We start from the raw sequence: 144,179 nt of genomic DNA, 5'->3' as shown, positions 1-144,179 counted from the left end.
GGAGTAAAACATGGACTGGTGATACAATTGCAGGCTTCCACTCACAGCCCCTACCAAGGAGTCCTTGCCCTCAAAAATGAAAAACAAAGCAGATCCTTTCATATATAAGGGTGGAAACTTTTGAAACGTTAACTCAAGAAAGACAAAATAAAGGGGTACTAGGTCCAAACAATAAACAATGTTTGAAAATGAAACTCAGTTTGGGGTGAGGGATGTAAACTCACAGTCCACAACTCGAAAAGCATTCATATTTGAAGGAATTAACTACACCACACCATTACATTAATACGGTTATTGCAAGTCGCCTTGAATTTCCATGTCCTTAAAGTACACCCAACCGGTTGTACAGTTATTTTCCCTGGTAATGGAACTCGTATGTTGCTTACAACAGCCCTATATTTTAGGGTAGTAAGTGCTTTATCGCATATATATTTCGGATTCTCAGTTGCGCCTCTGTATTCGAAGATGTCATCGCACTTCGAAGGGAATCTCATATTTGCATGCTTAATATCTTTGACCCTGCCACATAAGCACTAAGCAATTTAAAACTAACTTGCAACTTTCGTACTTCACATGGGTATTCCCAAACTAATGTTCCTCTGCAAATGGTTCAACAACTTCTGTACAAAAGTCCACCACATCTTTAGGCACTTTTGCCTTTCCACTATTCCATGATCTATCTCAGGTAGGTGAATTTACATTTGTTTTTTGTAGGAAATATCACCAACAATGTGCGTGCTTCATCTCTGAATATATCAGTAAATATTTGTGATCAGCAAATAATATAGATAATCTTTTATTAAAATAAAAATACATGCTAACTGGCCATTAATTATTCATGATCAACCAACCCCCCTCCCCATATTGAGTATCACTAGAAGATATAAAACAAAACAGCACAGATGAAGAACCGATTCAAAATGTGAAGGCTCCTAAGGTATTTGTGTATTCTATTTCATGAACAAATAAACGATTCACCTTGCACCTGGAAGAATATTAGGGCTGTCAGATGGACAGAGTCTACCCTTAAAACTAATTTAAGAATCGATCATACAACAAGATCTGCTCTGTAGACAGTGGAAAAAGGCCAGAAAATAACAATGGACACCCTTTTGTGAGATGTAAAATCCCCACATATAGACAAATTTAGGTATCAAAAGAAGGAGGATGAATAACAGAATGAGGGCGCTTCTTGGTGCCCCTGCAGGGAGGGGTAAAAGATCGTAAAGCCCAAAACTTAACAATAAGAGAAAAAAGTCGATGTGGATCGTATTGTTTCAAATGAGGCTTCATGTATTCATGGGGGATTTCTTAGTGCAGCCATTTTATATCAACCTATGTATCCCATTTGTGAAAGAGGACGTTTACCTGTATGGATTTGTGGCTGATGACTGGAGCAGATCCTGCTCCTGTGGCTGAATGGCATTCACATTCAATTCTCTTGACATGAGGGTTCAGCCCAGACAGCGTTTTGTACATAGTCAAAAACTATGTAAGAGTCTTCTTGGGACATGTGGGATTTTTGCAGGTCCCATTTAAAGGCCAGACCATGTGCTGGCTCAGTCATACAACATGCTTGCTGGGTCCAGGATGGAACAGGGGTGTTGTATTGTGGAACTGGAATCTGGGGAGGTTCGGGAGGTTCGGGAAGGTAGAGCGTGGAAGAGAACGCTGTGGAGAGAGACGGTTGACTTGTGAAAGGAGGCTTGAAAAAAAAATGTGATAAAAAAAACAATGATGTCCGTCATATCAATACAAAGTTCTCCAGGCGAGAAGGGGTCTTGATGTTTCTCCTCGGTCTCTGAAACTCCTTATCATCCACGGCTTTTGAATTTCTTTCCTTCCGTCCTTTTAAAATGTAGCCTTTTAAATGTGAAGTAGTCTGAATGTTCCTCTCAGATTTCCTCGTTTCCATGTTATCAGCAGGACAAGAGTTTACATCTTGCTGACCCTTTAAAGTTTCCAAACTTGCAGTGTTACCATTAAACTTAACAATTCTATTTAAATTCCATATTCGACCATCACTCAGTTTCACAGCATTAGTGAAAAGTTTCACAACCTTCATGGGAGAAGAGAGTCTCTTCCCACAACTCCTCAAAACAGGATTCTTGACTATAACCCAATCACCAACGTTTACAATGGTCTTCTTCACTACATTCCTTTTATCAAAATTACTTTTACTCATTAAAGATTTCTCTTGTTCCCTGAATTTCCAACCCTCATTAATAACCTCTTTTCCTTTCACTCCCAAAAATTAATTGACCCAATTTGGCTCAAGAATAGTATTCCCTCGTCTCCCACGAAACAAGACAAAAGGGGTTTGGCCTGTAGTTGAATGTGGAGTATGTCTATATACTGCCACCTTTTTAATTACTTCTTGTTTCCAGTTGAGATGATTATCTTTAGCCAAAGAGATAGTTTCTTTTAAAACTCGCTTGAACCTATCAATTAACCCATTACACTCAGTATGATATAACACTCAACTTATGTCTTATACCACACCCCTTAAGAAATTCCTCCATCTCTCTCGAAGTCAGTTGCACGCCATTATCAGTAAGTATAGTGGAAGGAATACCCTCCCTAGTAATGAGACTTTTAAGAAAATCTATTACCTTCCGTGTTTCTGTCCCTTTGGTGAAAAAAACTTCAGGCCATCTAGAATACATGTCCATGACCACAATAACATACTCAACTGAACCATCACCATATATAGGACCCAAAATATCAAGTGAGATATCCTCCCAAGGTCCCTTCGGTTTGTCCCTAATTACCATCGGTTGAATTCTAGGCTTCATAGCTTTTTCACTAAGAGCGCACTGTACACAGTCACAAACAACTCTCTCTATATGAGTATCCATGCCGGGCCACCAATACGATGATCTTAACCTCTCCTTAGTTTTGGATATTCCCATGTGACTGTTATGTGCCTGATCAATAAGTAGCCCTCTCACACTAGATGGTGGGACTAACCTCATCCCTCTAAGTAACAAATCCCGATCAACAGTCAATTGATCTCTCACACTCCAGAACTCCCTGCACTCCGCACTGCATTGATTTTTACTCTTCCAACCAGAACACAACAAATTCATCAATTCCTGTAACACTCTGTCAGACTTGGTATCCTCACGCCACCTTTCTTCCGAAATCATTTCAAAATCCACTTCACACACTCTATCAAATTGCTCGAAATCTTCAACATCCTCCAAATCTGACATTTTAGGAGATACTAATCTTGATAGCACATCTGCGGAGTAATTGTCAGTCCCAGGGACATACTCTACCACATAATCATATTCTTGCAAAGCTATGATCCATTTGGTAATTCTGCTCGAGATCGCATCAACACCTTTAGACTTAAAAACCTCACACAAAGGTTTGTGATCAGTTTTAACAACAAAAGGTCTTCCCCACAAAAACGTTTCACATTTCTTAACCGCCCAATAAACCGCAAGGGCTTCTCTCTCTATTACAGAGTATTTTGTCTCAGTTTCTTTCAGACTTCTGGAGATGAATGCAATAGTGTTCTCAGCACTACATAAACCTTGTTGTAGAACTGCACCTAACCCTTTCCCCTGGCATCAGTTGTCAGAATCCATTGTAAATTGGGATTAAAATTCTTTAGTTTGGGAGCATTACTTAGACAATTTTTCAACATGATGAATTCCTTTTCACACCCTTCATCCCAAAAGAACTCTGTGCCTTTCTTTAATATCAGTCTCATATTGTAGCATGAACTAGCAAAATCTTTAACAAATTTGCTTTAATATTCAGCCATGCCTAGAAATATCATCAGCTCCTCCTTGGAGGTTGGAGAAGCTAGACTCCTAATTGTGTCAACAAGATCTTTCTTGTGAACTAAACCACCTCCAGTAATAATGTGTCCGAGGTAGTCAATATTCTCAACTGCAAACTTGCACTTCTCCGCTTTAATGGTTAGACCATGCTCCGAAATCTTCGATAACACTTTTCTGAGGGTATCATCATGAGCACCACTGTTCTTCCCATAAATCAGAATGTCATCCTGATAGATGCACACACCATTAATCCCTCTTAATATGCGTTCCATTGCTCTTTGAAACACAGATGCAGCCGAGATTAGACCAAAAGGTAACCGAATTAACCTAAACGTACCAAAAGGCGTAACAAAAGCCTTTAAATCCCTGGAAGATTCATCTAAGATTATCTGATAAGCTGAGGTTAAATCTATGGTAGAGAACCTTATCACCTGACACCATAGTTAGTAATTCAGATATGTTAGGAAGAGGATATCTGTCCACCATTGCACATCTATTAAGTTTACGAAGATCAACACAAAGCCTGATATTGCCATTGGCTTTTTTAGCTATGACTATGGGAGACAACCAATCTGTCCCCTCCACTTCCTCTATTATCCCTTGATCCTCTAATTTTTTAAGTTCAGATCGTAACTCATCCCTCACTGCAAAGGGAACATTCCGCACTTTGCTAATGAACGGTATAGCATCAGGAAGCAATTTTATTTTATGAGAATATCCCTTCATGCATCCTATTTTGCCACTGAAAACATTAAGAAATTCTTTATGCAGTTTCTCTGTGAGATCAGTTGTGGATAATACACTCACTCCATCTACATCTCCCAATTGCTTCACTATAATAGGAGGTGAACTGTTGGGATCAAGCATCACACCAAGGTCTTTCTGATGCCACCAACTTATGATGCTATCCCCTCTTTTCGATACATAGACTTTTCCAGAAATGAATCGTTGATCATACTCAATCAATCCAACAAAATAACCATGTAAGTCAATGGGTTCACCACCATAACCACAAGGTTTAATATCAGGTTTTAACAGGTTGACTTTACCCTTTAACTCATTTTGATAGAACTTATCAGACACTATAGAAATCTTTGCCCCTGAGTCAAAAAGCACCTTGGTTCTTTTACCCTCTACTGTGATATAATCCAGAGGGGCAAACAATTTATCACTTGAAACTTGAAGTACAATTTGACCACAGGCAAAGTCAGACTCAACCTTGTTGGCATCAAAATCATCATCAACCGCACTCACAGACTGTTTTCCCTTCTTGAGGTTACACACAACCGAAAAATGACCCTCCTTTTTGCAATACAAACAAAAACTATTAACAGCTGGACAAAGCTTACTATTAGCAAGATGTCCCCCTCTTCCACATCTAAAACATTTCTTGCCAGTAATGTTGGAGAACAATTCATTATCAGAAGGTTTGGTTATTTTGGGCTTAGTACGACTAACTACATTTACATCTTTGGAATCACAGCGTTTCACCACATCAACACACTTGAGAGAGTGCTCAATCCTCTTGGCTAGAGAAATAACTTGGTCAATTTGAGGATCATCCAAGAGCCATAATTCATTTCGTACCTTTTCAACATTGCACCCTAGCATGAATTGGTCACGAATTCTCTCTTCCACTGTGGACACAAATTTACATGATGAGGCTAAACGCCTTAATTCTGTGACATAATCTTCAACAGATTCTCCTTCAGTTTGAAAACGCTTCCCGAAGTAATACCTCTCCAAGATTGTGCTAACCTTAGGGAGATAATGTAGATCTAGTTTCCTAATACATATCTCATACTCATTCAAATTGATCGCTTCATTGTCTGGAAGATCAGGAAGATGATCAAAAACCTCCTGACCTTCTGTTCCCAAACAGTGAAGAAGTAATGCCCCTTTCAACAAGGGGCTAGGCACAGAGGGGGCTGAAAGCCACACCCTACTCCCAAAAGTTTATTTTGCCATGTAAAAATAATGAAAAAGCCCTTCTAAATGTCAGGCGTTCTTCAGTACTTTTACTGTACATTCCAGTTCATCTGTGTTACGGCTTGAAACGCTCCCCTAAAAGTTGAATTTCTTACATACTCTGAAGGAATAAGAGATTCGGTTCTCTTCAGGACCCAAATGTTTAGATATATTATAAGCATCAACATATTGAGCGAGGTAAGTGGATGGATTACCATGAACTGCCTTGTGGGTCAAAATTAATGTTTTAAATGTGGTATGTGAACTGACCAGGAGCTTGTGGAGTCCTTCCTATCTGAAGAGAGTAATCATCCTTCTGGCCACTGAATTATGGAGGACCTGGAAGTATTAGATAAAGAGCAATAATGACTTTTCTATATCATAAGTTGTCCCTATTATGACCCTTGTTCCTGTTGATCGATCCTTCTCATAGAGGCATATTATTTTGCTTAGCATTCTGGGAGGGAAGTTGGATGAAGAAATAATATTATTAACATTCCTGACCATAGTCTTCTGGGAGTCAGGAGTGACTCCAGAGGATTGACATTGCTGCTAACTTTAATTTTCTATTTCCCAGCATTGAAAATAATAGACTTCTTTACTCTTTCTTCAGAAAGTGGTCTGTCACCTGAAGAATAAATTCATTTTTAGCTGCATTAAGTCTAAGCCAGAAAATGTTCATCCAGAGCGCTATGTTGGAGAACACCTTCACCACTTGTGCATAGTGTTTAGTTTTGTACAGAAATAGATCGGAAAACAGTTGCATATAATTAATGTAATTCTGGATCACAATTACATGCCCCATAGGAGATGGTGTTGGGGTTGGGATAGAGGTTTAACTGTAAAAGGGAAAGATACAACCCCTGCGGAACTCACACATTCCACTATCAAGGTCTCAGAACTTTCTGTTCAACCTCAACTCAGGGCGTCCTGGTGCTGAAGAAGGACACCTGTAGACCTTGTCCATCACTGCCAACATTTCAACAAGAAATGAAACATTTTGCTCCAAAGCATTGCAAGTGCCCTAAGAAATATGAGTAAAAGAGAAGTTATTGTTAGGATGTGAAAACTAAAAGCTTCTACATTGTTCGATTTTTAGCAATAGAAAAACAACTTTGGAAATGTTTCTGGTCATGACTGAGGTGCTCATTTCGACTTCAGTGGTCTTTTGCCAAGACCTCCATTGAAGCAGATGCCAAAAGACCGCCAGTGCTGTTGGTCTGAAGATCGGCGTATTACGTCTCACCAATGGATTTCCACTCATAAACTGGCAGAAATCCAACATGTGAGAGCCGGTTCCACTGCCAGCACTGCCAATGCCACCATATTTAAAGAAGCATTCTTGCATGGCGGTCCTTGTACGCCGGTGTGGCATTGGCGGTGGAACTGCCGACATCCACCCTTTCCTGGATGACCACCTCGATGTGAGCTGCTTTGCAGCCCAGACAGGTAGGTGGACTGACTGAAAGGGGCGGGGTGTGTGTGGTAGGTGCATGTGTATGATGTGTGTGTGAGCATGTGTGTGTTTTTCAGAATGGGTGTGCATGTGTGTCCGTCTGGATGCATGTGTGGAGAGGGTGTGTGCATGTATGTGGAGGGTGTGTGTGTGTGTGTGTGTGTGTGTGTGCATGTATGCGGAGGGGGATTGTGTGTGCATGTATGCAGAGGGGTGTGGGTGTGCATGCATGCAGAGGGGTGTGTGTATGTATGTGGAGGGTGTGTGTGTGCACGGATGGAGAGTGGATGTGTGTGTGCATGTATGTGGAGGGATTTGTGTGCATGTATGCGGGGGTGTTTGTATTATGCATGTGGTCGAGTGGGGGTGCTTGTATGTATGTGTGCGGTCAAGTAGGGGTGCTTGTATGTATGTGTGCGGTCAAGTAGGGGTGCTTGTATGTATGCATGCGGTCGAGTGGGGGTGTTTGTATGTAGGCGTGCAGTCGGGTGGGGGTGTTTGTATGTAACCATGCTGTCGGGTGGGGGTGTTTGTATGTATGTGTGGGGTCAAGTGGGTGTGTGTGTGTGTCAAGAAGTGCGTGGGCAAGTGGAGGTGTGTGTCAGGAGGTGTGGGCGAGTAGGGGTGTTTGTCTTTGTGTGGGGGGCGCATGTACTAGTGACAGGAATGGGGATTTCTGTTACCGGGTGCATTACCACCAGGGTTTTTGTGGCAGGCTGACACCTGTAATACAGTCGGAGGTCTTAGATATTTCATCGACCTGGAGGCGCTCACCGTCGGGTGCGGCGGTCTGACTGCACCAGTGGGACTGCCGGCATTGTGGAGGTTTGGCTTTGGCCAAACCGCCAAAAACGTAATCCAGTGGTCTTTACGGCTGGGACCATGGAGGTAAGACCGCCACTGCGAGCGTGGTGGTCTTAAGACCACCACACCCGTAATTAGGGCCTGAGTGTCTCATGTTGTTGGGACCAGAACCTACTTCAATAGTAACCAATGTGGAGTGGTAGCAGACCCCGGTCTCTGTGTGGCGCTTCAGACTTGGCCCTCTGAGGAGCCTGAGCAGTTGTCTTTTTCCATGTAATGCCCTCTCTGAATAAATAACAGTAATATTATTGTGTAGGCAATTTCAGATGTATTATTTGACATCCCTGTCATGTCATTGATTAAATAATTTGTAAAGCCATCTGGAGCACGAGAATCACTTTGGAGTGCGGGGTTGTGAATATGTAGCTAACCATTCAGGGTTAATCTGCTTTCGTTCAGTAAATCATATCCATAACATCACACAACTGAGTTTTATCACGGAATTTTCAAAGGTTTTTCTATGAAGCGGGATGCTTTTTGATCAAAGATACATAAAACCCCTCAAACTAAGAAGAATTAGTGAAAATCTGCCTGAGGAAGCCACAAGGTACATTACGTTTCAATGTTATATTATATCATTGTAACTTGCTGAATTGTAACTATTGATGAGGTGCCTTATGTGTTCTTGAGTATGCCTGTGTGTTGTCAAGTTTTATCTAGCGCTCATCTAAATGTGCTTGTAAATGCGTCTACCTGCTTAATGTGAGGATTAATTGAACATGTGCAGATTTTTAATACTTGATAAATGTGTTTCCAGTCCTATGCAAAAGGTCTATTGGCTCGCTTTTCGGAACTGAAAACGGGAAGTGTTATTCGTTGTGGGTGCATTTTAAGCTGCGTGTGTCCCAATTGCTGGGCTTGGGCCACACACATTCCAGAACAAAAATGGTTCAAATACGTGTTTTTAATATTTTTGAACATTTAGAAATATGTTATTTTTGTACTAATATCTGACGACACAGGAACGAGTAGTGCAACTCTTTGATAAAAGCGTTTTTCCTGTACATAAGATAACACACTTGATCAAAAGGTAGTCAAACGTTGTGGGTTGGTGGTATGTTTAGTGGTAATGATTCGATGTGCATTATTATAGTTAAGTGTTGAACAGTTCGTTGGCATGCGTTCGTCTGCTAGTTGTTCGCGCAGGGAGTGATGTGACTGCAGAAGTCTAAAATTGAGCATGCATGTGTTTCAGTGATATGGCTTGATGAGGTGTAGTCACTCATTCTCTGGTCAACTCTGTATCCAGTCGATGCATAGTTATTCCATGCATGCATGCCTCAACAACACCATCCTTTGAAAAATTAGAGGAGGGGCGAATGTTACTCTTAAGAATTACTGAACATTCAAAGGAATCTGGAAGCTACAGGTATAAGTATGATGAAAATGGTCTGTGGGAAGTTAATTAAAATATTTAGGGGGCATATTTATACTCCATTTGTGCCTAACCTGCATCATTTTTTTCAAACTAACTCCATATTTATATTTTGACGCTAGACACGTCTAAAGTCAAACTATTGGAGTTAGCACCATTTTTTAGATGCGTGAAGCTATCTTGCGTCAATGAGATGCAAGGTAGGCATTCTCATTTAAAAAACAGCACTAACCCCATAGCCCCATATTTATCTTGCCATGCTAAAATGACACACGGGTGGGAGGAGGGGCTAAATAATGGTGCAAAGCTTGCTTTGCACCATTATTTAATGCCTGGGTCAGGCCAGGCATTAGGGGACCTGTGGACCCATTTCCATGGTTAAACACCTTGGAATGACTCCACAGGTGCCTCTTTAAGCTCCAGGAACACCCTCACCCCCACCAGAGGGACACTGGAGGATGGGGGACCCCATCCCAGGTAAGTAGGGTAAGTAGAGGTTAGTTTTTTTATTTTTTATTAAAGTGCCATTGGGGGCCCAACCTGGGTCCCCTGCATTGCACAGGGTGCAATGGCCATGCCCAGGGGACACTGGCCCTCTGTACTGGCCATTGGGGTCGTGGGCATGACTCCTGTCTTTTCTATGATAGGAGTCATGTGGTATGGATGGTTTTGTGTCAGAAATTGACGCTAGACTGGTTAGAGGCATTTGTTTTGCCTCCAACCAGCCTAACATAATTTTTTGGTGCAAAACCCCCTTCTCCCCTACTGCCACCCCCACCCTGCTAACGTCATTTTTTTTTACGGTAGTCCACCCTTTGCACTGGCTTGCACCATTCCATAAATATGGCACCCGGCTGGCAGTCAGAAATGGTGCAAGCCGGTGCTAAACTTTTTAATGCAAAACGGTGTTAGTGTAGTTTTGCACCAAATAATATAAATATGCCCCTAAGTTTGTATGCTTGAGAATGCCACTTGTTATAATTTCTCATTATTTCCTGTGCAAACGTGCCCTACTGATGAACAAATGTGTATTTAAATGATGTGAGCTGCTCATTTGTCTACTATGTTGAGGGACTGATGCACACACTGGAATGCTGAACAGATGCATGATCAGTGTGCACTAAGGTGCGTTATTTTGGGCAATTATGCTGAGGAATGAGTCCCACGTCGTGGAAATATCTGCATTCCAATTGTGTGTGCTCGTGGTCCTTGCGGGGATATACTTTAATAGAAAAAACAAGCATCTAATTGTACAGAGATTTAGTAATTGAAATCATTTTATTTTCAATAAAATAGCAGGCTTTTATTTTATCATTATTGAAGTACATCCATCATCGAAGTTGATTCTTTTCGCATGTCAAATCTTCTAAAATTTGGTGGACACTGTTTTCACATATTTCATGTTCACAAGTTCTATTAGTCACTGGTGGTATTGCAAAAACAAGATGCAATTGGTATCTGCCCCTTTTTTTGCACTTTAAGCAATTTAAATTGCTTGTGTTTTGTGGAAATAATTAGGCCTAGACAGAACTCGCAGAGTTCTGCTACATGGAATTCTGCAAACTGACAAAAAAAAAACAGCTAGAAATCTGACTCACTCTGCAAATGGATAGAATGGTGCTTGGCCACCTGTTCACGTTGATTAGTGCGAGTAGTGAGTTCCGCATTGTGAAGCGAGCGCGCACAACGTTGCACGGTTGCATGTGTATGGACCCATTTTGTTTTTCCTGTTCTGTGCATGGTATTGGGCCTAACTTTCAATGTATTCTATACTTAAGTAACCTTTCCTTTATCTTACTTATCCACCACTCTTTTACCTTTATTATATTAGCGTGTTTATTTGTGTTTGCCTATTTTACATTTTTTCTTTTTTTGCTTTTCTGTGACTTTTAGTCCTATTTCATTGTTTTCCCTTCACTTAATTTCTTCATTTCTATTCTTTTTTTCCCTCTATTTTTCCCCCCACCCTACACCTTAGCAGAGCATGGGGTAAGTGGGGCCAATTTGGGTGGTGCTAGTCGCATACCTTATGGTCACCGGTGCTGCCCAGGGGTGCAGTTTAGCACCATTTTCTCCAAGGAAGAGGTAGTTGCACTTGTTTTTTTTGTACAGAGCTATCTTCCCTCAATGCAGACAGAAGGCGGCATGCCCAGAAGTAGGTATGGCCTGCAGGAGCATCAGCTGCTCTGGGAGAGTGTGTGCGATGTGTACAGAGACATACTGGAGTTTGCTGCACTCCTTAACTGGGAGCAGGCCCTCCTCAACCTGCTGGCCATCCAGATTGCAGGGCTTGGGAGTAATTATATATTTGCTGTGTCCTACAATGGCAATTTTTTTCAAATAGCATGCTGTTCACTCTCAGAGGTAAGTTATCTTCACGCAACATTACTAATAACATGTAATCCAATTGGAGTGAACCAGGTGGTCAGTGCTACCTAGTTGTACTCGACGCTGCAGGTGCTTCCTTGGGCTTATTATTTAAGAATCCATGCAGACTCCCTAGTCCTGTCACTAAGATAGTGGTACTGTAGTAGTAGAATCTATGAGTTAGCGTTTTCTGTGTATTTCTTTTAATGTAGCTCACCCAGCCCCAAACATGTGTGGTATCCATCTATGCACTGGAAAGTGAAACTGACTGTGCTGACTCATCAAAAGGGGGTGCAAAACAAAGAATATTTATTGTAATGCATTAGTAGTTCCAAATGTGGTTTAGGAAATTTGGAATAGGGATTAGATACAGTTTAAGGAATTAGGAATAGGTCAACTCACTACTAGTAATATAGGCGATCTGATTTAGAAAAGTACAATATCTACTGCATTTGCCTTTGCCTGCCAAAATATTTTCTAGGAGATTAACTGTACTACTAATCTGTTTCTATTATCTTCTTTAATTTTTACATCAGCACCCGAGGGCAAGAATAAGAGGGCATCGGAGGGTCAGGCTGAGGCTGCCACAGCGCATGAAAGTACCACCGCCACCACCAGCACTGCAGCTAACAGTCCTGCTGATCCCAGTATTATTTGTTTCTCTAACCTTTACTTCACCCCATTAGAATAATTTTGCAGAGTATGCATACCCAAGCAAGCTATTCTACACTTGTTTGTTGAGAAGCCTATCTATTTCTTGCTCATGCTCCAACGACAAGAGGGTGGCAATGGTTGTAGTGACCCTCTCCCCCCATAATTTTATGTTGTATGTTTTATTCAGTACCCTAGCAATTTTGATGATGGTGCAGCATGGCAGGAATGTTGTATAAAGAAAGTCCCATTGCAAATGCCAGCCAAAAACATATGTCCTTCATTGACTAATGCATTCAAACCCTTTATTGCCCTTCAAATGACTCAGTTATCATCATAACTCTGTCTCTCAATTGCAAATCGTTTTTGGTTGGCTTGACTACCTGGCTTTTCTAACATTGCCAATGAACAAAATGGCCAAAGTGATATTTTAGATAGAAGAGAAGGGAAGATACTGGGAACCAAACTGAAGTCATGTATTGCGATTGTATTTTGTTAAAAAAAAACAATAGAAAGGGGAAGCATATGTGGCATCTAAAATGTGTAATGTTTTTCTATCTGCACCAAACACATGTGTCGGGTCCTGCACCAGTGCACCAGACAATGCAGCAGTTTGAAGGGAGAGTTCCTGCTGTGGCAGAGGCAGGAGGAAAGTCACATTGCTTGGTTATTAACAATTACCACATAACCACTGTATTTGTTAAGCAAGGCAAATCCCACCCATCATCATCCATGACCTCTGTGCCCATGGCATTTCATGGCCCATGGGTCATCACATAATCGAAACATGCATGAATTTGGCATTTCAGTGTTGACTGTGCAATGTGTGTCTGTTTCAATTAATGTAGCTTTCAATGGATTGCAGACTGAAACGAAAACAAAGGGCCAGATGCAGGAAACGATTTGCGAGTCGCAAACGGCAAAAATTGACATTTGCGACTCGCAAATCGCATTTTCCTATGCAGAAATGCATATTGCGAGTCGGGACCGACACGCAATATGCATTTCAGAATCGCAAATAGGAAGGGGTGTTCCCTTCCTATTTGCGATTCGGAGTGGTATGCAATACCATTTGCGACCACATATGCGGTCGCAAATGGTGTCGCAGTTACCATCCACTTCAAGTGGATGGTAACCCACTCGCAAATTGGAAGGGGTCCCCTTTGTGAATGGACCCAAAACTATTTTTTCAGGGCAGGTAGTGGTCCAAGGGACCACTACCTGCCCTGAAATAAAACTGAAACTAAAGGTTTCGTTTTTTTTTTTTAAGTGCAGCTCGTTTTCCTTTAAGGAAAACGGGCTACACTTAAAAAAAAAAAAAAAACTGCTTTATTGAAAAGCAGTCACGAACATGGAGGTCTGCTGACTACAGCAGGCCTCCATGTTAGCGAGTGCCTATAGTCGCTATGGGGCCGCAATTTGCGACCCACCTCATTAATATTAATGAGGTGGGTCTTTGCGACCCCATAGCGAGTCTGAGACACCGTTCTGCATTGGAAATTGCGACTTGCACTTTGCGAGTCGCTCCGACTCGCAAATTGCAAGTCGCAATTTCCAACTTTGCTACATCTGGCCCCAGGTGTCTTTCTCTTACCTCCCAGTGCCCACTCAGTCACCTCCCAGTAGTTCACTCCTTTATTTGTTCTTAAGTTCCGTCCTACCAAAAAAAAAAAAAAAAAAAAAAAACATTTTTGTCATGTTTCACATGTTACGGATCAAGTGATTCATATATTTATTTAATAGATGCCATAATGGATTTCCGCCCATTCAAGTTTTTTCCTTTTGACATTCATCAACCTTAAGTTTCAACTACAGTGACTGACTAAGCTACAACTTAGGCACATGGTGAACAGTGACACCCCAGTATTCTATGGCAAAGCATCTAGCTACCTGGCCTCTTCCCTGTAACCTAACTTGAAGTAGAGTAAGTCACGTCTCCTTTCCTTACTGCCAAGTGAATGTGTTTGAGGTCGAGGCCAGGAAGTAAAGCAGGATTAAGTGCCTGTGATTTCAAGTTTTGCAGATGGGATACTCTGTGACAAATATGTTCAATAAAATCTATATATGCAGTTTTTTCCCCTGTACTGCAGTGTAGGGATTTTCCCACCATCTACTTACGGCAGAGAGTATATCTATTATCCACATGTTATACATGACATGTGCAACATATATAATTCATGTGCCTTTTTGAAGGCAGAGTAGAATTGAAAAATATTTGGAGAAGAGCAGAGCCATTGGAATCAAAGTAAGAACATTGTCCATTGTAGCTACCCTAGCTGCAGACTGCAGAGAGCAGCAAACAAGTACTCAATGGGCTAGCTAGCACACCTCCATTCATTTAGCACAAGAGTAGAATACTTGTCCTCCATAGTAGATGATGCCTTACTCATTAATGAGAGTTATTTTTATTTTTCCACACAAAGTGTGTGTGTGATTTACTTGTTTAGGAAATCCTTTACAAGAATAAAATATCACTCTTTTTTTTTTTTATCTTGGGTTATGCTGCCTTAGTTTCATTCAGCCAGCCAGTTCTTATGTGAGGCATGTGTTAGTAAAATCATGTCCCTGTTACTCTCCTAATCAGATCAAAAATTCCAATAGGCCTAGGGGACCAGCAATGTACTGCTACTGTGCCACTATATACTTTTAAACATGTGTTTGCACACAGCATTGTTTACAATTTGTCTTTTTTCTTTCTTGACATAGCTACTCCACCAACCAGGCAGGAAATAGCAGCACGGTTATGGTGGCAAAGGTTGGAGGCCACGCTGGTGGTGTATCAATGGCTGGTGGAGAAATAGGGTGAGTCATCTACCTCTACCCCAGGCTTCAGTTCTTCTATCAGCTTGCAGTTGCCTGTGCCTATATCACCATTGCTGTGTTCCCTTCAGACCGGCTACTTCATCGCTGTGTGCTGCTTGAGCTGGTGACTTGGGCCACCGGATGGCAAGCCTTGGTGCCCAGCTGCAAGAACTATGGACCCTTCTGTAGAATGCCTTCTTTAAAACCCTTTATTAATTTTTTGTTTTGGTGGGAGGGAGTTTTATTAGGGGTGGATAGGGTGGGAATTGGGCATGGCATTTTATTCTTTTGGACTTTGTTTCAGACTTTATGTACATGTACATTTTGGACATTTGTTGGAGAGAGATTGTTTTCAGAGAGGGATGGTCCTGTGTTTTACTTTTGGATGTTTTTTTAGTAAAGGGAAACATTTCTATTATACTTTACACCTGAAGAAATGATTTGTGCTTTATTTTAACTTTGCACTGATGCCTTTTCACACAGCCTGTCTTTAAGTCTGCTTCTTAAAGTGTATGCCAGTTAGCTATAGTTACTTATCCCCTTGTCCTACTATCCTCTGTGATGATGTTGACCAATAGTGGGGTATACTGCCATTCACTATATTACCTACAGAAACCTAGATAGCCAATTACTTATTTCGTCTGCAGCAAGTTAGTTACACAATAACTACTAGTTCACTTCACACCGTAGTTCTCTACTTGAATAGATGAAGCAATGGTGGTACCGCTCTCAATTTTCCAGCACCTTAATGGAGGGTTTCCCCAGATGCCTTCTTAATGGTAGTGCCCTAAAAGGGAAGAATTCACAAGTGAGGTCCCACTCTCACCTAGGTGAGCTCCGACAGCATGATTAATCAAAAAGAATAACCGTCACAGGCAACTAATTTGAAAGAAAGCTAGTGGGTCATACATTTACATTCTAGCTTAACACAGGCTGACACCAGACTACTACCACCATGACACAACAAAGAATACCAGATATTATACTGAAAACTACTAATAGTACATTATGTTGAGCAATAGGGAGCATGGAATTTAATGAAATCCAAAGTTACGAAATCCTCAAGTTAAGAAAGGGTGTTAAAAGTCTGCAGTGGACAAGTTTAAGAGTTTACATAGACCCAAGGCCAGATAAATGTTGAAGAATTATGTTCTTTTATGCATGGTTGTATTAATGGGGCTGGTGTGGGCTGTTGCGCAGGTAATAGAAGGTCCTGCAGTGAGTTGGTGTTGCATTTAACCACATCCGCCCCACCAAGTGTTTGATCCATTTGATGTAAATTAAGTTACACCTCAATGAATCACACAACCTAGGGAAGAGGGTTTAGGGGTGTGATAAATGGATGGAAAAGGGGATTTCGGGAAAGGTGTGACAAAGACAAACACTACACAACAACAATAGTCATCAGGGTGATGAGTTGTACATCATCATTCTGTTGTGGAAGGAAATAAAGGAATGAGTATGACATAGTTCAGTTAAATACATTGCAAACAGTCCTTCTGCCCCAGAGACCCAAGTTATTATTAGATATTTAAATATTCTGTCATCTAGGTTTAAAAGATTCTAAATATGGTGGAGTGAACTGAACCCACCAAGTTCTAAAAAATATGAATGATAAAAGAAAAATGATACTGTTTCGCCAAATTGGGAGGTGCATCTCCATTCTTCTTTGAATATCCAGCACTTTTGTATATCTGGCTGAACCGGTCCAGTAGGTAAGCTGAAGTGTTGAGCTCAGTTTTCACCTTTCATTCGTGCAGAAGAGGAGAAGGCCTGCTGATTGTAAAATAGAAACTGTATTGTAGAGGCAGGGGGAACAATAGAAGGATGGGAAGCATCATGAGGTTAGTACCAAGAAGACTCAAAGGCAAAACAAAAACAGGAGGAGTTTCCTGTTTGCCAGCAGTGCAGCACACACACTCAGTAGCATTTCCCAAATCAACGCACCTCTCTCCATTCCAAAGTGCTGAGAACCAGGCCTCAGAGTCTTCATCATCATGGTTTCCCTTTGAAGTCAATAACATATTTCTTCTGGCTGTTGAGGTAGTCCCACCCTGAGTTCTTCCATCCTCCCCTGAGTATGTGTATCTCGGTCCCAGTCTCTACCCAAGCGAGATAGACCGGTAGTGTACTGCTGTTGAAGAACAAGTGGAGAAACAGAATTGAAATATGTTGGGCACATTTGTGTTTGTTCACTGAAGTGACAGATCTGGTCTCTCAAGAACCACAAAAAAGGAATTGACCCTGCAGGTATAATTTGCTAAGTTTGAAAAGGGCCAATCACCTCCAGGAGAAATGATCACCCATCAGGGCCCAAATATTGCAAACCACCAAAATCAAGTTTACTAATTAGGTAAACATCTTCCACCACATAAATCACCAACCATAACTCACAATCACTCAATAATACATCATCACTCATTGATGTAATCGTACTTACCTCTTCCAATCCAAACATTGTGATAGGTACACAATTGTATCTCTTCTTTGATGAAGCAACACATTGGAATTTGACACTGACAGTCTTATAAATCAATGATCTTCTGGGGCAGCCCTGTTAGGTGATGCAAAAAAAAGGACAGGCATGCAAGGGAGGCAGGAATAGTCTCCAATTTCCATAAAGGAATAGAAAGGCTTCTTCACTGCACACTGGACCAACTCCAATCCAGCCATAGAGGTGACTAGAAATAGTGGGGAAGCATAAATCATACACAAACATAATGTTCCACTAGCTATATCTATGGTTTTGCCAAAAAGAAGTTTATTGATAGATAAATAAAATGTACTATAGTGGCATACTCAATCAGGGAAGTAGAGTTCCTCATCTAACTCAAATGGTTCACCCAGAAGTTGGTCAGGTAACACACTTGATTCTGACCACTCCTCCTCTTCCTGTGCTGTTTTAGGACCAGTGTAATCGTGTGGCACAAAATGTTGGTTCATTTTGACCTTGGTCAATCTCTCCATGTTTTGAGGGGAGAGACTGGTCCTTCACAATGTGACACACTTACCAACTGCAATGAACACAAGCTCAATAGACACACTGGCTACAGGACACACCGGGTACTTTACTGCCAGCCTGCAGAACACTGGTGCATCGTTGTATACCAATATACCAATGGGTTTTAATCAACATAGACCTCTTTTGGGTCATCTAGATTCTACAGGAAAATCCTATCAATGGTCATTGGTGCTGCCACTTGCTCAGCCTTGTTTGCCTTCGCCTCTGCACTGGACTTAAGACCTGCCATTTGAAACCAAGCCAATGCAGAGGTTGGGGCCAATTCTTCTATTTCTGTAGTTGTAGTTTTTGTCATTGCTCTTGTTGGTGGTGTTGGCTGCTGTGAGACAAGACTGCCCACTCTAGAAGTTGAATGCAGCACCCCAGAACTTCTGCCAGAAAGTGGGACTTCCAGCTGTTTTTCTTTTAGGTCTCCGGCTTGCTCAACAATCCACCTTTTATGGTTGATGTTTGTCTAAGTATGCCGGGGCTTAGTCAGGGGGGTCATCCTGACCAGCATATTCCTGTTCTTACCTAGAATATTAATGGGTTAAAGTCGCTCTATAAACCTAAGCTCTTGAAAGCAAAACTATGTCAGCTCCATCTGCATCTAGAAGGGCTACAGGAAACCCATTTCCACTCCACACAGAATTCCCTTCTAGATAACTTGCGGTATCAGGACTTGGTCTGGGCTTCCTTCCTTTACGTCCTTGCAGAGAGGGCTTGTCTTATTGGTCAGGACAAGAGTTGGACACTTAGAGACCATCAGATGGATTTGGGTGGATGATGGCTTATTGCAAATGTTAGCAGAGGGCAACTCGGTCTCATGCTTTGTGGTCTGTATGGGGCCAATGCTGATAATCCTGGCGTCTTCAATAGTTTATTGTCAAAGCTACATCTATGGCCTTAACCATTGATCATATGCAGCAAATTTAATCTCATTCGTAATCTATGAGCGGACTCCTTTCATGGGTGTATGCAGGACATATCCCAAGCAATAAATCTTTTCAGGTATGAGAAAGTCGCTAGAGCTGCCCTGCTCCAAGTAATGGAATCCTATACTTTGGTTGATGTTTGGGTTGTCATTGAACAAAGGAGCACGGTTTTACGTATTTTTTTTCCTTTTGTAAATCTTTCTCTAGGATTGATATGTTTCTCGTTAGTCACACTTTTGTATCTTTTTTAGCATCTATGTGAATCCTAGGATTGCTTCGGATCATAACTCTCTGTCTCCTTTCATCCAGGTGGAGGGGTTACAATTAATTTCTAAATTTTGATTCTGCACATTTGATCGGAAACTCCTCTTGAATGAGGAACATATCCACTCTATTACTCAGGAAACTAGGCTTTTTTTTAAACTCAACAAAGACTCAGCATCTCTCCCTATGGTATGGCACACATTCAAGGCCTACTGCAGGGACCATAGTATAAATTACCTTACCTTTCATCAGTAGTAGGAGGCATTGGTAGAGACCAACAGCTGGCATACCCTTACCTACCTGAATAGTTTTATGGCCAACAGTGCAATCACTCATGATTGGGAATCTTTTGGATCGTTGAAGCATCAGTTTTTATTAGCTTAATCCTCTCTTAGGCCACTCATGCTCGATAATCTCATGAAGAAGGCCCAGGCCAAACAATTAATCTTCCTTGAAAATAGCAAAGAAATGGGCCAGGTATTGCCATTTCAAGTTTGGGATAGAGCCAATTCACATGTAATCTCTGAGATTAAGAGTTCCTGTGGGGATGTTGTGACTCACCCAGCTCTCATCAGGGAGGAATTTCACTGCTTCTATCAGAAACTCTACGATGAGGGAGTAATCCTGTCTACAGAGTTAATAGACCAGTTCCTTCACCATCAGAAATTGGCAACTGCACAGCAGCTTAAGATAGAAGGACCAATATTGACCCTGGAAGTGGAAGGTGCCATTGGCCAGTTGGCATGTGGTAAACCATGTGGTCCTGATCAAATTCAGCTGCAATTGCATTCTAGATTGCTGCATCTCATGGTCCCGGTTCTTTGTGACTTATTCAACTGATTTGAATCACTTGGCAAGGTTTCTGGATCATGGACAGAGACCAATATAGTTATTATCCCCAAAAAGGGGAAGGATCCCATACTCTGTAGTTAGTACAGGCCCATATCCCTAATCAAGGCTGATTCTAAAACCTATACTCAGATTCTGGCCAATAGGTTTGCCACTGTTATCACTGATCTTGTCTATGAGGATCAACAAGACTTTGTTCTTCTGTGAGATGCCACAGCACATGTCAATTCCGTGTTCATGGAATTGGAGGTAGAGTCTGCTCAGAGCGTCCTGGTCAGAGTAATAATGTTGGAAGCCAAAAAGGCCTTCGACCGGTTAGTGTGGCAATTTCTATGGACTATTATTGCCAATTCAGGGTTTGGTCTGCTCTTTATTACTCAGGTCCAACAGCTCTATTTGAACCTCATGGCCCGAGTGGTATGTCTTGGTTCCCCTTCCAACTCAATCCAGCTAAATTGTGGCCCTCTATATATTGATCCTCACTTGAAGAATTGCAGTGTTCCCAGGATATCCCTCCTCTGCAGATTCATCTATTTGAACTTAAAGTTTTTGCCTTTGCAGGTGACATTGCTATTTTCACTTCCACTCCCGAGGAGTCTTTGGGAGCTATCCAGCAAGTAGCAAATTAATTCATGGCTATCTTTGGTTACAAGCTAAACCTCGATAAATCTTTAGTTTTAGCCAATGTCAAGCCTACTAGTGATGATAGGTGCTGGGTTAAAGCTGCCACATATCTGGGGGTGGAGGTCTATATAAAGATGGGTGGTATAATAAAATCCAGCTATGAGGCAACTATGAGACACTCTCCAGAAGAACTACAAGATGATTTTTCTGCGTTACTCATATCTTTACCGGTGCATACCTCTGTATTTACCCCAAACTTTCTTCACATAGGTGGAGGGGGGATTGCAAAGATTTATCTTGTGGTATAAATATCTCCTTTGGGCCCATGAGATCACACCTCACACTCGGGTCATGGTCACGATCTACTTCAAGTACACTAGATTTAAGACAATGGGGCCCTTTTCTTGCGCACCTTAGTGCCCCCCTAATGCCAGCATGTGTGTGCCATATCTAAGATTTGACAAACCATGGCAGTAATTAGCGGACATTTTTTACGCCAATCCTCCAAAGCCCATTGAAAAAAATGGCATGCCTCCTTTTAACACGTGCTGTGAGCAGGTGTTAAAAGTGCCCAAAGAAATGACGCACAGAAATGTTTTAGATTTCCTTGCGCCATTTTTTTGTCCCCCCGTAATGGGGGGATGCCTCCTTTACATACAAAAGGGTTACAAAGTGGCACAATGCATGCTTTGCGCCACTTGGTACATTTAGCATAGCGATTTGGCCTCATTGGGCCACATTAGCATAAATAAAATTACCCTAATGTGGTGCAAGGAAGCGCTAGGGGCTCTTAAATCTGCCCCTTTTCAACTCTACCTAGGCATCTCTGAAAAAGGGGATCACCAGCTACTTCTTTTAAGTAGTATTCTTATCTTTGGTACAATCCCAACATTCCATATTCAGTGCATGATAGCTTTATTGACTGCTAGCAGGCATTAGGTTTATCCACATTGGGTTCTTTCTTTGAAGGGGGTAGCTTTCTCTCTTTTGAGAGGTTTTCCCAGCAAGTCTCGCTTCCTCACTCAGGCTTCTTCAGCTACCTGCAAATTTGCCACTTTATACAGAGTTTACAGGGGATTGAGATCGATTGCTCTAACAATGCTTTTCTTGTTTTTTTGCAGGAGGGACCCCCATTAAATGCATCAGCCGGGCCTACAAACGTATATCTATAGCAGAAGCTCAACAAAGGTCAAACATTTTTCAGACTTTGGCTGACAAACTGAGCAGACATCTTGGTATCCCTGTTACTTTTGAGGAATTGAGGCATTCCAACATATTATCTCAGACCATCTTGAATGTCTCTTGGGTGAAAATTCACCAGTTTAAAGTCATCAACGATTTCTATTACACCCCCTACTGCCTACGGGCCATGAATCTGCAGGGGGATTCCAAGTCTTTTTGATGCGTTTGTGATTTGGCAGACTCTGTTCTGTCCCTGCAAAAGAGATCCAGTGTGCAGTGATACACATGCAATCAGTTGCTTGACAATTTGTCCACATGTCTATAATCAGGTGGATAGTGTGAACAGCGCTTTGCTGTAAAGCTTGTGTAACCTATTGCAGCACATCGCGCTGGAACAGAAACTCTTACAAAATACATCCAACATGGAACCTTCGATTACGGCCAGATGGTCACCAAACATTCTACAAATTCTACTCCTTCCACAAAAGAAAATGGGACAAGGTCCATCATTAACATTTTAGCTGGCTTCCCATTGTACAAACAGTCAGTTGGGTGGTTGCAGCTGTAGGGCCTTTCCTGCCTGAACAATCCCGTAATAGTGGCCTGGATTTTCTTATTTTCTGGGATCACTGAAGCAGGCAACTTCCAAGAAGTAGGAGGTGTTGCAGCAGACTCAATGTGTATTTTGAGGTCAGTCAATGTATACCATGTAATCTCCATCTGAGTCTGAGTCTTGTGCCATTTTCAGTTCACTGAGGCAAGTGATGCCGGTGCACTGCTGGGGACAGGGCTACATTGCATAAAGATGTTACCCTCTTCTTCCTTATGACCTCCCACCGTGAGCTCGCCTCACCTTCACCATCACCACCATGATTAGCAACTTTTTTTAAAGTGCTCCACACATCTGATTGCGCAATGTTTTTTCATATGGGTTGTTTGGCCTCTAGAACCATAGTGTGAACCAGGCTTACCTCAACAAACGCTTGTGTGACAAATGTAGCATATTTTAGTGTTCTCCTCCTCCTTACCAAGCATAAAAGTCCCAAACTGGGGAAGAGTACTTCCTTAGTGTGCCAGTGTCAAAGTATGAAGAAGAACCAGAGGTAATTGGGTGGGTTGTCAACAGCCTCTCTGCAGTGCATACTTCTACTGAAGTAGGGGTTGGTGCAGGTCTCAGCTGGGGCTTTTCAAATCTGGGAGTTAGTAGTGGTACCTCTGCCACATCCCTCAGAGCAGGTTGAATAGGAGCAGTAATGTCAGACTCCTCTGTTCTAGCTTCCATAACTGGCTCGTCATCATCCTCCTCCTCACCCCCTTCATAATTCTAAAGCTTTCAGGACTTTAATTTTTTCCCTTGCCTCTCTTGGTATCTCCCGGACTCTGCCAAGATCTCTTCCATGTCCATATCATCATCATTATCAGAAGGGGTGCTTGGAGAAGACGGTTGTGTACCCTTCCTTTTTCTTGGTAGAGATCTGAAAGCCAATTATTCTGAAATAGGAAGTTCTTTCTTGGCAGGAAGTTCAACCTCCTGTTCTGCTCCAACTTCAGGTAGATCTACTGTTGCTGGCTATGGCTGCTGTTCACGTTGCTCTGTTTCCTTAAGTGATTGGGTACTACTTTCCAAAGCGGACAAATCCGATTCAATGTCACTGATCATTGACATCGCCATGATTGCAGTGGATTCCTCACTGATAGACATGGGCCTAGGTTGAGGTGGTTTCGTTTATGCAGGAGTGCTGCTACTAGGTTCCTCCCTGGAGGCCAGTGCGACAGGCACATGTCTCCCAAAAAAGGTTATGGTGAGCACACCAGCAGGAGGAAGCTGCTTCTTCTCTACAGCCACTTTCTTGGCAGCACCTTTCTTTGGGGCCAACTTAAAGCTGTCAGTGACACTGAGGTGCACAAGCAGAAGAGATTGAAGGACTGAGGTTGTGTTGTGTGGTTACATGATTTGGACAGACCTTCCATTTGGCAGTACTTTGGGTGATGTCTCTTCTCTTGTGCACCTAAAAGGAAACAAGCAAGAAAAAACTTTTAGTGAAATGTAGAACTGTTGCAGTTTGAATCAGTATGGATAAAAACAATATAACTTAGTGTGGTTGATGACACCACCATAACATAAAAGTTAATTTCCAATTAGGATAACACAACATACAGATATACAGCTCTTTGCTTTAAGTGCATCTATTCTAAAGGAGACATCTGTGGCAGTCAGGGAGGAGCATTGGTAAATTAAATAATACTTAAAAAATGAAGGTTAGTGTGTGATAATGGTAGGCAAGGTGGTCCAGGGGGGAATTGAATAATCATTAAAATATAAATGATGCTGGTATGTGTGCAGTGCACCTACTATATGGCAGGCAAGGAGTCCAGGGGGAAATGGACTAATAGCTAAATAAAATGAATGCTGTTGTGCAGCGGTGTGCCTGTGGTAGTCAAGGAGTGGATGGATAAAGGTAAAAAGAAAAAAATGAAAAAAATGAAAAAAATTAAAGTTAAATAAAACATCAAAAAATTTAAATAATTGTTTAAAAATGTGTTGCCAATATAAAATATAAATACAAATTAAACAAATAAGAATAAAAAATTACAAATTAAAATAAAAATTAAAAACTAAAATGAATTAATGATGTTTATAGTACAGGAGTATGAAAATCCTATTGGGAGGCAAGGAAGTGAAGGTGAAAAATACCAAAAAATGCATGCAATATAAAGCACTGTTCATCATAAACATATTCATAATATACATAAACTACAATGATCCTCAAGCATATTATTAAACTGATAGCACATGCAAGCCTATGGCGAAAGTACATTGATTGGCTTCAGAAAATGCCTGCCGGCCACATGGTTCTAACAACAACAGCAAGCAAGGAGGCATGGACAACGAGAACACATGCAAGTGGATGGCAAAAGCACACTGGCTGAGTACACAAAATTGCGTCCGGCCACATGGTCAAGCCAACAACAGCAAGCAAGGAGGCATGAAGAACAAAAGAACACAAGCAAACCTATGACAAACACACACTGGCAGGCTGCACAAAATAGCCACAGGCCCCATGGTCAAACAACATCAGCAAGCAAGGAGGCATGGAGAACAAAGAACACATGCAAGCTTATGGCAAAAGCACACTTGCTGAGCACACAAAATGGCCACCCGTCACATGGTCAAACCAACAACAGCAAGCAAGGAGGCATTGAGAACAAAGAAAATCCATACAAGCCTCTGGCAAAAGCACAGGGTCTGGCTGCAAAAAATGTCCGCCGGCCAAGTGGCCAAACAACAACAGTGAGCATGAAGACATAGAGAACAAAAAAACATATGCAAGCCTGAGGCAAAAGTATATTGGTTGAGTACACAAAATGGCCTTAGACCACATGGTCAAAACATCAACAGCAAGCAAGGAGGCATGGAGGACTGAAAACACATGCAATCTACAGCAAAAGCACACTGGCTGGCTGCCCAAAATGGCCATCAGCCACATGGTCAAATAACAACAGCAAGCAAGGAGGCATGGAGAACAAAGAACACATGCAAGCATATGGCAATAGCACACTCGCTGACCACAAAATGGCATCCGGCCACATGGTCAAACTAACAACAGCAAGCATGGAGACATAGAAAACAAAACAGACCTATGGCAAAAGCACACTGGCTAGCTGCACAAAATGGCCATCAGATACATGGTCAAACAACAACAGTGAGCAAGGAAGCATGGAGAACAAAGTACACATGAAAGCCTATGGAAAAAGCACACTGCCTTAGGACACAAAAGGCCTCTGGCCACATGGTCATACCAGAACAGCAAGCAAGAGGGCATGGGGAAGAAAAAACACATACAAGCCTATGACAAAAGCACATTGGCTGGTTGCAGAAATTAGGCACAGGGCACATTGTCAAACAACAACAGCAAGGAGGCATGGAAAACAAAGAATACATGCATGCCTATGCAACGACACACTGTCCGAGTACACAAAATGGCCTCCGGCCACATGATTAAACAACAACAGTGATCAATGGAGAACAGAAAACCCATGCAAGCCTATGGCAAAAGCACATTGGCTGATTGCAGAAACTAGGCACAGGGCACATGGTCAAACAACAACAGCGAGGAGGCATGGAAAACAAAGAATACATGCATGCCTATGCAAAGACACACTGGCCGACTACACAAAATGGCCTCCGGACACATGATCAAACGACAACAGCGATCCATGGAGAACAGAAAACACATGCAAGCCTATGGCAAAAGCACACTTGCTGGCTGCAGAAAATGGTCTCCAGGACGCATGGTTAAATAACAACAGTGAGCAAGGAATCATGGAGAACAAACAACACATGCAAGCCTATTGCAAAAGCACACTGACTAGCGAGGCATGGAGAACAAAAAACACAATAAGACACACAGTGGCCAGAAAAAGGAGGCATGGTTAACACTGAAGAAAACATTACCATTCATTCAACAATGCCAAACATGAAAAATTAACTGATCTAAAAAAAATTACAACAACACACATCCTTCAATGGCATCAAATAATACCCCACATATGCACGTTTTGCAAAACAAAACATGAGACAGAAACGATAGCCAACGTTTTACATTTCTTCTAACACCATCCCTGCCTTAAATGATGTTTTAAAGAAATATACCTCAGAAACAATTCTTTCATGCACTGATGACTAATACTGGGCCTTCTGGCTTAACAGCCTGTTGGCAGAAAAAGTCATATAGTAAAATAAATGAATATTGCAATGTAGCAAACATGAAGAAAAGGTACTGAACTGTGCAACAGCAACACTTGTCCTTTACTTAAGGTGAAAATTGAAATGCAAAAACATTCTAGTCCCCTACTGAAACTCCAGGCGACCTACCACAAAGAAATTAAAAAAGCAAATAAAAGTACACAGAAATACTGGTGTATACCCAATCAAACAAACAGCACCTGTATACAATAGTTTTTGAACTCACTTGTGTGATATCACAAAAACAAAGTCTTTAAATCCAAAGTTGTATCTTCAGCAGACAAAGAGTTTGAGCCTTCCAACTCAAAAGCCAAGTGAAAAGTAACCAGTAGGTGGACTGGGAGGTGCCTGCTGGACAGGAACAGGAAGTTGTAGACACTGGAACACTTCCTTCCGGTTCGGGAACTAGCAAACAAAAAAAGGCTCCTCACACTAAAACACAACTTGAACAGTTCGTTGGAGCAGAAAGTCTATTCAAAACTGTCTTTTTTAGTAGATTTAGCTGTTTCTCGAGTAGAGAATCTGCACAAGGTGCACCTGCTGCCACTTGCGCTCATGAGCAGCACTATAATGGCACCATTGTGGCAAGAAGCAGCAGGTGCAAAATCTCATGCGCACTTACTAGCTGCCTGAGGTTATTGTGGAGCTCCTGAATGAGCACCAATAACATTTCCCCAGTGCCCTAACAGAAAAAAATTATCTCCATGTGCCAGATTGTGGAGTTTTGGAATTCACGTCACTCTGTGCAGCGGGTAGTCCCCGAATTTCACAAACTCCACAATCAGAGTGAATTTTTACCACCCGGGCCTAGAAATGATGAGAGCAAAATACATACAAATATGTTTCTGGGTGTTATTCCAAACTTTTGTGCTGACATAAAATGTAAGGAGCAGCAGACAGAAAACAAGAGAATACACTCAGTGGAAATATTATTAACAGTTGGTCCTTTCGTGACGTCAACAGATGCTTTTAATCTATGAAATCTATGCTTTTTAAACAGTTTCAGAAATGTTTTATAGGACTTTAATGTGTTATTTTACACACACACACACACACATATATATCTATATCTCTCTCTCTCTCTCTCTCTATATATATATATATATATATATACATATATATATATATATATATATATATATATACAAATCCCTTTAATAATATTTATTTATTATATTAATCACCAATTGGCCACAGATAAAATTGCACACTCTTGCTGCCGGTGCCGATGAAGGAGTCAGCGACCAAAGCTTGGGTGGTGGATAGCACTGGTTTGTGGAAACAATTAAAGGCTGATATAAGCCCTTCCTGGAGTGCGATGAATCATTTTGTTGGAGAAATTTATATATATATATATATATATATATATATATATATATATATATATATATATATATAATGGAGTCATTGCTTTAAGGTCAATGTAATTAGATAGATAGATAGATAGATAGATAGATAGATAGATAGATAGATAGATAGATAGAGTTGACACTTCAGCCTATTGATCTCCAAGGAGTTGAATATGCTGTTTTTCTCACTGAATTGGAATGAATACACTTCTATCGTAATTTGTTTTATGCAGTAGATTTAGATTCCCCTGCTCCCCCTGGAAGTCACTTTGCCACATGAAGTGTATAATGCTATTTTGGGAGCTGCATGTTGAGAGGGATTGCTTTCTAAACATCTAACAAACAAACGATTGCATATGCAGTTCAGAATGCTTCCCCCCACAGGCTATAATCTGTTATTTGTATAATGAGAATCATCATCCGGGTACAATTACCGCTAAGCAACTGCCTTGAGGCTCAATGTCATAAAGCAGTGCACTTGAAACCCCTCTGTGGTTAAATCTTGGGGAGAAACGGAAACAACACAAGTACAAAATTAATTTTGGCTGCTAAGAATAAGTGCATGAAAAGCAGCCGTGAACTGCCCTACCAACATAGAGATAGGCAACTGTCCGCGAGGCAGTTTCTTGCAGATTCTGTCAGTCAACCTGTTTTGCTCTTACTCCGTCTGACATGTCCGATGTGGGACGGATGGATCCGAGATGAGCCATTCAGTGTCGACTGAGTCTTTGCCTTCTACATAGCGTGCCCTTCATATTTATATCATTATCTGTAATGAACAGCTTGATATTCTGCTTATAACTGAGACTTGGTTATAACGGCAGCTATTCCCATGGGGTACTTCATTGTTCATCTTGATAGAAACAGAGAGAGGGAGGGGTTCCCAAAGTTTTTTCATAAACCTTTTGCTATGCGACATTTTATTACCTGAATTGACTGGGCAGAAGGTTTAGGCTTCAGTCTCTCGGTGCCCCCTGCATAATCTTTTGCTGGAGTTTTGATCTATCATCCTCCGGGTTATGCGTGGAAGTATATAAATTTGTTGGATAATGCCTTGGCTCACCTATCCACTTTCACTGTGCTAGGGGATTTTAACATACAAATTGACAACGTTGCTAACAACTGTTAATCGGCATTGCTAGATAAGCTGGCCTCTTTTAATTTATCCTAAGCTGTAGCTACCCCTACACGTTAGACTGGCCACTAGACTCACCTGGTACTTTCTAATAATTCTCAAAATATTATGAAAGAGTCTCGGTAATTGTTTTAGTGGGACTTTTTTTTAATTCCATTTTGTTTGCAGCTTGGGGTTAAATCTAACTAGAGCCAGCCCTTTGGCAGCTCTACTTTCTTGTCTTGGCATGTAGTCAAGGCTAATGAGCTTGCGGAGGCCTTGGAAAAAGCAGTGCACTCCTTGCCTGGATCTATTGGTTTAGATGATGAGACAATAACAACTGGGCTTCAGCTAGCCTCAGACTCACTGGTCCACAAAGGCGGACCATTGACTCAGTTGTTTTCAGATACCTTACCTGTAGCCAAAAGGGCTTGTAAGAGACTTGAAAGAGCGTGGCACAGAGACTACTCTCCAGTCAGAAATGGAATAGGCCTTGAGAAAGTATAACGGTGTGATTAAAACTACGCAGGCGTCCTACTTTGACTCCTTAATTAGAGCAGCTCCCAGTGGTTCATGGCTAGCTTGAACAATCCAAAGAACGTTTTGTCTCCAAAAGTGTATAAGAGAAGTCCTCCTGGTCCAAGACCCCTGCAATCATCTAAGCAATTTTTTTAAGGATAGACTCCCCAAATATTTGCTCATTGTGGCAAATGTTCTGATGAGCACTACAGAGAAGATATTGTTCGCTATCACCAAACTGGAACAGTATGGGCCTGATTTATACGTATTGCCGCAAAACTGCGTAAATGCAGTTTTGCGGCAAAAAGTATAGCACCGGCTTGCACCATTCCACAGCGCCAGCCGGGCACCATATTAAAGGAATGGCTCAAGCTGGCCCTAAACTTGGGGTAGTGTCTTCAAAAAAGATGCTAGCCGGGTCGGTGAGATGGTAGGGAGGGAGGGGGTTGTACGTCAATAAATGACGCTATCCTCGTTAGAGGCAAAAAAATGCCTCTAAACAGACTAGTGCCATTTCCTGGCACACAATCACCAAAAACATGACTCCTGTCTTAGGAAAGACAGGAGTCATGCCCACAACCCCAATAGCCAGCATAGGGGACAAGTGTCCCATGGGCATGGCCATTGCACCCTGTGTCATGCAGGGGGCCCCAAGTTAGTGCCCCCAATGGCAGAAATAAATAAAATGAAAAAACACTTACCCTACTTACCTGGGATGTGGTGCCCCATCCTCCGGTGTCCCTCTGATGGGGGTGGGGGTGTTCCTGGGGATTGAGGAGGGCAACTGTGGACCCATTCCATGGTGTTCAACCATGGAAATGGGTCTACAGGTCCCTTAAAGCCTGGTCCGACCCAGGCATCAAATAATGGTGCAAAGCAGGCTGCGCACCATTGTTTAGCCCCTCCTCCCACCCATGTGTCATTTTAGCATGGGGTGATAAATATGGGGCTATGGGGATAGCACCATTTTATAGATGGGAACACCTACCTTGCATCTCATTGACGCAAGGTAGGTTCAGGCATCCAAAAAATGGTACAAACTCCAATATTTTGACACAAGACGTGTCTAGCATCCAAATATATAAATATCGGGTTAAGTTTGCACTGAATCTGCGTAAAAAAATTATGCAAATTTGGCACAAACAGAGTATAAATATGCCCCTATGTGTTTTCTCAGTTTACTGCAATAGCTTTGGGGAGTCGGATTAATGCATCCTGAATTGTATATCTATCTCTCTGATTGATCTTTCTCCTCCTTCTCTTCTGGCGAGGGCAGTAAAAGATGTAAATGAGGTTTAATACCTCATTTTCTTCAGGTACTGTGCCACTCGGGCCATAGTTGTGCCTTTATTTTAAAAAACTTTTACGAAACCTAGACAGTTGCCTAATTTTAAAACAATTTTGCTTCTTCCAGCTTCAAGCAAAAAGTGCTTGATAAATTAATGAATGGACAACTTTTCAGTTTTTTGGAAAAACATAGGGTACTTCACCCTAGTCAATCAGATTCCTCTCCCCATCACAGTACAGAAACAATCTAGTTGGACTGGCTGGCTAAATTAAACCTACTTTGGATCAAAGCAAGAATGCTGTCTTGATGTTAATCTTTCAGAAGCGTTCAATACAGTTTTGCATGTCATTTTACTGTAATGCTTTGCTGAAGACTAGTGGCCAGACACTCAAATGGATCAAGTTTTTTCTGAATAACAAAGGGCAGACAGTCTGGTTAGCTCCCTTCACCTCGGTTATTAAGCCTTTCCTCTAAGCTGGTGCCTCAAGTCTTCTCTCTAAGCCCATCTCTGTTTAATGTCTATATGACCCCTCTGGCCCATTTGGTTGAGTCATATGGTTTCAAAGGAGATTCCTATGCAGATGAGTCACAGTTACTCCCCTTTTTTGAGTGCGACTTGACTGCTATGCAGGAATCCTTTAACACTGATTTTTTATTGGTTCTGGAATGTATGTGTGACAGTCATTCGAAGTGTAATTCGGAGAAGAAGAAAATCCTGCTGTTTGGCAAGGTTCATTCTGAATGAGAGAAGCTTGTTGACCCTCTTCTTTACTGGTTCCCTCCCACACTGCCACAATTGCTAAGAATTTGGATGTCAAATTTGAATCTCTCTTTTCATTCTCAGGCTTGTTTCAGTGTAGGATCTTCTTTCAAATTATTGAGGTCTTTAAAGAAGTTTGTGTACTTCCTTCCCATGTACTCATGAAAAGTTGAGGTACACACACTCATCACTTCAAGACTGGATTATGCCAATGTCTTACATTTTGGCCTTCCAGAATATGTTTTCAGACAGTTGCAGGTGGTCTATACTCAGCTGCACATCTGATCCTGGAGCTGCCCCAGTTTTTTCCCATCTCAAAGCCCTTCTTTGGCTGACAACTGGTAAGAGGATTCTTTTAAGGCCTTGCTCCTGACTCATACGGCCTTGGGTACATCTTGTTCATGTTATGTGCTGGATAGGATCCAGTTCTACCATCCACCTTGAGTCGTCCGTTATTCTCATGTTGTGCTGGCAGTGATATGTTCAGCTCAATGTTCTTGAAGTGGTGGTCAGATATTCATGTTTCTTGCTCTTAGGACATGGAATAGTCTTCCAGTTGAAATATGCACATTGAGTGTGGATCTGCTGTTTCGTAAAAAAAATCCAAAGACCTGGCTATTTGGGCAGGTCTAATCAATCATAATACTTGGAAAGTGCTACAAGTCACCCGCTAGGGTCTCAAGGCACGGGGGGCAGTAAGTGAGAGGTTGTCGATGAACGGAGGGGATCAAGTGAAGAGCCAAGTTTTAGGTCTAAGGAATAATTGGTTCAGTAGGTTTTTTCCAGAGCACAGGATTGATCTGGAACTGCAACTGGACAGTACCCATGAGCAGAACATGATGATGAGCAACTGATTAGATCGAATGTGTGGAATGATTAACAGGGTGTCCTTGTGAAAACATTGGCCATTTTTCAGTTATCCAGTAATATAGGATTGTGGATTCCTCTGCGTCTGGATGGAGATGACCCACACACAGGTGATAGTTTGTAGATCAGCTAGGTTCGACAGTAGAGTGTTCAAATAGATAGAAAAAGTGGACTTTGGTACTTCTGTTTTGGTTTATGCTATTCATAATTTTTAGTTTTTTATGAGAGAATGTATTTAAGCAAATGATTACCCCAAATTTGCACTATGAAGATAATATTTTAAATCCTGTCTTTCTGAAGGAGTGGGAGAGATGTTCCAATTGCTTAACATGGCATTGGTGGTGGTGCCTAAGAGGGGATGATCTCTTTTTTTCAAAACTGTAGAGTTATATCTGCTGGGCTTCAAAAGCGTGCCATAGTTTCCACTCTGTAGTTTTAAGAATTTGTGGTACTGCTGAACTTCAATGCCAAAGTGCTCAGTGGCATAGCAGTGGAGCCATGATTCCTGATGCAAACAAGAAAATACCCCCCCCGCCCCCGGCATGGGTGACAGAAGACAGCCATAATTGGGGTACACGGCCACCTGATAGTGCTGGGAGCAGGTGTCACTACACTGCTGTACTAATAATAGTTACAGTCTTCTGTGGTGGTCATGCTGGCCAAGAGGGAGGTACCAACCTTCTATGTATGAGGCTCCTTACCTACCACTAAAGTTTGACTGAAAGACATGGTGTACTGTCAGACGCGTATGTAACCTTGCTTCTGATGAGGGATAGTTTTGTCCCAATACAATAGAATTTAAAGGAGCTAAAAAAACAGGAATTGGTTGGAGTGTGCGTTGGAGTGTTCAAATGCATGGTCAAAATGTATGCTTCACACTCTGAAGCACACACAATATATGCTTGTCCAATGAGTAGTTAGCAAGGCTGTAATCTGCCTTCCTCATTTAAATGCACACAGGCCTTTGGTTTAATCATGGCAGAGACTGCTCTGTCTCCACCTTGACGTAACTTCACCTAATTTCGATGGATGGAATTAGAGCTCAGTTTTCACTGCCCGTCAACGCTAGGAAAATCTTGGCTGTAAGGGGCAGTAGAACTGCTAAATGCTGCTCTCACCATGGTAGAGGACTCTTATGGTGAGGAGTGCATTTTATTTTTTATTTTCAAACAGAAAATCCCACTTCAAGACTTTAGTTTTTAAAAAAGAAAATGAAACTGTTTGATTAAGGGCTCCATTATCATACATCAAACCTTAAACAGCAATTAGAAATGATCACCAGCTTGGCGGTCATTTCCAAATTTGGGGGGCAGCACCTCTGTCAGAGCTACAGAGTAATTTACTCAGTCTCCCTAATGGAGAAACAGGCCCCCACCTATACATAAATTAGGCCTACGTGCCAAGGTAGAACCTCCCATTGGATGGAACATGTTTCTGTACTGAAACCTTGCATCATCATGGTCATCTTCAGAACCCTCCTAAGGTCTTGGTTTACCACAAACAGTTTACCACAGTAAAAAATTGATATCTCCAGGTCTCCTTTTTGGATTTTTGTTGTTCTGTTGTCATGTTACTCACAACAATCTACACTATTTTTCTAAATTGCTACGGAATGTTTCCTGTGTTGTGTTTTGTCATTATCACTGTATTGACACTACATAAATACTTTACACATTACATCTATGTTAACACCTTTGCTGCCAGGGCTTTTCCCCCTCAGGTGCTACCCCTTTTTTTGCTAGTTGATGCAGTTTGCGCTTAGGCCCTCATAACTTTTTGTCCACATAAGCTACCCATGCCAAATTTACATCCTTTTTCTCCAACATTTCAGGGATTCTATAGGTACCCAGAGTTTGTGGGTTCCCCTGGAGGAGAACATGAAATTAGCCAAAATACAGCAACAATGTTGTTTTTTTTGTTGTTGTTTTTTTAATGGGAAAAAGGGATGCAGAACAAGGCTTGTGGTTTATTTCCTGAAAATGGCCAGAGCTAATAAAGGAGCTGCACCTTGCAATGGGTTTTTGGTGAAATATAAGGAGTGAAAAATTGGTATCAATAAAACCTTTGTATTTCCAAAATGAGCACAAGATAAGGTGTTGAGAAGCAGTGGTCATTTGCACATCTCTGAACTCCAGGGTGCCCATACTACCATGTGAAATACAGGGCATTTCTCAAATAGATGTCTTTTTTACACACTGTCTTACATTTGGAAGGAAAAAATGTAGAAAAAGACAAGGGGCAATAATACTTGTTGTGCTATTCTTTGTTCTCCCAAGTCTCCTGATAAAAATGGTACCTCACTTGCATGGGTAGGCCTACTGCCTGCGACAGGAAACGCAACATGGACACATCACATTTTTACATTGAAATCTGACATGTTTTTTGTAAAGTGCCTAGCTGTGGCCTCTAGCACAGCCAGCACTTAGGGAAACCTACCAAACCTGTGCATTTTTTTAAAACTAGACACCTAGGGAAATTCAGCATGGGGTGACTAGTGGGACTCTCACCAGGTTCTGTTACCAAGTCTACTTTGCAAACCTCTAAATTTGGCAAATAAAACACTTTTCCCTCACATTTCGGTGATAGAAAGTTCTGAAATCTGAGAGAAGCAACAAATTTCCTTCTACCGAACATTCCCCCAAGTCTCCCGATAAAAATGGCACCTCACTTGAGTGGGTAGGCCTAGTGCCTGCGAAAGGAAATGCTCCAAAACACTATGTGGACACATCAAAATTATCGAATACAAAACTACCTGTTTTGCGGGGGGGGCACCTGCGTTTTTGATCCTGGCCTCAGCAGCCATATAGGGAAACCTACCAAACCAAAACATTCCTGAAAACTAGACACCCGAGGGAATCCAGGGGGGTGTGACTTGCGTAAATCCCCCAGTGTTTTCTTATCCAGAATCCTCAGCAAACCTCAAATTTAGATAAAATAGGCAAAAATGTACTATCACACAATGTTTCCCTGAGTCTCCCTCTAAAAATGATACCTCACTTGTGTAGGTGGTCCAAGGGCCTATGACAGGGAAGAGCCAAAACCATGTTGAAAATTAGGGGGAACCAAAGTGGGTCCAAAAGGGGAGTTTGAAAAAAAAAGATTTTAGGCTGACACGTGGGGCAGAATTTTTATTGATATAGATGCAACAATGCTGGGTGGTAGGAATTTTGTGTATTCCTGCAGGTTTCTGAAGGTTCCATCACAAAAATGTGGACAAATGTGTGATTTCCAGCAAAGCTGGAGGTTTGCAGGGCATCGTGGATAAGAACATGGTGCGAGGTGCATGTAAAGCACAGCACCCTGGACTCACCCAGGTGCTTAGTTTTCAGATGTGTCTAGTTCACAACGATTTTTCTACATGGCAGCATTCCAAAGTTCAAAAAGTGCAGCCCTCAGCATTCCAAGTGGGACAATTTTGAGAGTTAGACAACCTCTCATGGCCCAAATGTAAAACCAAAGCCCAAAATAATCAAATGTCCTCTTGCTTGCCGTGGGATAAGATGTTTTAGTGTGGGGGGCGGAAAGGCGGTTACCTCCTTCAGTTAGGTGGGGGCATAACCATGCTCAAACTGGTTGGTAGCCAACACCCCACTATTGATTTTTTTTTATTCCTTGACATCCAGTAGGCTTTCTGCCCCTATGGAGAGTGGATTGAGTGTAATTGCCCCATCTGCTCACTGGTGGGCAGAACAACTTTGTCCCCATTTATTTGGGGTGGGGTTCTGGCCACACCCCTACCCTCTTTTTTTTTAAAAACAAAATCTTCCCTGGTGTCTTGTGGGATTTCTGCCCACCCCTGGGTGGAAGATGAGCCTTACAAAAAATAGGCCAATAGCCTAAAGTAAATTTGCCAACCAGGGGAGAGACCCTTGCCTAAGGGATCTCTCCCTTTGCGTGAAATTGCACAAAAAAATCCCTGGTGTCTAGTGGTTTCTGCCGCCCATGAGGGCAGATTGGCCTCAGAAAAATAGGCTGATCTGCCCCCAAGGTGGGCAGAAATGGCCTAAAATAAATTTGCCCCCCAATGGAGCGACCCTTGCCTAAGGGGGTCCCTCTCTATCTGTAAAAATAAAAAAGAATACCTGGTGCCTAGTGGTTTCTGCCCCCCTTGGGGGCAGATCGGCCTAATTAAAATAGGCTGATCTGCCCCAAGGGGGGCAGAAATGACCTTAAATAAATTTGACCCCCTTAGACAAGGGTCGCTCCCCTTTTTTTAAATTGTCACAAAAAAACAAAATCTCTGGTGTCTAGTGGTTTCTGCATCCCTTAGGGGCAGATCGGCCTAATTAATATAGGCCGATTTGCCCCCAGTGGGGAGAGAATAGGCCTAATAAAGAAATTGCCCCCTGGGGAGCGACCCTTGCCAAAGGGGTCACTCCCCTTATACCAATGTCATAAAAAAGAAATCTCTGGCATCTAGTGGCTTCTGCCCCCCTTGTGGGCAGATCAACCTAATTATTATAGGCTGATCTGCCCCAAGGAGGGGCAAAAGAGGACTAATAAAATAATTGCTCCCCCAGTGAGCGACCCTTGCCCAAGGGGTCACTCCCCTTAAGAGTGTAAAAAAAAAACTGGTGTCTAGTGGCTTCTGCCCCCAGGGAGGGCTGAAAAAGCCTAATTTAAAAATTGCCCCCCCGGGGTGTGACCCTTGCCTAAGGGGTCGCTCCCCTTAAGAGTGTAAACAAAAATAAAAAAACCCTGGTGTCTAGTGGCATCTTTTCCCAGGGGGGCCACAAAGGCCTAATTTAAAAATTGCCCCCTGGGGAGCAACCCTTCCAACATTTGATCCAAAAAAAACAACCTCCCTTTTGTCTAGTGGGCATACCTGCAGCACAATCGCTATACGATCGTGCTGCATGAATGCTCAGAGACATGAAAAGGGAAGGAAAAGCCTTTCCTTCCGTTTTCATGCCTCTCTGACCTCCCCTGCCCCCATACCCAGGAGAAACTAATCTGTTTCTCCTCGGTCTTGCTGGAAGCTGAGCTTTCAGCGTGATGGGAGATGACCTCAGATGAGGTCAGCTCGCAATCGCGCTCTGACATCATCAGATGTCACTGAGGAGGTTAAGGGGGGGGGCTGAGCTGGAAGGGGAAGTGATTCCCCTTCCTTCCCTACCCATGGGAGGTGGGGTGTGGGCTCTCGGGGTGAGCGCCTACACTTCCCCTGGGAGCCCATTGCTGGACGAAGTGGTTACGGCCCTGGTGCCTGAGCGCAACACCAGCGAACGTAACCACCGCGTCCACGGCACCGGTGGGGTTAAGCCTGTGTGCTCTGTGCCATAGTTTATTTTTCTTTAAAACTTTATTTGCATTACAAGCAAACAACAAATAATGGCTTGACAGTTCCTGGCGAGGCACAGAAAACACAATGGCTGACAGTAGAGTTTCACAGTGAGAAAAGCCGAGATCAAGGCGTACCAATCCGTGCTTTGAAGTGCATGCAGCAATAGAAAGGGCATACCCCATTACATGAGATTGAGCCTCCATCTAAATATCACATGTAGTTCTGCAGGCAATATCAAATCCCACCCTACCGAATATTGCTGTGGGCAATGAGAAAACCCTTGACCCAGAGCCATCCCACACACACTTACAGACATGCCTTCAGTGGGCAGAAAGGAAACCACACCACATCATGTTTACTACAGTGCAACACTCAATCCTTCTTCCATGACAACACCTTCCCCCAAGCATTCAAAATATGTCTGTATGGCACGCAGATGTACTTCAGCCACCTGAGAAGTGGCACAAGATCATGGTAAGTTTTGGATTGTGTATTGCAATACAGCATAACAGTGTGCCAAACTTGTAATGTGGGCAAGAGGCCTTTCATCAATTGCATAGCAGATTTACAGCTCACCAAGAGGAGCCCCAAAGCAACAAGCTGTCAGCAAGTCCCTGGCACCTCCTTGTTATAACCCATTAAAGCTAGTAGATGAGTACTTTGCAATTGACTCATCTGTGATCTCATGCAGTACAGAGAACAAAGTGAGCGAGAATCATTGTATGCCAGGGCAGTGCCATGTCAGATGCGCAGGCAGCAGGAGTCCTCAAACATAGCATAGTAAAATAAACAATTCAGAGTGTAATACACATGACTAAGTTATTGGAAATGTATCAGTTGATGTAGGATGTTCAGAGAGAGAGACTGAACCACTGAGCAGCAATAGGTCCATTGCTTGTCACTGATGACTATCTGTAGATCCTTCTGCCAGTTCATACAATCTTTGGAAATACAGTGTTTACGGCCCTCTTGGGAGTATGTGTACAACATAGTGATTGCACGTCAGGTTGATGTCTCTTGCAGCAAATTGGTTAAAGCATGTAACGCTGGTGGTTCCACTAGTGACCCATCCAGTAGTGCCTGTATCGCAGCATGGGAATCTTCTCAAATAGGAACAAAACGCAAGGAAACACTACCATCTTCATGATGTCAATCTGACAACAAAGAGAGAGGGGTAGATAGATCCATGGGTCAATTACCTCTGTGAGGCACTGCACCATTTTTCCATAATTCTCTCTCATCACTACCTCTGGGTCTGTGTGTACTTGCATGTTGTAGTATCTCACCAGATCTGTTGTCCACTTCAGCAGTACCTTGATCATGGCCACAGTTAGGGAAACAATAAGGAACTTATCAAAGTAAATACCTAGCCCAGAGTGCCCACAGAAAAGGGCAACCTCTATGAGGACAGGAGTGAGATTGTGCTCTGGGCTGCAGATGTATAGAAGTGTTTTGTCCACACAGTTTGACACTATCAAATTATAATGCATAAATCTTAAGACCCAATAAACATGGTATTGGTGCAGGTTACAAGCCAATTGGCTCTGCCACAAGAGCATACAACAGAGTTGCCTCAAATCCCTGGGGACAGCCATGACTCATGCCCCTTGTAATGTGTATGGGGTTAGACACTCAGGTGGTCATTACAAAGCCAGCGATAATGACCGCCATGCCGGCGGTGGAGGTCATTACCGCAAAGGGCATGGTGATTCAGACCACCATATAATGAACACAGTTTGCAGCCAGTTCACTACTACCCACCGCCAAGCCGGATTCAACCGCAGGGCCAACAGTATCCACTTTCGACCTGGGGTTAGAGGTCAGACTGGCGGTCGGATAATGATCCCATTTCCACCAAGGATTTCCTGGCGGGAGGCCCTGCCAGGTAATCCCTGGCATAAAGCATACGGGTGACAGGATTTCACATTCCTGTCACCTGTATGTGACAGGCCAGGCCTACCCCTTGCCACAACCCCCACACAACCCCCAAATACCCAAGAACCGCCCCCACCCCACCGAGCCCTGAAAAAAACCCCCATCCCTCCACCCTCCAATCTCCCTGTAGGCCTCCCCAAATCCCCCCTCACCATCCCCTACCCACCCCACCTCCATGCATGTCCCTCCAAACCCCAACCCCTGACATCCACATGCACCTATATCCCTACATGCACACACGCATTCATACATGCAGAGACACATCTCCCCTCACAAACCCACATGCACACCCCCATGCACTCACAAACTCAACACACACACACCCCTCCCCCTTCCCTTCCGGACAGCACTTACCTGTGCCGTAGCACTGTTCCAGGAGGGAACGGGCTACTTGGATGCTGCTATGCCGGCATCGCTGTGCTTCCATACACCCCCACGCCTATGATGACATCATTATATGTGTGGCGGTGTCTGGACTGACGTGGCGGTGAAGGTGGAACAGCATCCACCCCGCCACCGACTGCCATAATGGCACATGGCGGGCCTCACAGCCATCAATGGCTGTGAGCCTCCATGCGTTAGAATATGGCGGGATGCCTGCCACCGCCACTGGCAGTCTTCCGTCGACTATCAGCATGGTCAGTGGCGGGCTATCCCGCCATGTCTGTAATGAGGGCTTATGTCATTGATGAGGACAAGCAGTTGGTTCAGCATGCAAGACCTGACCCAGCTTCAAAAAGATATTGTCCACCCCTATCTGGCGCAACACCGAAAACATAAATCCCCATGTAACTAAGTTGAATTCTTTCTGTGCATCTAAGATAATACAGGCGATGATGCCAAATAGGGTATGGAAGTTGCATGTGAGTGCTCAACCGGGAATGAAGCTAGCCTGCTCAGGGCCTATGACCACAGGGAGCAGGGGCATTTTCTTTGCAAAAATGTTAGTATCGGTGGTCAATAGTGATAATGGTCTATAAGGTGGGCAGTGATCAGCTGGCTTAACAGGTAACAGCTGGGTAACTAACAATAGCTCGCACATCATAGGGGGCATGTGCCCATCTCACGCCATCTCCTCAAAGAAATTAACCAAGTAAGGTACGAGTTTGTCCTAGCAGTCCTGGTAAAAGGCTACCTTCAACCCATCAGTTCCCGGTTCCTTCCCACCTGACATATCCCTCAGCGCTGCCGTAATTTCAGGAGGTCAGAGCAGTGCCATGAGATGCTCATGATGGGCTGCTGCCAGCCACTTCATGGTGATATGGGACAACTAATCTCCAGTGGCCTGCTCATCATGAGCAATGTGGGAGGTACAGAGGTCAGAATAATAGTGGAGAAATAGATCAACCACTTGATCTTCTGGGGTCAGGTACATGTCCTGTTCATCTTAATACAAAATACTACGCTATCTTCATGGCTAGGTCGGATAAGAGCTGCAAGTGTGGCTCTGTGCCACTCTCCCTCAACATAGACCTGTGCTGTCACACATTTGCTCATGCATTTGACCTCACTCTGAGCCAGTTCAGTGTATTCAGCTCTGATATCGCGCAGTATCTCTGGTCGGCCATCTCACTATAGGTGCATTCCAAAACAGTGATTTTCATCTCCAGTCTCGTCAGACAACCTTGATTTGAGTGGAGAAAAACTGCATGATTTGAGATGGTGTCTCCACAAACATAAACCTCAAAGGTGTCCCAAACAATAGCAAACTTCTCTACTGTCCCTAGGTTAGTGCAATATCACCTGAGAGAAATTCTTGTGAAATGAGGAATCCAATAGAGAATACTGTGGGAACCTGCGGGAAAAGGTGAGGGATGTAGACCCACGAGCTCAAGAACTAGGAGGACTGGGGAATTGTCAGAGTTTGTTTGAGGCAGATGTTCACAACACTGGACATGAGTTACCAGTGAGGAAATTCGATTTTTAATACGATCGTATCGACCCGCCATTTTGTGGCCCGCCGCCATTTTATGTTGCCTTCACTCAGGCAGCACAGCGAACGAAGTCCATTCTGCCTTTTCTGCTTATTCTGCAACATGATGTTCAAAACAGCCTTCTGCCTCTATCTTTACAAGGCTGGTATTAAGGTCTGACCGAGTACACTAATCCCTGTCTGGTTTTCTAATCCTTGTTTCAACTATCTGTAGGCTCACACTATTCTCCGCCGATCTTATCTTATCGTCTGGCCTTCGCTGTCCTTTGCTAGTATTCTCTCATTTCACAACTGTCCTCCAAACGCACACAAACTTATCGCACCACATGCAACTTCGTTGTGGATCGGTTAATGAATTAGTTCAAGGGAGGGGTGACAAACACAGCTGGAGGGGAGGCAACCTTAAGTCACTTGATACTTTGTTTTCCAATTCCTTCTATTGGTGCTGTCTTGTTTTCCGACATTTCTATTGGCTCTGTTCTATCTTTACATTATTCTTACTGGCTCCTTTCTATGTGTTCTGGGAGTGTATGTAGTTAATAAATGGTTTTTATACGGTATATAAGATTGTGCGCCACAAAGTAAAGTGGCAGTCTCCTGAGAACATACCTTGTGTACTTCTTGGACAACTGTACTAGCTGTAGCTAATAAAATCTGATCTTTTACGCCTGACAGAGTGTCCCGTGTCTCTGTTAGTTGAGGCAGGTGAATCCAAGGAGATTTCAGGCGTACCCTGCGCCGCCAGGCCCATTAGGTTCTGGTTCTTCACCAGGCTGCAGGCTAAAAGCCAATAATCAATGTAAATTTATATGTAATGGGCAGTGGAATAGTGGGTGTACCCCTCTGCCCATAGGAAAAAGATACCGCCCAACATTTATCAGCCCATATTGATCTGCTATATCAGTGATAGCGCAGGCAGCAGCTCAAGGTCACTGAGGCAGGCCTTGGGAGTTATCCATATCTGGGGAATAACACACATTTCATGTTGTTGTCTCATATTGAGAAAGCCTAGGATGCAAAGTGTAATAAAACTGCAGGTCATCATTGTTTGGACCAAATAGCCCAACCAATAACGATCTTTTTTTGCAGCACACTGCTACGAAGTGGTCCTCCACATTGATGGTATTGTCCCGAATCTTAATGCCAGAATTGTTCCAGACCCATATCAACACCCCACATGCATGTGCAGTAAACCTGCTGCATAGCAAGCACCTCTCATGAGTCTCCACATGTGCAGTCTACTGCAGGGGCCAGCTGCATCTCCTATAAAATAGCTATGTGGCATTGCAGATACAGTATCATATTTTGAATTTTCCTGCTGTTGTTCAGCTCCTCAGATTCCCTGTGAGAAAGCCCTGTGACAATTCCAGAGTTCACCATTACGTTCGCAATGGCTGCACTTCTCTAAATAAAAATGCCTGATATACTGCAAGCCCCGAAACACCCTTAATACTAGCATGTGCATAATAGGTAGTTGTACAGAGCCCTATCCATTCCCACCCACACTGCACCACCCCAACAAATGTCACATCTGTACTTCTTCCACCTCATTCCCATGCAGTAACCCTAGAACAGAAGCCTAAGATAAACATTGTGGTATACACAGAGGGACAAAAAGTGCCTGCTGAGGGCTCCCGCTGCAGAAATTCACAGGTGGACACAGTTAAATGATAGTGCTTGCTCAGTTTCCTTACTCCCATCAAATACATACAGTGCCGCTAGACTGCCACCTATGCAGCCAACAACAAAGATTCCACAAGAGCCTAGTGGCTACCTGCAACCCAGGCACACACAGTCCACAAGTGAAAGCACACATGCTGGACCCCAAATGGCCTGTGCCTCTGATGTCTAGATCAGCCCCTTCCCTGCCCCCCCAGTACCAGAACATTAGAATATACTACTAATACACATTAGCAGCCTGAATATATGCAACAGTGCACAGATAAAAACATTACAGTAGGGAAGGAGGACAGGAACAGGTATGTGGGCAGGGAAATGGAGAAATAAGAAAGGCATTATGCCATCCCCTTTAGGCCCTGGGAGGCCTCTGAGTATTCTTCTCCCGATCTTGGTGAGCATTAACAGACGACTGCAGCTTTACATTTCTTAAGGAATTGTCGCAGTAGATTCCGGTTGTTGAAAGTCTTGGGCTTCCCATCAATGGTGACATTCACACCAGCTAGATACAGCATAGAGTAGTCCAGTTACAGTTCTTCAGAGTTTGCGCTTGGCAGGAAGAAACTGTCTCTGTGCTTCTCAGTGAGAATGGATAGTCCTGTGCCCTTGTGGCGATGTGAATGCCGTTCTCAGGACAGGTGCAGCACCGCGTTATGGCAATTAAGCAGTCTTGAAATGTTAGGTGGGTCCTGGCACTGGATGAGGGACAAGCAAGCAATGAGGCATCTCCACTACAAAGATACAAGAAAAAGTCTCTCAGCCCATCAAATCAAGGAGGACATGCTCTATGAAGGTCTCCATGTTTCTAACATTGATGGATTCTACTAGGAACAATATTGGTAGGTTGTTTCTAAAGGAGTGGGCCTCCAAGTCTTTAGCCTTGGTCTACTGTGCAGTAAGCACATTCTCTACGTGTTTCTGTGGTTCCAAAGCTGTGATCTGCTCTGCCTCGGATACCAATCGATCTACCATATCTCGATGCTGTGCATGTTTGTGATGCATTCCGACATCCTGTCCATATGATTTGAGAGAGCATTTGTCTTGCCATCAATCTTGGTAAGGCTAAGCTGTATGGCAGTCAGTATTTGGTGCAATTCACCACCCATCTCCAGTCCGTTAGCATCAGGACCCATCTCTGGTGCAGCTGCATCAGGGGTACCCCAGGCAGCTTCTCACAGCACTTTGCATTACTGCGCCAGCAGTGAGAAACTTGTAGTAGGAAGGCCCTAGCCTACATAGTAAGTAGTAGATTCAAAAGGCACAACAGAGAGCAAGATAATGAGTAGAAGAAGTCTATCAGCCAACTGTTGTGGCATCCAAATACGCCATGATTGGTGGCGGCTCAACACTCAGGCCAGCGCAGTGCCAATGCCAGTCCAGATCCAGTGTCAGACACATATTCAATGTGGAGGCCTCAGGAGGAGGCTCCAGGTCTGACAGCCTAAGCCCCCACATTGCTTGCCCCCACAGGGTGTAATCTCCACCTTGAGGTCCAGCTGCAGCACCAACAGGAGCAGGCCAGACTCGCATACAGAGTTTCTCAACTGTACCCTGAGCCATACCCACGCTGCATGGCCTTGAGGAATGGTGAGAAATACAGGCCTGGGTGCAGGACATCAACAAAGGGGCAGTAGCAGGGGTCCCAGTGTCCAGGCAAACACCCTCAAAACACCAAATGTGGTTGGTCTACACATCAATATACACTTTAGGATGTAGTAGGCCAATAGCGAACAGGGTATGGTGCTGGAGTCCTCCTAGTTACAGGCACAACAATGTTCTCTCTGGCATAAGATGAAAACCCAATTAGGCGCCGCTACAAGTAAGTGCTTAGTTAATGGACAGCACAGAGGGCTCCTTGTACAATTTCTCACACTCCCTGGTGCCAGCGTCCAACATGGGCTCTCCTTACCGGCTTGTCAATAAAATGGCCCCCAAGCCTAGTTTCACTGCTGTATGAACAAGTCCCACGTTGCAGCACTCCAGGAAGGCCAAGGTGCGCCAGACGTCTCCAGCTGCGAGGCAGAAAATCTCAGACAAGCCCCCTACCAGACTCTCACCTCATGACTCTCTGGGTGGCGGGTGGCAGGAGGGTGCAAAGCAGCATGAAGCCTCTGAGCTGCCCCTCATCGCAGGTCTCCAAAGTAGCGCCTTGTAGAGCCAGCAGCTGCCGGTAAATGGCCCAGTCTCTGTTTCAGGGTGCCATCTCGCGTCCCAGCAGTCATTCTGTCCAGTGTGGGCCTTGTCACAGGTACAGACGCCAGGGGCCTTGGAACCCCCACACCTGAGCATCAGAGGCAGCTAAAAGGCTAGTAGGGCCCCGTTCCAATCTGCAGCTCTAACTCCCGCAGCCCGTACTCCACTCCAGACTCATAGCAGGTGGTGATGAGGGGCCATAGGGTCCCAGATGCCACTGCTCCACCAAATTGTGGCAGGATGGGTCACTCTCAATTTTCAGCAGCCATAGAGGCATTGCAGGTAGCGCTAGCGTGTGATATGGGCACACAATTATTTAGGATTAGAGAAGAGGCTGGAGGGGCTCACCTAAAGAGGGCCATTTTAGACTAGTGGTGGGTAAAAAAACTCCTCTCCGCTGGTGGAGTTTGTGGAATTCAGCAACTCCCCATTTCACAGAGAATTCAGAGTTCCCGATAGACTCCACACTCCGCAACGTAGTAAGAGTTTTTTCTGATTTTTCCTCCGTTGGCACACTCTATCTGTTTTTTTGCGCGCGCGAGAGGAGAGACTTCCGCTCTCTCATGATCACAAACAAGATTTTTTACCCCTCCACAAGAGCGAGGGCCAAAGTTAGTGAATTCCAGTTAATTTTTTTTACGTAGGCAAGCGCAAGTGAGTGTGATCGACTGGTGCTGCAAACTGGCAAAGATAAAGCAGCTAAAATCTTCAACTTCGAGTGAAAAATCTTCTTTATTTCACCGTTCGAGTTCATATTGTTGTGCGAGGAGTACAATCTTTATTTTTCCCAAAAACAGGAAGAGCCCCAGAGACTCCAACTTCCTGTTCCTGTCCAGCAGACTCCTCCCACTGCTTTGCCCATCTCCTGGCCACTTTTCACTTGGATTTCGAGCTGGAAGGATCACTTTTTTTTGTTTCTTGGATATATATCATTGGATTTAAGGACAGTTGTGTTTGAGTTTTCACAAGTAAGTTAAAAAACACTTGCATAAGGGTATTGGACAACTTGTTTGTTTGATAGGGGATATGCAGCATGTTCAACCTGGCCCTTTCTAAAGGGTCATTCCCCAAACATTTTGCCTTCTCCTCCTAATTTTTCTTACTGTTTTCGGCTGACGTTGACTCTGGTCACTTTATCACTGGTAATCAGTGCTAAACCTTGTAAACTTGGTGTGATTGGCTTATACCTGATTGCCACATTTAATTTACCTGTAAGTCCCTTGTACAGTGGTATCCCTATACCCAGGGCCTGTAAATTAAGGCCCATATTTATACTTTTTGACGCAAAACTGCGCCAACGCAGTTTTGCGTAAAAAAAATTAGCGCCGGCTAACGCCATTCTGAAGCGCCATGCGGGCGCCGTATTTATTGAATGATGTCTGGTGTGCGTTAAAAAAAACGACGTACACCAGGCAGCGCCGGCGTAGGGGGAAAATGGCGTATGGGCGCCCAGAAATGGTGCAAGTCAGGCTGAGGCAAAAAAATCGCCACAACCCGATTTGCGCCATTTTTTTACGACGCCCATCCCCCATTGAAATGACTCCTGTCTTAGCAAAGACAGGAGTCATGCCCCCTTGCCCAATGGCCATGCCCAGGGGACTTCTGTCCCCTGGGCATGGTCATTGGGCATAGTGGCATGTAGGGGGGCACAAATCAGGCCCCCCTATGCCACAAAAAAAAATACTTACCTGGACTTACCTTAATGTCCCTGGGGTGGGTCCCTCCATCCTTGGGTGTCCTCCTGGGGTGGGCAAGGGTGGCAGGGGGTATCCCTGGGGGCAGGGGAGGGCACCTCTGGGCTCATTCTGAGCCCACAGGTCCCTTAACGCCTGCCCTGACCCAGGCGCTAAAATCCGGCACAAATGCGGGTTTTTTAGTCCCGCCCACTCCCGGGCGTCATTTTTGCCTGGGAGTATAAATACGACGCATATGCATCGCAGTCATTTTTTAAGACGGGAACGCCTACCTTGCATATCATTAACACAAGGAAGGTGTTCACGCAAAAAAATGACGCTAACTCCATGAACTTTGGTGCTAGACGCGTCTAACGCCAAAGTATAAATATGGAGTTAGTTTTGCGTCGAATTTGCGTAAAAAAAAACGACGCAAATTCGGCGCAAACGGAGTATAAATATGCCCCTAAATGCTACTATTGGGCCTGCAGCGCAGCTTGTGCCACTCACAGAAATAGCCTTTTCAAACCTGTCTCAGGCCTGCTAGCGCAGAACCTATGTGAGTGGTTTACTGCCACAGGAACCTGGCATCTAAATTTACTTGCCATACTCAGAACTCCCTTTTTACTACATGGAAGCCCACCCCCCTAAGGTAGGCCCTAGCTAGCCCTATGGGCAGGGTGCTAAGTATGTAGAAGGCAGGACAGGTGGCCTGTCCTGGTAGTGAAAAACAGCCAATTTTGGTTTCCCACTGCTGTGAGTGCTGCCTTCTCATAGGATTCCATTAGAAATGCCCTGTCTTATGTCTAGGAGGTATTGTCTGATTTATGAGGGGTAGTGTAGGCATGTTTGGTATGGTTGTAATGGTAGTGAGGAATGCTGCTTACTTCTGTAGGTGTATTTTTATTATCATTACAGAAATGCAGTTCTAGAAAGTGAGCATTTCTCTGTGCTCATGACTCTGGGGTTTTGCAGCTTGACTCCAATCCACGTCTGGGCAGAGTGAGAGTTGGGCTTTGTGCATACTTTTCAGACAGCCTGTACACAGGGAGGGTGGAGGTGTCACAGAGATGCATCTGCATTTTGGATGGTTCTCCTGGGCTGAGAGAAGTGGGGGCGGGGCACACTTGCATCTGTAAAGGCTGTGACTTGGCCTCACACAAAGGGCTCGTTTACCCCCAAATGATGTTTTGGAGCCTCTGCTGGAGGAGAGAGGGAGCACTCCCAGAACCAGTTGTAACTGGTTGGGACCTCCCCTCGCCCTCATTGAAAATGCATGCAAAACTGAGTATAAGTACAGGGGATTTTTTATTTTCCCCATAAAGACAGACACGAAACATATTTGGAACTGGACACAGCATTCTGCTGGAGGGACTCACCAGAAACCGCCTTTGACTGCTGCTGCTGTGCTAACCTCTGACCTGCATGGTCACTAGGAGGAACTGCCACTGACTGCATCTCCCTTTTGCTGGCCTGTTGCTTGGCCCTACCACCTGTATTCGATTTGTTGTCTCCAAGGGCTGGGTTCCGTGGCTCCTGTTCCACTGCATCCCAGTTTCTGTGCACTGGAGTAATGCAGGAGGAGAGCTTCATTTCCCTTGCTGCAGTGCGTGCTGAGCGCATCACTTGCTGGAGAAACGCATGGGGAGGTGCTGGGCTTTGTTGTTTAAAGAGGCTCAGAGCTCGATCCACTGTCTCCCCGAAGAACAAAGCTCACCACCGCGACCTGGGCATTCTATGTGCTGTCCCCGGTGCCCAGGGGTCACCACAGAGTGAAGACTGGAGTGAGGGCACTCCAGCAGTGCCCCCAGAGCAAAGTACGCTCCAGGGAGCACCCCCCAGACACCAACAGGCCCCAACTTGGGCCCGATCACTTCTGTGGCCCAGGCAGGCTGCCTTTGGATTTGTGTACTACATCGGTTGTGTTTGCAAGATCCACGGGCGGGGCTGAAGCCTCATAGGATGCCCCCCGCACGGCTGGGCCCTTTTCCTCTTTTTGCACAGAGGTCAGGGGCTGGGCAGAAACCTCATCGGTGGTCCCCCGCACCACTGCGCCCCCGTTTTGTTGTTCTTTGGTCCACCCCCAGGAGGGCTAGTCATGGCCCTGCAGGGGCCCTCAAGAACAGTGGGTGCCCAGTTCAGGTGTGGGCCCCAGGAGGGGTCCCTACATAAGCATGGAGGAGGTGTGTGCCACCCCCTTTCCTTTCCCCAAACACCAGGCAGCACCCTCTTTGGCACTGAAGAGCGCTGGGGGCCCCCCTTTGCCCTGAACTGGACTAAGGAGAATCCGTATGGTCTAGGATGTGCCCATTAATTGCCAGATACTCTCTGACGCTCCTCTTTATGGGCATTTATGAGGATGTGTTTTGCATGACTTGTCATATGTTTTCCAATGTTTCTGGTATGGGCATTTATGGTGTTTTATTGGCAAATTAATTTCTTTTAGTTATGTTTTCTTGACTACTGCTTATGTTGCAAAATAATGTGCAACCTGTGTGTTATATGTGACTACTGCTGATTTCTGCAGAGTAACAGTACTGTGTAATGTTCTGACAACTGCTTGGGTAGCAGGGTATTACTGACATGTTGTGTTTGGTCTAATGAGGTTGTGTACAATACAGTTTATTTTTATATAACTTGGTGTGGTGTTTCCTTTGTGGTGGGGATAGTTAGTCATGTGTGTTGTGTGTGTTGTGCAAACGCTTTAAACATTGCCTCCGGGTTAGGCCTGACTGCTCATGCCATGTGACCAAGGGGGGAGCAGGGGTTATCCTGGGTGTGTAACCCCCTGACTAGAGTGAGTGGGTTCTGCCTGTCTTCTGTGCATACTCTAGCCAACCAGAAACCCCATTTCTAACACACCAGGTTTTATCTGTACTTTTATTCATTTTTTTTTAAATTTATGTTGGTGGGTGGCCTGCTTTTGTGTGCTAGTTATTTTATTTACTTGTCATTTTTGTTCTATATTTGCTCCATGTTCTCTTTTGTAAATTTGCAATATTCATTAAATTGAATGTTAATGTAAAGTGGCTTAGCGTGCCGGTGTAATAGGCCTTCCAGCTGTAGGCCCAGTACTAGTCATGGGTGCATGATGAAAAACAACTGTTTGTGGTGTCTATGGAACTGAAACACTATGGATGGCATTGGATTAAAGATAACAAAATGTTATTTGGTGGTATTTCACATTTTGTTCTGCAAACGGTGTATGGAGGAGTAATATAGTACTTGATGCCTTTGTATGTTGTGTGTTGTTGTTGTAAAATTCTGTAGCCCCTTTAATTTAAGTTTTTGGAATTGCTAATACTGACTTAATGCTGTTTTGTTCTCCTGTACCAATGCCTTCTTTGTCTGGCCATTGCATGAGAGTGTTTGTTATAGGCCTCCATGTTTTCTATTCATCCTGATTGTTGTCTGATGTGGCTGTTAGCCATTTTGTTTAGGCAGTCAATAGTCCTGCATATGTTCTTTGTTGTGGTGGTCATGCCTTCTTGTTGTCTGATGTGGCTGTTGTCCATTTTGTTAAGGCAGCCAGTAGTCCTGCATGTGTTCTTTGTTGTGGTGGTCATGCCTTCTTGTTGTCTGATGTGGCTGTTGGTCATTTTGTTTAGGCAGCCATTAGTCTTGCATTTTTTCTTTGTTGTGGTGGCCATGCCTTCTTGTTGTTTGTTGTTTGGCCATGTGGCCGGCAACCATTTTGTGTACACAGCCAGAGTGCTTTAAGCCTGCATGTGTTTTTCTTTGTTGCGGTGGCCATGCCTCCTTGCTGGTTGTTGTTGGTTGACCAGGTGGCTGACAGCCAATTTGTGCAGGCAGCTAGTGTGCTGTAGGCCTGCATGTGTTTTTCTTTGTTGCCGTTGCCATGCCTCCTTGCTAGTTGTTGTATTGTCATGTGGCTGGTGGCCATTTTGTGTAGGCAGCCAGTGTACTTTAGGCCTGCATATGTTCTTCTTTGTTGTTGTGGTCATGCCTCCTTGCTGGTTGTTGTTTGACCATGTGGCTGGTGGCCATCTTGTGTAGGCATTCAGTCTGCTTTAAGCCTGCATGAGTTGGTGGCCTTGCCTCCTTGCTGGTTGTTTTTGACAATGTGGCTGGCAGCCATTTTATGTGTTATGTATTAAAGTCTAGTAGGTCAATGATGCTTATTACTAAACGTGGTGTATGAGCAGTTTTTTTTATATTTATATACTTTTTTTGCATGTTTCACCTCCACCACTCCTTGCCTCCCAAATCCCTGTGGTTTTCCATTCTAGTGCCCTGCCCCTAGTACATAAGCAATTGCAATCTATTAAAAAAATGATTATCTTTTTCTTCTATTTTTTTCACAAGATTTGTTTTATGTAATTTTATAATATCAGTTTAATAATAATAATGATAATATTTTGTTTTTCCTTCTATACATTGTGGGTGCTTTTTGTTTTTTTTACATAATTTATTTTTTTTCTTCATTTTTTTTCCCATGAGACCCATATCTGCCAAAGGCGTACAGTTGCACTGCATTTCATAACATTACATTTTTCAAGGACTATTACTATTCCATTTGTCACCAGCACCTCCCTGAGTGCCACATGCCAACTTGATGCAGACAGATAAAGCTAACACTTACATTCTGTATGTTGTAGTTGTTGCTCTTTCTTATCCTTCATGACTTACATGGTAATGAAATTTAATGTTGGTGTGTTTTTACGAATGGATACACTTTCATAATTATTTATATGTTTTTAAGTAACCATTCCATGATATTGTGTGTTTTTACTAATAATGCAACTGCAACAACAATGCCATGTTTCACTGATCCTTCTTGCATGTTTGGTTTAAGGTGCACAAAGAGAAAGAGACATTACCCACAGTACTGCCAGACAGAAGGCCTGTGCTCAATGTGACGCATAACCACAGTCATATGACCACACGGACATCTCTTCAGCTGCTAAAGCTAAGTGCTACTGCCACCTGACAGCTTCAAGACCGCCCAAAAGAAAGCTGCAACCAAGAAAGCAGTCAGTGATAAGAAGGAGCTTCCCACCTCTGGTATGTTGCCCCAGAAATGTTTTGGACCACGATGTGCGCCTGCCGCACTAGCCTCTGGGGAGCAAGCTGGGAACACCACATCTGCATCAGCAGTCCCATTCCAAAGTAGGCCCAATCCCATGTCTGGCCCAGAGGTAGCCTCTCTAATCACAGGAACACCGATGAGCAGTGACATTGAATTGGACTTATCTCTTTCTCAAAGTAGTACCCAATCATTGCTGGAAACTCAGGCCATTAAACAACAGCCGCAGCCAGCAATAGCATTTCCTCCTAAAGTAGGTCCACATCAGGATGTGGAGCTTCATACAGAGGAAACCGAAGAAGCCCCTCTTTCACAAGACCCACTACCTTCCACATCTCTACTATCTTCTTCCTCAAGCCCCCCTTCTGATGATCAAGACTCCACCTGGATGCCACCTCAGTCTTAGACACGCCAGGAGAGGCAAGGAGTGAAACGAAAGGTTCCTGAAAGCCTGAGAGTTATGGATGAAGAAGAGGAGGATGACAAGCCTGACAATGAGCCAGTCCTTATGGATGTTAGTCCAGCCCCACTGGAGTTAAACATTACCCCATGTTCTCAACCTGCTCCGAGAGATGTGGCATTGATACCGCCACCTCCACAAGCTTCCATATTTAAAAGGCCCCAGGTGTGACCTACATCCACACCCACCTCAGTAGAAGAAGGCACTGCAGAGAGGCAAACATCATCAAAACCAAATCAACCTACCACCACTTCTTCAGACATTGGCATCAGTGTTAGAAAGTTGACCTCCCCAGTTTGGGACTTCTTTATGGTTAGTGAAAAGGAGCCAAACATTGCCATGCGCTCTATTTGCTGAGCAAGTGTTAGTCGGGGTAAGCTTGGTACAAACTATGGAACTGGAGGCTAAACAACCCGTTTGAGAAAACACCACACAATCCACTGGGAGGCGCACCTTAGCGACCAAAAGAAAAAGCCTCCAAGTAATGTTAGTGAAGGTGTTGAAAGCAGGGAATCTGATCCGATCATAGTGGAAGGCGAAGAAGAGTGTGACCTTTTTGGTACAGAAATCAGCCCTGTCCCCAGCAGTGCAGTAGTATCGCCGCTCACATGAGCAACATAGCAATGGCACAGGAATACTCAGAGTCAGGTTGAAACACCAAGGCAAGAACCTACAGTGGCTGCCCCCCTGAGACACACATTGAGCCTACCACCACCTTCTAGGTCACCTGCATCAGTGGCACCAGCAAAAATAAAATCCAGGCTACGATGACAGCCATGTTCAGGCAGGAGGGGCAGTACGAACGCAACTACCCAACAGCGTCTTTGTACAAGGGGAAGCTGGCTAAAATGTTAGCATTGGACCTCCTCCCATTTTCTTTTGTGGAAGAAGTGGATTTTCTAGAATTTGTGCCGGCTATCTCCCTGAAATGGAAGGTTCGCAGCTGGACCTATTTCACCAGAGTTGATGTTCCAGCGCTACATCACGATGTGCTGGAGTTGGTTGGACAAGCTTTGCAGCAGAGTGCTGTCCAGGCAATTCACCTGATGACTGACATGTGGACCAGTTGCTAAGCAACTGATTACATATGCATCACTGCACACTGGATCTCTTTTGTGGGGGTTAGATACAGGATATCTGCAGGTGCTGACACAGCTGAAATTTTTATTGATGCTCAGAAGCATGCAACAGTAGCTATGTTTGCCATGGAGAAATCCCATACGGCTGCAAACATCTTGAATGACTTTAATAACAAGGTCTTTGAATGGCTGTGCCCCAGAGGGTTTAACATTGGATTTGTTGCCACAGCCAATTGCAGTAATGTAGTTAAGGCCATGTCAGAAGGTGGCTAATTCAGAGTCCTGTGTTTGGCGCAATGCATAAACATCTTTGTACAGGACTTCCTAAAAAAAAGAACCTCAAGTCAGTAACTTACTGTCCACATGCAGAAGAATTTGCACTCATTTTAGCCATTCGTTTAAAGCCTGCAAGCTGTTGGGGATTATCCAGTGTGATAATAGATTGCCAATTACAGCCCTCTTACATGAGGTGCCAACACATTGGAATTCTACTTATTGCATGTTACGTCTGTTTAAGTAGAACACATCGTCACCAGCAAAAACAACTACAGGAGCAGCAGCCCCAAAATCTGAATTTGACTGGTTTCTAAAGGCAGGGCTTAAGTTCACCATAGTGGTGAAGGCAACAGAGCTCGAGCAAGGTGGAGAACCAATGACTATTAAGCAGATGATCCAGGCCTAACTTGATGACCCAACTGAGGTCTATCTGGGTCAAAACCCACTGGTATTTTGGTATGGGAAGAGGCACCAATGAACAGTGCTCAGCAGGCTGGCAATAAAGTATCTTGCTTTACCTGCATCCGGTGTGTCTACTGAAAGTGTCTTCAGGGCAGCTTGTGCAATTGTGACGGTGAGAAGGACGAGTCTTGTGCCCCAAAATGTCGAGAGATTGACCATGATCAAAATGAATCAGCACTTTACACCACCAAATGACAGAATACCTGAAGGACAACAGGAAGTGGATGAGGGTGATGATTGGTCAGACTCAGGTCATGGTAGTGTGTTAGCTGACCAACTTCTGGGTGAAACACCTGAGTTTGAGGATGAACTCTACTTCTCTGACTAGACCTGGGGAATTATAGAGCTTTCTATTTTCTAATATGAACAGCTTTGAGAAACAAATAGCTGGCTGTTGGAACCTTATTAGTGTATATTGTTTGTTTCTGTCTAAAAATTACTTATGAATCACAACTGTTTTAGGAACATGTATGGCCAAATTATAGTTGGACCAGTGTGCATTGAAGAAGCCCCCAAGCCCACCAAAATCACTTCAAGGAGATTTGAGAGACAATGCCCTCCTCCGTTCTGTGCCTATCCTTTCTTTTGTTCCCTAGCGGGACTGCCCCACATATTTAATTTACAACTTAGTTGGTCATTATTAACATGACGGGAAAGACCACCGACCACCGTGTCGGCGGTAAACAGAATCCCGCCATTGGCGGTGAATAGAAACCCGACATATAATGAACGAAAACCCCAACCCCGCCAAAAATCCCCAGACCACCACTCCCCGCCATCACTCTGTCGACGGGAATCCTGGACCACCTCACCCCGCCACTGCCAAGCATGCCCACATTCCGCCCTCCAAATAATGATGCACAAATCACCTTGGCGGACAGTGGAGGCCGGATGACCATTTGCGGCTGCGACCGCCATGGGCGGCAAGTGGACTCAACAGCAGGAAGTGCACACATTGGATAGGCGTCTGACCCACACACCTGACACACATCCAGAACCCCATAAAACACCCCCAGACACACCCCACAATCCCTTGCAACGAAAGCAGGACTAGAAGCCGGAGAGCACCAGAGCCAGACAGCAAACGCCAGCATACAGGAGACGCACTCTGACCCACAGAAGAGCACCCTTACCTCATTCCCAGTCCCGACACCATCCACCACACTCACCATGTCCCCCCCCCAAAAATCCACACTTCACCGAAAGGGAGTTAAGGACCATGGTGGACGAGATCTTGAAGGTGGAGCCACAAGTATTTGGGGCCGAGGTGCAGCACACACCCATCGCCCGGAATTTTGAACTGTGGCAGACCATTGTGAACAGGGTGAATGCAGTGGGACACCATCCACGCACCAGGGATGACATCGGAAGAGATGGAACGACCTGCGGGGGAAGGTCCGGGGCATGGCATCCAGGCACCACATCACAGTGCAGAAGACTGGGGGAGGACCACCACCAACACCACCGACTACACCGACTGGGAGGAAAAGGTAATGGCCGTCCTGCACCCAGAGGGACACACAGGACTCACTGGAGGAATGGACTCGAATAAGTCATCTACAATTACCCCATATCTAACACAGCTGCAATGAATGCACCACCCCAACCCACCGACACCCTCCTGGACCTACACCCCACCCAGCCATTACCCACTACATCCACCCCCCCCTGCATGACCTCAAACCAACTAACAGGCCCACATCACTCCCTCTGTGCACAGCCACCCACCCCTGCACGTACCCATAATGGAACAATACACCCCACCACAATGCAACCGCACACTGGCACTAAATGTAATGTCAACCTCACAAAGGCACCCTGGAAGGCCACTGAAAGTAACACCAGCACAAAATAACCCAGTCCTGTACACCTCAAACCTTCATGCATATGTAACAGACATGTCTATGTCTCCAAACAGGCACCACCTCCCATGCAACCCTAACGGACGGGACAAGGAGTGCCACTGCCCTCCAGGGGGACAGAGGCACCTCACAAGACACTGGTGAAGGATCCCTGGACACTGATGAGCAGGCAGGCCCCTCACACAGTCCTGAACTCTCACCATGCAGCTGCCTCACCCAGGAAACCACTGTCACCCCTACCACCCAGTCAAGACGAGAAGCCCAGGGCAGGCGTACCCACACCAGTGTACCCAGGGCACAGACTGGTGGAACACAGGTACAGAGGCCACAGTCTCCCACTCCCAACATGCAGGAAGGCGAGGGCCCCAGTACAAGTGGTACTGCCAGACCTGTGCAGGGGACACAGGCACAGAGGGCTAGGGCAAGTGCAAGGGTCTCAGTGGGCCAGGGGGGAGGCCACAGGATGGATGCAGCAGCCCAGGACGTTATTTCAGAGGTATTGGGGGCCTACCAGCATACCCAAGACAGGTTGGCACAGATTGTCTCCACCCTGGAGTAAAGTCAGAGGATGCAGCAGGAACAACACCAACAGGCCATGGAGCAGTGGAAAGAGCACAATGCCACAATGGCCACCATATCAGGAGCACTGCTGTAGTTGGTCAAAAACCAGTCTGACACCCACACCGGACAAGAGGACCCCACAACAGCCCTGGACAACCAGCATCAGATGACCCAAGCAGCAGAAACATCCCAGGAACTACCCTCCCAGGAAACCCAAGGGCTAACCATGTCACCCCAAGAAGCTCCACAGCAGGCACCCAAAAGTACTCTCAGGCCAAGATATGGCACTGGAAACCAAGCTAAGAACAAGGCCCCCTCCAACAATTGACTCTGCTACAAATGCAAAGCAACCATCCCACCCATTGCCCAACAATACTTAGCTGAGGGCAATTTGAAGTACTGTTTGACAAAATGGACCCATCAATACCACCAACAAGGCTGCCACCATGTTGGTTTTGAGGACCCCCACCCTTAAGACTCCCATCACTGTAAATAGCACAATTCACTCACTTCTACCAATAAAACACATTTCACACCTGTAACACTGTCCCCTGGCTTAAATTGTGAACAAAGTGGAGCATGGATGCAACTGGCAGAGAACAACTTTATTGTCAATCCTGTGCATGATGGTAGTCCTGTGTGCCCAAATGGTGGCAAGGAGGGAATGCATATATTTTCAGTCAGTACCATGCAGAAGTGGGCCATGTATTGCCTATCATGACCACCCCCCCATATGACAGAGCACACTGACAGTATTAGTCACTAACCCCAATGACAGGCTTACGTTCCACACAGTTAATGGATGTAGAGTTGGATCAGTTGGTTCCTGGAATTGATATCTTCCCCTTCCTCATCCTCACCATCACTCCCCTCACCTCTCTGAGGTAGCTGATCAGGACCTATAGCACCCTCCACCTCCAAGAGGGGGGTAGCATGTCTCACTGGCACGTTGTAGACACCGGAATCTAGCCTTCAGGAGACCTAAAGTTCACTCTATTACCCTCCTAGTACATCCATAGGCCTCATTGTAATTCCTCTCTGCATCCGTCCTGGGATTCCTCACTGGTGTCAGGAGCCAACGCAAGTTTGGATAGCCAGAATCACCTACAAAATGGTGTAATACAGACTTGTCATTGTTATGTCCCTTAGTCAGACAGGCTGGTTTTCTGCAATGATTCAGTTAGTGACAGGCACACTTACCTATGATCCACCCTCTGTCCTCTTGTAGGTGTTCTATCTTCTGTGGCACACTACTGTTCCTCAACACAAATGAATCATGGACTGAACCTAGAAACATAGCATTCACATGGGAAAAGTACTGGTCTGCAGCACATACCAGTTGGATGTTCATGGAGTGAAAGTTCTTCCTGTTTCTGTACACCTGTTCACTCACTCTTGGGGGGATGATTGCCATGTGTGTGCCATCGATGGCACCTATGACATGGGGAATGTTGGCAAAGGCATAGAAGTCAGACTTGATGGCAGGGAGGTCAGTACTTTGGGGAAACCTCACATAGGATTGCGGATGTTGTACAAATGCATTCAGAAATCTTGTCAGTACCTGGCTGAACATTGGCTGTGAAAAACCAGCACCCATGCCCACTGTCACTTGAAATGAGCCCGTGGCCAGGAAATGGAGTGCGGAGAGCACCTGCACTTCAGTTGGAATGGCATGCTGATTACTAGTTAGTGCAGGATCCAGTAATGCACAAAGTTCCTGAATAGTTGCATGTGTGAGTCTGTAAGTGATTATGATCTGACGCTCCACCATGGTCCCCATATCCACAAGTGGTCCGTACACCGATGGTGCCCTTCCTCGCCACAAGGGTTAGTACCTACGAGGGGTTACAAAAGGGAGTGATGAAAACACATACATAGGCATACACGTCATCATTTGTGCATGGCAATGTTCATTGCGGTGTCTCTACAATAACTGCTACCTGACAGATATACATGTACATCACAATGGGGGAACAGAGTATTTAATATGTGCTACAATACTGAATGGACAGAGGTCTAGGTGCTTCATGTGGCTAGTAGGGTCTGCATTGTGAGTATTAATTACTTGTAGATGCGTAGGTGGAGCCAAATGTCTGCCCACTGTTGTTCTGCCTTTTCGTTGTGGAAGTGACCTCATATCACTAGCGGTTGACATCACAGCGTAAGGCGGTGGTTACCGCTGTTCGCACCCTCATGGGTTAACATGGATGCCAATGGGGAATCCTGGCGTATCATGATCGCCGCCGGCGGTGACGGTGCACACCGCCGCTGAACATACGCACATTCGTCATCGTTTGATCACTTGACTCCCTGGTCTCGTGCGGACAGGTACTCCACTCTGTGTACTGCTGTGGACTGCCTCTGGCTATGGATGCGCCACATGTTGCAGGGGAAAAGGCCCCGGCCTTCACCCAGGAAGAACTGGAGAAGCTAGTGGATGGGGTCCTGCCCCTGTACGCAAAACTGTATGGATGGCCAGAGGTACAGGTGAGTCTGGGTTTCGGGGTCACTGTGTGTGTGTGTAATGGATGGTGTTGATTGCACATATTTTTGCACCTCTGAGCCTGCATGGGCCATTGTGCATGGCACGCTGCGTGCGACTGTCCTGTATGTCTGAGAGTGCTGTCCGTCCCGTAGTGGACGATTAGCCAGCTGTTCCTACCGTGCAAGTGCCTGACCTCTGTGTTCCATTTCTGTGTCGCCCTTTTAGGTCAGCTCCCACCAGAAGAGGGCACATTGGCATGCCATCACCAAGGAGGTATGGACATTAGGGGTCTACAACCGGCAGAGCACCCACTGTAGAAAGAGGTGGGAGGACCTGCGGTGCTGGGCGCGAAAGATTAGTGAAGCCCAGATGGGGAAGTCCTCCCAACGTGGAAGGGGTGCCCGTCGGGCACTGACCCCCCCTCATGCGACGGATCATGGTGGTGGCATACCCAGACCTGGATGGGCGCTTGAAGGCTGCACAGCAGTCACAAGGTGGTGAGTACCTATTGATCATACTTCAGTCTGGAAGGATGTCTGGGTGTGCAATAGGGCTCATGCTACTTAGAGGCAGGGAATTTGACTGGTGTCCATCTACTGTATGTCCCCCAAAGGGTGTAGGGGTGTCTCTGTCAGGTTTCACCTACTTCTGCTCCTTAGGTATTTCAGGGGATGGGTGTAGAGCAGTATTCTGGTCAGTAGTCAGGGGCATGGCCATGGGAATAGTGAACGGTGCTGCCTGTTGGGTGTGTTTTCTGGCTGGGTGTATGTCTGGCCATTATGTACCTGCATTCAGCAATTTACAAGTGTCTCTCCTGTTTTGGCTCCCCATCCCTGTTCTCTTGTGTTGGTTTGGTACAGCATCAACATCAGGCGAGGGACCTGAGGCACCGGCACGTGGGAAGGCAGTAGCCCACGGATCCTCCGAGGCAGAGACAACCGACACCCAGGGGACCAGTGGGTGGGAGGGCGAGGGAACTTCCATGGGGGAGGCTACTACCACACAAGGTAGTGGCTCTGAGACCTCCTCCGATAGGGGCCCCCTGGCGGTGGCGGACCCTAGTGCACACACCACTACCGTTACGTCTTCCGCCACCCCCCATTCCATCACCTCCCTCCCTTCTGCTCCCCACCGAGTTGTCCATGCCCGCCCACCCAGAAAGGTGGGCGTCTCCTTCGCCCCAGGCACCTCCTCCCCTGCCCCAGTCAGCCCTGCTGCCCTCACAGAGGAGGCTATTGACCTCCTGAGAACCATCTCTGTAGAGCAGACAACCATGGTCAATTCCATCCAGGGGCTAGCATCAGAGGTGCAGCAGACAAATGCCTATTTGGATGGCATTCATGGTGCCGTGTCTGCCCTACAGAGATCTTTTCAGGCTCTGGCCTCCTCTCGGACAACAGCCAGTTTCCCTGGCCATTCCGTCCCCCCTCCAACCTCCTCTACCCCTTCCAGCACCCCACTCCCTTCACCCGTCCAAGGCACACATTCAGACACGCTGACAAGCACATAAACACACAAGAAGCACACTTCAAAACACAAGCACCACACATCCCACCACAAGCATTCACACAGCCAACAGACACCTGCACACACAACAACGTCCACTTCCCCCAGTGTGCCCACCTCTTCCGCCTCCCTCTCTGTCCCCTCTACATCCACACCCTTGAGCACTGCACCTTCACTCACTGTTACTGCTCCTCTTCCTGCACTCACCACAATAGCAGACAGCCATACATGCACCCCATACACCACACCCGCACTCACCACCTCTACTGTAGCAGACACCCACACAACATAAATCCACACTAGCTGTCTGTCTTCTCCCACTGTGTCCACCCCCCTACCTCCCAAGACACACAAACGCACCAAGACACCCACCCATCAGACATCCACCACACAGCAGCATTCTGAGCAGTCACCTGCATCCACCACACGCACCCCTACACCACATCCATCCACTCCCTCTGCCTCCACTCCCATGCCCTCATCCACACCCACCCCAATTGCTCCAAAGAAACGTTTCCTCTCCTGTGCTGACCTCTTCCAACCCACTGGCCCACCCCGTTTTGTCCCCAAACGTGCTCACCTCTTTCCGCTCCTTCCATATCACAGCCCACCCCTATCCTCCCTTCACATTCCCATGCTCCTTCCCCAGATAAGAAAAAGGCCCGGACAGAGCCTAGGCCATTCAGCTCTACACGAGCCAAACAGCCCCCGCCCCCTTCAAAGGAGAAGCCCACCCTCCTCCACCTTCCCAAAGAAAGTCAAAGACCCACCCCAGCCGAAAATACCCACCACCACCACCCCTTGCCCCTCTTCCGTGAGGTGCCTGGATGCCCATCTGGTGCCCCATTATGTGGAGTACCAAGCACTTGTTAGAGTTAGGTTGGGCCCGTTGTGGCCCATGACAATTGTCACGATACGGACTGGCCATTGGCCCTGTTTGGACTGTTTGGCTCTGTGAGCTTGCGATTAAAGTTTCTGTGTGGCCTGTGTTTGGGCTGCACACCATTGAACCCTGGTCATTTGTTTCATTTTTTATGGGTGTGGGGCTTTTGTATGTACCATGGTCAAGTGGGATTAGGCTTGTGTCGGGTAAGTACCTCTTGCTGTGGGGTGTATGACTTGTGCTGATGTGAAGGGTTCGGGGGGCGTTGCAGGGTGGGTGGAGTGGGTGGGTATGAAACTGTGCCCTTTCCTCCCTTGTTTCATAGGTTGCAGTACTTACAGTCATCGTCTTCGTTGGCAGTCTCGGTCGTGGAGGTATATGGCAAGGAGCAGGGCTGGCATGATCTGCAGCTCTCTATCCATGGCTGCCGCAGCGCGTTCTGTGGGACTCCGGTGCGTGGTTCCTCATATTTGTTTCATTTCCACCTGGCTATGTGTGGCGGTGGTTCCCACCCCAGAACTGCCGGCGGAATGGTGGTTCATAATTTGATGGGCGGGTTGGGCCTTTCCTACGGTCTGTAGGCGGATTCTGCCATCGTCGTCGGCACTCCTCTCCTGGCGGTGAGTGGTTCGCGGGATGCGTGTGTTTCGTTTGGATCATTATATGGCGGTCCGGACCGCTCCTCTGTTGGCGGTTTCTACCTTAGTGTCCAATGTGTGTTTTGTTTCCTGAATCGAAGAGGATCAGCAATGTGCCACTACGCTTGATTGGAACAGGTAAGTGATGTTCTATATACTTCAACAATTGACATGAGGGATACTTGTTTCAATGTTGAGAATTGAGATGGTTGGTGTGACTCATGTCTAGTGGTGGCAGATATTGAGAATGGATGTTTATATTGTTTAAATATATTACGCTGGCTTGTGTTTGTGTTGTGATCGATTTACAATGTTGGTAGTATAAAAGTAATAATTGGTGATATTTTTTTTCTCCTGAAAGTGATTGTTTTCCCCCTTCCCTTTTTCACACTTACCGAAATTTGTTTGGCAGCATTTTCACACAGCTTTGTTTTCTGGTGCTCTGCTTTCTTGTTCACATTTGTCAAAGAAGACCCAAAAAGTCCATTTAGCTATCAAACTAAATTCTAGTCTAGAAAACAAAAAATACTCAATGTTTCTCTTGTTACACTAGTGCACAAACAAAGACGGAAACAGCAGCTTTTGCTGCCTATGGCCCTGACTTAAATTCAGGCCAGGGCCCTAGGCAGTGAAAGATGCTGTTTCATGCCTCTGGGGCCGGCCAGGGCACAACATGCCTGGCAGCTTTCACTGCATATGGTCCTGGCCTGAATTCAGGACAGGGCCATAGGCAGCGAAAGAAAGGTGCTGTTTCAAGGCTCTTGTGCGCTGTCCTGTCCTGGGACTGGCCGGTGCACGAGAGGCCTAAAACACCAGCTTTCACTGCCTGCAGCCATCCTGAATAGACCCATCTTGGAAGCGTTAAGCAGCGGCGGGCCTGGGTTATTAGGCCTGACCCTGCTTAGTGCTTCCGAGATGGGTGCATTCAGGAGAAATCCGCAGGGCACAGAACTCTGGCTCCGTAGAATCACACAGAGTTTTTTTTTTTTTTACTCTGTGTAATTCCGCTAAACCAGCCTGCGTTAACTACACCCAGGCCTACGTTTTCACGAAACATGTGTAGAATACCTTACATGGGCATGCAATCTTCAGTACATGTCTCCTTTGAGCCTTACCACCCCACCACAAGATAAGATACATAAGGGGAGAGGGAAGCAGAACAAGACAGACTATCATAGCCAGACAGTTCGAAGTAAAGAAACTCAAAGTATCGAAAATTAGTAAATAGGACAATGCAGGAATAAGAAGATTTTATGAAACAGACAAATCAAAGTAGAGTTGGAAAAAAATGAGGAGACAGGCACAGTAATAATTCCAAGCGTGTATCGGAAAAAGTTAGGGAAATAAATATTAATATTAACAACAACAGGAGGACTTACTGGGTTTAGCAGACCCTTCTGCCCCAGCACTTGTGGAGGGGTCATCAGCCGTCTCACCCGCCTCAACAGCCTTCCTCCGGCCCCTGGATGCTGGATGATGTAAGAAAAAAGATTTGCAAAGTTTAGTGGTACTGTTAATAAATAATCTCTCCAACAAGATTTTTTTTTTTAAGGAAAAGGCAAACGCAGTAACATTTCTACATCAGAGGTTGAGGGGCCTGGATAATATAATAATATTAGTATCAAGGACCATGCTCCTATTTCAAATTTCCTAACCCTATTCCTTATTTCCAATCTACAATTTGGAATTACTAATAACTTGTAATGAATGATTTCTACAGTTCTCATCTTACTTTCAATCAATTAGTCAATCAGTGGTTTGTAAAGCGCACTACTCACCCATGAGGGTCTCAAGGTGCTGAGGACGGGAGTGGGGAGAAGGTGGCGGGGGAGGTGATGCTACTGCTTGACAGCCAGGTCCTGAGAAGTTTCCTGAAGGTAAGGAGGTCTTTGGTCTGATGCATTTGATTGGATGCATGCAAAACTACACAGCACTGGGAAATTGCTTGCCAATGGGCATTGTATGAGCTACAAAAAAGAAAGGCACAGAGAAGTGAGAGAACATGCAAAATCACCAACACTAATATATTAACAATGTCTCTCTTCAACAGGACACAGAAATCTGGAGGAGTCTTTGCATTACTTTGTAATCAGCTGAAGCAAGCACCAAAAAGAAGTACAATTAGGTAGCACTGAGCATCTGTCTAGATGACAATTACACAAGATTATATTTGTAACATAAAGTTAACTTACTTGCATGTTACTGAGCAGTATGCTTGCTATTTGTGAAGAAAAACTATTAGCATAGAGCACAACTAATAATAATAGATTTTTACTCACCGAGCCCACAATCTCGATGCCTAGCCGGTCGAGCAGGTCCATCTCCTGATCTAGGATGTCAGCCCACCTGTGTGTCAGCTGTTGCTGGGTGCGCCGGAACCCAGACCTGTGGCACACAGCCTGGCTCACCCTCTCCCACCCCTGCTGGTGCTCTCAGAGGCTGTACCCAGATCCGGGCCTGCTGCCAAGGTGGAGGGGAGGTGGCACTGGACATAAATGACCATTGCAGCCACCTCCACCTCTGAAAAATGTTGCGGGGATGGACCCCTTGCTGTCTCCGCCTTCTCAAGAACCGCAGCTGGCAGTTAGGGTACTGGTGCTGCCCTGCTGTTCCTTGGTGCTGGGGAATTGGTAGGGGGAGAGATAAGGAAGGAGGGATAAGGAAAAAGTAAAGAAAAAAAGTAAAGAAAAAAAAGAAAAATGTCAAAAAGTGGCAAAAACACAAAAAAATGAGAAGAAACATTTAAATACAAAAAGAGAAAGAAAAAAGGTAATATTATAAAGAGAAACTAGGCAAAAACGTTTTTAAAATGTTGGGATGGGACCGATAGAGAGAGGATCATAAAACTAAGCCCTAGCACCATAAACAAGCAACAAACTAGATGGCCGCGCCCATGGGAATTGCGTGGTGCCGTTCGCACGAGAATTCCAACACGAGATACAATTTTGCATTGCCAGTATGGTTCAACATCACATGAACAGGCTCAGCAAGAAACTCCGCAAACTAGCGAAACTCCACATAGTGCAACAGTGTTTTTTGTAATCCACATAGCGCTGTGACGCGAACTCCACACAGGCCTACTTTAGACCAAGCAAGTTCCACCCCCTGCTCTGTTCCATAGTTACTAGATGATTCAGCTCAGGTTAATTAGTGACATGGTGGCTCACCCTGACAAAGAGGCTACAGTTTACTACTTAAGGTTGTGTGACATCCCCCTTAACTAGTACCTCAATTTCTTACAACAAATATACATGAATCAAAATTAAAATGTATTTTAAGTTGTTTCCACACACACAGGAATTCCAAATTAAAGCCTTTTTGACTTTACTACTGGCAACCCTAGCAACCCTGCCTGTTGCACTGAGATGATCACTGTTGGTACTTTTGCATTAGGTGGCGACTAACACAATGTTGACTGATTTGGTCACAACAACAACACTAATATTATTAGTAGCTCCATATCATTTTCATTGAAGTAACTTTTATTCATGAAAAGATTGGAGACCCCTCAGAGTAAATCAATAAACTGGGGGATGATGCACTCTTGATCAGTGCATGTTCTTGCGAAATTACTGATCTGGTACATGTCAGCATAAGTCATATTTGACTTCTATAGTACTCTGTACAAGGGCTTATGCATGAAAAGGACTCCTTGATGGTTAAGGTGAATTTCACAGTGCGAATACTGGAAACAAACAGGCTACATTGATGACCCTTGTATCTCCCCTTACCCTTCAGTGTTTGAGCCATATATATTTGTACTGCTACCAATCATCTTGTTACTCAGAAACAAATGAAAATAAAGAAATAATGATAGCTCCTCCCCTGAGAATACTGGCAATAAAGAGTGACTGATAACATCTGCCATTTACATAAAAGCAAGAACATTTGCTGAATCAATTTTCAGGCAGAAAAACATATTTCTGTAGTTAACTATAGTTACATGCTCGTCACATTTATCAGTTTAGATTTCATAGAACTTGAGGCACTAGAAGTGTTCCAAAATTTAATGTGTTGGTTTTTCCAAATAAAGGTGGCCTGTGATTACATTTTGTTGTTTTGCAGAACTTTGGCCTACTATTTAAAAAAATATTCACCTGTTTTGTTAACCTCCCGAAATTAGTAAAGTTTCATAAGAAACACAGCATCATGAAGTGGGAAGTGGTGGAGTTGCCCACTTAGATATACCTTATTGCGTCAGGATGTACAGTAGGTAAATTCCTCTTGAGAGACCTAGCGTAGCTTCTTAGCCGTGAAGTGAGTATCAAACCTGGTGATAAAATGTAGGATAATACACTGGGTTAGGTCACCTACTGCATGGTGTCAAAATAGTACTACAGAGGGAAAACATTGCCTCGGTATGTGTTTGAGCATACAAATTACCTACAAGAAAACCTTCGGAAAAATTTGATTTTAGAGACAGTGCTTTGGAATATAGGCCCTCATTACAACCCTGGCGGTCGGTGTTAAAGCAGCGGTAAAACCGCCAACAGGCCGGCGAAAAAAAAAATGGAATCACGACCATGGCGGAAAATGCCAACATAGACAGCCACTTTAACACTCCGACCACCACGGCGGTACAAACAAACACCTCGGTGGTAACCGCCAACAGACAGGCAGAAGACAATGTACCGCCCACAGTATTACAACAGGCCAATCCGCCACCTTTTCCGGGTCGGTTTCACCACAAACAAAAACACGGTGGAAACAGGACTTGGAAGGGAAAATGCTCACCTCTACACACCCCACGAGGAACCAGGACGCTATGGAGCCAGAACTCTATATTCTTCCTGCCTTTGTCTTACTGCTCCTCTACCAGGAGCACGAACGCCGGCGGCGAAGACCACGGTGTGTACTGCACCTATGACACAGGGGAGGGGGGGTGGGAAAAGAGAGTGACACACACACGCAACACGAAAAACCCAAACCCCCATCTTCACCCACTACAACACACACACTAATACATGTTGATACATTACAGTCACACCCCCAACCCCACCGGAAGAATGCAAAGACAAAAGGAAATGATTGTATCGATTGCAATCAATTAAAATCCGGTACTCAAAAATATATATACACTATTAACAAATATATACACCAATAATACAAGTCCAGGTATTGCACCATTTATAGTCTGTGGCGGTGTCCTGGGCAGCAGTGCTGGTGTTGGCATTGTCCTTGGCAGCGGTGCTGGTGGCTGCAATGTGGCAGCGGTGCTGGTGGCGGCGGTGTCCTGGGCAGCGGTGATGCTGGTGGCGGTGTCCTGGGCAGCGGTGCTGGTAGCGGTCTTGTCCGCCGTGCAGGTTGGCGGCGACTTCCCTTTTTTTCTGTGCCCCTTCCCCACCTTGGATGGTGGTGCAGCTTTTTTCCCACTCCCAACTGTAGTCCTGGGAGGGCCCTTGGTGGTAGGTGTTTTACCCTTCTCCCTACGGGCAGTGGCCAACTTCTTATGCTTCTGAGGTGGGGGACTGTCCGTGGTGTGGCTCCTTGGCACACTGGCTGCCCTGCTGCTTGGTGCACTCCAGAAGCCGGTTACTGCTGGCACCACTGTTCCTGCTGATGTGGTGGCTGAGGGGCTGGGTTGAGACCTGGAAAGGCATGCCCTAGGGGACTGAAGGGGTGGGGGATGTGAGGGGAAGAGGTCAAGGTTAGACAGGAAAGGTTTTTTAGACACACTGGGATGGGTAGATGGAGGGGATTTGGGAGTGGAGGAAGAGGTAGTGGTTGTAGGAGGTGTACGTTTGCTGACTTTGGGTGAAGGTGCATGGGCTGGAGGCTGTCGTGAGGTGGATGGCTGTTGGATGGGTGTGTAAATGCGTTTGTGTACCTTGGGAGGTGGGCTCACAGACACACTGGGAGAGGACACAGGGGATGTGTGAATGTTAGTGGGGGTGGTGAGTGCACGTGAGCGGTGTGTGGTGATGGGTGTGCTGGTGATGGACATAGTGGATTAGGATGTAGTGCATGCAGGTGTGAGTGGAGACGTGACAGGGAGGGAGGAGGGAGGAGGGAGACGAGGAGGAGGGGGACACAGTGGAGGCAGTGGCTGTTGGTATGTCTGCATGGGTATGATGCTTGCATGAGTGCCTGTGGGATGTGTGGTGCTTATGTTTGCCAGAGCTTCCCTTGTGTGTTGAGGCATGTGCATGCTGGTCTGATGGTGTGCTTGGGATAGGCTGAGGTACAGGGGTTTGGGTCTGGGTGGAGGAAGTTGGAGGGGGAAGGCTGGACACAGGGACAATGGCTGCCATCAGTGCTGAGGCCAGAGTCTGAAAAGCTCACTGTTGGGCTGCCTGACCAGAATGAATGCCTTCCAGGTATGCATTGGTCTGTTGAAACTGCCTCTCTACACCCTCAATGGCATTCAGAATGGTAGACTGCCAACAGTGAGGGATCTGAGGTGGTCAATGGCCTCCTCACTGAGGGCATCCAGGCTGACGGGGCAAGGGCTGAGGTGCCTGAGGCGAAGGAGATGCCCACCCTCCTGGGTGAGCGGCCACAGGGCACACGCTGAGGAGCTGCTGGGAGGGCGGTGCTGGTAGGGGGGGTGGCAGCTGTACCTGTAGATGCGGGAGGCACAGAGGGGCCCGCCACCGCAAGGGAGCTCCCATCAGAGGAGGAGTCCGTGTCGCTGGTCTCAGCTCCTGTCCCCGCCGTGGAGCTCCCCTCGCCCTCCGTCCCACTGGTGCCTTCAAACTCCATTGTCTCGCCCTCCAGGGCCATGTGGGATGCAGATCCCTCCTGCTCCGGTGCCACTGCTCCTCCGCCTGATGATGCTATTGCACACAAGAACAGGGAGACAAAAAAAAGGGGGGGGAAGACAGAAGAAAGACATGTTGAGTGCATGCAATACCGCTACTGTTGGCGGACACTACAGACACAGAAGACCTCTGCACTACGCCGTACACTTAGAGTTCCCTAATTAATCACAGGGATATGGGGTACAAGGCCTGTGCCCAATTGCTGCACACATGGAAGTCACACGAGCCTGACTAGGTGTAGTTGGCTCTGAACACTGGTGGGGTGGGGTGCCACATGACCTGCCTTACAATGGGACCTTGCCTACTAAACTCACCCTGGCCTAGGGGAACCCACAGCCCACCTCCCCCACCCAGACACCTCGTAATGCGCGCTGAATCAGCTGAATGAGAGTGTACTCACCCCCTTGTCACTGCTGTGATGCTCTCAAGCGCCCATCCAACTCCGGATACGCCACCGCCAGGATCCGGAACATCAGGGGGGTCATGGTGCGATGGGTACCCCTCCCACATTGGGAGGCCATCCCCAGCTGGGCCTCTGCCATCTTCTTGCTCCAGCTGCGAATGTCCTCCCATCTTTTCCGGCAGTGGGTGCTCCGTCTGTGGTGGACCCCCCAGGGTCTGGACTTCCTTGGCGATGGCACACCAAATATCCTTCTTCTGGTGAGCGCTGACCTACAGGAATAGTACAGGGAAAAGTAGAAGATATAACCGTCCGGACCATCACAGTCATTGGACCGCGTTCCTACCCTTGCCATGATGCACATGAATTCACTGTTGTTTCATGCATGCCTCATTCTCCCCCCCCATCTTCCTTCCACACCACTCCACAAAGGCATTGCCCATACAGCATGCTCACAGTGTACTTACCTGTTTGTCTGGAGGACCGTAGAGTAGCGTGTACTAGGGGAGGACCCCATCCACTAGTTTCTCCAACTCCTCCGTGGTGAAGGCAGGGGCCCTTTCCCCAGACACATGAGCCATTGTCTCTTCCAGACTGAGGTCACAGCAGCTCTTGCAGTGTAGGTCCTCTCCTGTCGAAGATCAGGTATCAAGTGAGTGAACAGATAGAAAATGGCGGTCACGTCCGCGGCGGTGCGTACCGTCACCGCTGGCGTACATCGCCATTGGCTCCTGGAACCCATAGGGTACAATGTTAACCAATGCAGGATTGCACCGTGGTCTTCGACCGCCTACCGCAACGGTGTAGAACGCCAGCGCAGTTACCTCATATCCCCTTGTCCCCCATTACAGGTCAGGCAGCTGCCATTTCAGGGGGCCACATGGCATTAATTTTAAATGCGTCACACATATCTAGGCCTTGCATACACATTAAGACATGGACATAGCCGATTGAAAAATGTGTGCAATAAAGTAGTGTGGGCTGACCCTCTGCTCGCTGTTCTCCTCCATAGAGCAGTCCGCTGGGGCAGGTGAGGAGATGGTGGCATCCTCCGGCGTACAGACCACTGGTGGACCTGTTGACAATGGAAGAGCGACATGTAATTGTCACCTACAATCCAGGAACTGTGTGCCCAGTTGGAGCCGGACCTGATGTCAGCTATCCACCATCCCACAGGTATCCCCCCTCTAGTACAGGTCCTGTCAGTACTCCATTTCCTGGCAAGTGGGTCTTTTCAGACGATAGTGGCCATAGCATCAGGGATGTCCCAGCCTATGTTTTTCAACATGTTGTCCAGAGTGTTGTCTGCCCTGCTGAAACACATGCGCAGCTACATCGTTTTCCCTCAGGTGGAGGATTTGCCTACAGTGAAAGGTGACTTCTATGCCCTGGGACATATCCCCAACATCATAGGTGCCATTGATGGGACACATATGGCCTTGGTCCCCGCCGCAGAAGTGAACAGGTGTCCAGAAACCAGAAAAGTTACAATTCTATGAATGTGCACATGGTGTGTTTGGCCGACCAGTACATCTCACATGTGAACGCCACATTTCCTGGCTCAGTGTATGATGCTTACATTCTGAGGAATAGCAGCATCCCTTATGTGATGGGGCAACTCCAGAGGCACCGGGTGTGGTTATTAGGTGAGGACATGGACCCTATACAGTGTGAATAGTTGTCTGGGTCTGGGGTTGTCCCTAAGGGTTAGTGTGTGTCTAACAGTTGTCCCTCAACATTTGCAGGTGACTCTGGGTACCCCAACCCGTCATGGCTACTGACCCCAGTGAGAAATCCCAGGACAAGGGCAGAGGAACGCTACAATGAGGCCCATGGATGAACTAGGAGGGTTATAGAGAGGACCTTCGGCCTCCTGAAGGCCAGGTTCAGGTGCCTCTATATGACAAGTGGTTCCCTATTCTACTCACCAAAGAAGGTGTGCCAGATCATCGTGGCCTGCTGTATGCTTCACAACTTGGCTTTGCGACAACAGGTGCCTTTTTTGCAGGAGGATGGTCCAGATGGAGGTCTTGTGGCAGCTGTGGAGCCTGTGGACAGTGAAGACGAGGAAGCAGAAGAAGAGGATATCAACAACAGAAACACAGGTAAGAAGACATCACTGCCTGCTACATCTGATACACTTGTTCTACCTCTCACCTGTCTGTCATTTTCACCCAGTGTATGGACCCTGAGTTGTCACTTTCCCTTTTGATTTCACAGATGTAGGTCCCACTGTGTGACATCTGCTTTGTTTCCTCATGGACTAGAGCTGTGTGACATAGGTGTGTTGACAATACAATGGATATATCATTTTACCTCAGTAATTGCAAATACACATTTTCAAAAGCACAGACTGACTCAAGATGGTTTTGTGATTTAAGGGTGTTTATTTAAGTGCTAAATAGTGGAGGGGGTTGTAAAATGGGCAGGGGTGATGGTGGAGGAATGTCCATGGCAGAGTCCAGTCTATTAGTCTCACAGGTGCATTGTCCAAAGGGGCATAGGAAGTGGAGCTGGGGCAGATGATGGATGGACAGGGTGACAAAGTGGGACAAAAGGATGACAATCAGGGTGGTCTCATTTCTTGGCGGGGGTCTTGGCATTGTTCTCTGTCTTTGTCCTGGATCTCAGGGACCGTTTGCCGGGGTGGTTCTCCATTTGCAGGGGGTGGGGTGCTGGTGTCGTGGTCCTGTGGCGGTGCCTCCTGTCCACTAGCGCCGGCGGAGGTGGTGGGCGCAGTTCATCGTCCAGGCTAGTGTCAGGGGCCCCTTGTTGTGCCGCAGTGTCCCTCCTGGTGTTGACGAGTTCCTTCAGCACCCCTACAATGGTGCCCAGGGTGGTATTGATGGATTTGAGTTCCTCCCTGAACCCCAAACACTGTTCCTCCTGCAGCCGCTGGGTCTCCTGAAACTTGGCCAGTACAGTTGCCATCGCCTCCTGAGAATGGGGGTAGGCTCCCATGATGTTGGAGAGGGCCTCGTGGAGAGTGGGTTCCCTGGGCCTGTCCTTCCCCTGTCGCACATCAGCCCTCCCAGTTCCCCTGTGTTCCTGGGCCTCTGTCCCCTGAACCGTGTGCCCACTGCCACTGCCCCCAGGTCCCTGCTGTTGTTGGGTTGGTGGGTTAGCTTGGGTTCCCTGTAGTGGTGGACACACTGCTGCTTGACGTGCCCTGGGGACAGAGGTATGGGCCTGCTGGCTGGGTGCTGTGCTGGTGTTTCCAGAGGGGGGATGCTCTGTTGTGGTTTGTGCCAGTGTGAGGGGAACCGACTGTCCTGAGGTCCCAGATGGGACAGGCTGGTCATCTAGATCCAGTTGGACAGAGCTGCTGTCATCACTGTGGGCCTCTGTGGGGGGAGTGGACATGTCTGAAACCTCCTGTCCGGTGACGTTGGGTAGGGGTCCTGCAGGGGTGTAAAGGCATAATTATTGCCTCTGTGTGTGTCATTGTGTGCAATGGGTGGGTGACCCTGTACCCCAGTGCTTGCATTCTTGTGTAGGACCTTGTGTGATAATTGTTTAGGGGTGTGTGTGGGTATGTGGAGTGGCCATGTATTGGTGATGGGTGTCCATGCTTTGGTGTTGCATGCCCACTTGGTGTTGGGATGGGTGGGTTGTGGTAGTGGGACATATGTGAGGAGTTGGAGTGATGGGGGTGAGGGCGAGGGTGGGGGTATGTGATAGCATGCAGGTAGGGTGGGGGATGAAGTAGTGAAAGATTTGACTTACCAGAGTCCATTCCTCCAGCTACTCCTGCGAGGCCCTCAGGATGCAGTATAGCCAAGACCTGCTCCTCTCATGTTGTCAGTTGTGGGGGAGGAGGTGGGGGTCCGCCGCCAGTCCTCTGAACCGCGATGTGGTGTCTTGAGACCACGGAACGTACCTTCCCCATAGGTCGTTCCACCTCTTCCTGATGTCATCCCATGTTCTTGGGTGCTGTCCCACTGCATTGACCCTGTCCACGATTCTGCGCCATTGCTCCATCTTCCTAGCTATGGTGGTGTGCTGCACCTGTGATCCGAATAGCTGTCGCTCTACCTGGATGGTTTCCTCCACCATGACCCGGAGCTCCTCCTCAGAAAACCTGGGGTGTCTTTACGGTGCCATGGGGTGGTGTGGGTGATGTGTATGGCGGTGTGTGTTGTGATGTGTGGGGTGATGTTTAGGGGTGTGTGGTTTTTTGTGCGTGGATGTGTATGTGTGATGGTGTTGTGTGCCTCTGTATGGTGGGGTTGTCTTTGCTGTGCTGTCTCTCTGGCCTTCATCTAAATTTCTGGTCGTAAGGGTTTGTGGGTGATGTGGGTGTGTGTTTTATATTGTATTGAGTGTGTGGGTGTGGTGTGTGTATGTGTATCAGGTGTGTGTATTTGGAATTGTCCAATGTGGTTGTGTTTTGTAAATGTGTGTGTATTTTGAGCGCGGCGGTGTGTACCGCCAATGGAATACCGCAGTTGAAAGACCGCCGCGTGGATTCATGGTTCGTGATAGTGTGGGTGTATTCCTGTTGGCGTGACGGTGGAGGTTTTGTTATCGCCAGTTTATCCCTGACCTTTGGTGTGGCGGACTTGTGTGGGTGTCTGGATTTTGGCGGATTCCGAGCTGTGGGTCGTAATATCTGTGGCGGAATTCTGCGTCCGCGGCGTGTGTGTTGACGGTCTTCTGCACGGCGGTTAGCGGGATTTACCGCCAATGTGATGACTCCCATAATATCTACACCACCAAAATGTTATTCTTAAGTTTAAAAACTTCCACTATTTAGGTTGGTTACCCGATCAGCGTAAGCAGCCAAGAGGCTCATTGTCACCTGAAACTGCTTCAGTCTGGTCTGCATGGCTTTGAATGGCTCCAAAAATAAGGAGTAAGGTAACGTAGCACAAATCAATGTATTGCCTTACTCTGCCTGGGAAGGCGTTCCATCGGCATTGCATGGGTGTTCCCTAAGAATTTGTAAATCTGGGAATGCCCCAAAACCTTTGGGGAGGTGTGACGAGGAGAAATATCCTTATTTCTCCTCATTTCTTTTTCTTTCTATGCATGCTGGGCTGCATTCTGCAATACACATAGAATATGCTTCCCAGGATTGTTCTTGTGCAGGAAGGTGCCCCTTCCTGCACGAAAACAATCCTTCATGCAACACAGGTACCCTAACACTATGGTGCAAGGGTGCCTGCATTGGTGCTAGACAGCCCATTCTGCACCAGCAGAAATGAGCTGAATGCCTAAAATACAGGACGTACCTGCCCCTTGTCAGTGACGCGTTGAAGCACAGCAAGATGGCTAGCTACTCTGCACTGCACACTTTGCTATAAATCTGGCGCTTTTAGCAAAGAGAATGTTGCTTTCTGTGACTTGTTAGTTCGCTTGTAAATTATGTAAAGTGTTGTTGGACAAAACGGTTAAGACTAGGTAAAAGTGTTACACACAACACAAGAGGCCCCTTGGCAACAATGATGAATGTCATGTAGAATGAATCTTTCTCAAATTTATATTGTTTTTAGTTCATTTTTGGGTGGGTAAAGGAGGAAATGATTATCAAATGCGTTAGAATGTGCTAGAGAAACATGTTATACTCAATTATATATCCATCTGCATTGGTCCATCGATCTTCAATTTGACCAGGGTATCCATAAATAGGTGTTTGTGTCGATGAGAAAAACATGCAACTTAAAATATAGTTGAATTTAATATATACTTAATTTTATCGATTTTATTTACAAATTCACAGTGTCGGAGCTTTGAATATAGAAGATGCTACTGCATTTTCCCTGTAAATTATAGGAAAGTGTATTTCATGTTAAATTTGCTGTTGCCATTCTCCTGATATAATTCTCATTTTTATTTCTACTGTGAAACTGATAGTGTCCATCACAAGAATATACTCTGCTTGTAGTTCTGTCTTTGATTTTAAAATCCACTTATTTCTCCATGCAAACGTGAATTTGTCACACACGCAGGCCTGTTTGATTTCATTAAACAGAATATTTAAGCATAAAAATTGTTTAATCGCCTTGTGTCATTATGAGATGAATTTCATTTTGCATACATTTGCATATTTCATCAAAATTAAAGCTGCTTATATGCAAATAAGAGACAGGTTGCGACTGAGGTGTTTATTGTTATAGCTGCAGGCTGTTCCACTTGAAAAGCTTTCTAGGTGGTGGGGAGGAGATTAAGACAAAGATTGTGTTTCAGAGAAGCATTTAAGTAATCATAACAAACAGGTTCGTTTTTTTAATCCCCATGGATGCATTGCATTGTCTCTTCTCCAATATTATTACTTTCAGTTAGTCCAGATAATTTGCATATTTTTGAAGTTTTTTCTGTTTTAAACTTGATCATCATATTCTAATCATTGGCCCTCCTTATAAAAAATGGTTGGTATGATTTATTTTATTATGCATATAACAGTATCCGTGCTACATTGGTAGTAGACTTGGCTAAATGAATCACATGAAAACAGCGAATCAACGGGGGCTAGACAAAGAGTGATATCCCCGAGAGAAAAAACAGGAAGGAGAGTATAATCAGCCTTAAAAACCAGATTTGGAGTGTTAGATCTTTTGGGGTTTGAGGAATGGGAGCGAACTGCGTGTTTTCTGATGTCTTCCACTAACCAGTTACATAATATAAGGGCGAATTCTTGGAGAAATTGCATTATTTTTTTCTTTTTGTGAGGTTGATTTACATTGTGTGTTTTCGTTTTTTGATAAGTTGCCACCCTTCCATAATGATAATTTTTGAATGTAGGTAGACTGGCTGTTTGAAGTATAGAGCTTTGAAAATGATGCATACCATATTTAACACAACAAATGCCCAGAGGAGTTATGTAGTCAGGTACATATGTATTTACAGAAAATAAAAAATGTGGTGTTCCAGTATAACCCACAGGCCTATATTTGTGGCGTAGCTTTTTTGTATACAGTGTCCTTATTTGTATTACATATCCTAGTGAGGACATCCCCTCTTCAGGAACATGTACCCTCACCCACCTAGGTGGCCTGCTTCATCATCTGGTTCAGCTCAACGCTAGTTGGGTGGTGCAATGCCTATTTGGCCTGTCTCTTTGGGACCGGTGATTGGACTAAGGGGCCCTTTAGCACCCCTCTACCGCGACCATGTGTGTGCCGTATTTAAAATATGGTGCACTATGGTGCGGGGTAGGGGGCAATAGCATCAACATTTTTGATGATATTGGTGCACTCTTCAGGGTTAGGTCCAAAATTTACGTGCTAACCCTAACAGTACGTAGGGGCCCATTGTAACTAATGGTGTGCCCCCTTTTACCATCTCCGAGCAGGGGTTAAAAGTAGCTGCTAAAAATGGTGCAAAGAAATGTTTTAGATTTCTTTGCACTATTTTTTGCCCCCCCCTAACGAGGGAACACCCCCTTTGCATACATTATGCATGGTGCAAGCATAATGGGGTGCAAAGGGTTATAAAGTGGTGCATTGCATATCCAGCGGGTGATTTATGAAGCCTAACACAACATTTGCATTTAAAAAAATGATGCTAATGTGGCGCTAGTACTTCTTAAATATGGGCCTAAGTTTACAGATCAGCATACCAGGAATACTAGTACCCAGGGGCGGCTCCTCCGCAATGGCGGATGAGCGTCGCTCTCCTGCCCAAGAGCCCGGAGATGAAAAATGAAACAATAATTCCACTATCATTTTATTTTTCATCTCCTGGCTCAGCCATCAGTACAGGGAGGGGTGCCGCTGGGTCACGGGAGGTGGTGTCGCGTAGGCTCTCATTATCCTAATGAGACTACTGGATTTTTGGGGGGCAAGATCGTTTCACAGTGTGATGGACTAAGTCTGACCCACGGTGAAGGACCCTTGTCACCCCAAATCCGGGTTATGCTCAGGCTAACTAGCCGTGCCTTATCACTCCCGTAGGGAAGGGACAATTGGGCAGCTGAGCGCATGACATCTTATTACTTCCCAGGGAAGTCGTGGTCACTCAGGTCACAACCAGTGCTCTCATACATAGTGCTGTCTCATATAAAAATGACTAAGCCAGTTTAAGTTTTAAAGATTGGTTTAATAAAACGACTGCATTTTATATAGTAAGGTATGAGCTGCGATAACTAGAACAAAACAACACAGTATGATTAAAATAGTAACGGTGAGAGTGAAGCCCAAGAATAAGGCTATCATAGTGAAACTATATTAAGTTCTCTCTAAGTTATATTATGAGCACAGCATGGGAAGCTCTAAGCCTGCCTTTCAGGTTTCCCCGGGAGGACATCAACCCTCATAGCTGAGCAAAGGCCTGTAAGCTGCATCAGCACCTGCAACGGGACAGTCAGCATCTAGTTTTAGGTTCCTGGTCGGAATCTTCCTCTGCCTGTACTAGGACCAGAAAGTGATTTTATGACTAACACGCAAATGTTCTAAGAAGAGGTCCCTACGTAAGGATGTGTATCGTCTACAAACACCAGAGACTAAACGTCTACCACGTGTACCGGCAATGTACCAGACTGTAGCCTTGACTGAAGCACATAGTGAGAAAGAATGCAGTGTTAGCGAACACAGAGCTGAACTAGGCTAAACAGTGTGATAGAAAGAATAAAACAAGACCGAAAAACTGGTTATTATAAAATAACAGTGCAAGGCGAAATAAAAACGTGTCTAGGGTAAAATGCACAGAGGCCTAATATGAAAACCGAACGTGCATAACGCTACACTAAAATGGCACTAAAAACGGCTACACTACACCCTCCCCTTGTCGGTAGAAAGTGGTTGAAGCAAAAGCTAAAAAATGTCCTTATGCTAAAATATAAGTAAGACTCTATCCAATTTCAACAAGTTAAGAGGACACATAAGCACAGAATTTCATAATTTGAAAAAGGAGCATGCGGCCAAATGCCGAAATCAAGGGATAATGTCAATTTAAAATAAGTCCAATTTAAGCAGTGGTCACGGAAAGCAGGAGATTCTCCACTTCGGCAGATGACAAAACTGGAAAATCCACGCCGAAGACTAGCAGGGAGCAGTTGTGTTCCAAAGCCTCAGTAGCCACCAAGGCACCATCCTGTGGAGTGCCAGGAAGGGTATCTCGTATTGAGCTTCTCTAAGCAAACGCAGCCGCAGCGCGCATGTCTGGTAATGAGCCCTCATCGGGAACACCAACAGATCAGCATCAACCACTGGGGGGCATTGCCGTGAGAGACAGATGTCTAGTGCATGTTCAAAAGAGCACCAACGGCACCGAAACACGGGCTGCACACAATCCAAAACCGGTCTGAATGACAGAGACCAGTCACACCCCAAATGTTCCAGGAGTGTTGCTCCAAAATACTGTATCATGCGTTCACAACACAGCTGCGCTGATGGGAGCGCCCACAATCGTCCTCGAAGCGGCGGGACAGCCATTGCGTAAAAACAACAGCAACAGTAAAATGCCGGCCAATATAGCCAAAGTTATTGGAAATCCTCCAAAAATGCTTCGGAAAATTGAATGAATAGCCGAAGGTATCAAACCGAATATGGAAGAGAAGGTATGAATGAAACCAACACCAACGGCTTTGAAAAAATTTACTAGTCCAGCCTCGCATTAAATATACGTCCCACGAGTTCACCAAAGTGGCTTGGAAAGTTGGTATTTAACAGGGACTGTATTCCCGCCGATGACCTTGCCACTTGAAGTGCGTAGGTCTCGCGTGCAGATGTAAGGGCCACATGCTTCTGAAACAACAAAGCTTTCAGTCCGCTAACTTGTCAAAATTCACCTTGGAAGTAGCAATGTGAGGCCAAATATCTGCTACCTCCCTAATTCTAGTGGGGGGAAACAACACGTTCCCGCAGCAAGTAACGACCTTAGAGACCGAAACAACGTAAACTATTCCGGCTCGCATACCACAACAGTCTTTACTATTGAGGAGGACGTAGCTGTTGTTTGAAAGCACCTGGAACGTGCGTTTAATCAAGGGGACTGGAACTCCCTCCAGATAGCAAGCCAAATTCGCAACCGATGCAAGGACAGCTGCTTACACATAATCGAATGGCTGACTGAAGTCTCACATTCACTACCACTAAGAAAGACCTCTTTCATGCCATTGAGGCATTTGTACAAGAAGGGAAGCTCCCACACCTCATGGATGTAACTATCTCCTAGCTTCTCATATCTGCCTACCGGAACATGTTTCAAACAAGAAGTGAATTGTAATGTAGAAATAGGCAGATTAATAACCCCATGTATCAACCATTCTGCAGAGGGAATCTCGGCCACAGTAAAAGGCAATCTTTCCAACTTTCCAATGTGAAGCATGACATAAGTCGCCTCTTTCTTAGCCATTAGTTGTTGTTGTCGCATAAAATTAAAGGAAAAAAATATTTCCCTGGCACTGATGTGCTGCCACGGAACGTGACCCGCCTTCAATGTCTGAAGCGTCCAACCCAACTGCATAATGTACCTGGTCTGACTCTGTCCATGATTTAAAGAAGACATTTCAGATTGTATAATGTCTATAGCAGAGGAAACAATGTTCTTAATTGTGTAAATCTGGTCGGACAAGGTGTGCATACCATTATCCACAACAGCTAATGCTTTTTTCAGATTATCCTGATCTATCTGCCGTAACCGGGCTGCAGCTTCTTGTTGTGAAAGTTTCAAAATTTCATTGTATACTTCATACAAGAAACGCTTCCTATGTGGCACCTTCGGGCCTGCCAAAAAATCTTGTAGGTCAGTGTCATTAGATAGGAGAGTGAGATGTGTCTTAACTGCATCTAGCGAGGATGATTTCAGCCATTGCTGGCATAATTTTCCCACACTGTATGTCGTAACTATTTCAGCATGTTCTGGTGATAAATAGCGAGGGTCTGACCTACTCGTTCAGAAACCCCCTGAGGAAGTGACAAAACTTTGATGACACCCGTAGGTATCTATTGGCCACAATAACCACCCACCTGGACGTGTCAGTGAAGTGTTAAATGTACCATTTCGGACCCATTCACTAAGCTCACTAAAAGTTGCATTAGTGTACTTTTGCCAGTTACTAAATTTCGCAGGGACAGGTATACTGGGCATGTTTAATTCTCTGATTGTAGCCAAACCCAAGCAGCTGGTCTGCTGTACAGTTTCATTTAAAAAAATCATCTGAACGGGAATGAGACATGCTCTAAACAGTTTTTCTCTACCCTTAGTTTGCCAATTCTTTGTTCCCCAAACACTTTTCAAATCAACATTTTCTGACCAATATTCGTAACCTTCGATTGACAACTGGGAAACAAAGGAATCTGAATATATAAATTTTGTGTTGGTCAATAACATTTGTTTATCTTTAGTCGGAGTTAAATTAAAGTAATACGACTCAGCATTCTTTTGATGGTACCCAGAAAAATACGTAAATTTGTCAAAGTACGTTTTGGAACTCCCATACAGTGGAGTTGGGCAATGTTCCCACTGCGTATAGTCAAATATCGTCTTGGAAATACTCGCTCTATGTATGAAATGGTTCCCATAATAATTATAGCAAAACATGTCGTCATAATTGTCTCTAAAGTGGTAAACATCTTCATTTTCATTGACAGTGTAATATTACAATTCTGTCATCATTGAGTCAACTGTTTTCACATCCCAATCATCAGATACAATGCCTGGTATGACTATATTATTCATAGATAACTTTAGCACATATGGTATTTGAATTATTTCAGTGGGACCATATGTATCAAACATGACTTTATCCCACACAATCCCATCTGGAATTGGCACAGCAGAAATATTCACAAAGGACAAGTCTCTTCGAACCTTATGTGATGAGAAATGTGGTTTCAACACCTCCTCCACCTGTTCAACAGCCAGTCTCTCAGGAAGAAAATGACCATGTTTCAACAGAAAAAATGTAATGACAAACCCAATCCAAAGAAAAAACGCCACCACAGTCATTAAGAGCCATAGATAGTTCCATGGAAAAACAAAATACGTATCTTTAAGCCAACGCATCAGCTTACGTGGACCTGACAGGTCAGTAGTTGAAGAGGCAAACGAGTCTGATAGACCATCGTTGGTGTCGGCAAAATAACCAGAGGCATTTCGTGCAAAAGGCGCTGCCACAGTCAATGGAGGAGTTGGTGTTTCTCTCGTCGGTATCGTGTAGACAGCACCATCCGTCACGTCCGTATTCATGGTGACTCGATCAAATGTTTCTAAATTGGTCGTTGTTAATGGAACTAATGCGAGATCATTACCCACCCTCCCCAAGCTCGGAGAGGCAACAGTGTTGGGATAAACAACTTGAAGGGGAACGTCTTCTCCAGTAGTGAGAGGGATTCGGGAACTAGTGGAAGTTACTCTTGGTCGGCTGTGTAGAATCGGCCACATGTTGTAACTTGACATTATCAATGGAAACAAAGCGATTTTCTTTGGCACCTGGCAACGTTGGCAGAATCACAGTTCTCGTACCGTGTATTCCCAACACAGGGACTGGTGCACGATAAGAAGGGCCAAATTATTTTTTTACTGCGACTTTTTCACGCACAAGATCCCCAACCCTGGGAATCCAGCCAGTAGGTGTTACTGGCACATCCTTAATTCCCGTGGAGGCAGCACTTTTAGAAGAGTTATCTTCACAGAACTGCTGTAATTCCTGTAAAACAGTGACACGATCATTTATGTCAAAAGGTGTTTCCGCCGCCTCCACACCAGGACCATCAAGATCCGGAACAAACATTTGTGTTCCGAACAGGCACTCATATGAAGTACGGCCCCCCAGGGACCTTCTAGGCAGGTTCTTTAGTGCCCTCTGAACTCCATACAGGTGGGCTAGCCAACTACGACCCGTACCTAAGACTCTGGCTGTTAAGAATTGCTTTAAATCGCGGTTTAATCGCTCCACGACAGAATTTCCTTCGGGATGAAATGGAGACGAGTACTGGAGCTGGACCCCCAACGTAGCCATGGTGTCCCTGAATGCCCTTGAGGCGAAAGCAGAGCCCTGGTCCGAATGGAATGCCGCAACTGCATATATACCGACAAAGACTCGCAAATCTTTAATAACAGTCCGAGTGTCAGCCGAGCATTGTGGCCACACACACACAAATCTGGAGCAAGAATCAACAGCAACTAGGATATATTTGTATGCACTATCCGGTGGACCACAATGATCCAAGTACACACAGTGTAATGGTCTGTTTGAGATTAAGAGGGGTGTCTGCGGCAGGCGCTTAGTCGTTGAAACTTTAATCTGTTGACAGATGTCACAACAAAGGACATACTGCTTGGCCTCTTTATAGAGACCAGACCACCAGTAGCGGGCCTGTAATAGTGAAACTGTAGCTGCCACGCCGGCATGTGCAGATGCTACCCCCTCATGCGCTGCTTTACTCAATCGTGGTCTTACATTTGTATTGGGGATGTCACGTACGCCTACGCCAGGAATTTTAACTTCAGCGTTCAGCATACTTCCCACAAAATATTGATATTTATTCAGAAATCCTTTCGGATAAGGCTTACCATCAACCGTAGCTCTTATGGCAGCCAAGATTTCTGTGTCTGGTTTGGTACTAGAACGAGTCACTGCAGCTACAGTGGCAACTGCCACCGCCGACTTTGCGGCTTCATCAGCCAAAGTATTACCAGCAACGTGTATTCCAACGCGCTGGTGTCCAAGTGTATGCACAACATGGACTTTGGGTAGCGTCTCTTTCAGGTCTGCTACCTTCCCCCACAGTAGTCTGTGTTTAATGGTGTTGCCTTTCGAGTCTCTGAACCCATTCAAACGCCAGTAATGTAAGTATTCGTTAAAAGAGTGGACACAATAATACGAATCACAAACAATCAGTGTGTACTGAGTCGGATCCGTATGTTCCAGTGCCATCAGTAGAACTTTTAGCTCAGCCAATTGTGCAGTACAATCCCCTAAGGTCTGGGTATAAGTATGTTGGGGGCAGAATTTCTCCCCCTCCATATAGCCGCTCACTACTGCACATGCAGCAGAATGTTGATGTTTTGTTCCTATCGCTGGTTGCGCAGAGCCATCAGTGTACATGACCACCTGATATTGGGCAATAGGCAATGTGTCAGCGGGAACTGGATATTCAACTTCATATTGTCGGAACTCCTGAGTCTGTAACTTTGGGTCAAAAACATAGTCTACATCAGTGGCTGTCAAGGAAGTGGCCCATTGTATCCATCGTGGGTGGAGTGCTTTTGCATTCGGGATGCTAGCTTTTGTAACAGCCTCAAGGGCCGGAATAGGAGAAACAACAATAATGCATTTTCCCTGGGCCAGAGGTCTTTCTTTAAGAACAGCCATCTGTACAGCAGTGAGAATTTTCTCTGTGGGTGCAAATCGTTGCTCGGCAGCTGAATACAAGTGTGACTTGTATGATATGGGGACTGTCTCACCTTCATTAAATGTGACATAAGTAAACCCAATGGCCCCAGCTATCACCCTGATGACCAAATGTGTCCTATTGTCCCATGTGTGTAGATGTTTCGCTGCTAGCATATCTGCTTGTAATTCTCGAAGAGTATGTGTCTGTTCAATTGTCCAGAATTTACTCGAAAAATCGGGACGTATTGATTCATATTAAGGTTTTATGCGTGTAGCATAATCAGGAATGTATGTTCTGCCAAAATTTAGAAAGCCCAACAATGACTGGAGTTTCTTAATAGTATTTGGTGGTTGCAATTGTGCGCATTTCTCTAAAAATTGTGGCTCTTACCCTCACTCGACAGCTCATATCCCAGGAATATGACGCTGAGGAAGGCAATTTTCGATTTTTTTAAGTTGAATTTGTAGCCGATTTCGGCAAATCCTACAACAATGCGGGCTACCCATCTTAAATGTTGTAGTAACTCGTCATCTGTGAGATATATATCATCCACATATGACAATGCTTCAGAGTTGAACTCGTGCACAATTTCAGTCACACGAGCTGTAAGCAGTCCTAGGCTGTTCTTATACCCCTGAGGCAAACAACAAAATTTTTCTGGGAGCCTAGTGCGCTAAAGCTGGTTAAATCCCTACTTTCAGGGGCTATATTCTGGCAGAAGAATCCATTCGAGATATCCAAGGTTGTTTAATATTTCTTCCGCACAATGTTGCTCATTAGTGCAGTGCTATGTGAATTTTGTATAGCATATGTGCGTGTATGTCCATTCAGATGTCTGTAGTCTAAGACTATTCTATATGAATGGTCCGGTTTAGCCACAGGGAATAAGGCATTGTTCATCGGTGAGACACAGGGTTCAATTACCCCCTGGTATTCTAATTGTGTAAGTATTTCTCTCACCGGTGCCCTTGCTTCATGTTTTATGGGATACTGCGGTTGTGGTTGAGGCTCACCTTTAATAGGAATTACATGATATGGAGAATCCCTATCCCAACCAACGTGATTTCTATATAACGCAGGTGCCTGTGCAAGAGCCCATTTCACAGAATAGGACTCAGCGAGTTCCTCCGGAACAAGGGGCGAGAAGGAAGGTCTAATAACCCCCTCCCCAGCAGGGCAGGTGCGGACAAAATCTGGCTGCCAATCCTGTTCTGCCAACAAAATGTCATATATCTTAACTACACGATCCCAAAAGATTGCGTGTATAGTGCGTTCAATGTCTCCTTCCAACTGTAAAGTCACTGTATACACCCTATCGGGTTCGGAGACACGCATGTCTGCTGTTTCTACCCAGATGAAGTCATCAGTTGCTTTCGCCTCCAGATGCTCTAGAAGATTCCGTCAAACTATTGTGACTTCTGCCGCGCTGTCTAGCAGAGCTAGAGCCCACGTCTTGTTCTTCAAGAGAACCCTCTTCCTGAGTGGCATGTCTAACTGAGACAGCTGCCACCTTTTTCTTTTTAAACTGTTGTTTTTGTTGTACTGGTTTCTCTTCCTTCTTGACTGAAACCTCAGAAGAGCGTTGTGAGTCCTGTCTCGGTTTCACGTACTCTTGTCTCCGCTCTGACCGCCTACCACTCTCATTTCTCTTTTCCGATGAGTGCTGAAAGGAACAAGATTGGCGCGTATCAGTATATTGATATCTATCAGGTGTCTTAATATTATCCCTATTTCTGAGATTATGGGGGTCATTCTGACCCTGGCGGTAAAAGGCAGTTACTGCCGGTCAGAAGACCGCCATAACACCGCCACGGCCGCGGTAACCCGCCAGGGTCATTCTGACCCACAACTGCCAAACCGCCAAAAACCCGACCTCCACTGAAGGCCGCCACATCAGCGGTCAGCGATAAACTGGAGATGACCAAACCTCCACCGTCACGCCAACAGAAATACGCCCATGCCATTACGACCCACGAATCCACGCGGCGGTCTTTCAACCGCGGTATCCCATTGGCGGTACACACCGCTGCACTCAAAATACACACACTTCTACAAAACACTGCCACATTGGACAATTACAAATACACACACCTGATACACATACAAACACCACTCCCACACAATCAATACGATATAAAACACACACCCACATCACCCACAAACCCCCACAAATCGAAATTCAGAGACAAGGCGCAATACACAGAGAGAGAGCACAGGGAACGCAAACCACAACACACACAGGAACCCAACATCATCCCCCACACTACATCTACGCACAAAACACCACCCACCACTACACTCATCACCACAAACACCACCCCACACCTCATCCACACCACCCCATGGCACCCCAAAGACACCCCAGGTTCTCGGACCAAGAACTCAGGGTCATGGTGGAGGAAATAATTAGGGTAGAGCCCCAGCTCTTCCGCACACAGGTGCAGCACACCACAATAGCCAGGAAGGCGGAGCTATGGCAAAGAATCGTCAACAGGGTCAACGCTGTGGGACAGTATCCCAGAAATCGGGAAGACATCCGAAAGCTCTGGAACGACCTACGGGGGAAGGTGCGGACGATGGTGTCAAGACACAACATCGCTGTGCAGAAGACTGGCGGCGGACCCCCACCCACTCCACCCGAATTCACAGCATGGGAGCAAGAGGTCTTGAACATCCTGCATCCTGAGGGCCTCGCTGGAGTAGGCGGAGGAATGGACTCTGGTAAGTCTAATCTCAAATACTTCACCCCCCCCAACCACCAGCATGCCAACCCACACCCCCACCCTCACCCCCAACCCCCCAGCACATATCCTCCCTGCTAATGTCTCACCAGCACAACCCACCCAAACCAACACCAACCCCTGAATGCCAACACAAACCATGGACACCCATCACCTAAGCATGACCACTGCACATACCCATCCCCCCCCCAAACCACCCTCACAACTCCTCCCACAAGGGAATGCCAGCACTGGGGGACAAGGGCACCCACAAATCGCACGCCATGGCACACACAGAAGCAATAACCATCCTCTTTTACCCCTGCAGGGCCCGAACGCCAACACACCGGCCCGGAGGGTCCAGAAATGTCCATCCCACCCCCAGAACAGGCCCCCAGTGATGACAGAAGCTCTGTCGACCTAGAACCTGATGACCAGCCCAGACCATCGGGGACCTCTAGACAGTCGGTTCCCCTCAGGCAGCCACAGGCCACAGCAGACCTACCCCCCTCTGGAAACCCCAGCACAGCACCCACCCAGCGGGCCCACGCCTCTGTCTCCAGGACAGGTCAAGCAGCGGTGTGTCTACCACTACAGGGCACCCAGGGCAACCCACCACCCCAACAACAACAGGGACCTGGGGGCAGTGGTAGTGGGCACACCATCCAGGGGACAGAGGCCCAGGAACAAAGGGGAACTGGGAAGGCTGCTGTGCGACAGAGGGAGGACAGGCCTATGGAACCCACTGTCCAAGAGGCCCTCACCACCATCATGGGAGCGTACCACCACTCCCAAGAGACGATGGCGACGGTCCTGGCCAGGTTCCAGGAGAATCAGGCCATGCAGGAGGGCCAGTACATGGGGTTCCGGGAAGAACTGTGCAGCATCAGTTCCGCAATGGGTACAATCGTGGTGGCACTCAACCAGATTGTCACCACATTGCGGGACCATGTGGCCCCCCAAAGGGCCCCTGCCACTAGCATGGAGGAAGAACAGCCCACCACCTCCGCCGGCGCTAGTGGTCAGGAGGCCCTGACACAACAGCAACGGGCCACCCGGACCCCACCCCCTGCAGAACATGAACCACCTCGCAAGAAAGGCCTGAGATCTAGGAAGAAGACAGAGTAGGATGTCAAAACCCCCGCCATGCACGGATCCCCCCGGATGTCATCCCACTGTCCCACTTGTTCACCCTGTCCAACCTTGAACTGCCCCTGCTCCACCTTCCACAGGCATATGGACAATGCACCTGTGCGAACGAGAGTCTGGACTCTGCCATGGACATGCCTCCACCATCACCCTTTTTGAACTATACACCAATTTTTGCACTTCAATAAACACAATTATTGCACAAAAACCATCTGGAGTCTGCTATTTATTTTTTTAAACCAAATGAATTCGATATAACCAACCAAAAATGTCCAATTACATTGTGATGACAACATACCAGTGTCACACAGCGGTAGTCCATGGGGAAATAAACCAGAGTGCACTCCGTGGGGACCAGATCACTGAAATAGGAAGGCAAATTCACAACTAAGTTACCATACATTGGGGTGAAAGGTCAGACAGTAGAGAGCCAGTACTGTTACAGATATAATAAAATGCAGGAGTAGATTCTTACCTGTGTGTTACTGTAAATACTGCAGTATCACTCTGTCCCTGTTGTCTGTGTCGTCCTCTTCGTCTTCCTCCTCTTCACTCTCCGCAGGCTCCACAGCGGCCACAACACCACCATCTGGACCATCCTCCTGCAGGAAAGGCACCTGGCGTCGCAAAGCCAGGTTGTGAAGCATGCAGCAGGCCACGATGATATGACACACCTTCTTTGGTGAGTACATTAGGGATCCACCTGTCATATGCAGGCACCTAAACCTGACCTTCAGGAGGCCGAAGGTCCGCTCGATCACCCTCCTAGTACGCCCATGGGCCTCATTGTACCGTTCCTCTGCCCTTGTCCTGGGATTCCTCACTGGGGTCAATAGCCAAGGCAGGTTGGGGTAACCAGAGTCACCAATTAGCCACACACGCTGTCTCTGTAGCTGTTCCATCACATAAGGGATGCTGCTATTTCGCATGACGTACGCGTCATGCACTGACCCTGGGAACTTGGCATTTAAATGGGAGATGTACTGGTCAGCCAAACAGACCACCTGGACATTCATCGAATGATAACTTTTTCGGTTCCTGTACACCTGTTCATTGTCTTTTGGGGGGACCAAAGCCACATGGGTACCATCAATGGCACCAATGATATTGGGAATGTGCCCAAGGGCATAGAAATCAACCTTCACTGTAGGCAAGTCACCCACCTCAGGGAAAATGATGTAGCTCCGCATGTATTTCATCAGGGCAGACAACACTCTGGACAATACCCTTGAAAACATAGGCTGAGACATCCCAGATGAAATGGCCACTGTAGTTTGAAATGATCCACTAGCCAAAAAATGGAGTACTGACAGCACCTGCACTAGAGGCGGAATCCCTGTGGGTTGGCGGATGGGTGACATCAGGTCTGGCTCCAGCTGGGCACACAGTTCCTGTATAGTGGCACTGTTGAGTCTGTAGGTGAGTATGACATGTCGTTCTTCCATTGTCGACAGGTCCACCAGCGGTCTGTACACGGGAACATTCCTCCGTCTCCTCGCAAGTCCCAGCGGACGGTGCCTAGGAAGGACAACATGGAGCACAGAGTCAATCAACCCACAGGTAAGTTCCCACAGCCTGCACAGTACACGAATCTCTCTGGATTGAGTGGCTTGTATGAGTGTCGATGCAAGGCCTAGCCATGTGTGACGCAGTAGGAATTAAGCCATGTGGGCCCTTGAAATGGCGGCTGCCTGACCTGTGAAGTGTGACAATGTGAAGTGAGGTCATTGCGCTGGCGTGGCACGCCGTGGCGGTAGGCGGTCGAAGACCGCTGCGCAAAGCAGCATTGATTAACATTGAACCCTATGGGTTTCAGGAGCCAATGACGATGTGCGCCGGCGGGCGCGACTGCCATTTTCTCTCTGCTTAATCACACGAGACCTGAGCATCCACAGGAGAGGACCTATACTGCAAGTGCTGCTGTGACCTCGGTCTGGAAGTGACAATGGCTGCTGCGACTGGGGAAAGGGCCCCCGCCTTCAGTTCCGAAGAGTTGGAGAAGCTCGTGGATGGGGTCCTCCCCCAGTATGCGCTACTCTACGGTCCTCCAGACCAACAGGTGAGTACACGGGGCCAATGCATAGTGGGCAATGCCTGTGATGAGTGGGGTGGATGTACGATGGAGGGGAGGGGAGCGAATTACGAATGCATGGCACAACAGATGAGAGCATGTGCCACATGGCAAGTTTGGGGAGGGGGGGTCACTCACATCGAGCATGCAGAAAAGTGATGATGTTTCTTTTCCCCCCCTGTACATGTCACATAGGTCAGCGCCCATCAGAAGATCGATATTTGGCGTGCCATCGCCAAGGACGTCCGGGCCCTGGGGGTCCACAACAGACGGGGCACCCACTGCCGCAAGAGGTGGGAGGACATCCGCCGCGGGAGCAGGAAGACCGCCGAGGCTCTGCTGGTGATGGCCTCCCCACCTAGGAGGGGTGCCAGTCTTACCTTGACCCCCCTGATGTCCCGGATCCTGGCTGTGGCCTACCCCGATCTAGATGGGCGCTTGAGGACATCACAGCAGACACATGGGGGTGAGTACCAGCACATTCAGCTATATTTGCGCGCAGTGGAGGTGCCTGGGTGGGGGAGGAGGGCTGTGGGTATCCCTAGGCCAGGGCGATTTCTGTAGGCTAGGCCCCTCCGTGAGGTATGGTCCTGTGCCCCCGCCCCCCACCTCTGTAGGGTGCCTAGTAACGCTATTCATGGACCTGTGTATTCTGTGTGGGCAGTTGTCGCCCATAGGCTTGTAGGGCATGTCCCAGTGAATGAGTAGTGTACCCCAAGTGCGCAGCGTAGTGCAGGGGGCTTCTGTGTCTGTCCTCTCTGCCAACGGTGTCCCCAATGCATGCACTCAACTTGTCTTTATTTCTCCACCCCCCCCATTTTCTTTGTTTTTCTGTGAATGTGTGCATTAGCATCATCAGGCGGAGGAGAAGTGGCATCGGCGCAAGAGGGAGCTGCATCTCACATGGCCCCGGAGGGCCATGCAACGGACTCCGACATGACCAGTGAGACGGAGGGCGAGGGGGGCTCCACCACGGGGACCCGTGCAGACGTCAGTGACACCGACACGTCCTCGGATGGGAGCTCCCTTGCGGTGGCGGCAACATCCGTGCCCACCGATACTACAGGTACAGCCGCCACCCAGCGCACCAGCTCCGCCCTCCCAGCAGCCCCTCGGCCTTCGGCCCGTGCCCGCACGGCCAGGAAGGCAGCCATCTCCTTCGCCCCAGGCACCTCAGGCCCTGCCCCAGTCACCCCTGCTGCCCCCAAGGAGGGTAGCCTTGCACCGTCACCTGCCACATCGGGTAAGGGAGCCAAGGGCCACGGAGAGTCTGCCAAGGAGGGCAAGGGCAGCAAAGCGCAAAAGGCAGGGAGCAGCCGACCTGGCCATGAGGGCCCCACCAGCCCCATTCCGGGGGTATCGGAGGAGACCCAGGGCCCCAGGACTCCATCACAGGAGGGCCCCGCAACGGAAAGGTCCGATGCTGACTGAGCGGGAAGAATTGGCCAGGTGTGGTTCACTCGAAACACAAGACAGGCACCGCTGAACAGGGCCCCGCCGTGAGGAGCACCGCTGAACAGAGCCCCGCCGTGAGAAGCACCGCTGAACAGGGCCCCGCCGTGAGGAGCACCGCTGAACAGGGCCCCGCCGTGAGAAGCACCGCTGAACAGGGCCCCGCCAAGACAGGCACCGCTGAACAGGGCCCCGCCGTGAGGAGCACCGCTGAACAGGGCCCCGCTGTGCGAAGCACCGCTGAACAGGGCCCCGCCAAGACAGGCACCGCTGAACAGGGCCCTCCTGTCAAGCACCGCTCCGCTGGGCCCTCATCTCAAGCACCGCTCCGCTGGGCCCTCCTGTCAAGCACCGCTCCGCTGGGCCCTCATCTCAAGCACCGCTCCGCTGGGCCCTACTGTCAAGCACCACTCCTCTGGGCCCTCATCTCAAGCACCGCTCCGCTGGGCCCTCCTGTCAAGCACCGCTCCGCTGGGCCCTCATCTCAAGCACCGCTCTGCTGGGCCCTCCTGTCAAGCACCGCTGGCCCATTGGCAGGCCCGGTTCTGTGTCGGGCAGGGCTTCACGACGCACTCTGCCCACCATGCCTCCTCCATGACCAGTGGACTCTGTAATCCACTTGATGGACTGTGGCTTTGCACCCCCCAGGATGGCACAGTGGGCAATCCATCCACTGTAGAGACTTGAGAGACTGTGGCTTTGCACTCCCCAGGATGGTACAGTGGGCAATCCACCCACTGTAGAGACTTAAGAGACTGTGGCTTTGCACTCCCCAGGATGGCACAGTGGGCAATCCACCCACTGTAGAGACTTGAGAGACTGTGGCTTTGCACTCCCCAGGATGGCACAGTGGGCAATCCACCCACTGTAGAGACTTGAGAGACTGTGGCTTTGCACTCCCCAGGATGGCACAGTGGGCATGGAGGCCCTTCGTGGATCTGGCATCGTGGACTCATGTGGCTGAGGGGCCCCCCCTTCCCTTCCCCCTGAGGTGCCAGTATTTTATTTTTGTGATGCCCCAGCAGTGTTCTCTCCAATGGACTCGATCTCGTGTGTGGGCTTTGCCCATGTGTTGCTGCACATTGGCCCACGGACATTTGAACTTTGCAAAACTGTGCCGGACTTTTGCTACTTGTATATATATAGTTCTAGATGTGTAATAATTCTTTATATATTGCTAAGTTCGCTATACTTAATTATTGCTATAATATAGGTCTATTTTTACAATCATTGCCTTTTGTCTTTGCATTTTTGTTTTGGGGGTTTGGGGTTGTCACTCTGACTTTTTAATCTGCATTGGTGTGTAGGTATTTAGGTGGGGGTGAGGGTGGGGGTCGGTGTGTGGCGTATGTGTGTGCCCGTAACCTTTCCTCCTCCCCCCTCCCCTGTGTCGTAGGTGCAGTACTCACCGTTGTCGTCTGCGGCGACGTTCGTGATCCTGGAAGAAGAGCAGGAAGGCAATGGCTGGGAGGATGTGGAGTTCCGGTTCCATGCTGTCCCGATTCCGCGTGGAGTGTGTCGAGGTGAGCGTTTTCCATTGGAAATGTCTGTTTCCGCCGTGTTTTTATCGGCGGGGCTCCGGCCCCGGAAAAGGTGGCGGATTGGTGAGTCGTGATAGGGTGGGCGGTACATTGTCTGCCGCCTGGGTGTTGGCGGTGACCGCCGCGCTGTTTGTTTGTGCCGCCGTGGCGGTCGGAGTGTTAAAGCGGTGGCCTGTGTTGGCGGTTCCCGCCAGGGTCAGAATTCCATTTTTTGGACCGCCAGCCTGTTGGCGGGTTGGCCGCCGCTTTAACACTGACCGCCAGGGTCATAATGACCCCCTATATCTATTCTGCGGGGTCTCCGTATGCGGAGATTCTCCCCTTTCCTTTTTAGGTGTTTGTTGTTTTTTCTCCCAGCGCTTCTTAGTGCCCTCAGGTTGTTGTTTTGTACCATCTTTAGTAATTTTCCCCTGAATCTGAGATTTTTGTGGTCTAGCCCACAGGCTATCTCGACCAATACTTGAATATGTTTCCGCTATATTTTTAGGCAGTTCCCGCTCCTGATCTTGTTGCGGAACATCACGAAGACGCATGCGCACTGCAAGCGCAACTGCTTCCCCTTTAAGATTGCTTAGGATCATTGAAGAAACCGTGGCAAAATTGCCTATCAGTTGCATACCTAAATCTAAGGCTGGGGCAGCCCCGTATTCATCTTGAATCTGTTTAAGCACTTCCGGCAGGCTAGCCAGGGTAGGTGTACTGTGTGCCGTAGTATAGAGCACGGCAAACACCGTGCCCCATGTATTGCAAAGTTCCACTGTGGGAACCATCCCAGAGGGTAAACACATAGGGCCAGATGTAGCAAATCGGCAATTTGCAACTTGCAAATTGCGAGTCCCTGCGACTCGCAATTTGCAAGTCGCAAATTGCTATGCAGTACGGTGTCTCAGACACTGACTGCAACTCGCTATGGGGTCGCAATGACCAACCTCATGAATATTCATGAGGTGGGTCGCAAATTGCGGCCCCATAGCGAGTATAGGCACTCGCTAACATGGAGGCCTGCTGACGTCAGCAGACCTCCATGTTCGTGACCTGCTTTTCAATAAAGCAGTTTTTTTTTTTTTAAGTGTAGCCCGTTTTCCTTGCAGGAAAACGAGATGCACTTAAAAAAAAACGAAACCTTTAGTTTCGGTATTTTTTCAGGGCAGGGAGTGGTCCCTTGGACCACTCCCTGCCCTGAAAAAATATTTTTGGGTCCAGTCACAAACTGGAAGGGGTCCCATGGGGACCCCTTCCAATTTGCGAGTGGGTCACCATCCACTTGAAGTGGATGGTAACTGCGATGCCATTTGCGACCGCGTACGCGGTCGCAAATGGTATTGCATCCCACTGCGACTCGCAAATAGGAAGGGAACACCCCTTCCTATTTGCGAGTCGGAAATGCATATTGCGAGTCGGTAACGACTCGCAATATGCATTTCTGCATTGGCAAACGCGTTTAGCGAGTCGCAAACGGCAAATTTTGCCGTTTGCGACTCGCTAAACGTTTGCTACATCTGGCCCATAGTTATTATCATATGTTTGTCCTGAGGTCCCGTATGGGGAAATACCGCCTCCAGCGTATTAATTTTCTGTGCCAGCCAAAACGGAGTCTCCTCTCGTTTGGCTGGGACCTTACCCATAATGGAATGTACAGTCACCGTATTAATACCTGGCGTCACTGCATGTGATTGCGCTGGTGCAGCACGCGCTGGGATTGTCTTAAGTGTCTGCATCACAAATTGTACTAAGCGTCTATATATTGCCGTTAAGTCAGTATATAAGTGTCGAACCTCAACCACCGCCATATTCGCAGCCGCAGGATGCGGTGTATAGGTGGCAAATAAAGGCCATGGCGGACCGTCATTGCTCAGGGGACCTAACCTTACTGGTAACATTGTATGGGGTAGGGCGCCATCAAGCCAATTATTATGGTCTTGATAAGATAGAGGTATCTCTAAATACGCGTACGCCCTGTATTGTCCAGGCGCGTTCGCTACTGTATATGTATGGAATGCATGTGTGTTCCCATCAACTGCTGGAAATGTGACCCAAGAGTAGAAAAGTTCTGTTCTATAGGCTGCGTGGGCGTCAACCACAAACGTGACTGGACCACCCTGGGCCGTAAGGCCGTGTGCTATCAAATGTGCCATGAGCGGCTGTCTCATGTTAAGAGCAATCTGTATTACCTGGGGATTCGCCATCAGCAAAGCACCAAGAACTCAGAGAAGGCACACCAAAAGAGGAATTGTTTATTTCTTTCTAAGGTCCAAGCTTGAACCACCATCTGCTGAAAATAGGGTTACCTATGCAACGGTGGCGGAAGTCCTCAGTACCACAGACGTCTCCGTATACGGAACTGAGGGATCATTATATCATATGAGACCGAGATATACCGGTGGACCCGAAAATCAAAGCCTGACCAATCGTTGGCGGCGCCATGTCACGTAGGCTCTCATTATCCTAATGAGACTATTGGATTTTTGGGCAGCAAGATCGTTTCACAGTGTGAGAGACTAAGGGGGTCATTCTGACCGCCAGGCCAACGACCACGGGAGCACCGCCAACAGGCTGGCGGTGCTCCCATGGGCATTCTGACCGCGGCGGTACAGCCGCGGTCAGAAACTGGAAACCGGCGGTGTCCCGCCGGTTTCCCGCTGCCCATGGGAATCCTCCATGGCGGCGATGCAGGCAGCGCTGCCATGGGGATTCCGACCCCCTTACCGCCAGCCTGGTTCTGGCGGTTTTGACCGCCAGAACCTGGCTGGCGGTAACGGGTGTCGCGGGGCCCCTGGGGGCCCCTGCAGTGCCCATGCCAGTGGCATGGGCACTGCAGGGGCCCCCTAACAGGGCCCCACCAAGATTTTCAGTGTCTGCCAAGCAGACACTGAAAATCGCGACGGGTGCAACAGCACCCGTCGCACCCCTTCCACTCCGCCGTCTCCATTCGGAGCCGGCATCCTCATGGAAGGGGGTTTCCCGCTGGGCTGGCGGGTGGCCATCTGGCGGTCGCCCGCCAGCCCAGCGGGAAACTCAGAATAACCGCGGCGGTCTTCTAACCGCGCAGCGGTATTCTGACGGCGGGACTTTGGCGGGCGGCCTCTGCCGCCCGCCAAAGTCAGAATGACCGCCTAAGTCTGACCCACGGTGAAGGACCCTTGTCACCCCAAATCCGGGTTATGCTCCGGCTAACTAGCAGTGCCTTATCTCTCCCGTAGGGAAGGGACAATTGGGCAGCCGAGCGCATGACATCTTATTACTTCCCAGGGAAGTCGTCGTCACTCAGGTCACAACCGGTGCTCTCATACATAGTGCGGTCTCATATAAAAATGACAAAGGCAGTTTAAGTTTTAAAGATTGGTTTTTAAAACGACTGCATTTTATATAGTAAGGCATGAGCTGTGATAACCAGAACAAAACAACACAGTAGGATTAAAATAGTAACGGTGAGAGTGAAGCAACTATATTAAGTTCTCTCTAAGTTATATTATGAGCACAGCATGGGAAGCTCTAAGCCTGCCTTTCAGGTTTCCCTGGAGGACATCAACACTCATACCTGAGCAAAGGCCTGTAAGCTGCATCAGCATCTGCAACGGGGCAGTCAGCATCTAGTTGTAGGTTCCTGGTCGGAATCTCCCTCTGCCTGTACTAGGACCAGAAAGTGATATAATAACTAACACGCAGATGTTCTAAGAAGAGGTCCCTACGTAAGGATGTGTATCGTCTACAAACACCAGAGACTAAGGGGCATATTTATACTCCGTTTGCGCCGAATTTGCGTCGTTTTTTTCGACGCAAATTAGACGCAAAACTAACTCCATATTTATACTTTGGCGTTAGACGCGTCTAGCGACAAAGTTCATGGAGTTAGCGTCATTTTTTTGCGTGAACACCTTCCTTGCGTTAATGATATGCAAGGTAGGCGATCCCGTCTTAAAAAATGACTGCGATGCATATGCGTCGTATTTATACTCCCGGGCAAAAATGACGCCCGGGAGTGGGCGGAACTAAAAAACCCGCATTTGCGCCGGATTTTAGCGCCTGGGTCAGGGCAGGCGTTAAGGGACCTGTGGGCTCAGAATGAGCCCAGAGGAGCCCTCCCCTGCCCCCAGGGACACCCTCTGCCACCCTTGCCCACCCCAGGAGGACACCCAAGGATGGAGGGACCCACCCCAGGGACATTAAGGTAAGTCCAGGTAAGTATTTTTTTAATTCTTTTTTTTGTGGCATAGGGGGGCCTGATTTGTGCCCCCCTACATGCCACTATGCCCAATGACCATGCCCAGGGGACAGAAGTCCCCTGGGCATGGCCATTGGGCAAGGGGGCATGACTCCTGTCTTTGCTAAGACAGGAGTCATTTCTATGGGGGATGGGCGTCGTAAAAAAATGGCGCAAATCGGGTTGTGGCGATTTTTTTGCCTCAGCCTGACTTGCACCATTTCTGGACGCACATACGCCATTTTCCCCCTACGCCGGCGCTGCCTGGTGTACGTCGTTTTTTTTAACGCACACCAGACAGCGCCGGCGGCTAACGCCGGCTAATGTCATTCAATAAATACGGCGCCCGCATGGCGCTTCAGAATGGCGTTAGCCGGCGCTAATTTTTTTGACGCAGAACTGCATTGGCGCAGTTTTGCGTCATAAAGTATAAATATGGGCCTAAACGTCTACCACGTGTACCGGCCATGTACCAGACTGTAGCCTTGACTGAAGCACAGAGTGAGAAAGAATGCAGTGTTAGTGAACACAGAGCTAAACAGTGTGATAGAAAGAATAAAACAAGACCGTAAAACTGGTTATTATAAAATAACAGTGCGAGGCGAAATAAAAACGTGTCTAGGGTAAAGTGCACCAAGGCCTAATATGAAAACCTAACGTGCATAACGCTACACTAAAATGGCACTAAAAACGGCTACACTACAGTGGGAGGAGTGCAGAGTGCACCTAAGTGTGCATGTGTGTTCGGCCGGCCGTCTTAGGCTGGTCAAAAACACATGCACACTAAAGTTTCTTCAGCCCGGTGGTGTTTAACAGCTGGGCTGGAGAAATTGCACAGACCCCAGGGCTATATCTGAGAGGCAGTCCGAGGCACTCAGACCAATCCTGGCACTGCTTTCATTCTAGCTTTAGCATGAAAGCAGCACTAGGATTGCTGGGGAGCCTGTGCTGGTTTCCCAGAGAATGTTGTAACACCAGAAGAGTAGCGACGAGCGAGGCGGCAGGAGGCGGCGGCGGTAACGGAAAGGTAAGTGTTTTAAAAAAATATATATTTCATTCTTTCCCTGTCATCCCCCCACCCACTCAGATTTGCGGCTGCCACCGCTGCTTGTACCATAACTGGAGTGGATGCCAAATGTCTCTGGATTCCTATAGGGGCCCCAGTTTACATATATTAGAGTCTGGTGAAAACTTGTGAGTCTACCATTTGTTTTGCCACTTTTAGGAGCTGCACCGTTCGCTAGCACACATACAATAGGAATATTAACATTGAGTTTTTTTTCTTCTGGGGTAGAGTGATTAAAAATAAGCTGTCAAAAAAACACAATTGACTACTTAGGCATTTTGTGGCGTGAGACTCATGGACCAGAATGAAGGGACCACTGATCGGCTAATGTTCAGTTGGTCCTTTTAGTTGTTTTTTTTTTTTTTATCTTGGCATCAATCCCCATGGAATAAAACAGTTGCATGTGGGAATTCATAGTCAGTTCTAATACTCAATATACTTTCACACTCAAACAACCATCAACATCACTGACTCAGGAACACAAAATAGAGGCACTTAAAAGATCTCCCCGTAAAAGTGCCCCAAGACACCTGTAATACAAATAAAGACACTATCCAAAAAAAACCCTGATGCAAATATTGGACAGTGGGTTATATTGCAACACCCCCTTCCATTTTTGTAGCATATTTGCAATCACCACAAATCTTCCTTCTGCGTGGAGGATACATTTTATTGACAAATGAAGAATTTTGGAGACCATTCACAACAGCATTCCCACCACTGATTGCAAAGGTGAGCATAATTTCTACTGTTGCTCTGAAGTAACCAGTTGGAAACAGAAGTTTCATGAGTGTAGTATAGTCGGCGTAATTGGTATTACGCGCCTTGAAAGATTGTAATAACATGTGGTTTCATTATTTGTTTTTCAGCAGGAATCCAGAGACTCTGGCATTTAGGATAAATTTGGTGTTGATATTTAGAAACTTAATGGAATCAAGCCAGTCTTTTACAGGAGGGGTAGTGTAGTATAGTGTAGTAGGAGTGAAATAAAATGGATACTTATTCAATGGAAGTGGACTATCCAGAATTCAATGTTGAACAGGAATGTTTTCAGTTTCAGAAATCAATCATATGAGATGACCCTTGGGTATATTTTGGTGCCCTCTGCACACTGGTGCAAAACTACCTGCCAGTTGTCAACTAGTACCCCTAGAAACTTTATGCGTGAGGTGAGGAAGGAAGGAAGGAAGCAATGCTGATCAATCAATCAATCAATCAAGGCATTTATAGAGCGTGCTACTCACCCGTGAGGGTCTCAAGGCGCTGGGGAGGGGTTACTGCAGCTCAAAGAGCCAAGTCTTGAGGCGTCTCCTGAAGGCGAGGTGGTCCTGGGTAGTTCTTAGGTGAACGGGAAGGGAGTTCCATGTCTTGGCTGCCAGGTAGGAGAAGGATTTACCTCCAGCGGTGGTTCTGTGGATGCGAGGGACAGTGGAGAGGGCGAGGCTGGCTGAGCGGAGCTGGCGGGTGAGCGTGTAGAACGAGAGGCGTCTGTTGAGGTATTCGGGGCCCTTTTTGTGGAGGGCTTTGTGTGCGTGGGTGAGGAGCCTGAAGGTGATCCTTTTGTTGACGGGGAGCCAGTGCAGGTGCTTCAGGTGGGCGGATACGTGGCTGTGGCGCGGTATGTCTCGGATGAGGCGTGCGGAGGCGTTCTGTATTCGCTGGAGACGATTTTGTAGCTTTGTGGTGGTTCCTGCGTACAGGGGGTTTCCGTAGTCCAAGCGGCTTGTGACGAGGGCGTGGGTAACGGTTTTTCTAGTCGGTGGGGATCCAGCGGAAGATTTTTCGGAGCATGCGAAGGGTGTGGAAGCAGGCGGACGAGACGGCGTTGACTTGCTTGGTCATGGTGAGGAGGGGGTCCTGGATGAATCCGAGGTTGCGTGCGTGGTCTGAGGGGGTTGGTGCGGTGCCCAAGGCCGTGGGCCACCAAGAGTCGTTACAGGCGGACAGGGAGTGCCCGAGGATGAGGACCTCCGTCTTGTCAGAGTTCATCTTCAGGCAGCTGAGCTTCATCCATTCTGCGACGTCTTTCATTCCATCATGCAGGTTGGCTTTGGCAGTGGCTGGGTCTTTGATGAGGGAGAGAATCAGCTGGGTGTTGTCGGCGTAGGAGATGATGTTGATGTTGTGTTTGCGAGTGATGTTGGGGAGGGGGCTCATGTAGATATTGAAGAGGGTAGGGCTGAGCGAAGAGCCTTGTGGAACGCCGCAGGTGATCTCGGTGGGTTCTGAGCGGAAGGGTGGGAGGTAGGCTCTTTGGGTTCGGTCAGAGAGGAACGAGATGATCCAGTCCAGGGCCTGTCCTTGGATTCCAGTGGAGCGGAGGTGGGTTATTAGGGTGCGGTGGCACACGGTGTCGAAGGCAGCCGAAAGGTCCAGGAGGATGAGGGCGGTAGTTTCTCCGTTGTCCATCAGGGTTCTGATGTCGTCGGTGACTGTGATGAGGGCGGTTTCCGTGCTGTGGTTGGTACGAAAACCTGATTGGGAGGGGTCGAGCAGGTTGTTGTCTTCAAGGAAGTTGGTCAGTTGCTTGTTGACGGCCTTCTCGATGACCTTGGCCGGGAAGGGGAGAAGAGAGATGGGGCGGAAGTTCTTCAGGTCGTTGGGGTCAGCCGTGGGGTTTTTCAGGAGAGCGTTGACTTCCGCGTGTTTCCAGCTCTCGGGGAAGGTGGCAGATGCGAACGAGCTGTTGATGATGCTTTGGAGATAGGGGGCGATGATGGTGTCGGCTTTGTTGAAGATGTGATGGGGGCATGGGTCCAATGGGGAGCCGGAGTGGATAGTGTTCATGGTGGTTCTGGTCTCTTCGGTGCTGACGGGGGTCCAGGCGTTGAGGGTAGTGGCTGTTGGTTCAGTGGTGGGTGGCGGGGTTTGGGGTCCGAAGCTGTCGTGTAGGTCAGTGATCTTTCAATGGAAAAAAGTTATGAGGGATTTGCAGAGTTCTTGTGAGGGCGTGATGGTGTTGGAGCTGGCGTTGGGGTTGGAGAGCTCTTTGACAATGTTGAATAGTTCCTTGCTGTTGTGGGTGTTGTTGTCAAGTCTCTCTTTGAAAGATGCCCTTTTGGTGGAGCGGATCAGCTGGTGGTGTTCACGGGTGGCGATCTTGAGGGCTGACATGTTTTCTGCGGTATGTTCTTTACGCCAGGTTTTTTCGAGGGTACAGCAGGATTTCTTGGATTCTTTGAGGGCTTCTGTGATCCACTGGGGTTTCCTGATGTTGGTCTCTCTAGGGTGGCTTCTGAGCGGGGCGAGGTCGTCGGCACAGTTGGTGATCCACTGTGTGAGGCTGAGGGCTGTGGTGATGGCAGGTTGGTTATGGTTTAGAGTTGCGAGTAGCTGTTCTGTGGAGATTTTGTTCCAGGGTCTGCGGGGGATTTGTTGTGTGCGAAGGTGGTGGGTCTCACGTTTGAAGGTGAAGTGGACGCATCTGTGGTCGGTCCAGTTTAGTTCAGAGGAGTGGCTGAAGGATATGTGGTTGCTGGCGGAAAAGATGGGGTCGAGCGTGTGGCCAGCGGTGTGGGTGGGGGTGTTCACCAGTTGCTTGAGGTTGTCAAGCAGGGTGGCGGTGTTGGTGTTGTTGTTCTTCTCCAGGTGGAAGTTCAGGTCCCCGAGGAGGATGTTGTTTGGCGAGGCTAGGGCGTGCGGGGTGATGAAGTCAGTGATGGATTCGCTGAATAGGGCACGTGGGCCAGGGGGCCTGTAGACGAGAGTACCTCTGAGGGTGGTCCTGGGGTCGGTGTGGATCTGGAAGTGCATGTGTTCGGTGGCGAGGGGGGTGTCTTCGGTGGTGGTCGTGATGTTGATGGAGTTCTTGTAGATGATGGTGATTCCTCCCCCAATTTGGTTGGCGCGGTCTTTACGGGCGATCTTGTAGCCGTCGGGGATGGCTACAGCGATGTCAGGAGCTGAGGAGGCGTTCATCCAGGTTTCTGTGACGAAGGCGACGTCAGGAGCTGTTGTGTCCAGGAGGTCCCATAGTTCGATGGCGTGCTTGTGGATGGAGCGAGTGTTGAGGAGGATGCACTTGAGGTGGTTGTTGGTGCGCGGGCTGGTGGAAGGACTGCAGGCTCAGTGGAAAGTAAACTTGCAGGCTTGACAGGCGAAGGGTCCATGAGTGCGTTTGGGGCTGGCTTGGTAGCAGTTGGCGGTTTGCCCGGGGTTGAGTACGTTGAGGGAGGCGGCGTCGTATCTGAGATGGGGGATTTGGGTGCGGTGGGTGCCAGGGGGTCTGGCGCTGGGCACGGTCCATGCGCGGACGGGCGCAGACGGGCTTGCCTTTGGCGAGACTTCGGCGCGGCAGCGGCGCGGCCGCACAGCGGCCGCCATAAGAGGGAAGGGGGGGAGGAGGGGTCAGCTGGGAGGCGGGAGGGAGGGCAGTGAATGGGCGCAGGGGGGGAGGGGCCTCACGGGGGCAGCGGCGGGAAAGCGGGAGAGCGGGAGGCGGGAGAGTGGGAAGGCAACTAGACGGAAAAACTGCAACAAAAAAAGGAATCAAGATGGAAAGGCAACAGGAGCGAAAACAAGATGGAAAGGAGTCAAGAGAGAGAGGCAACAAGGCAGCAAGAGAGAAGACAAGATGGAAACGGAATCACAAGAGAAAAGGCAACAGGATGGAGAAGGAGTCAGGAGAGAGAGGCACCAGATAGAAAGGCAACAAGATCGTAAGGCAGCAAGAGAGAAAACAATATGGAAAAGGAATCACGAGAGAAAAGGCAACAAGATGAAGAAGGAGTCAGGAGAGAAAGGCAACAGGATGAAAAAGGCAGCCAGATGGAGAACAGCAACAGGAGAGAGAGCGGCAGATCGGAAGCAACCGCAGAGAGGAGTCAGGACCTACACACAGGTGGCAGGGGTCAGGGTAGGTGGAGCTACAGCGGCGGGGGAGCGACCTACCCGAGGGTCAAGGGTCGCTGTCTCCGCCGCGCAGCGGCCGCCATAAGAGGGAAGGGGAGAGGAGGGGTCAGCTGGGAGGCGGGAGGGAGGGCAGCGAATGGGCGCGGGGGTGGGGCCACACGGGGGCAGCGGCGGGAAAGCGGGAGAGCGGGAGGCGGGAGAGCGGGAAGGCAACTAGAGGGAAAAACGGCTACAAAAAAAGGAATCAAGATGGAAAGGCAGCAGGAGCGAAAACAAGATGGAAAGGAGTCAAGAGAGAGAGGCAACAAGGCAGCAAGATGGAAAAGGCAACCAGATAGAAAGGCACCAGATAGAAAGGCAACAAGATCGTAAGGCAGCAGGGCAGCAATAGAGAAGACAAGATGGAAACAGAATCACGAGAGAAAAGGCAACAGGATGGAGAAGGAGTCAGGAGAGAAAGGCACCAGATAGAAAGGCAACAAGATCGTAAGGCAGCAAGGCAGCAAGAGAGAAAACAATATGGAAAGGGAATCACGAGAGAAAAGGCAACAGGATGAAAAAGGCAGCCAGATGGAGAACAGCGACAGGAGAGAGAGATGCAGATCGGAAGCAAGCGCAGAGTGAAGTCAGGACCTACACACAGGTGGCAGGGGTCAGGGCAGGTGGAGCTGCAGCGGCGGGGGAGCGACCTACCCGAGGGTCAAGGGTCGCTGATCCTTGGAGAATACCACCAAAATGAAGTGGAATGGGTGAATTGGAAATCCCATCCGTACATAATAAAATATTTTTGTTAGGAAAGATGATAATCAGTTCAGAAATGCTCCACTGGTATTCATCCTGGAAGACAGTGCAGAAAGCTGAATCTTGTGGTCTATTTCATAAAATGCAGGTGAATGTGTAGAAATATCCATTGTCCTAAACATAATTTGAGAATGGAACAGTGATGATTAACATTGTGCCTTGTACTTACCAATGCATTTTTAATTAGCCCAATTCAGAGGATGAGGTTGGAGGCTGATTTGAGATAGTTGAAGTGAGAAAGTAATGATCTATTTATTTGTTATAAGCTCTCAGGCCCTAATTTAAATATTGATGGAGGGGTTACTCTGTCACAGTGGTGACGGATATCCTGTTGCCGAAATCTAAATCCCATTATGTCATATAGGATTTAGATTGCTGCAGTCAGGATATCCGTCACTGTTGTGACAGAGTAACCCATCCACCAATATCTAAATCAGACCCTTAGGTGGTCATTACAACCCTGGCGGACGGTGTTAAAGCGGCGGTAAGACCGCCAACAGGCCGGCGGTAAAAAACTAGCAATTATGACCGTGGCGGAAACCGCCAACAAAGACAGCCACCTTAACACTCCGACCGCCACGCCGGTACAAACAAATATCGCGGCGGACACCGCCAACAGACAGGCGGGAGACAATGTACCGCCCACACTATTATGACAGGCCAATCCGCCACCTTTTCCGGGGCGGATTCACCGCAGATAAAAACACAGCGGAAACAGGAATTTCGAAGGGAGAATGCTCACATCTACACACTCCACGAGGAACGAGGACACCATGGAACCGGAACTCCAAATCCTACCTGCGATAGTCTTCCTGCTCCTCTACCAGAAGCACGAACGCCGGCGGTCGAAGACCACGGTGAGTACTGCACCTACGACACAGGGGAGGGGGGAGGCAAAAAACAGGGACACACACACGCAACACCCCCACCCTCACCCCCACCCTCACCGACTACAAAACACACACTAATGCATATCAATACATCACAGTTACACCCCCCCAAACCCCCCCGGAAGAATGCGAAGACCAAAGAAAATGAGTGTAACCATCGGAATATATTACAATCAAGTAGGCAGAAATATTAATATATATACCATGTACAAAATATATACCAGGCATAGTAGTCCAGGTACTGCACAAAGAAAGTCCGTGGAACACTGGGACCACATAGTATGGGCGAGGCCCACACAAGATCCCCGACCATGACGGAGAGAACACTGCAGGGGCATCAGACAGCAAGAAAACAGGCACCTCAGGGGGAGGGAAAGGGGGGGCACCTCGGCCGCTTGAGTGCACGACGCCAAATCCACGAGGGGGCCACATGCCCACTGTTACATCCTGGGGAGTGCAAAGCCACAGTCTCACAAGTCCCCCAAGTGGGTGGTTTGCCTACTGTTCAATCCTGGGGAGTGCAAAGCCACAGTCTCATAAGTCTACCAAGTGGGTGGTTTGCCCACTGTTCAATCCTGGGGAGTGCAAAGCCACAGTCTCTCGAGTCTCTACAGTGGGTGGGTTGCCCACTGTTCCATCCTGGGGAGTGCAAAGCCACAGTCTCTCAAGTCTCTACAGTGGGTGGGTTGCCCACTGTTCAATCCTGGGGAGTGCAAAGCCACAGTCTCACAAGTCTCCCAAGTGGGTGGTTTGCCCACTGTTCAATCCTGGGGAGTGCAAAGCCACAGTCTCTCAAGTGGATAACAGTCTCCACTGGTTCTGGAGGGGGACTGGTGCCCAGAGTGCTTCATCCTGTTTAGGACAAAGGTAGTGGATGGATGTCTCCACTTGTTCTGGAGGGGTACTGGTGCCCAGAGTGCTTCATCCTGTGAAGGACAGAGGTAGTGGATGGATGTCTCCACTGGTTCTGGAGGGGGACTGGTGCTCAGAGTGCTTCATCCTGTTTAGGACAGAGGTAGTGGATGGATGTCTCCACTGGTTCTGGAGGGGGACTGGTGCCCAGAGTGCTTCATCATGTGAAGGACAGAGGTAGTGGATGGATGTCTCCACTGGTTCTGGAGGGGGACTGGTGCCCAGAGTGCCTCATCCTGTTTAGGACAGAGGTAGTGGATGGATGTCTCCACTGGTTCTGGAGGGGGACTGGTGCCCAGAGTGCTTCATCATGTGAAGGACAGAGGTAGTTGATGGATCTCTCCACTGGTTCTGGAGGGGGACTGGTGCCCAGAGTGCATCACTCACCACTTGACGGACCCAGTTGCGTCAGTGCCCCTGCCGCTCATGGGCTAGCGGTGCTTGAGTTGGCGGTGCCCTGTTCAGCGGTGCTTGAGTTGGCGGTGCCCTGTTCAGCGGTGCTTGGGACGGTGGTGCCCTGTTCAGCGGTGCTTGAGTTGGCGGTGCCCTGTTCAGTGGTGCTTGAGTTGGCGGTGCCCTGTTCAGCGGTGCTTGAGTTGGTGGTGCCCTGTTCAGCGGTGCTTGAGACGGCGGTGCCCTGTTCAGCAGTGCTTGAGTTGGCGGTGCCCTGTTCAACGGTGCTTGAGTTGCCAGTGCCCTGTTCAGCGGGGCTTGTGCTGGCGGTCCTTCATGGCCCAGCGGGGCTTTTGCTGGCAGTCCTTCATGGCCCAGCGGGGCTGGTGCTGGCGGTGGCCTCCTGGGCAGCTGTGCTGGGGCTGGCGGTGGCCTCCTGGGCAGCTGGGCTGGGGCTGGCGGTGGTCTCCTGGGCAGCTGGGCTGGGGCTGGCGGTGGCCTCCTGGGCAGCTGGGCTGGGGCTGGCGGTGGCCTCCTGGGCAGCTGGGCTGAGGCTGGCGGTGGCCTCCTGGGCAGCGGGGATGATGGTGGTCTTCTCCGCCACGCAGCTCTTCCCAGACTTGCCAGGTTTCTTGTGGCCCTTCCCCACCTTGGAAGGTGTCACAGCTGACTCCACACTCCCAACGGGACCCCTGGGAGCGGCTTTGGTGGCTGGAGTCTTCCCCCTCTCCCGCCGGGCACTGGCCAACTTCTGATGCTTCACAGGTGGGGGACTGTCTGTGCTGTGGCTCCGTGCACACTGGCTGTCCTGGTGGCCGGTGCACTCCACATACCAGTGACTACAGGGACCACTGGTCCCGGAGATATTTTGGCTGAGGTGCTACTTCAGGACCTATGAGATGGACGGGGTGGGGGAGGTGTGGGAAAAAGGTCAAGGCTGGACAGGAAAAGTTTTTGGGACACACTGGGACGGGTAGCTGGAGGGGGTTTGGCAGTGGAGGAAGAGGTGGTGGTTGTAGGAGGTGTTTGTTTGCTGACTTTGGGTGAAGGTGCATGCGCTGGAGGCTGTCGTGAGGTGGATGGCTGTTGGGTGGGTGTGTGCCTGCATTTGTGCATCTTGGGAGGGGGCGTCACAGACACACTGGGAGAGGACACAGGGGACATGTGAATGGTAGTGGGGGTGGTGACTGCACGTGAGCGGGGTGTGGTGGTGGGTGTGATGGAGAGGGACGTAGTGGCTGTAGAGGTAGTGCATGCAGGTGTGAGTGTAGACAAGACTGGGAGGGAGGAGGGAGGCGATGAGGAGGGGGACACAGTGAAGGCAGTGGATGCTGGTGTGTCTGCATGTGTGTGTTGCTTGCGTGAGTGCCTGTGGGATGTGTGGTGCTTATGTTTGCCTGAGCTTCCCTTGTGTGTTGAGGTGTGTGCAGGCTGGTCTGATGGTGTGCTTGGGATAGGCAGAGGTACAGGGGATTGGGTCTGGGTGGAGGAAGTTGGAGGGGGGAGGCTAGAGACGGGGACAATGGCTGCCATCAGTGCTGAGGCCAGAGTTTGAAAAGCTCGGTGAAGGGCCGCCTGACCAGAATGAATGCCCTTCAGGAATGCATTAGTTTGTTGCAACTGCCTTTCTACACCCTGGATGGCATTCGAAATGGTAGACTGCCCAACAGTGAGGGACCTGAGGAGGTTAATGGCCTCCTCACTGAGGGCAGCAGGGGTGACTGGGGCAGGGCCTGAGGTGCCTGGGGTGAAGGTGATGCCCACCCTCCTGGGTGAGCGGGCACGGAGCGAAGGCTGAGGTGCTGCTGGGAGGGCGGTGCAGGTACGGGGGTGGCGGCTGTACTTGTAGATGCGCAAGGGAGCTCCCATCAGAGGACGAGTCCGTGTCGCTGGTGTCAGCTCCTGTCCCCGCCGTGGAGCTCCCCTCACCCTCCGTCCCACTGGTGAATTCCGAGTCCGAGGCCATGTGGGATGCAGCTCCCTCCTGCTCCGGTGCCACTGCTCCTCCGCCTGATGATGCTAATGCACACAAGAACAGGGAGACCACAAAAAGGGGGGGGACAGAAGAAAGACATGTTGAGTGCATGGATTACCGCTACCGTTGGCGGACACGACAGACACAGAAGCCCTCTGCATTACGCCACGCTCTTGGGCTCTACTGTTCCTGGGAAATGGCCTATAAGGCTATGGACGACATCTGCACACATAGATGACACAGGGGCATGAATAGCTGTACTTGGCACTCTACAGAGGTGGGCTGGGGTGCCATATGGCCTGCCTTACGGAGGGCCCTTGCCTACAGAACTCGCCCTGGCCTAGGGAAACCCACAACCCTCCTCCCCCACCCAGACACCTCCACTGCGCGCAAAGTCAGCAGAATGAGAGTGTACTCACCCCCTTGTGTCTGCTGTGATGCCCTCAAGCGCCCATCCAACTTTGGGTAGGCCACCGCCAGGATCCCGAACATCAGGGGGGTCATGGTGCGACGGGCACCCCTCCCACGTTGGGAGGCCATCCCCAGCTGAGCCTCCGCCGTCTTCTTGCTCCAGCGGCGAATGTCCTCCCATCTTTTCCGGCAGTGGGTGCTCCGTCTGTGGTAGACCCCCAGGGTCCGGACGTCCTTGGCGATGGCACACCAAATATCTTTCTTCTGGTGGGCGCTGACCTACATGAAATGTACAGGGGAAGAAGAGAAGTCATTACCAACTACACCGTCAAAGTGATTGGCCCCCATCCCTACCCTTGCCATGTGGCACATGCATTCACCGTCTTTCATGCACGCAGCACTCAGCCCCCTTCCTTCTTACATCCAGCCCTCTCCACACAGGCATAGCCCATACAACATGCTCCCTGTGTACTTACCTGTTTGTCTGGAGGACCGTAGAGTAGCGTGTACTGGGGGAGGACCCCATCCACAAGCTTCTCCAACTCCTCCAATGTGAAGTCAGGGGCCCTTTCCCCAGATGCAAGAGACATTGTCTCTTCCAGACCGAGGTCACAGCAGCACTTGCAGTGTAGGTCCTCTCCTGTCGAAGATCAGGTATCGAGTGATTGCACAGATAGAAAATGGTGGTCACGTCCGTGGCGGTGCGTACCGTCACCGCCGGCGTACATCGTCATTGGCTCCTGGGACCCATAGGGTCCAATGTTAACCAATGCAGCATTGCGCTGCGGTCTTCGACCGCCTACCGCGACGGTGTACAACGCCAGCGCAGTTACCTCACATCCCATTGTCCCACTTTAGAGGTCAGGCAGCCGCCATTTCAGGGGCCCACATGGCTTCATTTTCAACTGCGTCACACATACTGAGGCCTAGACTCAACACACATACAGGCCACCTTTTGTGTATGATTGGTGTTCTGGGTAAACTGTGGGTACGTGTTTGACTCTGTGCTCGCTGTTGTCCTTCATAGGCACCGTCCGCTGGGACATGTGAGGAGATGCGGCATCCTCCGGTGTACCGACCGTTGGTGGACCTGTCGACAATGGAGGAGCGACATTTGATAATCACCTACAGGCTTGACCTTGCCACAATCCAGGAACTGTGTACCCAGTTGTAGCCAGACCTGATGTCAGCAATCCGCCATCCCACAGGAATCCCCCCTCAAGTGCAGGTGCTGTCAGTGCTCCATTTCTTAGCAAGTGGGTCATTTCAAACAACTGTGGCCATGGCATCAGGGATGTCCCAGCCTATGTTTTCCAACGTATTGTCCAGAGTGTTGTCTGCCCTTCTGAAACACATGTGGAGCTACATCGTTTTCCCTCAGGTGGAGGATTTGCCTACAGTGAAAGGTGATTTCTATGCCCTTGGGCATATCCCCAACATCGTAGGTGCCATTGATGGGACCCATGTGGCTTTGGTCCCCCCCCACAGGAGTAAACAGGTGTACAGAAACCGGAAGAGTTATCATTCTATGAATGTACAGATGGTATGTTTGGCAGACCAGTACATCTCCCATGTGAATGCCATGTTACCTGGCTCAGTGCATGACGCCTACATCCTGCGGAATAGCAGCATCCCTTATGTGATGGGTCTGCTCCAGAGGCACTGTGTGTGGCTATTAGGTGAGCACCTGGAAGCAAGTCAGTGGGAATGGTTGTCTGGGTCTGGGGTTATCCCTCCAGATTAGTGTGTGTCTAACAGTTGCTCCTCGCCATTTGCAGGTGACTCTGGTTACCCCAACCTGTCATGGCTACTGACCCCAGTGAGGAATCCCAGGACAAGGGCAGAGGAACGCTACAATGAGGCCCATGGGCGAACTAGGAGGGTGATCGAGCGGACCTTCGGCCTCCTGAAGGCCAGGTTCAGGTGCCTCCATATGACAGGTGGATCCCTATTCTACTCACCAAAGAAGGTGTGCCAGATCATCGTGGCCTGCTGTATGCTTCACAACTTGGCTTTGCGACGCCAGGTGCCTTTTCTGCAGGAGGATGGTCCAGATGGCGGTGTTGTTGCAGCTGTGGAGCCTGTGGACAGTGATGAGGAGGAAGCAGAGGAAGAAGACATGCACAACAGGGACTCAGTGATCCTGCAATATTTCCAGTGAGACACAGGTAGGAATACAAACCTGTCTACTACATGTACTTTGACACTACTACCTCTCTCCTGTCTGTCGTTTTCACCCAGTGTATGGTCACTGAGTTGTCACTTTCCCTTACGATTTCACAGATGTGGGTCCCACTGTGTGACATCTGCTTAGATTCCTCATGGACTAGAGCTGTGTGACATAGGTATGTTGACATTACTATTTAAAAAACATTTTGTCACTGTAATTGCTAATACACTATTTCGAAATCACAGACAGAGACGATGGCAATGGTACTGGCCAAGTTTCAGGAGACCCAGCTCATGCAGAAGGAACAGGATATGGGCTTCAGGGAGGAACTCAGAACCATCAGCTCCACCCTGGGCACCATCGTAGGGGTGCTGAAGGAAGTACTCAACACCAGGAGATGGACACTGTGGCACTACAAGGGCCCCCTGACACTAGCATGGATGATGAACTGCCCATCACCTCCGCCGGCGCTAGTGGACAGGATGCCCTGCCACAGGACCACCACACCAGCACCCCACCCCCCTGCAGAGGGAGAACCACCCTGCAAACGGTCCCTGAGATCCAGGACAAAGACAGAGCACGATGCCAAGACCCCCTCCAAGAAATGAGACCACCCTGATTGTCATCCTACTGTCCCACTTTGTCACCCTGTCCATAATTAAACTGCCCCAGCTCCACTTCCTATGCCCATATGGGCAATGAACCTGTGAGACTAATAGACTGGACTCTGCCATGGACACGCCTCCGCCATCATCCCTCACCATTTCACTACCCCCTCCAATATTGAGCATTTAAATAAACACACATAAAGCACAAAAAGATCTGGAGTCAGTCTGTGCTTTCACAATTGTATATTTGCAATAACTGAGTGAAATAGCAATGTCCATTGTATTGTCAACATACCTATTTGCAAAGGTAAGAGAAATCCACTCACATCTGAGCAATGTGACAGTAATATATTCTAAGACGCGCTTGAAATTTCTATGCTTGAAGCCATGGAATGTGACAGTCAGAATGTGCAAAATACGGTTTGTCCTTCTTCAACAGATAAATAAGGAGAACTCAAAAGAGAAATAGAGAAAAAAGAGAGTGAGAGTCACAGACACACAATTTGAGTAACACATCCATCCACACATATATCTTGAAGATGTACATCAACAACGTACATTAACGTAGGGGCTAGGACAGTAAATCTATGCATATTTCAGATACTGTGGTAGTTGATATTGTGAAATCAATATGTTAGCATGATAAGATATAAAACTCAGTACTGTGGTAGAACACCATTTCAGGGCAATATTCTGCAGGCAGTTTTTTTTTAAAGCAATTACATATGTGGGTTTTCAGAAATTGGGTGATTTATTTGGAGAGAGATACTTCTGTCAACTTAAAAACCACAATGTGGCTAGGTCCTGTAAGATATTGGGTTATTAATAGGGAGAATGTGAGTCCTTGCCACATACCAAGTTCAAAAATTAAACACAACACAATAAAAAAACACATCCAGTTTCTAAACATCAAAAGCAAATGATGGTAAAAACGACGCCAAAATGATTAAAATCCAATCAACAGATCAAGAGATGTAGGACCTCATTACAACCATGGTGGTTGGTGTAAAAGTGGTGGTAATACCGCCAAATTATGACCATGGCAGATCTCAGATAGATAGCCACTTTACCACACCGACTGCCAGGGCGGAAACAACAGCCACCACAATGGTAGCCGCCTACAGCCAAGCAGAAGTCAATGTTCTGCCCACCATATTAAGACCCTGGAAACCGCCACCTTTTCTGGGGCGGTACCAACGACATCAAAAGCCTGGCAGAAACAGACCTCAGAAGTGAAAAGACTCACCATTAGAGACACAGGGAACAACCACGCCGCCATGGAGCCCGAGCTGCATGTCATCCCCATGCTCTTCTAAAAACTGCTCCACCACGAACACCAACGACGGCGAAGATAACTATGGTGAGTACAGCCGCCTAGCACACAAGGGAGGGGGGAGGAAAAATAGAGTGACACACACACGCACAACACCCCTCCCCACACCATACACACAACCAGATGCACAAGAAAACAAGTTATTCCCCCTAAATTGGCTGATCAATGCAAGGACAAAATGAATTTACTAAAGTGAGTGTAATAATATCAAAACAGTATAAAAATAACTTAGACAATGTTACAGATATTTACAATTGTACAGTTCAAGGGACACTGCCCAGTCCTCAGTGTGGGTGGGCCACATGGCCACAGGCCAAAGTCCAAGGCCCCACTTGTCACCTGCATCAACATGGAGAGAACACTGCAGGGGCATCAGTTGGTAAATAGGCAGGCACCGGGAGATGGAACAAGACCACTGGTTCAGGAGGGAGCAACATGCTGTGTGCTTGGTCCTGTAGAGTGCAAGGCCACAGTCTCTCAAGTAGGTGATTTGCCCACATGCTCTGGAGGGAGAAGCATGCCCTGTGCTCTTGATCCTGGGGAGGCTGGGGATGGTGGGTGTCTTACCCACTGGTTCTGGAGGGAGCATTGTGCCCTGTGCTTTTGATCCTGTGGAGTGCAAGGTCACAGTCACTCAAGTGGGTGACTTGTCCACATGCTCTGGAGGGGACATCATGCCCTGTGCTTGGTCCTGGGGAGGGCAAGGCCACAGTCTCTCCAGTGGGTGACTTGGCCACATGCTCTAGACGGGGCAACATGACCTGTGCTCTTGATTCTGGGGAGGCTGGGGTTGGTGGGTGTCTTACTCACTGGTTCGGGAGGGGGCATCGTGCCCTGTGCTCTTGATCCTGTGGAGGCTGGGGTAGGTGGGTGTCTTACCCACTGGTTCTGGAGGGGGCATCGTGCCCTGTGCTCTTAATCCTGGGGAGGCCGGGGTTGGTGGGTGTCTTACCCACTGGTTCTGGAGGGGGCATCGTGCCCTGTGCTCTTAATCCTGGGGAGGCCGGGGTTGGTGGGTGTCTTACCCACTGGTTCTGGAGGGGGCATCGTTGCCTGTGCTCTTGATCCTGTGGAGTGCAAGGCCACAGTCTCTCAAGTGGGTCACTTGCCCACATGCTCTGTAGGTGGCAACATGCCCTGTGCTCTTGATCTTGGGGAGGCTGGGGATGATGGGTATCTTGACCACTGGTTCTGGAGGGGGCATTATGCACTGTGCTCTTGATCCTGGGGAGGCTGTGGTTGGTGGGAGTCTTACCCACTGGTTCTGGAGGGGGCATTGTGCCCTGTGCTCTTGATCCAGGGGAGGCTGGGGTTTGTGGGTGTCTTACCCACTGGTTCTGGAGGGGGTAACGTACCCTTTGCTCTTGATCGTGGAGAGGCTGGCAGTGGTGGGTGTCTTACCCACTGGTTCTGGCGGGGGCATTGTGCCCTGTGCTCTTGATCCTGTGGAGGCTGGGGTTGGTGGGTGTCTTACCCACTGGTTCTGGAGGGTGCATCGTGCCCTGTGCTCTTGATCCTGGCAAGTGCAAGGGCAAGGTCACAGTCTCCCAGGTGAGTGTCATACCCACATAATTTGCAGGGGGCAGGCGGCACAGCAGCCCATGGAGGCTGGACTACATACCGTCACCATCAGTGACGGCTGCTCAGTGGTGGAAGTGGTGCTGCTGCAGCCGCTGGTAGGGGGAAGTTCCAGCTCATCCCCTGAAGTGGTGGCGGTGCTGATGCTGCTGGTGGGGGGTGGCTCCAGCCCATCCCCTGCAGCCTTGGATGGCTGCCCACTGGTGGTGGTGGTGCTGCTGCTGCTGGTGGGGGGAAGCTCTAGCCCATCCCTTGCAGCATCGGATGTCTTCCCACTGGTGGTGGTGGTGCTGCTTCTGATGGTGGGGGGAGGCTCCAGCCCATCCCGTGCAGCCTCAGATGGCTGCCCACTGGTGGTGGTGGTGCTGCTGCGGGAAAGCTCCAGCCCATCCCCTGCAGCCTTGGATGGCTGCAAAACCATGGTTGGTGGGGGGGCTCTGTAAGAGTTCCTGCCCCAGGCCCCTTGCCCTTCCTGTCTGCTGGTGCTGGCTCCTTGGTCTTCCTAGCCACAGCTGGGGCAGGCTCCCTGGTCTCCCTGTCAGCAGCTGGGGCAGGCTCCTTGGTCTTCCTGGCAGCAGCTGGAGCAGGCTCCTTGGTCTTCCTTACTTTTGAGGCTTCCTGGTGCAGGCTCCTTCACCCTCAGGATAGGTTCCCTGGATCCTTTCCCACCAAGAGTGGGTGTGGTGACTACTGGGCCTGTGGACTGGGTAGCTAAGGGGCTTGGCCGGGTTTTTGGCACCCTGGCCAGACGTGCAGGATGGGGGGTAGAGGTAGGGAAGACGTCAAGGGTGGAAAGGAAAAGCTTTTTAGGGACATTGGGTGGGAAGCAGGAGAAGGTTTGTGAGTGGAGGAAGAGGGAGTGGTTGTAGGTGCCTGCCTGCTGATTTTGGGTGTAGGTGCATGGGCTGGATGCTGTTGTGAGGTGGATGGCTGTTGGGTGTCTGAGTGCTTGCATTTGTGTACTTTAGGAGGGGGGACTGACACAGTGGGAGAGGACACAGGGGACGTGTGCATGGCTGTTGTGGAGGTGTCTGCCAGTGAGGTGTGTGTTCTGCTAGGTCTGGTGGTGATGCTGGTAGTGGATGAGGATGTGGTGCATGGAGGTGTGAGTGTAGACGGAACTGGGAGGGAGGTGGAGGAGGAGGAGGGGACAGTGGAAATTGTGGATGTTGGTATGTTAGCATATGGATGGTGTTTGTGTGCGTGCCTGTGGGATGATGTGTGGTGCTTGTGTTTGCCTGTGCCACTCTTGTGTGTTGTCTTGAGTGCATGCTTGTCTGCCTGTGTGCTTGGGACAGTATGGGGTTGAGGGGAATGGGACTGGGAAGAGGAAGTTGGAGGAGGGAGGGTGGAAACAGGGACAATGGCTGCCACCAGAGAGGAGGCCAGAGCCTAAATTGATCTCTGTTGGGCCGCCAAGCCACTGTGAATGCCCTCCAGGAATGCATTAGTCTGTGCATCTGGGCTGCCAGCCCCAGGTTGGCATTCACAATGGTTGACTGCCCTACAGAGATGGATCTCAGAAGGTCAAGAGCCTCCTCACTCAGGGCAGCAAGGCTGACTGTGGGAGGGCCTGAGATGCCTGGAGGGAAGGAGATGCCCACCCTCCTGCGTGAGCAGATGTACCTGTAGCTGGGGTGGTCACAGAGGTGTCCACCACCACCAAGGAGCTTTCATCGGAGGAGGTATTTGTGTCTGAACTGTCCCCTCCAGTCTCCGCCGTGGTGCTCACCTCACCCGCAATCCCACTGGTGCCCTCACATCGGTGGATTCTGCCTCCTGGGTCCTGTGGGATGCAACTCCCTCTCTTGCTGATGCCTCTGCCCCTCCGCCAGATGATGCTAATGCACATAAGGACAGGATGACAAAACAAAAAGGGGGGGAAGAGACAAAGGATACACTTGGTCAATGGCTGCACCACCACCACCGTTGGTGTACATAGCACATTCAAACACAGTGTACAGGCCTACTTTCTATGCATTGCACTATCAGTGATATTGCTAGCCACCAAGGCATGAGGAGGGGCACACACCGGCAAATCCAGCACACCTGGGACCCACACAGCCTTGACCAGTAGTGGATGGCTATGAACTAGGTAGCAGGATTATCCCTTCTGGATCCTTGCCACCAGGGGACTTAAGCTGCAATGTCAGACCTGGCCTAGGGGCACCCACTAACACACAACCCCCACCCAGATACCACCCTACCATGCGTAAGTTGTAATGCAGAGCACTGTACTCACTCCCTTGTGGCTGCTGTGATGCCCTCAAGTGCCCATCCAGCTCGGGATAGGCCACTGCCTGTATGCGGGCCATCAGGGGGTTCAGTGTTTGATAGGCACCCCTTCCTCATTGGGAGGCCATTCCCATCTGGGCCTCCGCCGTCTTCCGTGCCCAGCTTCTTAGGTCCTCCCACTGTTTCCAAGAGTGGGTGCTCTGCCTGCCATAGACCCCCATGGTCCACACATCCTTGGCGATGGCACGTCATATACCCTTCTTTTGATGGGCGCTAACCTGCAGACGGAATACACACAGGAAAATAGTATTAGTCAGACAGTCCTGCCTGTTACACTTGTGGCCCACCATACCCCTTCACATCACCATTTACACACAAATGGCCCAGTAGACAACCTGTATGCCACCCACGGGACACCTACCAACCCACCTTAGACGATGCCTTCACACACCACTCCATGCATTTATGCCACATGCATGGTGCCAACAGTGTACTCACCTGTTGGTCTGGAGGCCCATGCAGCAGTCCGTACTGGGGTACGACCTCATCCACCAGTTTCTCCAACTCCGCCGAAGTGAAGGCAGAGGACCTTTCCCCTGCCACACGGGCCATGGTGGGTTCCAGACACAGGTCACAGCAGAACATGCAGGGTAGGTCCTCTTCTGTTAAAAGTCAGGTAGCAAGTGTGGAATATGATAGAAAATAGCGGTCACGTCCACGGCAGTGCATACCGTCATCACCGGCGTACATCACCATTGGCCACTGTAAACAATAGGGCCCAATGTTAACCAATGAGGAGTTGCACGGCGGTTCCCGACCGCCTCCTGCCACGGCGCACAACGTCAGCAGAATTACCTCACTTCCACCTGCCCCTCCACAAAGGACAGGCAGACACTATTTCAGTTGGGGGGGGGGGCAAGCCCTGGATAAATATTTTGTTACTCTTTATTTTTGGACATAAAGGACAATTCTCACTGACCCATTAAAATTTGACAGCATGCATTGTACTGTTGTAGTCCTATTGTTCAGTTTGTGACCGGCTCCTCGCCCTTTTGTCCCTTAGATTGCTACCGCTGCAGATGAATAGGAGATGGAGACATACCCCCATGTGCAGACCCCTGGTGGACTTGGCAACAATGGAGGACAGGCACATCCTCCTTACATATAGACTTGAGAGGGCCACAATCACGGAGCTGTGTGCCCAATTGGAGCCTGACCTGATATCTCATATCCGTCACCCCACTGGGATCCCCCCTCTTGTGCAAGTTCTATCAGTGCTCCATTTCCTGGCAACTGGTTCTTTCCAAGTGACAGTGGGCTTGGCAGCAGGAATGTCACAGCCAATGTTCTCAATTGTGCTGACCAGAGTATTGTCTGCCCTGATAAAACACACGTGCAGCTACATTATATTTCCTCGGATGGAGGATTTGGCCCAGGGAAGGCTGACTTCTATTGAATGGGACATATCCCTAACATAACTGGTGCGATTGATGGAAAACATATTGCATTTGTCCCCCCCGTCAAAATGAACAGGTGTACAGAAATCATTTCACTCAATGAATGTACAGATGGTGTTCTTGGCGGACCAGTATCTCTCCCATGTCAATGCTAAGTATCCTGGGTTGGTGTATGATGCCTTTGTCCTGAGGAATAGAAGCATCCCAAATGTGGTGGCCCAACCACAGAGGTACAGGGTGTAGCTAATAGGTGAGCCCTGGTTCCCACCCAGTAGATGTTGGTGTATGGGTATGGTGTGGGCCATATGGGATAGTGTGTGGCTAAATGTTGTCTCTCAATATTTGCAGGTGACTCTGGTTACCCCAACCTATCATGGTTACTGACCCCTGTGAGGAATGCCAGGACAAGGGCAGAGGAACGTTATAATGAGGCACATGGGCGAACCCGAAGGATCATAGAAAGAACCTTTGGCCTCCTGAAGGCCAGGTTTCGGTGCCTCCATCTGACAGGTGGATCCCTATGCTACTCACCCAAGAAGGTCTGCCAGATAGTAGTGGCATGCTGCATGTTGCACCACCTAGTCCTGAGACGCCATGTTCCTTTTCTGCGGGAGGAGGAGGCTGGAGATGACCCTGTGGCAGCAGTGGACCCTGTGGACATTGAGGATGAGGAGGTAGAAGATGAGTGTTGGAAAATGGGTTATTGGTAAGGGCAGGTAGGTACCTACACCTAGCAACAAGCCACTAACCTCCACCTAGGTACAGTTAGGTCTCAGTAAATTAATCCCAGCTCAACCCTTGGTAGCTTGGCAACGAGCGTCAAGGCTTAACTTAGGAGACAGTGTGTAAAGCATTCAAATATCACAAAACAGTAATTAAATAAAACACAGGAAACAGTTTAAAAATCCAAAACCAATTTATAAAAATAGTTTATATTTTTATCTTTAAAATGACACAAAAACGATTAAAATCGGTTCAGGGGAACCGGAGATATGAATTTTTAAAGTATTATTATTTTTCTAGCGCTTAGAAACAAAAAGCGCCAATCGGGTCATCTGGTTGCACCAGGACCGGGACAAAGTCAAAGTTTCAGGCCGACCGCGATGGAGCCCTGCTCGGCTACAAGTCGCGGGAGGCCTCGGTTGAAAAGTTACCTTCTGACTTAGTCTTTATTTTGAAGTTTTTTCTTCACCGGGACGAACCTGCCAGTTGAATCCGACCTCCTGGAGCCCTTGCCCGGATACGCGATGTGGGTTTCCTCGGTGGTGATTTCTACCTTCGGACTTAGTCGTTTTTTCGAGATGAAAATCCTTCGACCGGGGTAAACCTGGATCTTGATACGACGTCCGTGGAGCCCTTCTCGGATACGATGGCTGGGAGGTCCCGGTCAACTTTTTACGTTCGGACTTAGTCTCTTTTTCGGATGTTTTTCTTTACCGGGACGAACCACGAAGTCAGGCCGAGTCGCGGTTGAGGCAAGCCGGCTAGAATTTCCGCGGCGGGTCGGTCCCTCTCTGGAGCATTTTTACAAAATTTGTCAAATCTTCTCCAAACTTCTGGGGCTTCACCCAGATGTTCTTTTAAGGTTCTTTTGGGGTCCACAGCTCACCCCAAGGGTCCAGAAGTTCTGTGATGGTCCTTGAGGGGTGCGGACTTCAACTCCCAGAATGCACCTGGCGCAAACTCCTTTTTGGCCACTGGGCAGTGGTCAACTGGTCTCTTTTTTTAGGAGTTGGTGCAGGGGACTCTGGATAGCAATTTTTCACCTGTAGCAAACAGGGAGTCCCTCCTTGAACCAGTTGAAGCCAGGCAAAGTCCTTCTTGTGGTGAAGCCCAAGTATGCAGCTGGTGCAGTCCTTCTGAGTGCAGGGTCCAGGTGCAGGCCAGGGGTCCAGCAGGGCAGTCCTTCTTCTCCTTAAGTTCCTTCTTCTTGAAAGTTGGCGGGGATCTGATCTGTGGGGGCAGGTCTGCCAGTTTTATCCTTGCTCCTGGGTGAAAAGCAGGGGGGTCCTGGTCCTCCAATCAGGTACAGGGTCGTCCCCCTGTGATGACCACTTCCTGGGAAGTGTGGCAAAAATCCATCCCAAAAGGCAACAGTCTCTAAAAATCCAACATGGCTGAATCTGATTTTTGGAGGTTACATCTGGCTGAGCCCACCCACTGGTGTGGCTAAAAATCATAAACACACCCCTCTCCTGCCCTCTCCTAATCTAATCAAGGGGGCACCTAGCTGTCTGGGGTTGCAGGATGTGGGGGTGTTGCTGGGTGCTCCAGATGTCCTTCTCTGCCTTTGAAGACCAGTTTGGCAGCCCTCCCCCTTCCTGCCTCACCATCTGCTGAGGGGAGATTCTCTCCCCCAAGCACATTCCTTTGTGTGAAGCCAGGCCACTTCACACCTCATCAAAGTAGCCTGGCAGAAGCTGCTGCAGGCTGGCCAATCAGAGCACAGCAGCAAAAACAATGCAGAGCTGAAATTGGCAACTTTTTAGGTAAAGTCTAAACTTTTTACCTGAACAAGTTATATTAAATCCAACAACTGGAAGTTGTGGGATTTATTACAACAATTAATTTGATACCAAATTCTTGGTATGTAACATTTAAGGAGACTTTAAAATTTAAAATAAAGTCTGCCCATTCTAGCCTATGAAGGCCATTTACTTCAATGAGGGAAAAACGAATTTGGCTGTTTTTACCTCACCAGGGCTTATAAATCTATTTTTATACAGTCCCTGCTTATAGTTACATGGCACCCAGCCCTAGGGGCACATAGGGAACACCTTAGGGGTGACTTATATGTAAAAATAAGGTAGTTTAAGACTTTGGAAGTACCTTTAATTCCAAAGTCGAATTTGCATATAACTTTAATTTAAAAGCAGCCAGCAAGGCAGGCTTGCTTTTAAAATGACACTGGGCACCTCAGCAGTGCACCTAGGTGTGCACCACCTATGCTGTGGTCCCTAAACCTACATGCCCTACCATATACTAGGGACTTATAGGTAGGTTAACTTAGCCAATTATAATTAGCCTAATTTGCATATCCATTTTACACAGAGCACAGGCCCTGGGACTGGTTAGCAGTACCCAGGGCACAGCCAAGAGTCAGTAACCACCAGTACCTATCCAAAAAGAGTGGGGGTGATCAGGCAAAAAAGGAGGACTTTCCTACACTGCCCCCCCCAGATGAAAGGTGATGGGTACTAACCTACACCCCGGTAGTCCTCATCAGCTAAGTGGAAAAACCTGGAAAGGCCATCTGCATTGGCATGGGCAGTCCCAGGTCTGTGCTCCACTGTGAAGTCCATCCCCTGTAGGGAAATGGACCACCTTAACAGTTTTGGGTTTTCCCCCCTCACCTGCATCAACCATCTGAGAGGTCTGTGGTCAGTTTGTACACGGAAGTGAGTGCCAAACAAGTAAGGCCTCAACTTCTTCAGGGACCAGACCACAGCAAAGGCCTCCCTCTCAATGGCACTCCATTTTTTCTCTCTGGGGAGTAGTCGCCTGCTGATGAAGGCAACTGGGTGATCATGGCCTTCTTCATTAACTTGTGCTAACACTGCCCCAATCCCTTCCTCTGAAGCATCTGTTTGTACTACAAACTCCTTGCTATAGTCAGGGGCCAGTAACACTGGTGCTGAACACATAGCCTGCTTTAGGGTGTCAAAAGCTTTCTGACACTCTGGGGTCCAAATGACCTTCTTGGGCTGTTTCTTGTAGGTAAGCTCAGTCAGAGGGGCCACTATGGTCCCAAAATTCTGAACAAACCTCCTGTAGTACCCAGTCAGGCCAAGAAAGGCCCTGACCTGAGTCTGGGTTTTTGGAGCCTCCCAATCCAGGATAGTCTGGATCTTGGGCTGGAGAGGTTGTACATGGCCTCCACCAACAAGGTGGCCCAGGTACACAACAGAGCTTTGCCCTATCTGGCACTTGCTTGCCTTGATAGTCAGGCCTGCTTGAAGCAGGGCCTGAAGCACTTCCTTCAGGTGGACCAGGTGGTCCTTCCAGGTGGAACTAAATACAGCTATATCATCCAGATAAGCTGCACTGAAAGATTCCAACCCAGATAGGACTCTGTTCACCAACCGTTGGAAGGTGGCAGGAGCATTTTTCATGCCAAAGGGCATCACCTTGAACTGAAAGTGGCCCTCTGGTGTGGAAAATGCTGACCTCTCCTTAGCTCTTGGACTTAAGGCAATCTGCCAATATCCTGAGGTCAGATCAAATGTGCTCAGGAATTTGGCAGCCCCCAGCCTGTCAATGAGCTCATCAGCTCTAGGTATGGGGTGAGCATCAGTCCTAGTGACTGCGTTTAGACCTCTGTAGTCCACACAGAATCTCAATTCTTTCTTCTCACCTTGGGGATTAGCTTTGGGCACCAGTACCACTGGACTGGACCAAGGACTATCAGAGGGCTCAATTACCTTGAGGTCCAACATCTTAGCCACTTCAGCTTTGATGTTGGCCTTGACCTGGTCAGACAGCCTGTACAGCTTGTTCTTGACAGGCAAGCTGTCACCAGTGTCAACATCATGGACACACCAATTGGTGAGTCCTGGGGTCAGGGAGAACAGACTAGCAAACTGTCCCAAAACTTGCTTACAGTCTTTCTGTTGCTGGTATGTCAATTTGGGAGAGAGTACCACTCCCTCCACTGACCCATCTTTTGCCTTTGAGTACAGGAGGTCTGGCAGAGGTTCAGCCTCCTCCTCCTTCACTTCATCAGCGACCATTAGCATGGTCATGTCTGCCCTGTCCTGGTGGGGTTTCATCCTGTTAACATGCAGGATCCTGTGAGGATTCCTGGGGGTGCCAAGGTCCACCAAGTATGTGACCTCACCTTTTTTCTCCAGAATTGGATAGGGCCCAGTCCACTTGGCCTGTAGTGCCCTAGGAGCCATGGGCTCCAAAACCCACACCAGCTGTCCTGGGTGATACTCAGGCAGGGTAGCCTTTTGATCATGCCAGAGCTTCATGAGCTCCTGGCTGGCCTCCAGGTTTCTGCTTGCCTTCTTCATATACTCAGCCATGCGTGACCGCAGGCCCAGTACATAATCTAGCACATTCTCCTTGGATTCTTTGAGAGGCTTTTCCCAAGACTCTCTCACCAAGCACAATGGGCCTCTTACAGGGTGCCCAAACAGTAACTCAAAGGGGCTGAATCCAACCCCCTTCTGTGGCACCTCTCTGTAGGCAAACAGCAGGCATGGGAGGAGGACATCCCATCTCCTCCTGAGTTTGTCAGACAAACCCATGATCATGCCCTTCAGGGTCTTATTAAATCTTTCCACGAGACCATTGGTCTGTGGGTGGTAGGGGGTAGTGAACTTATAAGTAACACCACACTCATCCCACATGGCTTTCAGATAGGCTGACATAAAGTTTGTGCCCCTATCTGAGACCACCTCCTTTGGGAATCCCACTCTGGTGAACACACCAAGTAGGGCCCTAGCCACTGTGGAAGCAGTGACTGTCCGGAGGGGTATTGCCTCAGGCTACCTGATGGCATGGTCCACTACCACCACAATGTACCTGTTACCTGAAGCAGTTGGTGGGTCTAGGGGACCAACAATGTCAATCCCCACCCGCTCAAAGGGAGTCCCAACCACTGGCAGTGGTATCAGGGGAGCCTTTGGTTTGCCTCCTGTCTTGCCACTGGCTTGACAGGTGACACAGGAGCTGCAAAACTCCCTGACTTTTTCTGACATTTGGGGCCAATAAAAATGGTTGACCAGCCTGTTCCAGGTCTTGGTCTGTCCCAAATGACCAGCTAAGGGGATATCATGGCTTAAGGTAAGGAGGAATTCTCTATACTTCTGGGGGACCACTACTCTCCTAGTAGCCCCTGGTTTGAGGGCCCTTGCCTCAGTGTAGAGAACTCCATCCTCCCAGTAAACCTTGTGGGACCCACTGGTATCCCCTTGTTCTTGCCTGGCAGCAGTCTGGCTCAGGCCCTCAAGAGTGGGACACTCTCTTTGTCCCTGGCACAAATCTTCTCTGGTGGGCCCACCTGCCCCTTGCAGTTCTGCCAAATCAGGCATAGTTTGCAGGGAAAGTGTCCCTCCCTCAGAGTTCAGATCCTCCCCCTCAGGGTTGGATTCTTCCTGACCCTCTGTACTTGTTGGGGCTGGCAATCCAGACCCAGTGCCCTTTCTCTTTTTCTTGGAGGCTTGGCCCATTGTTCCAGGGTCCAAGTGTCCAGCATTTCCCTGTTGTGCTACCTGTGACCTGGTCACAGCACACACCCATTCAGGGAGGTCCAGCATCTGTGCATGGACCCTTCTCTCCACTTCTGACCATTCAGATGCTTCAAGATCATTTCCCAGCAGACACTCTACTGGGAGGGCAGGAGCTACAGCTACCTTTTTAGGGCCAGTCACACCTCCCCATTCCAGACTCACCATAGCCATGGGATGGAGTTTGGTTCTGGTATCTGCATAAGTCACCTGGTGGAAGACACCAGGTAAGACCTGCTCTGGAGAAACCAGCTTTTCTGTGACCATTGTCACACTGGCTCCTGTATCTCTCAGAGCTTCCACTTCAGTCCCATTGACTTTAGGCCTCTGCCTATACCTCTCCATGATGGGAGGTAAGGTGGCCATAGTTGCAATGTCCACCCCACCCACGGATACTAAGGTGACTTCAGTGTACCCTGATTCCACCCTTGGGCCAACTTCCACCCCCAACCCTACACTAGCAATCCCCTGGGATTGCCCACCAGTGGGGGGCTTCTTGGAGCAGATAGCATCTCCTCTTTTATGTCCAGGTTGATGACAATCAAAACACTTGCCGGCCTTAGCAAGCTCCTGAAACCTTCCTGCTTTAGCAGGATCAAAATTCTTTCCCTGATACCCTTTCCCTTTAAAAGTGAATTGGCTCGGGGCTCCCCCTCCCTGAGAAGTTTTTGGGGACTCTTGTGAGGACTCTTTGGGCTTTTTATCATCTTTCCCCTGGTTCTTCCCCTGAGAAGAACCATGTCCTCCCTTTTTCTGATCACCCCCTGGGGGTTTCTGGTTAACCCTAGTTCTTAACCAGTCATCTGCTGCCTCCCCCAGCTCTCTGGGGTTGGTCAACCTAGAGTCTACTAGATACTGGCGGAGCCTCTCTTGGACACAATTAGTTAGAAGGTGCTCCCTCATAATCAAATTGTACAGCCCCTCAAAGGTACTTACCCTGTTGCCCTGTATCCAGCCCTCCAGTGCCTTTACTGAAATGTCCACAAAGTCCACCCAGGACTGGGTGCTTGTCTTTTGGGTGTCCCTAAACTTGAGCCTATACTGCTCTGGGGTCAGACCAAACTTTTTAGTCAAGCAACTCTTCATACTGGGGTATGAGTCTGCATCCTCCCCACTCATGGTTAGGAGCCTATCCCTCGCAGAGTTGGGAACTAACTCCCAAAGAAGTGAACCCCAGTACTGAGGCTTGACTTTCCTCATCTGGAGGCCCCTCTCAAAGGCCCCCAGCCACTTATCTATGTCATCCCCCTCTACATAGGCAGGAACCACCCCTTTGGGTAATCTGGGGGCAAAACCCCCACCCAGGGACACCTCAGCCTCTTTATCGCTGCCACCATGTCTTTTCTCTTTGCTTGCCCACTTTTTCTTTTCTAGGGCCAGCTTCTCTGCTTCCAAAGCTATGTATGCTAGCTGGGCCTCCAGCTCTCTTTCTCTGATGGATGGGTTCTCTCCTCCTGAAGGGACCCCCTTCCTACCACTAGCTTTGGGCCTTCCCCTAGTGACTGTATCTACTGAGGACCGTTCTTCCTCTTCCTCACTTAGGCTCGGATGCCTTCCCTCCCCTGAGTGGTTAGAGTTAGCATCTTCCCCTTTTTCTTCCTCCTCTGGAGCTTCCTCTGTCTCTACCTCTTGGGCCTCAGCCCATGCTGTCAGGGATTTAATCAGGATTTGCTTCCTGAGATCAGTGGTTGCAGGCAACCCTCTCAATACACAACCCCCTAAGCTGGACTACTGTCAGTGTGGGTAGGCTAGCCAGATCAAGCTCCATGGTTCCCTAGTTTTGTGTCAACAAAAACTTTTTGCAAAAATTGGAAACAAGAATTTAGAAAAATTACAAAAATTCAATAATTGAAATTAATCCAAATTAATAATTAATGAAAAAAAGTAAAAATTAAAAATTAAAAAAAAAAAAAATAATAATTTGCACTAAGACAATTTAAAGGATTTTTAATTTGTTTTACTTAAACTGTAACGTGATACTGAACACAAGTACAGGATCCCACCGCTGCCACCAAAAATGTTGGAAAATGGGTTATTGGTAAGGGCAGGTAGTTACCTACACCTAGCAACAAGCCACTAACCTCCACCTAGGTACAGTTAGGTCTCAGTAAATTAATCCCAGCTCAACCCTTGGTAGCTTGGCAACGAGCGTCAAGGCTTAACTTAGGAGACAGTGTGTAAAGCATTCAAATATCACAAAACAGTAATTAAATAAAACACAGGAAACAGTTTAAAAATCCAAAACCAATATATAAAAATAGTTTATATTTTTATCTTTAAAATGACACAAAAACGATTAAAATCGGTTCAGGGGAACCGGAGATATGAATTTTTAAAGTATTATTATGTTTCTAGCGCTTAGAAACAAAAAGCGCCAATCGGGTCATCTGGTTGCACCAGGACCGGGACAAAGTCAAAGTTTCAGGCCGACCGCGATGGAGCCCTGCTCGGCTACAAGTCGCGGGAGGCCTCGGTTGAAAAGTTACCTTCTGACTTAGGCCCTCATTCTGACCTTGGCGGGCGGCGGAGGCCGCCCGCCAAAGTCCCGCCGTCAGATTACCGTTCCGCGGTCGAAAGACCGCGGCGGTAATTCTGACTTTCCCGCTGGGCTGGCGGGCGGTCGCCTTCAGACCGCCCGCCAGCCCAGCGGGAAAGAGGCTTCCACGATGAAGCCGGCTCGGAATCGAGCCGGCGGAGTGGAAGCTGTGCGACGGGTGCAGTTGCACCCGTCGCGTATTTCACTGTCTGCGCAGCAGACAGTGAAATACATGTAGGGGCCCTCTTACGGGGGCCCCTGCAATGCCCATGCCAGTGGCATGGGCACTGCAGGGGCCCCCAGGGGCCCCGCAACCCCCCCTACCGCCATCCGGATCCCAGCGGTCCGACCGCCGGGATCTGGATGGCGGTAGGGGGGGTCGGAATCCCCGCGGCGGTGCAGCAAGCTGCGCCGCCGCGGAGGATTCAATGGGGCGGCGGTACACTGGCGGGACCCCGCCAGTGGTGCCGGTCCGACCGCGGCTTTACCGCCGCGGTCGGAATCCCCATTGGAGCCCCGCCGGCCTGTCGGCGGTGCTCCCGCGGTCCTCCGCCCTGGCGGTCAAAGACCGCCAGAGTCAGAATGACCACCTTAGTCTTTATTTTGAAGTTTTTTCTTCACCGGGACGAACCTGCCAGTTGAATCCGACCTCCTGGAGCCCTTGTCCGGATACGCGATGTGGGTTTCCTCAGTGGTGATTTCTACCTTCGGACTTAGTCGTTTTATCGAGATGAAAATCCTTTGACCGGGCTAAACCTGGATCTTGATCCGACGTCCGTGGAGCCCTTCTCGGATACGATGGCTGGGAGGTCCCGGTCAACTTTTTACGTTCGGACTTAGTCTCTTTTTCGGATGTTTTTCTTTACCGGGACGAACCACGAAGTCAGGCCGGGTCGCGGTTGAGGCAAGCCGGCTAGAATTTCCGCGGCGGGTCGGTCCCTCTCTGGAGCTTTTTTACAAAATTTGTCAAATCTTCTCCAAACTTCTGGGGCTTCACCCAGATGTTCTTTTAAGGTTCTTTTGGGGTCCACAGCTCACCCCAAGGGTCCAGAAGTTCTGTGATGGTCCTTGGGGGGTGCGGACTTCAACTCCCAGAATGCACCTGGCGCAAACTCCTTTTTGGCCACTGGGCAGTGGTCAACTGGTCTCTTTTTTTAGGAGTTGGTGCAGGGGACTCTGGATAGCAATTATTCACCTGTAGCAAACAGGGAGTCCCTCCTTGAACCAGTTGAAGCCAGGCAAAGTCCTTCTTGTGGTGAAGCCCAAGTATGCAGCTGGTGCAGTCCTTCTGAGTGCAGGGTCCAGGTGCAGGCCAGGGGTCCAGCAGGGCAGTCCTTCTTCTCCTTAAGTTCCTTCTTCTTGAAAGTTGGCGGGGATCTGATCTGTGGGGGCAGGTCTGCCAGTTTTATCCTTGCTCCTGGGTGAAAAGCAGGGGGGTCCTGGTCCTCCAATCAGGTACAGGGTCGTCCCCCTGTGATGACCACTTCCTGGGAAGTGTGGCAAAAATCCATCCCAAAAGGCAACAGTCTCTAAAAATCCAACATGGCTGAATCTGATTTTTGGAGGTTACATCTGGCTGAGCCCACCCACTGGTGTGGCTAAAAATCATAAACACACCCCTCTCCTGCCCTCTCCTAATCTAATCAAGGGGGCACCTAGCTGTCTGGGGTTGCAGGATGTGGGGGTGTTGCTGGGTGCTCCAGATGTCCTTCTCTGCCTTTGAAGACCAGTTTGGCAGCCCTCCCCCTTCCTGCCTCACCATCTGCTGTGGGGAGATTCTCTCCCCCAAGCACATTCCTTTGTGTGAAGCCAGGCCACTTCACACCTCATCAAAGTAGCCTGGCAGAAGCTGCTGCAGGCTGGCCAATCAGAGCACAGCAGCAAAAACAATGCAGAGCTGAAATTGGCAACTTTTTAGGTAAAGTCTAAACTTTTTACCTGAACAAGTTATATTAAATCCAACAACTGGAAGTTGTGGGATTTATTACAACAATTAATTTGATACCAAATTCTTGGTATGTAACATTTAAGGAGACTTTAAAATTTAAAATAAAGTCTGCCCATTCTAGCCTATGAAGGCCATTTACTTCAATGAGGGAAAAACGAATTTGGCTGTTTTTACCTCACCAGGGCTTATAAATCTATTTTTATACAGTCCCTGCTTATAGTTACATGGCACCCAGCCCTAGGGGCACATAGGACACACCTTAGGGGTGACTTATATGTAAAAATAAGGTAGTTTAAGACTTTGGAAGTACCTTTAATTCCAAAGTCGAATTTGCATATAACTTTAATTTAAAAGCAGCCAGCAAGGCAGGCTTGCTTTTAAAATGACACTGGGCACCTCAGCAGTGCACCTAGGTGTGCACCACCTATGCTGTGGTCCCTAAACCTACATGCCCTACCATATACTAGGGACTTATAGGTAGGTTAACTTAGCCAATTATAATTAGCCTAATTTGCATATCCATTTTACACAGAGCACAGGCCCTGGGACTGGTTAGCAGTACCCAGGGCACAGCCAAGAGTCAGTAACCACCAGTACCTATCCAAAAAGAGTGGGGGTGATCAGGCAAAAAAGGAGGACTTTCCTACAATGAGGATGAGGACAACAGAGCAGCAGTGATCAGACAATGGGGGTCATTTTGACCTCAGCGGTCTTTTTTTAAGACCGCTGAGGGACCGCCGTGCGGAAGACTGCCAGTGGTGGCGGTTTGCCGCTCGGCCTATTATGACCGTTGGCAACTCTCCGTCCTTTTACGGATGGAGAGCCGCCAACAGCCATACTGGCGGGCGGCGGGGAAGTGGAGGTTGCTCCACCTCCACCGCCTCGCCAACAGAACACCGCCCAGCAAATCACGTCCTGTGATTCGGCGTGGCGGTGTTCTGTTGGCGGTGTGGTGTCGGCGGAACAGCCCCATGGCTCCCGTCCCCTCCCGGAGGATCGTCAGACCAGGTAAGTCGATCGTCCATGAGGGGAGGGGGGCGGGGGGGTGTTGTGTGTTGTGTGCGTGCATGGGGGTGTATGTGTGTATGTAGAGGGGTGTGTGAGTGCGTGTATGCTTGCAGGGGTTTTGTGTGTATGGAATGAGTGCATGTTTGTCTGTAGGTATGTCTGTATGGATGTGTGCGTGTATGTTTGAATGTGGGTGTGCGTGTCTAACTGTGTGTGTGGATGTTGGCATGTATGTCGGTGTGTGTGTGTGTATGTGTGTTGGTGGTGCCTGCGTGCGTGTCATGTGTGTATGAGTGATGTTCTGTTGGGGGTCGGGGTGGGGAGGGGTGTCCTGCCACCTTTGGTGGGTAGCAGGGGGTGTGGGGGGGACCCCTATCAGTGCCAGGGAAGGAATTCCCTGGCACTGATAGTGCTTACCGCCATGGATCTCATGGCGGTTTCAAACCACATGAAATCCATGGGGGTCAGCCGGGTCCAAATACCGCCGGCGGTATAATGACGGCTGCCGGGCTGGAGACCCTGGTCTCCAGCCCGGCGGGCGGAACGGAGAACCGGCGGATGACCATGGCGGTAACCGCCATGGTCATAATACACAGAGGAAAGACCAACAGCCTGTTGGCGGTCTTACCGCCGCTTCTCCGCCTTCCGCCAGGGTCATAATGACCCCCAATATTTCCAATGACACACAGGTAAGACAGTGTTACTTCACATTTCATTGTCATTATTTTGAAATTCTGTGGCACTGGCATGCTGTTGCTTCCCAATTCTATGCCCACTTAATGTACCCTTTGGCAATTCATTTTACAGATGTTGGTGCCTCACAATAGCTCCTTCTGTGATCACTGCAGCCAACTACAGGTCTTTCATATGTGCTCATTTACTGTACAGTTGAATTGCAATGTTTGTACATCGTTAAATGTGTACATACTTAACAAAATGTGACATACTCCATACTTCTTTTTTTTCAAGGGTGTTTATTTAAGTGCTAAGATATTGAGGGGCAAGTGCAATGGGATGGGTGATGATGGAGAAAATTCCAGGGAATAGTTCCAGTCTGTAGAACAGGTGCATTGTCCATGGGGACATAGGAAGGGGAGCAGTGGCAGTTCAAGGTGGACAGGGTGACAAAGTGTGGCACAAGGGTGACAATCAAGAGAGTCTCATTTACTGGTGGGGGTCTTGGAAATAGTCTCTGGCTTCTGCCTGGATCGCAGGGAACGTTTAAGTGGTGGTTTCCTTCTGCAGGGGGAGGTGGTGCTGGTGGCCTGTGAGTCCTTTGGTGGGGCCTCCTGTCTACTAGCGGAAGCAGAGGTGGAAGGCAGTTCAGATGTCTGGCTAGTGGCAGGGGCCCGCTGTTGTGAGACTGCCTCCTTCATAATATTGGCCATGTCTGCAAGCACCCCTTTTATGGAGACCAGGGTGGTGGTGATGGCCTGCAAGTCCTCCCTGATCCCATGGCACTGTCCCTCCTACAGCAACCTGTTCTCCTGCACATTGTCCAGGATCTGGCCCATCGTGTCCTGGGAATGTTGGTATGCTCCCACAATCTCTGCAAGTGCCTCCTGGAGTGCCAGTTCCCTAGGCCTGTCCTCTCCCTGGCGCACAGCACTCCTCCCAGTTTTCCTGTTCTCCTGTGCCTCTGACCCCTGAACCGTGGGCCCACTGCCACTGACCCCAGGTCCCTGATTGTCATGGGTTTGAGGTGTGCCTGTAGAGGTAGAGACAATGCTGATTGACGTGTCATGGGGACAGAGATTTGGGTATGCTGTGTGGGTGCTGTGGTGGTGTTTCCTGATGGGGGAGGCTCTGTGGATGTCTGTGACTGGGCTTGGGTAACCGACTGTCCAGAGGTCCCTGATGGGCCAGGTTGGTCATCCAGATCCAGGCAACCAGAGTTGCTGTCATCACTGTTGGCCTCTTCAGTTGAGGGACTGGATATTGCTGGCACCTCCTCTCCACTGACATTGGCTGGGATACCTGTGGGGATGTAAAAGCTGTGTTATTGTTTCTGTGTCTGACGTATTGTGCATCTGAGGCTTACTCTCTTTGGTTGTATTTGCACTGGCAGCTTTCACTTGTGTATGTTGGTATGTGGTGGGCTGGCTGATTCTCTCTAGTGTGCATGCTTTAGTGATAGATATCCATGCAGGTCTGTGAGTTGTGTCCATGCATTGGTATGGCATGCAGGGCTTGACATTGGGATGAGTGAGATGTGATGGTGGGGTGTGTGGCAAGTGGTGGAGTGATGGGAGTGAGGGTAAGGGTGGGAGTATGTGTTGGCATGCAGGTGGGGGGCTAGTAGTAGTATAGAGTTGACTTAACAGAGTCCAGTCCTTCTCTTACTCTGGCCAGGCCCTCAGGATGCATGATTGCCAAGACTTGCTCCTCCCATGTTGTTAGTTGTTAGGGAGGAGGTGGGGGTCCACCGCCAGTCCTCTTTACAGCGAGATGGTGTCTTGCTGCAATGGAACGTACCTTCCCCCGTAGGTTGTTCCACCTCTTCCTGACAACATCCCTTGTTCTTGGGTGATGTCCCACGGCGTTCACCCTGTCCACGATTCTCCGCCATAGCTCCCTTTTACTAGCTATAGATATATGCTGCACCTGTGCTCCAAATAGCTGTGGTTCTACCCTGATGATTCATCCACCATGACCATTAGCTCCTCCTCTGAGAATCTGGGGTGTCTTTGTGGAGCCATGAGTGTTGTGTGAGTTGTTTAGGTGAGGGTGTGTAGGGTGATATGTTGTGGTGTGTGATGTGGGGTGCGTGGGTAGTGTATAGGTATAAGTAGTGTGTGGCTCTGGTTTTGTCTGTGGTCGTGGTGTCTGTCTTGTGCCAATGGTTTGTAGTTGTAAAGGGTTGTGGGTAATATTGGTGTGTATTTTAAATTGGTCTGAGTGTGTGAGTGTGGTGTGTGTATGGGTGTCAGGTGTGTGTTGTTTGAATTTGTCCAATGTGGTGTTGTTTTGTTTGAGTGTGTGTATTTTGAGCACTGCGGTATGTACCGCAAATGGTTTACAGCCATTGAATGTCCTCTGTGGTGATTTGTGGGTCATAATCTTGTGGGCGTAGTTCTGTTGGCGTAACGGTGTGGGTTTTGATCCCACCAGTTTATCACTGACCTTTGGTGTGGTGGATTTGTGTCTGTGGCTGAATAGTGACGAATTGGTGTTTGTGTGTCGTAATATGGTGAACGGATATCCACAGCTGCAGTGGTATGTTGGCGGCAGTCAGCATGGCAGTAAGTGAGATTTACCGCCAATGTCATAATGAGGGCTATAGTCATTTAAAATTTAAATTAAAATTTTAATTTTAATCCAAAATACACCAAGAAAAAGTCACTGTTTGCAGGTGACTGGGAACAAGGCGCTATTTCAGGTTGACTTCCATGGAGTGGAACTTAGCTTAGATACATCAAGTTTTAATCGTATGACTTAGGACTTTATTATGGGTCTGCCAAACTCACAGTGGTGGGCAGACCGCCACACTCCTGGCGTTCCGACCATCCAATTACTACCCGTTGCCATGCTGATCACAAATCCTCTTTCTGCCAGCGTTTTCATGGCTGTGTCCCCACCATAAAAAGGCTGACAGAAAGCCAGCACTTTCAGAATGAGCACTGTCTGCCGTGCAAACTGTACACATTCCAAGGGTGCTGGTGTGCCACGGCATTGGTGTCGGCTCCCTTAAGGGAGATTAAGCCAATGTCGTGGCACTGTTTCTGCCTGTCTGACTGGTGTAAATGTCACAATATGATGTTTCCGCCGGTGAGCTCAGTGGAAACATCGTAATAGGATTGGGGGGGAGGCCATCAGTATGATGGCTGCCTCCTCCTCGCGACTTTGACAGTCAGCTCAGTCAGACCTCCAAAATCATAATCCGGTCCCTAGTTCTTTTTCTGCATTTTGAAATCCTTAATTAGGGCAAATTTGAGACTGTATCCGAAGAGGTTCACTTAATGTCAGATTCTCCTTTGCTGAGGTCCTGCTGAAGGAGGGGGCTTTGTTGAGAAAAGAGCTAAACAGGAAAACACTGTGCAGCCTAAAAGTACTCTCAATGTCTGGATACTGTTTGCACCTTTGTTTTGTCAAGATTTCTACATAGGAACCTTGTATCTTTTTGGGAACTCCCAAATCTCCAGCCCAACAAGCCTAGAATCTGTGCCAAGCCGGTTTCACCAAAGCTAGATTCCTACACTGTGAGAGTCCTCTCAAGTCATTTTCTGCATGGCAATAAGCTCAGGGAAGGACCAAGCTAATTTTCTTGCCGGCCAGTTACAAATTTGTGAGATAGCTTTGGGTAGCCTTGTCTAGCTCCTGTCCTGAAGAGGTCACAGAACCTTATGGACAACATTGAGAGTCCACATCCCACTCCAGCAGAGGCCACAACTATAATACAGTCAGGGCCCAATTGACACTTGCCAATAGGTGTATCCAGGAAGAGACATAACACAGCTTTTTGTGTCCCTGTTACAACTCAGGAGGTCAACTGACTGACCCTTTAAGTCCATTCTCAGTCCTCCAAACACATGGTGACAGGTCCATTCATTCATTCAGGTTTCCACACAAGTCACAATAGCAAATGCTGTCCTCTTCTGTTTAACATCGGAAATAGAAATTGTTCTGAGGTGATGGGGATAAAGTATTACTTTTGTTCTTGTCAGTGGATGGGAGTGAGTCCTGTACATACCCCGACCAACGGGAAAAAATAGTTTTCAAGGGAACACCTTTGAACTTTTGCAGTACATCCTGTTTGCCTTACTGCGAACTATCCCATGGTGCACCATTTTGAGTATAATCCAACAATGACAACACCTTCTGTCCCTGGAAGGAGCTAGTGATGCACTCTGGTATGAGTCTAGGATAATGAGCATTCTTTCATTCTCATTTGAGCAAACTGGTTCAGAGGCTAGCTCTTCCCTCCACTGAGAATTATGCCAGGAACAATAACGTGTCTTAGGAATAAAATACCCCTCTTCTCCAGGCATCCCTTTATCACTAAACTATAAAAGAACAGGCATCCTGTTTGTCCCTTTTAAGTTAGTAAAGTTCATGAACCCTCTTCAAATGCCTGTGTTGGTTTACTCTGGTTCACATTTCTTACCCAGATCATTCTGCCAGGTGCAGTTCATGGTCTCTTCCATGAGAGTAGTTTTTTATACATGATCAAAGATAGCAATTGCAGGCTCACTGCAGACAACCAGGTAGGCTTGTTGGAACTTCTTTATATGGGGAATGAATGAAATCCTAAATGACAATTTTCCTGTATATTTATCACAAATCTAACTTCACTATTGAATACGATTTTTTATAAATATTAACAAGAGTGGTTGAATGGATTCTAAACCAATAGTATAAAATCACCATTTAAACTGTACTTTAGCCAGAATACCTATTGTGTATAAATAATTTTTTATGCTTATTCTCTGTAAGAACATCGCCTCTAATACCCCACATGTTCTGCTTTTAAACACTGGGAAACCTTTACCTTGTTGGCTGCCTGGCCTATTTAAGAGTGACTTACTTAATATCTAAATAAATGTATTGATACCTCATATCAAAAAAGGTTTATTCTGACAGCTCTGCTTGCAAGGTTGAAAGCTCCAGCAGTCAGGCTACACATGTAGACTCCAAGCCATCTTTCCTTACCAGTCCAGTGGATAGTACAACAGGTGATGAAGTCCATAGGTGACAGTTAACTTCAATGCCCATGCATATGGTGTATTTTCTGCATCCTACATTAGAGCCGTACAGGAACGGTAAATATGCAAATTGGAGGTTAGCCAATTTTATCATGTTTTTTTGGGTCTGAGTACATGCACTGATTGCTACAGTGCCCCAGTGTGCAGAGTATAAAAAATGCAGCATATCAGTGAGAAAAAATGGAAATGACCATTCAAAAAGATGCACTTTCTAAAATGTTCTAACAAGCATCCTTCTATCTCCTGCACTGCTGTAGGTTTACAAGAAACACTTTAGGGAAAACTTAGCTGACATATTAAAGTACTTTATACATAACAACACACTTTTCCTTGCCATGTGACTATGCAGTGTTTTTAACCTGCAGTATATGCAGAAAACAATGGTGCCTTCTGTAGCCATGGACTTTGATCATTTATATGGATGGTGTAAATACATAGTGAAGCCCATATACAGGAATTAACTTAAAAGATGTCACAGAGGCAATTTCTTCACCAACTTACCGTGGCTTTCCTGAAGAATGAAATAAGCAAACATTGGAGCATAGCAAATTTAAAGGAACAGTTTTAGGGGCATACAGAATCACTGTGATAATAAATGTCAGCATTATGGCGTAGAAAACAACACGATCAGCAAAAACAGACACCACAAAAGGCAAAAAAAATGGAGCAAACCTAAGAGAAAAGGGACATTTACTACAAGGGCCTTTTCTTAGACCTAAAGGTAAAGACCTGATGACTCCTCTGCAAGCCAATACCTGTTGTGTCGTGTAGGCCACAATTTCCTTTTATATGAAAGGATTATAGTTTTTGACCTCATTAGACTTCCAGACTGACCTTGATGTAGTACCTCAATTATTGTTATTTCATTGACAGTTTAGGAAGTTATGCCACCCTTTTTGAATTTCCAAAGGTACTATGCATGGATTACTGAGCTGATATTAAATTTGAGCCTGAAGGCAAACTAAATGACAAGAAGTTTCATGGAAGTTCACCAATGGTGCTTACCTACTCATTTGATCGTTTTATCACAGAGTATTATACTTTCTAAAAGTGCTGTGCAGTAAATGTCTACTTTTTAAACTATCTACCTCATTTTGATATTGTGGTAATGCCATATTTGTGCCTAAAAAATCCTTGAACACAGCTGTTACAAAGGCACAAAAATATTGCACTGCAAAGGCACTGAAAATGAAATTCTTGCACAATCTACCACTGTAACATATAATACATAACCTTCACCAGAGGACATGCTTTAAACTCACAAAACTCATGAAACCCACAAGTTCCTATGTTCACCTTCGCTGCTCATAGCGAGAAATTAATTCCTTTGCGTAATTACATGAAATTTCAGAAAAACTGCACACAATTAGGCAAACCACAAATCCGGCAATATGAATGAAGAAATATTGCTAATTTGCTAAACATGCAAACACCTGCTCATATTCTGTTCATTCATATGGTTACCATGCTTCCATGAAAGGAGTCCAAAAGTGATCAATCCCTCTATCTCGTAAAAGGAAGCTCGTCCAAAATGTTTTGATGATTCAACCTGCTCAAAAGGTAACTCGTCAGGCATGGGATCAGAATATTGAGAAATTTGATCAGAGAATTTAAAAGTATTGTGACTGGAAAATATTGTGAGATATAACATTGAAGATGAGTATATTGTTTTATTCTGTTTGTCAATATCGATGTCAACATTTCTAGCAGCCTAGTGTATTGTGTTATTTAAATTAGCTTGAATTATTATTGTAATTTTCAGAACTGATTTTATACTTAATAATAAAATATATCTATTTTCGATGGGTTCCAATTTATTTTAGTTGTTTGGGTGTGTCTTTTGTTTTTATAAAATATTGTTTTCTATGTTCACATTTTGTTCACGTCATAAAGAATAATGCAGTTATGTATTACGTTTTTATTCATTGGAGTTCATATATTTAATTCTTTAGTTTTTCTTTTTTCGGTGTTGGTGTTTAATTGGCAAATGGGAGCAATGTTTTTGTCTATATATATTTTGTGGGAATATCAAGTGTAAATAATGTTTTAATACTTATATTTGTATCCTTTTCGCTCATATATTTTGGGTAGCATTCATTTTTATGAGGTTTGTTTTCAAAATTCATTTTAAATAACTATGTTCTTTCTTTATTTTATTGCATAGTTCCTAACAGATTATGGCCCAAATTTAAGAAAAGTTTTGCCGCCTTTGCGCCATTTTGTTTACGCAAAAGTAGTGCTAACCCAGTGCCATATTTTGACTTTGTCACTAGAGTAGTCTAGCGACAAAGTTCCAGACTTAGGCCCTCATTATGAACACAGAGGCAAACAACCGCCATGTTCATGCTGGTCAAAACACTGACCGCTAGCGTCCCCTGATCCCTGCCGGCCAAATAATGAACCTTCCTGTGGGCTGGCGGGCGGAAACATTGTTTCCGCCCGCCTGCCTATAGGAAGGCCTGGCCGGGACATTGACGGAGGCTCCACATGGAGCCGCCACCAATGCCTCTGTGCGGTGGTTGCAGCTGCACCCGTAGCGCAGATCACTGCCCGAAAATCGGGCAGTGACCGGGGTCCCTGCACTGCCTATGCAAAGTGCATGGGCAGTGCAGGGGCCCCCAGGGAAACCCACCAGGGAAAGGCTGGAGGATTTGGAAACATTATCCGAGGGGTAGCACGGCTGCCCTGACGGATGATGTTTCCACCCGCCGCCAGGCTGCCTGACGGAGAAAGCCTGGCGGTGAGTGAGGGCTGCCGATGGCGGCCCTCACCGTGTTCATTATGTGTCAGGTTGGCCCGCTATGCCAGCTGGCGGTTTCACCCGCCAACGCTGGCATGGCGGGCCAACGCTGGCATGGCGGGCCAACCCGCCATGTTCATAATGACCGCCTTAGTATCATTTTTTAGGAGCGCCTCCTCGCCTTGCGTCGTTTAACGACAATGATATGCAAGGTAGGCGTTCCATCCTAAAAATTTATGCTAGCCTGCTAGAGCCTAATCTAGAAGTCAACAGAAAAACGATGCAAGCCTAGGATCAGGCAGAAAAAATTATGGTAATTCCGATTAGCATCAACATTTTTATGCTTGGTCAGACCAGGCTTTTCAATGAAGGACCAGCCACAGCTACATAAGGAGACACACAGAAGGAACCCTGGCAACCAACTGGACAACATGGACCTGTTAGTGCTACTTCTTGGCACCCAGAGAAGAAGACAGCAACAACGGCACCAAGTGCCACCAGCACCACAGCAACAACCTCAATCACCACCACTGCAGCCACAAAAGCAGCACAGAAGGAGGGAGAGAATATTCCACACACATGCATCCATCCTTGGCCTCAAGGATGAAGAGGTCATTAAATTGTACTGTCTCATGCAGGAGTCCATTGTACGGCTGCTCCACCACATTGCTCCTGACATCACAGCAAGAGTGGAAAGTCACACAACCATACCACCCATGACCAGACTCCTGGCCATCCTCACGCTGGCCTCTCGATCATTTCAGACCACTGCATCACAAGTGGGTGGTATCTCACAACCATAACTTTCTGCCTTCCTCCCTATGCCTATGGTCCTGGAAGCCATCATCTGCCTCACACCCCACCACATCCGGGTCCCCAACACCCAGCAACTGCAGCAGGAAACCAAACAAGGATTCTGCCAAAGTGCTGGGTTCCCACATGTGCTGGTGCAATGGAATGCACCCATGTCCAACTTGTCCCTCCTGCTGCAAGGGAACACCTCTTCATGAACAAGAAGCACACACTCCATTAATGTGCAGGCCATTGTGAACCATTGTGGATTATTTAACAACATAATTGCTAAATATCCGGGCAGCGTCCAAGATGCCTACATCTTCAGACACTTTACAATTAATCAACGCTTCCAGGATGGAAAATATGGCAATGGCCTACTTGTAGGTAAGCCAGCATACACTTCATAGCACAGACAACACACTAAACGTGGGTCAAAGAATACATACACCACACTAAACACACATGGACAGGGAAACACAGATATTTGGACAACAACACATATGCCACATGCTTCATTACACTGCATTCGATGTACATCACCCTCACATACATCCATATGTACAAGTTCTTAGGACCACCTGAATGACACTATATATGATGGACTGGTGGAGCAATATCCCCTCTGCATGCAAAAATTGGGGTCAAACCATTACATGTGTCCACATGTTCATCACAAATACAGATCCTTCACACATAACAATTAGCATGGAATAGCTCAGTTATGTGTTTTGCATAGGCAATGCCACAGTCACACAACTCACAAATTGGCATTGCCACACATTAACCATGCTGTAGAAACTTGAGGCACCAACATTTTATGCCACTCCAATGGTGGCATCACCATTTACATATCATAAAACATATCTGATATACTCATTTTGTTCACCTTTCCCTTGTGTGGTATAGTGCAGCACACATTGAAATAGAACATGGCCATCACTGGTAGATCATGTGTATGAATGGAAACCTCACAGCACACCAACAATCATACACGTAAATCCCACATCTGCCCACCATGATACAAGGGTGCCAACAGTGGACTGGTAGAGCCCAGAAACCCATTTTATTAAGGAGACATGGAACTTTGCAGGGCTGGACTGGTGATGCAGGGCAGTGCAGGAAAGCACCTTATGCCCTGTCCCACAGGTATCTACAAACGTGTAGCATACACTGTAATACATCCCATACAACTGTGCCACACTGAGCATATGAACGACATACACATGCTAGCCAGCAACTGGCAACAACAACACTTTGTGCAAGGGAGGTAAAAAAAAGCCATGGGAGTGGGATTCACATGCAACACACAGGCCGCAACATCTATCTCCTGGCACACAACACACAAAATAGGTGCTAAATTAGCAAATATCACTGTTCTGCAGGTCTAAAGATATGGGACTAAGGGACAAATATAGACAACACCACACATATTCTGCATTGGTGAACTGTCAGACCAGAAATAATCTTCAATCAGGTTGCTGAGGCACAACACATGACAGGAACGTGCACCACCACACACCTACACATTCAAACAGGAACATACACAACATACATGACACTTGATGCAAGACTACTGAAAACAAATGTGTGCCATGGCACATAGGAAATAACAAATATTAATTTCTGACTCATGTTCTCACATTCCATTGCAGTGGACCAAGGTTACGGCATCCAGCCATGGCTCACAAACCCATATGGAAACCCACTAACTCATGCTGAGCGGGCTTACAATGAAGCACACAAAAGGACCAGTAATATGGTGGAAAGGAAATTTGGTATGCTGAAATGCTAGGTTAAGGTGCCTAGGTCTAACCGAAGGAAGCCTGTTATATGCACCAACCCTAGTGTGCAGAATAAGACTTGTCTGTGCAATTTTGCACAACATCTGTGTACACACCAATGTCCCCTGGGACAAACAGGTTGCTGTCCCCAGTGAGGGGGATGAGGACAATGATGCACAACAGGAGGATGGGGTTCAACCAAATGCTGCTGCTGGAGCATGCAGAAGAGGCCAAATTGTGCACAACATTTTCACTTAGAGACTATACACCAAGCATCAATACATAAAAATTTGTAAACAAATCACTTTAACTCTGATTTCTCATGGCGTATTTCTTTTCACCATCATATACCTATTTAACTCACCCACATCTCAGAGAGCATGACCACAAAAGATGTTACTAACTTAGGAACATAGTCAGGAACAAAACATAAATATAAACAATTCACTACCACATGAATATGTGTGTGAAATGTTGGCATAGTCTATAGCGCCAACAATTTACATTGTCACACACATAGCACACAAGTGTGTTCGGTTGACATATGTCTTCAGCAATCCTGGAAATACACCTGCAGACTGCTGTACCAATGTGTGGCCTAGGTAGGAAAAGAGTAGCAATCACCTACAGCAGCAGGTTTGTGTCTTCTATGTAACCAAGCTATGTCTGAAGGTCACTATCACAGGTGATAACTTAAAACATACTCCACAGTGGCACTAACATGTTTGACCTCGAGAGAGTGACATACAGGGACCAAAACACCTAAATGTCAAGGTCTGTCACACTCAATCCAGTTTGGAGTATGCATGTGAGTTAAGCAATGTCTAAACAAGTCACAAACCCTTGCCAAATTGTACTTGTGATGAAGGACACAGACAGAATGAATGTTACATCTTCTGTACTCTAGATGAGTAATCACACACTCTAAATACACTCATAGTAAATGTGACAAAGGTTGTAGAGTGCAGATGTGAGTGAGTGTCCATGTCAAATTAAATATGTGGGAGGACAGCTGAGAGACTCCCTTACTTCACTTTGAGATCCAATATGTGAAAGTCACTCAGACACTACCCAAGTGCTGTGGTTGATGAACTGTTATGTGTGGGGTTCAGTCATATGATCTTGCAAAGCCTGCAAATCTGAGGGAAAATGTTTCTTTAGTCTATAGAAGAAGCTATGTCCATCTGCAGAGTTAACAAGTCTGACTTAGTATGCTGTGCATGAATGAAGGGACAATGTTGATGGCGAAGATGGGGAATAAGGAAAATCTGCACAAATTATGTCTGCAATGTTGAACTAGAAGCATACCCGACAAAATATGCCATCAATGTGTGTGAAGAAACACACATAGACTAATACTCACTGTACTACACAATAATGTTTGGATGTAACACCAGACACATATTTACAGAGATTGTGTAGGTCTCTGCATATCCGAGTCTCACTGGGAACAACTACAGCTAGGTCTGCAGATACCCAGTTCCACAATCTATAATTGGCTTAACCAAGGATTATAGGAATATACTCACCTATGTATGCAAAGTCATGTCCAAACATAGCAAATGATGAGACGTCCAAAAACAAGCTGTAAGTCCCTAGTAAATAATAGTGCAAGCCTGACATCAACAACCTCAAAGTCAAGAAAACATAGTTGGCCATGGGACCTCAAATGTGCAGGTGTATGTCTGCAGGTGACTGTGCATTGCAGTGCTGATGATTAATCTTGAGGGTGGCACCCCTGTTCCCCCCCACAAAACCCAGAGGAGGCTACATCGACTGCTGACACAGTCAGGGGCCTACACAATTGTGATACAATGTTCTACACATATTTATGCTGGAATAGAGTAGTGGTAGTTGTCATATCCTTAAACCCATTGCTGTAGTATGCATTACTTTGCATACATGAAACATATCTTTTCACACACAAACATGTCACATATATAACAACCATTTAACATGTAAGCACACCACCTTCAAGAATTTGCATGCATGGGTAACTATACTTTACATGTGTTGCATTACATCATGATGTCTGGCCCTTAGAACGCAGCAGAGTGTGACACACACTTACACTTACATTGTCATGGGTTACCAGATCATAACCCAGCCTTAGTCATCAGCATCCTTAGCTAAACATTTGTCAAGGCTATCATATTCATGAACATGTCTTGCACATGGCCCACCTATCTTGTGCTGTGTTATGAAACAAACAGTGGGAATTCTGACATAACAATGTGTTAGACCTACAATATGAGTTCCATAACATATGTTCTCTCACAGTACACACATTGCAAACATGTGGAAACATGTATGTGGAAAAAGTCTTCATACACATGCACATTGCATACAGTATCAGTCCTCCCATGCATCACCCACACCTACAAACATATGGAAACACATTCCAATGTTACTGGTACACAGAGAAATAGTCATGCATACATGTGTTGCCCTAGCATAAATACAATAGAGATGCATAGCACATGTAATTAGGAATGTGAATCTGGGTGCCCTGTCAGCCTTCCCTCTAAAATGCACCCATGGCCATCCTGAGTGAAAAAATATGACACATACAGCAGCACTCCATACATAGCAAATACAAAAAAATGACACCTTGCACATGTGCGTCTAAGATAAATCATCATGCCTTGTCCTCCTTCATATAAAAATCCATGCATGGCCATCATGCATCAAAAAAATTGATACAGACAGTAGTTCTTCAAACATCACAAATACAGAAAATGATGCCTCACATTTGCACACTTAAACTAAAACGTCTTGCCTTTTAAGCCTTCTTACAAAAATTCACGCATGGCTCTCATGCATAAAAAAAAAATCATATATCAGAAAATGTGACGCATGCGCCCAGGAAGTGATGTATTAGGACTTCCTTGCTCCACACATGGAAAAGTGAATTGACCTTCACTTTTACTTTACAGTCTTGTAGTCTGTGCTTGGGACAGGTTGTGTGGTGCTTGTGCTGGTGTGAGGAGTGGTGGAATTGGAGTCTTCTGTGCTGTGTGCTGCCTGTGTCTTGTTCTCCTAGTAATTTGTGTCATTATATTTGTACATTTTTGTCCTCTTATTGTGTCTGTATTGTCAGGTTTGTTGGGGTAGTTGGGGAATAGTATTTCTATTAGTTTTTGGGGGGTATTTAAGTTGCAGTGGGGAATACTGCAACATGTCAGGGAAGGGAAGGGCACAGAGAATGACTGGGGATGAACAGGGAGGGTTCACTTGGTTGGTGTGCCACAATCTTCCCAACATGGAAGCCATGGGTGGCCATGTGATTGTGGTCTACCGGACGGAAGCACGGAAGCTGCGCTGGGGCAAGGTGCTGTACCAGCTCACAAGAATCTTCAGTCCAGTGCATTGACCACCATTTGAAGCACTGGTGGGCAGACCTCATAGCCCGAGATTTACTTGATCACCTGCATATTCTGGGTGATGGA

The sequence above is a fragment of the Pleurodeles waltl genome, chromosome 11 (assembly GCF_031143425.1).
Source record: "Pleurodeles waltl isolate 20211129_DDA chromosome 11, aPleWal1.hap1.20221129, whole genome shotgun sequence".
NCBI classification, from domain to species: domain Eukaryota; kingdom Metazoa; phylum Chordata; class Amphibia; order Caudata; family Salamandridae; genus Pleurodeles; species Pleurodeles waltl.
The sequence above is the reverse complement of the archived record's forward strand: the minus strand, read 5'-3'. Positions refer to the sequence as shown.